This window comes from Cricetulus griseus, chromosome 2 (assembly GCF_003668045.3).
Source record: "Cricetulus griseus strain 17A/GY chromosome 2, alternate assembly CriGri-PICRH-1.0, whole genome shotgun sequence".
NCBI classification, from domain to species: Eukaryota; Metazoa; Chordata; class Mammalia; order Rodentia; family Cricetidae; genus Cricetulus; species Cricetulus griseus.
Genome location: NC_048595.1, coordinates 143,971,251 through 144,115,429, shown reverse-complemented (window position 1 = coordinate 144,115,429; position 144,179 = coordinate 143,971,251). Strand labels below are relative to the sequence as shown.

The window sequence follows — 144,179 nt, the reverse complement described above, 5'->3', positions numbered from 1 at the left end:
ATACACAGGACACTCGGATCCTTCTGCAGACAAGCTTTAATGCGTCTTGAGAGTGAAAGAGCATAAGCTTCCCAGAGCGGAGACCCCGAGCCAAGAATCCCGTCCCCTAATAAAGGCTGGCAACCGCCGCCTCGGACGTGTCACCCCATGATTGGCTGCAGCTCATCCGGCCATATGACGCCACGGAATAGGCAGAGATCAAGGAATGGAAAATTACCCAGCGCCTGCGCAATAATCTTGTTTACATTCGGTGCCTGCCGGATGCAGGCGCCATCTTGTAATGGAGAATGCAGGGACGGCTCCCTACATCTCCCCCTTTTTTATTAATTAATGATAAGGCTTTATATTTTTACAAGCAAATAGGTCACCCAAATGTTGAGGGATAGAGGCAGAGGTTGTACCTTCCCAATCAAATATTAAGACTGTGTACAAGAGTCGCCATCAGGCTGTTAGCTTGACCCGAAGCGCTCTCGACCTGTCCTCTGCCGTTTTTCTGGGAAAGGGAGACTAGGGCAGGCAACCCTTATGCAGGACAACATGCCTCCCAGAGAAGCCTGCATATTGGGCAACTCTCTGTGCGATGCCTTGCTCGACATCCCTCATGGGCTGCTCAAGCCAGGCACTCTACCCTGTGCAATGAGCCTAGGCTCCGGGTGTGCAAGAGCTGTCTGGCCAGCGGCCTATTGCTTAAGCATAGTTAGCCAAATATCAGTGGAAGCCCCTTGTTCCAAAGCTACAAGCGCTTGGGCGATAACCACCTTGTCTCTCTTAGTTTGAGCCCTGAGCCTACAGACCAGCCAGAGAAGCAACATCAATCCGCAGCAAACGGCTGCACCAAACAATCCCACCTCCACCCATTCCTTAAAATAGGAGACAGCTGAAGCAATCCATGATGACAGTCCCTCCGTCAAGGACAGGAGTTAATCTGGATAATAGCGGCTCTCAACTCCCGGGGAGAGGGTGGAGTTCCGACTTTTGAGGGTCCAAAGGGGCTCTTCGGGTGAGTCTTTCCGGGATCCACAGGGGATTCTCTTCATCCTGTGGAAAAACACATATCGCTCCCCTGGATCTTATGAGAATAGGATCCGGGCCTCTCCAAAGACCAGTTAAGACATCTTTCCATTTTACCATCTCCTTAGACCTTTCAGGTTCTGAGATGTGGCACTTGGCCGCAGTATGGCCCTGAGCATCAATGTTTAGAAAATTAAGGGTAAAGAGTGCCATGGATATTGCAACTCTTGGCACCGAGGGTAAGGATGCTCCCATTCCCTCCTTTTGTTTGATTAAATAAGACTTAAGTGTGCGATGGGCACGTTCCACAATGCCTTGTCCTTGAGGGTTATAAGGTAAGCCAGTCAGATCTGTCTACAGAAGTGCTGGAACTTTTGAGAGGTATAAGCCGGCCCATTATCTGTTTTTAAGAAGCACACAGGTGGCTAGGTAAAGTCTTATTTCTGTAATACAGCTGAACTTCCTTAAACAGTAGCTTAACTTCTTTCTGAGGCAGGGTTTTTTTGTGACTTTGGAGCCTGTCCTGGAATTTGATCTGTCGGACCAGGATCTTATAAAGATCCATCTGTCTCTTACTCCCGAGTGTTGGGATTAAAGGCGTATGCCGCCAACGCCCTCAACTTAAAGGCGTGTGTCACCAACATAATAGATTAGCATCTTTTACAAAACAAGAACTTTACATTGTCAGGCTTTGCTTAAAAATAATTTTAAATTGAAGCTCTTTAAGTAAAAACATTAATAAAATCAAACATTTGAAAACTGGTTTTAAAAAGAAATTTAAATCTTAACTGAAAAACTTGTTTCTAAGATGGTACCTCTAATTTCCTTTTTTTTTAACTTTAGCAAAATGGCTACCGTCAGTCATGTGACCAGCTACAAAATGGCCGTACCAGGAAATAGAACATTTTAAAACAAGCATACATAAATTACTTGAGCGAATAACATGCGCGGCCTTTTCCCCTGTCAAAGACTGGGAAAGCCATCTGCAATTTTCTCCGCTCCTCTAATGGTAAAAAGGAGTCGGTACCAAATTTTTGTTGTAACTCATATAATGGGGGTGCTGATGGAAGTACACCCGCTGGATTAACAGGTCTCTTAAATTTACCGGGGTGTGACCGGTTATCCCCTATTTTCTCTCCCCCCTTTTTTGTTTCTTTTTCACCTAGCTGAGCTGTTTCCCCAGTATTTAAGACTTCATCTCCTGAGCTTTCAGAGTCATCAGAGCTATCAAGATTTAAAGCTTTAATCTCATTTACAGAATCATCTAACAAATTATTCACTCCCTTGTCAGTAGACATTCCAGGAGGTCCTTTTTTCTTATTTATTGCTGTTTCTCTTAACAAATTATTCACTCCCTTGTCACTAGACATTCCGGGAGGTCCTTTTTTCTTATATTTTATTGTTAGGCGCTCCCCATCTCTCACCACATTCGGTTTCTGATATATAATTCTGGACTTCTTTAAGATTGTTACAACAGTGAGAAAAGTCAAAATAGCTCCTAGTAAAAGCATAGAAGCCTCTATATTAACCTCCCACAATAGCAACATTCCCAAGCCAAAGTCCAGAAAAATCATACCTCTCCGAATTTACCACCCTGCAGTTCTGAATCCGCCTCGTTAGAGGGGTCTCCGCGGTGCTGGAGATGTTCACATGTTCCCGGGTTTCGGCACCATATGTCCCGCGCGCTCTGTATTTCTCGCCAGCAAGAAATCATACACAGGACACTCGGATCCTTCTGCAGACAAGCTTTAATGCGTCTTGAGAGTGAAAGAGCATAAGCTTCCCAGAGCGGAGACCCCGAGCCAAGAATCCCGTCCCCTAATAAAGGCTGGCAACCGCCGCCTCGGACGTGTCACCCCATGATTGGCTGCAGCTCATCCGGCCATATGACGCCACGGAATAGGCAGAGATCAAGGAATGGAAAATTACCCAGCGCCTGCGCAATAATCTTGTTTACATTCGGTGCCTGCCAGATGCAGGCGCCATCTTGTAATGGAGAATGAAGGGACGGCTCCCTACAGATTTGACCAGAAAACTCATAAATCTGACAAACTTTTAGCAAAGCAGTAGGATGCACAGTAAACAAGAAAATTAATAACTCCTGAATATACCTAAAACACTTGGTGGGAAAGAGACTAGGAAAACATTCCATTTATAATAGCTTTAAAAGATGTCCAGGAATGAACCTAATCCAGGAGGTAAAGGGCCTTTACTACTTTACGACACTGAGAAATAGACACTGAAGAAGACACTAGAAAATGTGAGGCCTTACCATGCTCATGGATTGGCTAAATTGGTATTGTAAAATGGATATATGTCTGAAAGTGATCTCACTTTCAAAGGAGTCTCCATGACTCTTCCAATGACATCCCCCAGAACTAGAAACAATAGTTATATAGTTCATAAGAATGCAAAAGATGCCAGGTTGCTAAAGCAACCCTAATCTGAAAGAACAATGATATTAGGGTCAGAATAGAACACCTATGTAGAAGAATGAAACTAAATCTGTATCTCTCACTCTCTACAAAAATCAATTCAAAGTAGAGTAAAAGCCTTAATTTAAAATCTCAAATTAAAACTGCCAAGGGGAAAAATCACAAGAATTAACAAGTGGGATTGCATGAAACTAAAAACAAACTTCTGCACAGTAAGGGAAAGCAGAGAAAAGGGACAGTGTACAGAAGGAAAGGTCTTACACATCTGACAGTGGGTTAATATACAGGGTACACAAAGACCTAAAAACATGCTCAACCTGCAAATCATCCCAACAATAAATGAATTGAAATGAAAATTCATTGAACAGACTATTCTCCAAAGAGGAATCATAATAACCAGTAAGTCTATGAAAAAGTTCAATTTTCTTAGAGATCAGTGAATGAAAACAAAAGCTCATTTGCTAGAATGACTAACATCATGAAAACAAAAATGTTGGCAAGGCTCTGGGTGAAGTGGTAGTGAAGGCAACCCTTGACTATGTTTCTGATGGCAATATTAATTAGCATAGCCATTATGGAAATAGGAAAATTATGTGACCCAGTTATACTACCCCTACACACATACATGAAGGGATCTAAGCCAGTACATCTTAGAGACACTTGCACAGTCACAACAGTCAAGATTTGGAATAGCCAAGATGCCCAGTAGCAGATGGGGATAAAATGTGGCACATATAGGGAATAGCCATGATAGAAAATAAAATTATGTTATATGTAAAAAAATAGTTGGAACTAGAGACCATATAAAAAACAACAAAGTCGACAAATATCATGTGCTTTTCCTTGGGTGGGATCTAGATTAAAACTATGTATGCACAAGGGGACTATATGGGGGAAGAGAAAGAGTCTAAATGGAGGTGAAGGGAGGAAGAAAAGATGATAGGAAGGAAAAAGACAAATACTATATATTGTCTTTCATATGAGAACCTAGGATATATATATATATATATATATATATATATATATATATATATATATATATATACACATACACACAGGACATGGAAGCAGGGGCGTATTTGTGGAAAGATTAAGACACAAGTGGGTGGAGGGATGATGGGTTGAAGGAAAATGAACAAAGAACAATAATTGAACTTAAGAAATTCTCATGAAGAAGCACATGATTTGGGATAGGAAGATGGCTCAATGGATAAGGACCTTGTGTGAGTTCTGATTCCTCACACTCACATACAAGCCAGCAGGCATGTGGGTACCTGTAATCCTGCACAAAGACATAGGGTCCCAGTGGCAAGCAGACCAGGTGAACTAGTCAGAACTGGCGATCTCTGGGTTCAGTGAGAGACCCTGTCTCTATAAAGTGGAGAGTCATTGCAGAAGATTCCAAACATCTGCTCTGTTCCACCTGCTACCTATAGTTTCATCATCTATAAAACCTTGATGACAGTGCCAATTATTTCATCAGGTTTCAGTAAAGGCTGGACAGAATGTATGTCCAGTGGCCGTGTAAAGTGCTGAGCAACATTTGTCCAACATTTGCTCTATATCCTGGACTTTCCTTGTTGCTGGGATTAACAATTGAAAAGGACACAGTCCTGAATGCTCAATGCTGTTTCTTGGTGCCCTAGTTGGCTGAGCTGCCTTTGATTTGTGTTCAGGTTACAAAACTTTCTAATTTTTAATGCTCGGTTCTTTACAATTAATATTATACATAGAGCAAACAGTTTATGAATGGAGTAACTCATTTCCTCTCATGAAGAACTCCAATCTTCTGTAGATTCTTCCATTAGACTGCATTTTTGATACCTGTATTCCTTTGTCAGTGACAAAGCACAGCCTGGACCTGTCCCAGGGGAGCCTGACTAATTTTGGATTTACCTAGTGGTGAGTGTAGCAGACTGTCTGCTTGTAACAACTTCCTTTTTTTTAAAGACAGAGTCACTGTTTTTAGCTGGGCACAAAAATAACAAGTTCTATTATGCTTATGGGGGTTGTGAGACTAAATTGTGCGATGTGAAATATATAATTTCTGGGCTATCCCTTTGGGCCAGAATATTGGTATGATGGGAGGAGCTATGGTAGCCATATTGAACTACAAACCAGAGGCTGCATGCTGATAATGGCAGAACATCATTAAAAGGGCCTGTGTTTCTTCTTTTCTTTTTTCAGATTCTTTCTATTTGAATTAGAAACAAGATTGTTTTACATGACAATCCCAGTTCCCCTTTCCCTCCTGTCCTCCCCTACCACCCCCCAACTAAAACCCTACCTATCACATACTTTCTGCTCCCCCTGAATGCTGAGGCCTTCCATAGGGTGTCATCAAGGTCTATCAGATCCTTTGGGTTAGGACCTAGGCCCATCCCCATGTGTCTTGGCTCAAGGAGTATCCCTCTATGTGGAATGGGCTCCCTAAGTCTACACCAATGCTAGGGATAAGTACTGAACTACTACTGGAGGTCCCTTAGATTTCCGAGGTTTCCTCAATGAAACCCCTGTTCCTGGGGTCTGGATCAGTCCCATGCTGGTATCCCAGCTATCAGTCTGGGGAGAAAGAATTCCCTGATGTTCAGGTCAGCTGTTTCTGTGGGTTTCACCAGCCTGGTATGGACCCCTTTGCTCCTTATTCATCCTTCTCTGGATGTGGATTCCAGATCAGTTCAGTGATAAGTTGTGGGTGTCTGCTTCTACTTCTACCAGCTGCTTGATGGGGGCTGTCGGGTAGCATATAAGTCAGTCATCAATCTCATTACCAGGTGAGGGCATTTAAGGTAGTCTATCCTCTGTTGTTTAGATTGTTAGCTGGTGTCATCTTTGTAGATCTCCAGACATTTCCCTAGTGCCTGATTTCTCTGTAAACCTAAAATGTCTCCCTCTATTATGGTCTCTCCATTCTTGTTATCTTCTATTCTTCCCCTGACTCAACCATTCTGCTCCCTCATGTCCTCTGCATCCCTCCTCTTCTTCCCTTCACATTCTCCTAGCTCCCTCCCCCATCTTCCCATGCTCTCAATTTAGAGCCTGTGTTTCTTGTCCAATGTAAACATCTAACAGGAGAAATCACTTCTAATGTCTCACAGGACAGTCAGCAATAGTAATTATATATTTCAATCTAGTTAGGAAGGAGGAATTCCATGCACCCAATGAAGAAGAAGGATAAATGTTTGAAGTGATACATAAGCTAATTGACCCAGACTTGACCATTACATATTACATATACATATCAAGACATCACCTATGCCATATAAATATATGCAGTTACGGTGTGTCAGTTAAAAATTATACTGGTTAGCACAGACACTGCTAACAACAATTAATACATGGGACCTCCTGAAACTGAGAAGCTTCTGTAAGGCAAAGGACACAGTCAGCAAAACAAAACGGCTGCCCACAGACTGGGAAAAGATATTCATCAACTCCACATCTGACAGAGGGCTGATCTCCAAAATTTACAAGGAACTCAAGAAGCTAGTCTCTAGAACACCAAACAATCCAATTAAAAAGTGGGGTACAGAACTAAATAGACAATTCTCAATAGAGGAATCTAAAATGCCTGAAAGACACATAAGAAAGTTTTCAACATTCTTAGCCATCAGGGAAATGCAAATCAAAACAACTCTGAGATACCATCTTACTCCTGTCAGAATGGCCAAAATAAAAAACACCAATGACAGTTTATGCTGGAGAGGATGTGGAGAAAGGGGAACACTTCTCCACTGCTGGTGGAAGTGCCAACTTGTACATCCATTTTGGAAATCAGTATGGCCTTTGGAAATCAGTATGGCGACTCCTCAAGAAAATGGGAATCAGTCTACCACAAGATCCAGCAATTCCACTCTTAGGCATATACTCAAAAGAAGCACATTCATACAACAAGGACATATGTTCAACGATGTTCATAGCAGCACTATATGTAATAGCCGGAAACTGGAAGCAGCCTAGATGCCCCTCAACTGAAGAATGGATAGAGAAAATGTGGTGCATTTACACAATGGAGTACTAATCAGCAGAAAAAAACAATGGAATCTTGAAATTTGCAGGCAAATGGATGGAACTAGAAGAAACCATTCTGAGCGAGGTAACCCAATCACAAAAAGACAAATAAGGTATGTACTTATTCATATGTGGATTTTAGACATAGAGTAAAGGATAACCAGCCTACAATCCACACTGCCAGAGAAGCTTGTAAACAAGGAGGACCCTAAGAGAGACATACATGGTCCCCTGGAGAAGGGGACAGGGTCAAGATCTCCTGAGCAAATTGGGAGCACAGGAAGAGGGGGGAGGGAACTAGGAGGATGAGAAGGGAAGAAGAGGAGTGATGCAGAGGACATGAGAGAGCAGAAAGGTTGAGTCAGGGGAAGAATAGAAGATAACAAGAATGGAGAGACCATAATAGAGGGAGACATTTTAGGTTTACAGAGAAATCAGGCACTAGGGAAATGTCTGGAGATCTACAAAGATGACACCAGCTAACAATCTAAGCAACAGAGGAGAGGCTACCTTAAATGCCCTCCCCTGATAATGAGATTGATGACTGTCTTATATGCCATCCTATAGCCTTCATCCAGCAGCTGATGGAAGTAGAAGCAGACACCCATACTAATCACTGAACTGATCTGGAATCCAGTTGCAGAGAAGAACGAGTGAAGTGCAAAGGGGTCCATACCAGGCTGGTGAAACCCAAAGAAACAGCTGACTTGAACATCAGGGAATTCTTGCTCCCCAGACTGATAGCTGGGATACCAGCATGGGACTGATCCAGACCCCAGGAACATGGGTTCCATTGAGGAAACCTCGGAAATCTATGGGACCTCCTGTAGTAGTTCAGTACTTCTCCCTAGCATAGGTGTGGACTTAGGGAGTCCATTACACATAGAGGAATATTCCCTGAGCCAAGACATACAGGGATGGGCCTAGGCCTTGTCCCAAAGGATACGATAGATCTGATGACACCTTATGGAAGGCCTCAGCATTCAGGGGGAGCAGAAAGGATATGTGATAGGTAGGGTTTTAGTTGAGGGGGTGGTGATTGTAGGGGAGGATGGGAGGGAGAGGGAACTGGGATTGTCATGTAAAACAATCTTGTTTATAATTCTAATAAAAAAATCTGCAAAAAAACTCAGTTGCTGATATTGAGACTAGTTTGTTATTGTCATGTTATAATTGCCAGGTAAGGTGTTGACCCCTTTGTTTCTGCTCTCTTTCTTGTAAAGTAGTATGAATATCAGACGCAATGGAATCAAATCCTGATGTCCCATGAGCATCTGGCTTGCATTAGTATCATATAATACTGAATCAGCTAGGCAAGGTGCATATGAACTCCTTGAGACATGGAAACCCAACAGGAGAAGTGTCCCAAGAGCAGGTACAAGAGTTAGCGACCTACTTATTCTCACAGTTAGGAGTCCCATGAAAATACTAATATATATGCAGAGGACCTGGTGCAGACACCTGTAGGTCCTGTGCTTGCTGCTTCAGTCTCCAGGAGCTCATATGTGCCTTGCTTCATTGATTCATAGTGCTTTGTTCTCCTGGTGTCTTTCATCCCCTTTGGCTTTTATGATCTTTTCACCACCTCTTCCAAGGGAGCTCAAGTTCTGGTGGGAGGGATTTTATGTAGATCTGTCATTTAGACTCTTTCTCCTTATAATGTCTGGCTGTGGATCTCTGCATCTGTTCCCATATGCTGCTGGAGGAAGCCTCTCTGATCATGACTGGATAAGGCACTGATCTATAGTATAGCAGGAGTCATTTTATTGATTTTTGTTTTAGACTAGTAGTGTTTGGTTTTACCCTAGGTCTCTGGACTATCTAGTTTCTGCTTCTTGTTTACCTAAGTAGTGTCAGACATGGGTTCCTTCTTGTGGAGTGGGCCTTAAGTCAAATTAGATATTAGTATCTATATTTTTCTTTTGGAAGTCTACAAAGGACCTTCACTGCACCAAAGAGATCAAAACATATGAATGAGGGCTCTATGTAGGCACCAGCTCAACTTCTCCACATTCAATGAGTTATGTGGGTGTTGTCCTCTGCAATGGGGTCCACTGACAGTTTGTGAAGAGCAACTATTTGTCTTAGCAACAGCCTAGGTTGTTTGAGAATTTCCATGGGACACCGCTGGCCAACAACTCAACTAAATGTAACCCCGTCCTGCCACTGGAAGCCTTGTCTGGTGACTAGAGACAGCCAGTGGAGACTCTGTAGTCTCCACTACTAGGAATCCTCATTAGGATCCCCTTTATATATTTCAGGAAGTTTCCACTGCACTAGATTTCCATACCATTCCCAAGTGCTCCCCAATTCCAGCTATCTCTCTCCACAGTCTTTCTCTCTACCCCATCTCCCTGCTAACCTGATTCCCTCACTGTTGTCCCCACCTACTATACACTATTCTATTTACCCCTCCCAGGGAGATCCATGCATCCCCTTCCTCTAGATTCCTCCTTTTTACCTAACCTCTCTGGTTCTACAGATTGTAGCTTGGTTATCAATTCCTAATAGCTAATGTCCATGTATAAGTGAATACATACCATAATTTATTTTTTTTGGCTCTGGGTTATTCACTCATGATGATATTTTTTCCAGTCCCATCCACTGAGGCACGTTCTCTTAAGAAAACCTAGGCTCATCAATACAGTTAGGATAGACAGCCAGCTTGTCCCAGGAATAGACTATCTTCCCCTTCAGGGACTGGAATTATAACGAGCTGCCACACTAATCCAGCATACATACATACATACATACATACATACATACATACATACATACATGGGATCCTCTGGTCCTCTTTCTTGTATGGCAAATCTTAACCACTGAGCTATCTCCTTGGCCCAGCACAGACAATTTTTTAGCAGATGTCTCTGTTCAAAGAATGCTTTCTGTATCCTGACTTAAAACTTAGGTTAAATACATAACAAAATTTACTGTCAATATTGTTAACTGCAATTCAGTGGCACTATGTGAATTATGTAGCCCTCACTATTATCCATTTCCAAAATTTTCTAATCATCCCAAACAGAAACTTTAGATTCATTATAGTAACCTCCCTCCTATCCCCCACAACTCACTGGTAAACTCTATTCTCCTCTCTGCATCTACAAATCTCTCTATTCTCAGGACCCTGTGGAGGTAAAATCATTTAATATCAGAACCTTTCTATCTGGCATATTTAATTTAGCTGAGTGTCTTAGAAGGTTTAACCTAGGTTGTAGCACATGCCAGTATTTAAATCCTCTTCAAGTCTAAATATTTATGTAGCAATGTACTTTATTCATTCACTGATTGGCATTTGGGTGCTTCCATCTTCTGGCTGTTTCACATAGTAATACTGCTCTGGACATGGAGTTCAAGTTCTTGACTTGTCAGGGCAGCAGTTTGACCTCCTGTCTCCAACAGGCACCTGTCAGCATACTGGGACTGGCCTGCAGTGTTTCTGTTGGAGCCATGCTTGGAATTTTGGATGGCTCATGAGTGCCTAGACTCAACAGCTGGTCCCTGGCACAGCAGGGAGAATGTGTACAGGGTGCTGCCATGTCCTCTCTTTGCAAGGAAGGACTCTAAGGGACAGAGAGAACAAGAAAACAATTTTGGTATGGGTATAGCATGTGTTTTCATAGTGAATTTCTCTCTCTGTGTGGATACAAATCCCTCTTGATATTCCTGACTTGGATTGGGAGGTGCTTTACTTTTCTGAATAGAGAACCAGGGATGGGACCTTGGAGCTGGAGGTCATGGCCTTCCATGCCCCAGCCCTGTAAGGACTGTGCATGTGTTTGGTCGATAATCCTTTCTCTCAGTGTTGGCTCCCTGCTGTAGCCCCAGAAGTGAATAACTTTGAAACTGTATTAAGCAGAAGAGTGTGGCTGTTCCTTTAACTTCTGAGAAATGCCATCATGAGGATTCTCACTTGGGTCATCTAGCCCAGACCCAGCTCTCTGTGCCTGCAGGTTTTATCATGGCTGCCAATGAATTTTAGAATTGGTGTCAAGACAGAAACTACTGCATGGCCTTGGAGTCTCTTAGCTTGAGCCTGCAGTCTGAGAGATCAGATTCCAGGATGATAGGATTCTGACTGTCTCTAAATTCCGGACCAAGTCAGATGAGGACAGCATAGGCAGCCATTCTCTTGCATCTTTGATCTGGGGCTCTGACCTTTTAAGTTTCAGTCATTAGGAATGCAAATTCTTTTATACATTGTGCTTTAATCTTTGTGCTTTTGCTCCTTGTTAGACTCATAAGGAAAACAACTAACCATCTAAGAAACAACAGTGGAGAGGCTACCTTAAATGCCCTACCCTGATAATGAGATTGATGACTAACTTATACGCCATCCTAGAGCCTTCATCCAGCAGCTAGTGGATGAAGCAGATACCCACAGCTAAATACTGAACTAAACTGGAATCCAGTTGCAGAGAAGGAGGAGTGATGAGCAAAGTGGACAAGACCAGGCTGGAGAAACCCACAGAAACAGCTGACCTGAACAAGGGAGAGCTCTTGGCCCCCAGACTGATCACTGGGAAACCAGAATGGAACTGATCCACACCCCACGAATGTGGGTGTCAGTGAGGAGGCCTTGTAGTAGATCAGTACTTATCCCTAGCATAGGAATGGACTTTGGGATTCCATATATTCCCTCAGCCTAGACATGTGGGGGAGGGCCTAGGCCTATCCCAAAGGATATGACAGACTCTGAAGATGTCCCCCCCAATGGAAGGCCTCACTCTCCCTCTGGGAGGAGAAATGGTATGGGATAGGTAGGGTGTTAGTGGGGGACAGGGGAGGAGGGGAGGGAGAGGATACTGGGATTGACATGTTAAATAATCTTGTTTCTAATTTAAATAATAAATGGAGGAAAAATAAAAGGAAAACAAGGATGTTGGATTCTGTTAGCAGGAAAATGCGTTACACTTCAAGTTTTAGTTAACTGCAGAAAAAAAAATTATAGAGTAGGATAGCTCCAAGTTTACTGGCTTGGGTCCAGTTATTGCCTTTTGTTCAGTTCACTGGGCAAAAAATTAACCAATTCTCTTTTTAATTGGAAAAAAAAATCCTCAAACATGTTGCCTTAGCCTAGGAAACAAGCTCTGGGGACAAGGTAGGGAAGGGTCAGATACAAACACGTGCCAATACTATTTGTAATAGCCAGAACCTGGAAGCAGCCTAGATGCCCCTCAACTGAAGAATGGATAGAGAAAATGTGGCACATTTACACAATGGAGTACTACTCAGCAGAAAAAAACAATGGAATCTTGAAATTTGCAGGCAAATGGATGGAACTAGAAGAAACCATTCTGAGCGAGGTAACCCAATCACAAAAAGACAAACATGATATGTACTCACTCATATGTGAATTTTAGACATAGAGTAAAGGATTACCAGCCTATAATCCACACTGCCAGAGAAACTAGTAAACAAGGAGGACCCTTAGAGAGACATACATGGTTCCCTGGAGAAGGGGAAAGGGTCACGATCCCCTGAGCAAACTGAGAGCATGGGAAGAGGGGGGAGGGAGCTACAAGAATGAGAAGGGAAGAAGAGGAAGGATGCAGAGGTCATGAGGGAGCAGAAAGGTTGAGTCAGGGGAAGAATAGAAGAAAGGGTATGTGATAGGTAGGGTTTTAGTTGGGGGTGTAGTAGGGAAGGAGGGGAGGGAGAAGGGAACTGGGATTGTTATGTAAAACAATCTTGTTTCTAATTCAAATAAAAAAATCTGAAAAAAAAACACATGCAAATAAGCTGTCCCATGCCTCAAATATTGGTCTAGACAGTTTTTCCAGCCAGTAGTTCTCCAGAATACATCGTGGGGGCTGTTTCCTGCAGCAGTCCACCCAGGAGGTCTTAGGGGGTGTCCCCTGCAGCAGCAGTCCACCCAGGAGGTTTTAGGGGGTGTTCCCTGCAGCAGTCCACCAGGGAGGATTCAGGGTGTGTTCCCTGCAATAGTCCATCAGGGAAGACTCAGGAGGTGTTCCCTGCAGCAGTCCATCAGGGAGATGAGGAAACAAAGTGCTTGGCTCTTTCCCATCTCTTACCTATCTCCCAACTCTTGGCTCTTTTCCATCACACTACTAAACTTCACCCCATCCCATAGGGTGTAATACCAATGCCCCAAACCTGTCAAGTCACTTGACTCCTTAGCAGTTTCTGATAAGGTCATTCTTGCGAATGGGTCTTTATCTGAGGCTGTGTTCACCTTACCTACCAGGTCTGGAAGGAAGCTGGGGCTAGACTCAGTCATTTTCTGTGTCTGCCTCTCTTCCTCCGGTTAGACAAGTTCATATCACTGTCATTCATCTTCAACTACTTTAGTTACCGTGATAAAGTATACACATCATGGTATTGGCCATTGAAAGCATTTGTGGGAGTTCAGTTCAGTGTCATAAAATAGAAGTGGTGTTCTCTACCCATCAGAACATTTTATCTACCCAAACTGAAACAGCACTGATTAAACACCAACTGTCTCACCCGACTTCCTCCAGCTCCTGGCTGTCACCATTTTGCTTCCTCAGTCTGAGAATTTGATTACTCTTGGTCCTCATATAAGTGCAATCAATCATATAATGCTTGTCCTGTGTTTGACTTATTCCATTTACCATGTTTTCCAAGTGCATCTGATATAGCAGTGTTTTATTCAACTTTGTAGCTCAATGATATTCTATGATATGTATTTACTACTTGCCTATTATTCTGTTGATGAACTTGGGTGTTTTAACCTTTGGGGTAATATGGCAAATGTTTACATTATCATTGGTGGAGAGCTAGCTGTCTGTTTATATCTCTGCTTTCAGTGTGTGTGTGTGTGTGTGTGTGTGTGTGTGTGTGTGTGTGTGTGTATGTGTGTATGCACTCATAGGAGCAGAATTAAGTCTTAGGGGTTTGTTTCTACCTTTTTAGGAATCACCATACTGTTCCCCACAGTGGCTGCTGTGTATTATATTTCCATTAACAATGCATCAAGGTTCAGATTTCCCCACATCCTCATCAACATCTGTTATTTTCCATTTTTTTTGTGACTAGCCATCCTAGTGTGCGTGAAGAAGCATCTTAGTTTGGGTTCAACTTGTGTTACCTAATACTGAAGACCTATAAGTGTTTAGTGACCATCAAAATATCAATATTTTTTTGAGAAAACATCTGCTCAAGTCCTTTTTACATTTCTTAAGTTAAATTATTTGCTTTTGTTATTGCATCAAAACAAACATTAAAGAATATATAATCCCTCAAATTGTTGAATGTCTTCTGCTGTTTACAATAGTTACTGGGTTCCTCTTTGTAAGCGAGTGTCAGTGTTACAGCTCTGGAACTGCAAAGATATCCTGACTTATCAGGAAGCCAGGCTTCCTAGAGCCACAATGGGTCACTTCTGGAGGCTTCAAGATCTAACTCTAATGCACAAACTGACTTTGTGGAGCCCATTCTATATGGAGAGATACCTTGGTCAGCCTAGACATGGGTGTGTGTGTGGGGGGGGGAGTGGGAGGTGTCTTGGTCCTGCCTCAACAAGATGATGGGGCAGACTTAGACTTCCTAGGGGAGGCCTTACCCTCTCTCAGGAACAGATGAGAGCTGGAGGAGGGGAGGCGGTGGGGGGGGGACTAGGATTGGAATGTAAAAAATAAATTAATAAAAAAGATAATCATAAAAATTAAAAAAAAGGGGAGCCACAATAGGACAGCTCTGGAGGCTGGAGTCACAATCAGACAGCTCAGCCCTAGAGGGAGAGATATCCTGACATGTCAGCAAGTCAGGTGATACCTGAAGGTTCCCTACAGTGGGGGATGGTCTCCCAGCAGGATATAGCAATCCTGCTCCTCTCCTAAAGAGAGCCCTTATAGATGAGCTCTGCCCTGTTCCCTTAAAGGAATGTCCTAGCAAAGCTATCCACTTCTTCCTCCCTCCACCCAAGATGGAGGTACATTCTGCTAAAGGGGAAGGCCCTGCAGAAATGTAGTCATCTTTGGTTCTGGTGAAAAGTTGTTACTTTTTTTGCTCAGACTTGTTTAGGCCCCCAAAGGGAATGTCTCAGCAAGGTTTTTCTACTCAGTTAGCAAGGTTCCTCTATTCTGTGCCTGTGAATAAAGATCTTCACCCAAGACTCATGAGAAAGGGATTTCCTTGGGAAGGAGGAGTCCAGAACAGTGGCTTCCTCTGCCAGGGTGGGAAAAGACAGCCTGCAACTAAACAGGCAGAGGGCCTTATATAAGGCTTCTTGGGGGTGGAGTTTTCCCACAGACAAGGTTTTCTGCTCATGGATTGGTTAGTTTTTCTGCTCAGGGATTTAATTAGTCAGGAGCAGAAATAGCTCTCATTTCAGGGCCAAACTGTTTCTTTCACTGGCCTTTTTTTTTTTTTTTTTTTAGCTTTCTGGCACTAGTTTCATGGCTAAGGTCTATTTCTTTCACTGGCTCTGGTTCTAGGGCCAAAGTGTGTTTTATTTGCTCTGGTTTCAGATTCAGGGTGTCTTTCTTTGGTTCTGGGTTCAGGAATAAAGTGTTTCTTTTACTAGCTCAGGTTTCAGATCCTGGTTCTGTTTCTTTTACTAGTTCTGGGTTCAGAGCCAGAGTGGATTTCTTTGGCTGGCCCTTTTACCCCACGCTCTTCCTATTATCTCCTGTGCCTAGTCTTTTCAAGATGTTATCATAAGAGACAAGAGATATAGTAATTTATGAACAACAGAAATTTAATTTTCATAGTTCCAGGGGTTGGTAAATTCAAGATGAAGTCAGGGCAGATCTGGTCTCTGGTGAAGGCTTGTTTTTTTGTTTAAAATGGCCTGTTACTGTAGTGTAACCATTGGAGAACTGCTGTTGCCCTTTTCTCTGAAGTTATTAATACTCTCCAGGTGGGCATCACTCATAATGTAATCACCCCTTAATACTATCAAATTGGTGACTGGCATATGGATCTCAGAGGACACAGTCAGAACTTGCATGCATACTCTCCTTCTGTTCTCGAAGGAAGATGCCTTACTTGAACTATACAGTATTCTCCAACTGCCTTTTCGACCTTCTGATAACTGAGGTGACCTTTCAAATTCAGTTATCTCAATTTGTTTTTTCAAAAATTAGGGTTTATTTCTTATGTAAGGATAATTTTGAATCTTGTTGGCCTTTGAAGTTAAATTTTAGTCAACTTAACACTTATCAAAAAACTTTTTTCTGTCTGTGTGTGCTCAGGCATGCATGTGTATGGGCATGTACATGGGTATGTGTGCCTCTGTGTGAAGACTTCCTGAGGATGTCCAATGTCCTGCTCTATCCCTCTACGCCTTATTCCTTGAGACAAGTTATCTTTCTAAACCTAGAGCTCACTGTTGTGGTCTGCCCCCCCCCCCCACTGCAACTAGGCCAGCAAACCTGAGCAGTCTTTCTATTTCCATTCCTGACAGTGCTGTGGTCACACGTGTGTGGCCCAGCTTTTTATGTCACATGTGTGATGTGAACTTAGATCCTCTGAGCCATTTCCTCAGCACAACTTTATGCATCTAGAATTCACTTATGTGATCATGGTTTTCATATTCTTTCCCTCAGTACCTAAGCTACTTTTATTTATTTTAATTTTTTAATTTAGAAACAATCTTATTTTACATATCAATCCCCTGTTCCCTACACCTCTTATCCTCCCCATGCCCCCCCTCTGCCCCCCCAACTCACCCTCCACCCACTCCCCAAGCATAGTAAAGTCCACAGGGGATCATCAAAGTCTGTCATATCATTTGGGGGAGGGCCTAGGCCTTCCTCCGTGTATCTGGGCTGAAATAGTATCCCTCCATAGGGAATGGGCTCCCAAAGTCCATTTGTGCTCTAGGGATAAAGACTGGCTCCACTGTGAGAGGTCCCATAGCCTGCGCAGGCCTCCTAGCTGGCACCCACATTCAGAGGGCTTGGTTTGGTTCAATGCTGGTTCCCCAGCTTTATGACTGGGGTCTCCATGCTATCAGTAGGTCAGGTCAGATGTTTCTGTAGGTTTCTCCAGCACCTTCATGACTCCTTTGCTCAACCCTCCTCCCTCTCTACAACTGGATTCTAGGAGTATACCTAAGCCACTTTTATGTGCTAGGTAAAAGGACATAAAGCCCATTACCATTGAAGAAAACAATGATTTTTGTTTGCTTCTGATATAGTTGTTCTGTAAATGTGCATGCTCTCTGTCATTCTTTTATTTTTATTTGTTTAAGACATTTCTTACCATCTAGCCCAGGCTGGACTTGAATGCCCTTGATCCTCTTGCCTCAGCTTCATATACTAAGATCACCAGCATTCTTTATCACGTCTAAACCATGAAATGATACTTCAATATGATTTCATTTGCACTTCCCCAATAATAAATTAGGTTGAACATATTTTCATGTACTTTTTGGTATATTTTTTGATGGGGGAAGTGCTTTTGTGTATGTGTTTCTTATTGGATGATAAAAAAGTACTGTTTGGCCAATGAGGCAGCAAGTTAGGTGGGACTAGGAGTCAAGGAGGATTCTGGGAAATGTAGTAAATAAGTGGTGATCCAGGCAGGAAGTGACATAGCAGGGAGACTCAAGTAAGGGCAAGAAGGAAGTCATTCCCTTTTCTCTTCTTTCTGGTCTCTGCTCTGGGGTTGCCATGTGATCAGCCGGCAAGAGAGGGCACCAGGGGAAGGTGTTTGATAAGATAAGTCTTATAAAATATATAGATTTATGATAATTAAGACTGAGCTAGCAGATGAGAAATCCTATTCATTGGCCAAGCAGCATTTGTACTTAATATAAGTCTCTGAGTGTTACTTGGGACCTTAACGTGGTGGTGGTCAGAACTTGGGCAGCTGGCAGAAGGCGCCCATGTGGTGGCAGGGTTCAGGTGGCTTTGGAGTAAAGATTTATTGTTACAATTTTTCTCTGGAAAAATGTATATTCAAGTCCATTGCCCCCTTCTCATAGCTGGTGTTTTGTTTCTGAGACAGGATCTCATGTAGCTCAGGTTGGCATAGAACTTGATATGTAGATGAAGATAATCTTGAATTTCTGATGCTCCTGCCTCTACTTTCACAGTGCTGAGGTTACAGGCATGTCTCATACATGACTTTGCCCAGCACACACTGTTGCCAAGTTTTCATTGCTGAGTTACAAATATTCCTTATATATTCTAGTTGCGTATTCCCTATAAGACATGCTTCGCCAGGCTTTCCGTCCATCCCATGCTCATCTCCTCACTTTCTAACTGCTGTTCTTAGAAGCACAATGAATTTTAATTTTGATTAATTGAGAATTATTTGTTTCTGCTTTTGGTATCTAAGAAATTATTGCCCAATCTAAGATGATGCAAATTTATCCCTATGTCTTCTTTGAAAAAATTTATAATCTCAGCCTTTACATGTAAGCATTATTCATTTTGATTTTTTTTAGTAGGTGGTATGAGGTTGGGGTAAATATTTTTAAAAGCACTTACAAACAATGGGAAGTTCTTTTTAATTACATATAAGCATATGCTTACCCTCTTAGGCTTATTCTTTCAGTTAGTTCATTTCACTTAGTGAACAGGCATTGAGCAAATTGTTTGTGACTGTGACGGCTCAAGCAGATAGTACAAAAGAGAATAAGGAGTATTTTCTATTTGAATGAATTAAGAGTGAGAAAGGGACTGAGAAACTCACCAGTTACTGCAGGATCTTCAGAAGGTGGTGGTGCTTTTGGGAAAGTTATAGGACCTTTAGGAAATGGAACCTTACTGGGAGAAATAGTTGCTTCAAAGGTTTATAGTGTTGCCTACTTTCTGTTCTCTCTCTCTCTCCACCTACCTCTGTGTCTATCTTTCTGCATATGAAGGAAAATGTGATCATTGCTGTCATGCCTGCCCTGCCATGATGGACTCTATTCTTTTGGAACCATAAACTAAAATACACCCTTTCTCCCCTGCTGCTTTTGGTCATGTTCCTTTATCACAACAACAGAAAACTAACTAATATGGGTACTTAATTCAGGTTGAAGAGGGCAAGGCAACATTTGGGCAATGATCATAACTAATTGAAGGTGAAGTTTATTGGGCAAGCAAGAGTGGTGATGGAGATTGAGGGCAGACACTCCAGGTGTCTGCACAAACCATGTGCGGAAAATCATGCAGCTCTCAGGAAGTGCAGCACACTTATGGATGTGAAAAGTAGTTGCTAATTTCAGAAATACCAGTCTGGAAAAGTGTAATAGTTATATGCCAGCAATCAGTGAAGTTGAGTAGTCCTTGTTCAAGGAGGCTTTGTCATCATACAGATGAATGGCAGCATCACTCTAGCCACAGCTTGTGGCTGTGAAGAAGTTGAATCAGAGAACAGTTGGGACACTTAATCTCTGGGTGTACTCTAATGATGGCAAAGAATATTTGGGGAAGCAGAATTTATAGGCAAGGAGATTCACTACATTTGGACAGTGAAAAGGGCATGCCCCAGGTTCTAGATTTGGGGAGCTGTAGGCACAGGGGAGGGGTGGCTTTTGTGGTACAAGAAGCTGATCCATTCAGATAGGGGCTTAAATATGGTTTGCAAACCTCTGCCATGTTTTCAGTTACCTTTGACCAGGCTCCAAGTTTTGAAAGGCTTTGTGGTGATTGGAATAAGAATGGCCCCCAAAGGCTCATATATCTGAGTGCTTGGTCAACAGGGAGTGGTGCTACTTGAGAGGGACTAGGAGGTGTGACCTTGTTGGAGGAGGTGTGGCCTTGTTGGAAGTGTGTCACTGGGAGTGGGCTTTGGGGTTTCAAAGGCCCAAACCAGTCCCAGTGTCTCTCTTCCTGCTGACTATTGATCCGAGGAGCTCTCAGCTCCTTCTCCATCAATCACCATGTCCACCGGCATGGCCTGCTGCCATGCTCCCCACCATGTTGATAATGGACTAAACCCCTGAAACTATAAGCAAGCCCCAATTAAATGCTTTCCTTTAGAAGAGTTGCCAGGGGCTGGAGAGATGGCTCAGAGGTTAAGAGCACCGACTGCTCTTCCAGAGGTCCTGAGTTCAATTCCCAGCAACCACATGGTGGCTCACAGCCATCCGTTATGAGATCTGGTGCCCTCTTCTAATGTGCAGATATACATAGAAGAGTTGCTATGGTCATAGTGTCTCTTTATGACAATAGAACAGTAAGACAGACTTCAAAGAGAGTTAAATATTCTCTTTCAAAGTCCAATTCAAATTATCTTGTTATTTTTTAAACTCAGAATTCTTTTTAAACTCTAGAGATTGAAGCCAGGGCCTTAAGCATGCGAGGCAAGCGCCCAATATTTCCACTTAAATATGTGAATTGTTTCTTGTGGTATTGACAGTGTATCCTTGAATCAGATGCCTATCTTTCCCTCCCTTCCTTCTGCTCGCCTCTTTCCATCCATCTTTTCTTTCTAACATGCTGATAAGTTTTTACCAAGCCAGACTATTGCTGGCCAGAGAAAGAGCACAGGAATCTTGACTTCCTGCCCAGCTTGTTCCTATTGCCTGCTTGAGTGTGGGTTCCTATCTGGGCTGAAACACTCTCTGGCTCCTGATGGATGCAAAAGAATTTGCTTTCCTGATGGTTGCCCTAGTGAAACTATTACATGGGGTCAGCAGATGTGTCAGAAGGAGGAAACACTGCTTGTTAAACTAGGAAATGCAGATAATTGGCATGCTTCCTTTTGTCTGACAACACTGGCCTGAAACCAAGACACCACTGAGTGTGGCTTTGCCTCAAGGCAGCTGTGGCTCGAGGCGCTAAGAATCTGTTCTCTGGGAATGAGAATCAGTGATGTGATCTCTAAGTGTTTGTGACTACAGATAGGGCAATTGCATGTGTCATCTAGGAGGCTCTCACTTCACACTGCTCATTGGGATTCTTCAGCAAGCTCCCATTGCTGCTTTTTAACATTTGCTATGCACATGAGCCTCATCCTGCAGCAGGAGCTAGAATCAGCAGTATTTGGCTCCTTCAGGAGGCTCTTAGCTATCCAATGAGAGGGGAGTTGCTTTTGTGTTTCCCACAGCACCTAGTGTAGTGTTCTTCCAGGAGATGAGCTAGTTCAAATACTCTCTCCTACCTAAGCAGTCTTGTTCTGAGAAGTCAGCATGATGACTACCTCCTTGCTGCTCTTTCTCTGGTGAGCCACTGGGGCTTTGGGAGGGCATCTTGGTCATGAATTTCAGGATCCCCAAGGAGCGCAGGCATCAGATCTCCCTGGTTTCTGCTAGGAAGGGGCTGTTGAGGGACCAGAAGAAAAGGTGAGAGCTTGTCTTTCCTTGAGGCCCAAGGCAGATGCTGAGCTTTCCTGTTCCCGGAGGAGGCTGAGGCTGGGGCTGGAGAACTGCAGCCAGCATTAGTTTCATCTGCCCCAGGTCCCTGCCAGATGAGCTGCTTCTATGAGATTTAGTCCAATGACTGGATAGCCACTCTGACATGTGGCTAGAATGGACACAAAATCATGAAGAGTCAAACCCAAACAGCATGTTTGACCCAGGTGAATCTTTGAAACAAAGCACCTTCCATCAACAAGGTAAGAAGGAACTTCAGCAAAACAATCTAGAGGATTCATAAGGAGATAAAATGAGAGCTTTGAAAGGGCTTTCTGAGGATATGTGATAGGTAGGGTTTTAGTTGGGGGGGGTTGGTGGTAGGGGAGGATGGGAGGGAGAAGGGAACTGGGATTGTCATGAAAAACAATCTTATTTCTAATTCAAATAATAAAAAAATTAAACTGTGAAAAAACATTAAAAAAGAAAAGGCTTTCTGAGCAAACTAGAAAACTACATTCTTCTTTTTTATTTTTGGAAGAAATTCCATTTACCAGATGCATTTACACACTTACCTTTATATATATATATCCCCAATGCTGACTGAGTCCTATGAGGGGGATGATGGGCCATACCATCCATTTTTCAGGAAGTTTACAATATTGAGGAAGAGAGACATGATCAACTAGACACAGTACAAAGGAGGGTGAGAGGGTCTCATAGGAAGTACAAGTACGGAGCCTGTGTGTATAGGAGGGCATGAATTCTAAATGGCAGTCAGGGGCTCATGGCCAAGGAGCTCCTGTTTCAGTTGGCTCTGAGAGATGAGGATACTCTGAATGTGGAGGATGAAGTTCTGACATGTTATGGAGGTGCTGTTGAAAAGTGGTTTCATTCCATGGGTGGAGAAGCATCAAGTCCTGATCTTTGGCATCAAGTGTAGTCAGGTCTTGGGGCCTGTTGCATTGCTCTCAGCTGTAACCATCTGTAATGGCAATGCATATTTAATGGAATGCTGAGGACTAGGGATAATGTAGTTAAGAGCTATTGCACATTGTGCCATCTTGGTGATGGTATGCTGTCTGAATAAGCAAACCAGAGAGGCATGGGTGGAGTGTCTTCACTTTTCAGTTGAGGTATTCGGAACTGGAAATAGCATGTCCAAGCTGCTCCAGAAAGTAAGGCTTCCCGTGGGATTTAAGTCGAGAGCTCACCCTCTTCCTTTCCCACAACACTGCTGCTTGGAGTCAGCATAGGGTTGAGAGGCAGTGTCATTAACAATGTGTGTTCTGCTTCCAGAGAGCATGCAGTTGGCTTTGCTTAGTATCAGAAACTAGACCTCAAAGCAGAAGGGCCACAGAGTTCAGATGGAAGAGAGGCTCCAGGAGGTGCAGCTCTGTGACTGGAAGTGGGATGGGGCCTCCCAGGCCTGGGTTTAGCTAAGGAGAAGAGGGAACTGTAGATGCCCAATAAAGGACTTATGTTCTGGCTGTGGAGAGAGCTACCAGCTCTTTAGAGACGGCCTCGGCTGTGAGTCCAGCCTCACCCAGGGCAGCACCCTCTTCTATCCCCAGTGACTGACAGGGTCTATCCCTAGACTGACAGTACCCAGGACTATTCACAGACCTGGGCTCTATCCCAGCTTGAGTTCACCCTGAAGTCTCTCTAGGAGCTCAAGTTCCCCATTGGGTCTGATTTTCCTACTGGACTGCATCATGGGCCACCCTGCCTTCCTTCTGCCTCTGTCTTCTTTTCCTCAGGTGCTGGCCCAAGATCCATCCACAGTAGATGTTTCTGGTGCATATGCCTCAATAAGCAGTGTAAAACCAAACTGGAGATAGCTGGATGTTAGTTTCTACCACTGGACTGAAGCTCAATCTGTGTAGCTCAGCCCAGCCCAGGTGCTACATGATAAGATGGCAGAATGTGGGATTGCAATGAAGTAGAGGTTGCTATATGCCTCTATGTTCTAAATGCCTTTATGGCAGCCTGCTAGACGAGGAGAAGAGGAAGTATGGGAAAAGAGAGACAGGAGGACTGAGGAGGAGCCATGTTGAGAGAGAGGAGAATCAGTGACCAAGACAGACACTTCAGTGGTCTCAATTTTAAATCTTCAATCTATGCCTACTTTCTTCCTTCTTCTTTCTCAGTGCTTGGGATGGAATCCATGGCCTTGCACCTGTGCCTACTTTTGATATATATGAACATATCATAAATATGATTTTTTCATGTATGTGATTATTTTCTATATAGTCTTTAAAAATTTGTATTATGGTATATTATCATGATGATGTTTGAAACCTTTTTATATGGGAAAATGGTTCCTATGGTGAAACAAATTCATATATGCAATAAATCAAAACAGTGAAACAGGTTTAAGTAACGTATCCCAAGGGGGGATAAAAACCTCTTAGCTAAAAGGATGGAGGAGGCGCAGAACCAGAAGGCCAGCTTCCGAGAGTGATCATTCCTATGGGATTTATTTTTTGTAGTTTGAATTATGTGAGAACAGTTAATCTTCAGTCCAGCTTCTGAGTATGAAATGACTGCACTGCTGAGTCTCCCCATTGGAAGTGCTCTCAGCATCTCAAGCCTGTGTCACATAAAGCCAGGACAGTGGGACACTCAGCTCTGCAGGGGTCTCTTATGAGTTGAGCAACCCCTTGAACTCAGGGGCTCCAGGGAGCACTCTTGTGCCTGAGGGACAGGATGCAGGCTGACAGTTCTTGAGGGCTGTCTGGCTGGCCTGTGGCTGAGCAGGCTGCTCTCAAGTTTCCTGTGAGGTTTCAGACTGATCAAGGTCCCCACTGAGCTTCTCTGGCAGAGTTCCTGGGGCCAAGTGCTGGCCAGTTGAAAAGGCAAGACTCAGCAGGGGGCTGACACCATGGCAGGGTGACCATTCTTTAGGCACCAAGCACCTTGTATCAAAAAGTCAGATGTGGGCTCAGTTTCCAGTTTCTTCTAACTTCATGGGCAGCAAAGAAAGAAGCCAGTGTGCATCTTTGAACTAATGCTGGGTCAGGGTTTGGTTTTTGAAAGACTTAACTCTGGCAAGTTCTGGTACTTGCATGATTGGAACAGGTAAGAAGCAGACAAAGACCTCAGGGTGTGTCAGAGATCCATCAACTAACAAACCAAGCTAGGGTAGGAGTGATGGAAATAGAAAAGACAGGCCCATGGGAAATGCCAGAGGCAGAATGTGTAGAGGGAACAATGGCTTCTGCTTGGAGGTTTAGTGGCTGGTAATGCTGTTAAACTGGGAAGCCAGCTCTCACAAACCCTATGAGCTAGGCTTCAAAAATAGAATTTGGTTTCAGATTCTAGCTGTGTTACTTACTACAGGCCGTGTAGGTGCCACTGGGTATGTAAGCCTCCCTATGCTGTCCGACTTGTTTTTTAATTAGTAAAAACTGGAATGGTGATGGCTATTTCATAAGTTATTTATTACAATTAATAAATTAAATGGTCAACCATCACAAATCATTTATACATGATAGGCCAGCCTAAAATCAGTACACGGGGAATGGTATTAACTTCACAGGGTGTGATTACTACCATTTCCGGGGTTGTAGCACTAGCTGGGCCTGCATTTCTAGGCAGGCTGTCAGGAGAGGGCTCAAGAAGGAGTCAGATTGGTATGGTGTCTATTCAGGGTCTTCTGTGTTTTAGAATAGCTCTTTGAAGCACAAACAGGAGTTAGTCTGTAAATAGTTCCAAACTATTTTTCAGTTATATGCAAATGACAAACATGAATATGACTGATAATCCTTGTTTTTCCTTTCTATTTTAATAAAAGCTAAGATTTTGAAAAAAGGGGATTAGACCATAGCAACACATTATTTACTTAGCATGTAAGTTCCACATTGGTATTAAAACATCCGGGCTTTTTCCAACTTTCGGCTTCCCCAGTCTTCCTGGATTTTGGTTTTATACTTGCTGCCTCTGTTGCTTCTTGGTTGCAAAAAACTGCCATACCACAAGGCATCAGATCTATATTCAAGATGGGAGAGGAAGACAGAGAGAGAGAATGAATATGAGAATGGTTTAGCACTGTTGGGTTCTCTGATAGCCATCTTTCTTTCATCAGAGAAACAAAATGTTTTCCAGAAGACCCAAGTGAGTTGGCCAGAATTAGATCACATGGTCATGACCCTTGAATTAAAAGCCTGTGAAATCAAGTCACCTGCTGAAGAGGACCAGGATCACCCAGTGATGGTTCTCTACGATAGGGAGGTATTTTTAAGCAGTTGAGATTCTAGCAACTTCCTAGTGATATCCTCTGAAGATCAGTGGACTTCTTCAAACACATGAGGAGAGTGGCTGTTCTCTTGGGAACAGAACTGAAAGGCCATTTTAGAACAGGAAGTTTTGATATTTTTGGTTTCTCATGGCCTGAAGGGGATTGAATTCTCCTTTTCCACCTCCTTCGTCTATCTTTCCCTTTTTTATTTGGAGAAGTTAAGTACAGGATCTCTCTAAGTAGACGACAATTGGAAAATACTGGTGGACTTCAAGATTAAACTGTTGCTAACTTCAGCAGTAGGCTGAGCTGCATGGGAGGCTGAGAGCACAGGGTGGAGACTGCCCAGTCCACCTGGAGCACGAAGGGGATGGGCATGGAGATTAGCAGGTGCTGCTTTGGGGCCCATGTTCCTCCTTATCAAGAAAGCTTTCTTGACCCTTTACAACTCAGTGGAAGCTAAACATTCACAGCCACCCACAGCAGTTTCATATTCAAATTCCTTATTATAAAATGAATTGTAAAAATTATGCATTTGCGATTAGTGACATCAGCTTCAGTGATTAAAATATAATAATCTCAAATATCTCTATAGTAATAAAAGCCTATAATAAGTACTATAGATCTTTTTTTTTTTAAAGAAAAGCAATAAGGCTGGGCATGCTGGCACTTGCCTTTACCACAGCACTTCATAGATAAAGGCATGCAATGCAGATCTCTGTGAGTTTCAGTTTATGAGTTCTAGGACAGGAAGAGCTACAAAGTGAGCTGTCTCAAACAAACAAACAAGCAAACAAACACAAGCAGGCAACAAAAACAAGCTCAAAAAGTCCACGGGAGATGGATGGTGGTGACAGCTAGGAACACCATGAAAATGCTCAGTGGTACAGAACTACAACTTAAAAATTGAGTTAAAATTGACGTTATGTATGGGACACCTTAATAATGTAGGCAAAGCCTCACCAAGGGACCTGCTTAAAATGAGTCGGAAGAATAATTTGCAACAAGAAGAACAAATACTAGCACTTAAATACATGTTTTCAGGCTACATTCAACACATCTGGATCACAGAGTGTCCCCTTGAACAGCATACTTATGTCTCCAATGGCATTCCATTTGGTTGGCATGTCTCACAGACACTTTAGGTCCATGTCTAAAGCTGACTTCAGTGTCTTCGGTTCACTGGAGGACACCTGCTCCTCCCCGCCTACTCCCTGTAGTTAAGGGCACCAGCAAGTTCAGCAGCTCAAGCCAGAAACTCAGATGCCGTTCTTGCGAATCTTTCTTTTCCCTTCCTCTCCACACCAGATCACTCATCACTCTGATTGAATTCTCCCCCATGGCACTTTAGTCTGCCTATTTCTCTCCACCCCACAGTTGCCACTGTGAAGTAAATAAGGAATCAGGATCTCTCACCTCTGAAATAAACTCCCAGCCTTTATTATGCCATCTACCATTTTAATGGTCTGCTAGCCTTCTTAGATAAGGAACAGGTTGCTTACCAAACCAATTGTACAAAAACACTTGGCCACAAGTTTTGAAAAGTGGTAAGGACTGATGTCTCAACAGCACTTTTGTAAATGCTCAGGATGTCTGTATTTTGCAAAAGTCAACAGTCCCCTCTTGATGTGGTACAGTGGCACTGACAATGACAAAAGAACTACAGAGTGAGGTCCTCAGAGCAGGTCACAGAAAATGGTTACCTGTAGTAGCCTATCCAAGGGTGGGGTGTTTTATCAACACATTCACCAGTTAATTGATACTGTATGTGTGTGGCATTGTTGGAGACAATGGTACATATGGGGCAGTCTCTGCCTGTTAGGAATGCAGCCTTGGGTGAAGATAGAAAATCAGAGGATTGCTTCAGAGTTGAGGGTCAGCAAGGTAAAGTGGGCCCTAAGGAAGGGATTCTCCACAGCTTGCAGTGACCAAGGACAGTTTTCTGGTCCTGTTCAGTGAAGATAGATATGAATTGCAGATTATCTCTCTTCAGGGCCTTTTCTTTTGCAGCTAAGAACACAATCAACAAGATAAGCACTACATTTTAATAATATCATTTGCATTTCCGTGGCCACTAGCCAGAAAGAGCATCTTCTCATGTTTATGGACCCCATGCATTTTCTTTTCTGTACATGGCCCATATCATCTGACTTTGGAGAAAAAAACTCAGGACTGAGAGAGAATGCTCTGACGCAGATCAGGAACTTGTCTTTGCTCTTTGAAGGACTGACTTCCTAAGTCCTACACACATCTGTGAACACAAATAAGGATCAGGATGTTTTCTCAAAAGCAGACTTGCTTCCTGTCAGTGTCTGCATTTCTCTGACAATGTAGCTTCCTTTTCTAGGCCAGTAGTCACTGAGAGAGGTCAGCAGGATGTGATGGAATTTGTACATGCAGACACCATAGTCATCATTAACGATGTTTTGTTTTGTTTCTTTAAAAAATAGTCAAAAGCAATGGAGAAAATCTACACAGATGGACAGAGGGAGTTGTATGTAGGCTGGGGAATGTGAGAACTGTCTGATAAAAGCAAAAGATCTGAGTGTACAAATCTTAAAAGAATGAGGTCCAACATCCTATCTGGTTTGAGAGAAATGTCTATAGAAAAACTACTACATGTATTTGAGAGCAACTTCTTCACGTACAAACAGATGGTACGCCACTGTCAACCTCAGACATCAATGTCATGTTGCATCAACATCAAGGACTCCACTTTCCTGCTAAGCCTGTCTGATATTAGTCAAAAGGGCTCCAGCTATGTCTCTCATTTTAACCATTTGGTGACCAGAGAACAGGATCTACATTGCCCGAGACACAGAGTAAGGTACACACACACCCAGGATATTTAACTTGGGTATCTTGCTAAGAGTCTCGGGTCTGTAACTTATCAGCTGTGTTTTATAAAGCAGTCCTGTCTATCTTCTGGGCCTTGGTGTCCTTATTTGCAAGCAGGAGAGAGTTATTAGCTCATTAAGTTACTGTAAGCATTGAGAAATATGTTACTATATATGTCTACTTTTCAGTCTTCTTTCCTCTTATGGTATCATTTATGTATCCAAGCAGAGGTCCATGCATGCAGGTGCCCATTGGTACTTGTGCACTCTGGTTAAACACAAGAGCCCTATGGAGAACAGCCTTATTCCTGTAACATGATGTGCTAAAACAACGGTTCTCAAACTTTGGGTTGTGACCCCTTTGGCAAGCTTCTATCTCCAAAAACATTTTCATTAAGACTTATAACAGTAGCAAAATTACAGTTATGAAGTAGCAATATAAGTAATTTTATGGAACTGTATTAAAGGGTTGCAGCATTAGGAAGGTTGAGAGCCACTGAGGGAATTGTTAGAAGTGCAAATTTCTAGGTCAGGCTTGGTGGTTGGTTAATGGCAACCTGAAGGTTGAGGTAGGAGAATCATAAAATCAAGCTGGCCCTGCTACAGGGTGAGTTCTGAGCCAGTTGGGCAATATAATGAGGTTCTGGCTCAAAATAGAGGACTGGAAGACAACTCATAGCACCACAGCTGCCTAGCATGTGTGAGACCTTAGGTTTAATCCCCAGTACCTACCACTACACAACAAAACAACACAACATCAACAAAAGGACTTGTTCTTTAGAAACTACGTCAGTAAAAGGTGGGGCAAAGTTATCTCCAACTTCAGGCAGTTCAAACACTTATTGAAGTTTGGAAATCACTTCAGAGTGCGTTTTCACACTTGTATTCAATATAAGATGAAAGAAAAAAGAGCCTGTGTATTTTAATGATCTAAAAGTTTAAGACTTGCTAGATTTTCTTCTGTCAGGTTTTCTTTAAAATAATAAACAAATTTGAAGCAGAATTGTTTCCTGTTCCTTATCAAAGACAAACACAAAAGTATGGTTAAGGCTGAACCTGAAATAAGCTCTCTGGTCGTCTACACTGAGCTGGCCTTTTAACCATTTTCTGTTCCTTATATACTTGATGGTAGAAGTTATAAATGAATGGTTTCTATGCCATACAGTGCTAAATGATCCAGTATCATATTTTGATCATGCTATTATTCCTGATTAAATAGATTCTATTTTTTTATTTAAAGCGATAAACATTTGCCTGTGTTCTTAACTATTGCAATTAGGTCTAATAACTAGGCTCATTAATACATTGCTGCATTATCAGTGGTAATCTTGAGATCCCATGTACCAGTTCATTCCCCTAACTGAGCATCATCAGCAGGCAGAACTTTGTCAAGCTCTTGCCTCATATACCTTAATTATATATTTTTATTATTCAACAGATATTAATGAATGAGTGTATTTGGTCTGATGAATCTTCGGCATTATTGAACATTCCTAAGCCTCTCATACGCGATGCAGCAATAGGCACAAATATACCCTCTGATAGCCACCCATCACATTTTGCCTGCCACCTGCTTTTGAGAAGAAATCCATTTACTTATATGAACTACTGAGGTTTTCACATGCAGGGGCATTCCTTCAGGCGAGATCTGATCCTTAATGGCCATGGGCTGGTAGAACTGCATGAATTAAATATGTAATAAATATCTGATGGCAATGTAAAAATTACTAAAAACAAAAAGCTATTTGATGAAATGAGACCCACTATATGTTGAGTTTTCTGTGCAGGGGAGTTAACTAAAACTATGTTTTGATTACAAAGAAAAAAACATTTAGGTTCCCATTTCATAGGCACCAAAATAATCCCCACAAGTCTTCTAAAATGGACACAAGTTTGGGGGAAATGGAGAACCTGATGTTATGAGAAGACTTGAAGGGAAATGAATGTGTGGCACCCGAGAAAGGATGGCAGCTTGTTTGAACTCACCTCCTGCCTTTCTTCTTCCTTTCTTTGCTTTCATTTGTGTGTGGTGTGTGTATGTGTGAGCACATGGAGGTTAAAGGTCATCATTAGGTGTCTTCCATCTTCTCCACCTTATTTATTTTTTTGAGACAAGTTCTTTTATTGAACCCAGAATTCTGCATTTTGTCTAGAATGGATGGCCAGTGAGTCTGTGGGACCTGCCCGTCTGTTCCCATTGCCAGCTGGGTTACAAACATCTCTCCAGCCCTAGCTTCTGTGTGGGTCCTGGGGATGCTTTTGTGGCAAACACTTTATCCACTGAGTAATCTCTCCTACTCAACTTCTTAAACTTCTTTATTCAAAGCAATATACTCTATATCTGACCTATTTGTTAAACTACATTGGTGGTAGTATGTGGTTAGCTTACTGCATGCAGCTGGCTTGGGGAGACACATAAGACACCATGGTTAGGTACAATGCAGAGCTGAGGGTCTGGAGTTTGTATTGAACACACAGCAGGGCTAAAGTTCTGGAAAAGTTGGGAGGGCTATCACAAAGGTTGGAATGCTTCCTTGGTAACAGGTATTCTTTAGAATGCCTACATAAAAAGAGGTGGATTATTAACAGTTTGGACAAACCAATAGAAATCCCAATGCATGCTATGCTAGGATATTTTGGGTTAGTTAACACTGATGTCTAAAGAAAACATGGAAGATATTTCATTACACAGAAATTTTAATAGAAGAAAATCAAACCACAAAGTAAGGAAATATTGAGGAAATCACAGTATAACCAAGGAATGATGAAACATTATGCTAAATCCTTTACACCATATGCATCATGACAAGTCAGATTGTCTTAGTACTTCCTATTACTGTGATAAGACACCATGACCAAGGCAACTTATAGAAGAAACTTTTTGTGCTTACAATTTCAAAGGGTTCGAGTCCGTGACCATCATGGGGGGCAACAGGCAGACATACAGGGCTCTGAGGCAATAACTAAGAGTTCACATCTTGATTCACAAACATGATACAGAGAAAGAGACTGGGAGTTTGTGGGCTTCTGAATCCTCAAAGCCTATGCCCTAGTGATACATCTTCTCTTCTAACAAGGCCACACTTCCTAATCCTTCCAAAACAGTTCCATCAACTGCTGAGCAAGTATTCAAATATATGAGTCTATGGTGGTCACTCTCATTCAAACCACCACATTCCTCTTCTCGGCCCCCAAGGCTGGTGGCCATATCACAACGCAAAATGTGGTTAGTGCGACTTAAGTGATGTATATACTTTTATATTATTGATAGATTTTAATGTTTCTAATGCCTAGTAATTTTTTATGTGATCCAATCATTTGATGTCAAGCTGAGTTTACTTATTTAAAAGAAAACCACTTTGAGATATATCTTGCTATGCAGCTCAGGCTGGCTTTGGAGTCTCTATCATCCTATCTTAGTTCCCTGAGTGCTGGAATTATAGGAGCTAAAGCTGCTTTTAAAATACCATTGGTAATTCTTTAGTATTGCCTTTTACCAACTTTAGGAGAAGCACTTGCTGTACTAGTTAGATGCAGTTTTCCAAACACCCAGAGAAACTGAGAACGCTAGATGACTTTTGGCCTCTCCTATTGTGTTTGCCTGTATTGCACAGGATGGTGAAACCTATATTTATTTTCTTCCTACTGTGTACCATAATTGACACGGTTGTAACACACACAGTCCGGAAATAGGACTTGATTGCTTTTACTGGAGGAAACGACATTACGAATTTTATTGAATGCTCAATAGTCTTGCCATTTTCCCTGAGTTTGCCTGAGACAGCCACTATGGAGATCAGTGTGGTGGTTCTCAGGAAGATGGGAATTGATCTTCTTTGGGATCTATCTATGCCACTCTTAGGGATGTACCCAAGGGATGCATCATCCTACCATAGGCACATTTTCTCTATCTTGTTCATTGGTGCTCTATTCATGATGGTCAAAGTTTAGAAATGGCCCTGATGTTCCTCAACAGAAGAAATGGATAAAGAAAGTATGGCATATTTACAGAATGGAGTATTACTCAGCCATAAAAAAAAAGACACCATGAAATTTGCAGGCAAATAGAACTAGACAAAAATCAACCTGAGTGAGGTATCCCAGACCCAGTAGGACAAATATGATATGCATTCACTTATATATGGATCTTAGCTGTTAAGTCAATGATAACCAAGCAACAATAGAATCACAGAGGGTAGTTATAAAAGAGTACAGATAGGTCTTGTTAGGAAAGGGAAATAGAAAAGATAATATATAATTATAATTATGGATGGGTGAGGAGTAAAGGGATCAAGTAGGAAGGGGAGAGGAATTGTGGGAAGGAATACAGCTAAAATTTAGGGGCATTTGAGGAGTAATATGGAAACCTAATATAGTAGAAGATTCCTAAAATATATACATATAAGGAGGTGATCTAAACAAATTTGCTAAACAATGGGGAAGACAGTCACAACTGGCCATCTTTTGTCACCAAATAGTTTCCTGGGATTGGGTTACGTTTAATTGAGTTGTTGGCTGAAGAAATGCTGTGGGAACTACCAAACAACCCAGGCTATTGTCAAGACTGTAAGTGTCTCTCCACAAACTGACAGCAAGACACTATTGCTGAAGACAACATCTACACAACTCACTGAACATGAAGAGGTCAAGCTGGTGCCTACACAGAGCCTTCAACCCTATGTTCTAGTGTCCCTGAAACAGGAGCATACTCTGCATGCTCCCAAAAACATAAAAACCAAGCCAGCCACAAACCCCTTGATCTATCACTGTGTCCTGTCTGCAAGATATGCTAGTGCTGCTGGGACCTGGTGGTGTACAACTTTAATCCTAGGACTTGGGAGGCAGAGGTAGGTGGATTTCTGTGAGTTCGAGGCCAGTCTGGTCTACAAAGTGAGTTCCCAGGCAGTCAGGACTGTTACACAGAGGAAAAACCGGTCTCAAAAGACAAACAAATATGGTACTGCAATGGTGGCGCAGACTGTGGGAGTAAGCAGCCAATAACTGATTTGACTCAAGGCCCACTCCATGAGATAGAACTCATACCTAATACTGCTTGGGTGACCAAGAACCAGAGACTAGATAACCCAGGGGCCTAGAGTAAATCCAAATACTACTGGTCTAAAAAAACCAAAATACCCCAAACCAAAAAAATCCCTGTAGTGATACAATGACTCCTGCTGATATTCTGTGCCATTCATAGGTCAGTTTCTTATCCAGCCATCATCAAAGATGCTTCCTTCTGCAGCAGATGGGGACAAACAGAGACCCATAGCCAGTCATGTAGAGAGTGAGAGACTTTGGAACACTTAGCTTTAAACAGGATGTCTCCATCAAATCCCTTTCCTCAGTGTTCAGAGAACCCCGCAGAAGCGGAGGCATAGAGTACTAAGAGCCAGAGGGGATGGAGGACACCAAGAGAACAAGGCCTTCTAAATCAACTGAGAAAAGCCCATGTGAACTCACAGAGACTGAGGTAGCATGCACAGGGCCTGCTCTGGTCTCTATACACATATTATGGTTTCCAGCTTAGTGCTTTTATGGGATTTCTGAGTGTGCAAACAGGTGGGTGTCTGATTTTTGTGCCTTTTGTTGGGATCTTTACCTTCCGTTGGTTTGTCCTATCCAACTTCCATGTGATAGCTTTTGTATCATATTATCTCTTAGAAGCCTGTACTTTCCTAATAAGAGACAGAAAGGGGGTGGGTCTAGATGAGAGGGAGAGAAGGAGGGAGCCTGGGAGGAGTGTAGGGAGGGGAAACTATAATCAGGATATATTATATAAGAAAAGAATCTATTTTCAATAAAAGGAAAAGAAAAGGTCCTAGTATAAAAGACAGTAGAGTAGAGCAGTGTGCCTACTTTCTGCCCCACTGCTGTGTTGGGCATTTTATCCTCCTTCTATTGTTAATTTTTCAGCACATATCTTTTGTCATTTTTGAATTTCTTTATTTGTGTGCAAATGTGTCTGAACACACACACGCCAAGGTATTTTGTGTGGAGGTCACAGGACAGCTTTCAGGATTCGGTTCTCTTCTTCCACCATGCGGGCCCTGGGGATTGAACATGGATCATGAAGCTTGGCAGAAAGTGCCTTAACCTCCTAAGCCATCTCTCCAGATGAGGTCTCTTTTAACACAATCATCACTAACAATCCACATACTTTAGGCAATAATTTACTCACAAAGGAAAGACACCACCAACTTTATTAATAACCAACATTTTTATTAGAGCAGTTACAGTTGTGGAAACTGTACATTATACATTTTGGTTTCAAGGATTTTATATAAATTAAGGAACTCACTGGCAGGGAGTTCTTTTTCACAGCAAGAAACTTTAAATAACAAAGTCATGTTTTATTAAGTACATTGGCAGACTTCATGTGCTGTCCAAAATGTAGAGTACGGTATAACAACCTATTAGAAAGATCCTTCATGGAAAATACAGCTGTGCACATGTTAGAAAAATACCCACAATTTCAGCTTTGTTTTAAAAAAGCTTATAAATCATATATATATTTATAAACGGAGCCAACATGCTCACTTTATAAACATCCTTTAGTTCTCTGTTGCCCATTATTTTCAAAGCATTACACATTTAAATAAACACTTAAGATTAAATATTCTATTTTCTTTAAAAAAAAAAATCAGCCTTCCCAACATAAGGAGCTACAGGGGTAGGAAGGAGCAGGAAACAATGTGGAGACCCACACAGGGACTTAGTTTGTTCTTGAGTAAAAATGGACTTTCTAAATTTAAAAGTCAAAGCAAACTGTAAAAAATAAATATACAAGTTGTAATTTTATTTTCATTTGCTCTCTTTCTGCCTTATTTAATCCATGTTGGTCACACCCAGGAGTCTTAATATATTGCACTTCTGCAAAAAATAGAAAATAAAAAACAAAAAACCACCACTGGGTTACTACCCTGCAGGTGATTCAGCATGCAGTCCACACCTATGCTGACATGGGAGTTACGCACACTGTCTCTTCTGCACTGAGAAGGCAGCTGAGGGTGAGAGACTCAGCTGACACCATGACGTCATGGTTAAGATCTAGAACAGTTCACCTCCTCAAGGTAAGGCCATCAAGAGACTCAGACATACCTTTCCTCCCCTGATTTTTAAATAAGTATTTTTTTAAAATAAAGATCCCATAATTCCTCTAGGTAAGCATGCTTCTGACTAAATTATATAATAAAAATATCAACATCAGAACAGCAAAAGACAAATATTTAAAATAAAATCATCTATGTTTTTAAAATTTAAAATAAAATTACAAAACAACTTTGAAAAATGTTGAAGGCAGAGAATCGAGGAGCATTGACTTAACAAAGTTTCACCATCTACCTGAATGCATTCAACCAAAATTTGAGGTTGGGGTTGTGGGGGGTGGAGAAAGAGAAGAGGAGCTATTAATAGCATCTTGCTTAACTTTCATGGGAATTAACATAGCCACTGACAAGATTTTATTTGGTTGTAATGTACGTCAGCAATGAAACCGAACCCTTAACCACTGATTACTGCAATCCATGCAACATTTTGACTACACTTCTGTTGTCTTTCAGCTTTTAAAATGAAGCAAGTACCTCCTGAGTGCGTCAACCATTTACCTCAGCAACGTTAAAAATATTTAAAATTAAATTATTTCTTTGAAAGGTATAATACCTTCAGACCACTACATCTTAAAGATAAATAGCATTTTATTGGTTTAGAAAGAATAAACAACATGAAAATGATGTATTGCTATTAAAATAAACAACACTATCTTTTCACTAGTCTTCTGTTGTTACTTTTCCTTGAGATGCAACCTGTGTGTTTTCGTCCAGCCAGGACTGCAGGTGGAAGATGACTATACATATTTAAATAAACAGCAAAAATGAGCAGAGTCGTGCACAAGCAAATAAAACGTTTCCTCCCAGAACACTCCAGGAGATGTTAAAGCAGCAGGTCACTGCAGAAGACTGCTGAGTGACGCTGCTACCTACTTCTTCTAATGAGATAGCAGTGAATGTTGGAACCACGCCTACCGCAACACAATCCTCAGCCCGCATTCCTTGGGCAGTCTTCTCTCCCCAGCTCCCTACTAAAAACGTCAGATGGTAAAATAGTAAGGCAGCTGTTGACTTCCATCAAAAAAAAAAAAAAAAAAAAGTTGCAGGTCCATACATTTCCAGTTTAGTCACACTCTGCTAGGACAGATGGAGTAGCCAATGCCAAGAACTTCGCCGGATGGGGCTGCTTCAGCAGATTTTAAAAAAGAATCATTATTAAGCTTTGCTTTCCAACATGGTTGTGTGCTTCAGCTCCCAGGGGACCCCAAAAGACACAAAGCATTCTTGGGGGGACTGAACAGGTCCTCTGGCTGCATTTTCCAAGTTTCATCTCTCTCGTGATCCCATCCTAATTCCAGCCTCTTGCCTGAGTCTGACTGGTGTGTGCCGTTTAAAGGGCTGAGGACACCATGGCAGAACTGTGGGCTAATTCCACTAGTTGTCATGACTGCACTGAAGGGTCAAAACAGTTATAACAGTAAATAACCATACTGAGTCACATTCAGGCACAGCCAACATTAAAGTGAAAGACAATGTCATTGTTTAAAAAAATGTAAATTGGAATTGGAGAAAACAGTGTTATTGTTATTGTAATTTTGTATAGAGATTAAGGCTATGCTTACCTTTCCTAATCCAATCAAGTCAGAAAGTGAACAAAAAGAATGGCCAACCCGATATTCAACAGCATGACCAGGACAATCATGACAGAATTAGGGCCCTGAAGGAGAAAACAGAACAAAACAAGCAGTGTTTCCATGTCAGTATGGCTGCTCTACCCAAAGCCAGCACTAGAATCAATTACCAGAAATAAAACATGCAAACATGGCTGAAGAAACTAAGGCATAAAAGGTTAACAGCCCTTCCAAAAGGTATGAGCTAAAAAACGGTAATGCTACGTTTAGATGGAGTCACTGTTTAACTTCCACTGAAAATTAATCTAGATTTGAATAAGTTAAAAACTATTTTCAAGTTGTGTGGGGTGGCACACACCTTTAATCTTAGCACTCTAGTGGCAGAGGCAGGCAGAGGTCTGTGAGTTCAAAGTCAGTCTGGTCTACAGAGTGAGTTCTAGACTAGCAGGGCTACATAGTGAGACCCCATCTCAAAAATTTATTTTTCTGAAATAACTTACTCTATTCATCCCACACAACTGGTGGCTTCATTTGGGAAAGGTCACTGGGAAGGGGTTGGGAGTTTGTGGGACTTAGATGCATAGCTGTCCTTCAAGTGTGACAGATTCAGAAGAGAAGGGCAGTCCTTCAAAGCAGTTAGAAAATAAGAATAAAAATCACAGGAATTTATTCTTCCAAGGAAAAATTCAGGAAAATACTCATGTGTTTTTGTTTTTATAGGTTTTGTGTATCTTAGACTGGCCTTGAACTTCTGATCCTCCTATCTGAACATCCTACTGTGCTGGGATACAGGTGTGTATCACTATGCCTGGTTTATGTAGTGCTGGGGACCAAACCCAGAGCCTTGTGCATGCTAGGGAAATTACCAAATGAGTTACAGGCTTAGCCCTCCCTGAGGTTTTCTTAATTCTTGCTTTTTGAAAAGGCCTTCTTCCGAGTCCTACTCCCTCCTCACAAATGGGCAGTTGGATACCTCAACTTCCAGAAGTTATTTTTACAGGTCTATTTCTTTGTTTCTTGACTGTAGAATTAAGCATATTAACCTAACAGTAGAATCCTATCAATAAATATGATCAGGTAACCCAAGGTCACCAAGCTTTTATTTGTTTAAATAAAGTTTATATGACCTAGCTATTCAGGTCTGGCGATGCCTGAAGAATTCACCTTTATTAGAAGTATAAGATCTTGGTATTATTATTATTATTATTATTATTATTATTATTATTTTATTATTAAAATAGCACAACTCTTAAACAGTAGAGTTCTAGACTGCCTTTATGTTGTATGTAAATTAATTGTCTTTTGGAAAATTTATTTTTATGTGTATGGATATTTTTCCTGAATGAATGTATGTGCTTGTGGGGATCTCTGCAAACACCATGGCCTCCAGAGTGGTGATCTGTGAGAGGCAAGAAGGCAGTCTGGCTCAACAGGATTAAGTAGCCGGTTTTGGTTCAAACTTCAAGAGTCTGACCTTGAGTAGTTTATTTTAGGAATATTTAGGCACAGTGCAATCTGGAAAAAGCTTCCTGGTGCTAATTAACTCAATCTTGTATGTACAACAAAGACTTGACTACACTGAAAAACTCTTAGTACAAGCACAAAAGATGGGTTCAACAGATTAACCGAAGAAAGGCTCAAGACGGGTGTGGGGAAGGATCCAGAGTGGTCTCAGCCACACTAGATAGTGCAAAGATTATCAGGCTTTATACCACTCTGAGTCTCCTAGGCAGAAAACTGCTTATACATTTCTCCGTTAAAAGAGACAACCTTCTGTGTTTAACTTTCCTGTGTCCCCCAGTAATTATCTGTGAACACAGCTCCTTGGTGCCACCTACATGTGCCCATATGCGTGCTTGGCTTGCAGATACCAGAAGAGGACTTTGGATCTACTAGTGTTACAAGTGGTTATGTGCTGCCATGTGGGTGCTAGTAACTGAACCCAGGTCTCCTGCCAGAGTAGCATGTGCTCTTAACAGCTGAGCCATCTCTCCACAGTCAAAATTAATTGTTCTAATTGAGTTTACACAAAAGGAACCAGTTACATGCTGAGTACCAAATAAGTTTGTGCTCAAACAAGATGACAGGGCATCAAATGTACCTTCTCTGGTGACAGGATTGAATAGTAAGGAAGTCTGCTCAAGTGTTCATTTTCCAGGCTGGAGCTTGGCTTAGGTCACCTATCACTGACTTGAAGGACATCCCTACCCTGTGTTGATGGGTGACGGCTCTCTGGTGGAGGTCAGGGTGCCCTGTGCTTTTTCTGTTGTAACACTTGCCACATTTTATTGCCATCTGTTGTTGCACTGTTATCTTCCCACCTAGACTCAGCTCTACAGTATCAAGGGCTTCATTGATACTGTTGATTTTGTCCTCACTATGTCCCCAGTGTCTGACTCTTGGGGTATCCTGTTCATCCATGCAGCCAAGGTTCAAGAAGAGCCCACCACTTACTAGCACTTCTCTAGGTGCTGGTGGCCTGGATGGTGAACAAAATAGGTGAACTTACTGCATTAAAGCACAGATGAATTGTTAGTAAAGTGGTGCAGGGGAACTGAAAACAGGGCCTTTTGAGGGAGGGACCACGAGGAAGAAGCCACCCCACCTCTGAAGCCCCAGGGAGATGGAAGAAAGAACAGGTTTTAAATGCCAGGCAGTAGACTAAGTATCTCTATTTATTCTTCACATGAGATTATTAGTTTTGTTCTAGAGGGGCTTCAATAGGGCAAGTGTATTAGAATATTTACAGACTATTTACGAATCAAGGTTGTTTAGAACCAGAATTAAATGTCAGGCTAGTCACTTGTATGGTTTAGGTTCTTTTCTCTAACCCTGCTAAAGCTCAGACCTTAGTTTAAAAAAGTTTCTAATGAAGTTCTTCAAGGTAACATTTTCATCTATATCCTGTAATTCTCAGAGAAACAAAAATCTTACTAACTTCTAACTACTTGACTAATAGGTAATCCGTGCATGGTGGTTTATGCTGCAATCTTAACACTCTAGAATGCTGACACAGGATGAAATGCCATCAGTTCAGGGCTAGGCTGGGCTACAGAGTGAGACTAGTTGCAATAAATGGTGAGTTCTATTCCTTGCAACTTCTCAACCAGGGCAAGCTTAAGACATAAAAACTCTTAGAGCTCAAAATACTAGAGATAATCTTTCAATATCCCATTTGGGCATAAAGAATATGGAAATGTTATGGCTACTCTATGCTTTGCTTAGACTTTATTCTTAAGTGTGCAGACAATCTGGGATTGCTTCAATTCTGGGCTAGTCCATTTAATTCCTCTTATAGATAATGGGGGAGCATGAAGGATGGAGAAAAGCATATTGGGCGAGAACAAAACCATATGGAGTTCAGGGTCTGAAGAGGATGCAGGACAAACAGAATCACCGAGTGCCTTTGAAACCAACATCAAAAACTGAAGATAGGGGTGGTGTGTAATGCAGAGGCAGAATACCAACCTAGCATGTACAGGCAGGCCTTGGGCTCAATCCCAGCAAGAGGATAAACAAAACAAACTTAAGCTCTGTGTGAATTCTTTAATTCTCATTGCATAAACCCTGATAAGGTACTATGAGTTTACATGAACTCTTTTGAATTGATTAGTATTCTGGGTTTGTAAATTGTTGTGGGTTGAATTTAGCAATTCATTTACTATCTTTCTTCAAAGGTTTGTCCCACATCTCATTGTGCTTGTAATCTGGCATCAATGAATAATGAATGAAAAATACATATGTATTTCCTACTGAATACATATATTTATCCTGTATATTCACTAATATGCAGGCATATTTACCCTACCAGTGTAGCTCTACTTAGGAAGTTATTTTAAAAGATGACTCGGAAGATGAGCATAGACCAATAATGGGAGGCTCGAGCAGAAGCCAGGTGAAAATGGAAATCTGGGATGCTCTGTTTAAGAGGCAGGTAGCAAGCTGTGACCTTGGTTTTCTTCAGACACCTTAGGCAGGCCACAGGGTGAAAAGCTTTACGGTGGAGTCCCATAAATACAACTGTGGCGGCCAGTGGTGGCTTAAAATAGCAAAATGAAGAAAAGCTTAGTCCTATTTGCCCAGACTGACTGGGACAGGTGTGACAGGGGAGCAGCAGCAAGGCTGATGCTAAGTACAGATCAGAAGAAACCTTCAGGCAGTTAGGAAAATAAAACAGAGGATGTCAAAACATGAGAAGATATTTAGCTCAAGTTGACCCTGCAGGGGCCACAAGTTTCTCCTGGGGGGCTACAATCCTTCCAGGAGCCTGCCTCCTACTTCTTGTGTTTGTTAAGTAGTTAATTTTCTCTAAGTGTTAGTCTGTGTTCCAGAAGACTTTCTACATTTTCTAGATCTACATCCAGGGTGAACGTGAAGAAATGGAATGTATGGAACCATTTATGAACTATTTACACGTCAACCAGTATGTTACTGATAATGACAATAATAATGCCCTCGGAGCATTTACTCTATTCAGTATTGCATTAGGAACATAACAATTTCTCCTGCTGCTCACCGAGAGCACTGGCTGATTTATTATGGGCATCCACTAAAGCTTGCTCTTGTATGGATATTTCTACGCATTTTAAATCATTCATTATAAACTTTGAACTTGCACAGTGCTCTTGATTTCTCAGAACAGTAGGTAGCACTCCACTGTTTCAATGGTCATTCACCGACTACTCTGATAGTGATGTGTGTCACTTCCTAACTCCAGTGAAGAGGGCTGGCACTAGAAATGAAAGGCAGCTCCCTGCTGCTATTAGGAAGGCAGCATTTTCACAATGAGGGTCAAGCCAATCCTGCCGTCTGAATCTGGATGGCCATTCACAGGGCAGCCTGAAGTTCAAGGGTGAGGCACGGCTGCTGAGACCATCTCATATATATGTAGCTTGGATTTTGATCAGTGAACCCGAGTTCTGGTTGGATTTGATTAATTTATATTTAGCTAATGAAAAAGTGAAAAACAAAAAAATAACCAATGTTATATGTACATATATTAGCAAAAATTAACATAATTCAAAAGATGAATTTTAATTGTTTAACACCATGAATACATGGAACAAAACTAAGAGAGTGACAGCTAGTCTATAATCTACTTGGCCAGGTTTCCAGTTCAAACTTTTATGTACATGTTTCTGAAACTGTTAGTACCCATCAAGAGGCCATGTCCATCTTACTCCCTGTGTGTTTCACAGTGAACCTGACTGCCCAGAGGCATACAGGACTACGCTAATGAATCATTTTATTTTAAGTCACTCACTTTAAAAAAAGATTCTAAAAAAAAAATTCAGATCCCATAAATCTTCCAGAATAAAATCTGATAAAATAAAAGCTGATAAAATGCCAGTTCCATATGGTCCTCACCAAAGCAATCTCATGTCAAGGGCCATGTAGTAGACATTTATCAATAACACAAATCTTACTGGCCAAAAAAAAAAAGTCTCATCTGTCCAAGACACATCAATGGTTAGTAGCTATTAGATAGCCGAGTCTGAAAGTATTCATACCCTGGAGATGAGTTATAAAGTAATTATGTTGTAAAAAGATTCTCACTTGGGAAGAAAAATATTCTTATTGCAGAGTCTGGCTCATTAAGTAAAATACAGACTGCATATTTAAGAGAATTTACAATGGCTGCTTGTGACAATCCTTTGTGTAAAGATAAGGAAGGCTTGGAGCTCTTTGTTGCTAAGCAGAGAGGCACCGGCTGTGGGAAGTGGCCATGTTTCCCTTCTAGGGGCCACTGAGCAGGTAATTAAGAACTTACCAAGACACACTGATAGATGGTTTCTAACCTGTGAGACCATCCTAGGCTGGCCAGGTGTTAGTCCTATCTGAACTGTTTACAGTGGGTGGCTGAGTAGGCTCAGGATTCCTGTCCAGAGAACTCTTTGCTATCATGAGCTATAAACATGTTCTGCTCTGTTCTAACAACGTAGTGGACCTTTGTCAGCCCAGCTGTGGTCAAGATGGAACATTACCCACCCCATACTGCTCCCTCAACAAATCCAAGGGAAGGGCTCTTTTGAGACTTACTGAATTGGCTTCTTTTTCCGAAGAAGGGCAGGGATCGCTGCTTGCTGGATTCTTTGGTATAGCAAGTTCAGACTTCTTGGCTTTTGGCTCAGCTTTGCTTTCTTTGGCAACTGATTTTGTCACAGATTTAGGGGGACTCCACTTGTTAGGCAATGGCCTGTATACCAATGCTGAGGAAGACTGGTTGGCTCCGCTGTCATCCTCCCCATCTTCTGGAGGATGCTGGGGCGTGTTCAGTTTCACATAGTAGCCATGATACTGAGAGTGCAGCTCCCCATTGCTGGGGTTGGGGACATGGTGGCGGCCAGAGTACTTGGACACTGTTGCTCCGAGTTCCTTTGAAGGAGCCTTTGACATCAAGGGCTTATTGACAATGGCTGTCACCTGCTCCTCAGTCATACTCCGTTTATCTTGACTAAGTCTTGCCCCTGAGCTGGGGTTTTGTTTCTTCGTGGGCTTTGGGGAGGAAGGTTGGGGGGAGTGGCTCTGTTTGGGACTTGCCTCAGGAGACCTGGGTGGTGTCGTGCCTTTGCGATAAAAATGTGGGGATTCCTTTGGTGATGGTGGCTTTTCTGGTACCTTTTCTTCTGGATTTTCTTTAACATCTACCCCCTCCTGAAACCTTTGTTTGATATAATCAGGGCCTGGAAATGAGGAACAGAAAGAAAAGGAAAGTGATTAAAAAAAAGTAAGGTGTAAAGGTTTGCAATCTAGGTGACTATCATTTTGCTAAAAGAGATCCATGTCCCTCCTTTTCAAGATATTTATAAGGTGTGAGCACATTTCAATGTCTGAGGAAAAGATTACTCCTGGAAAATGCTTTCAAGACAAAACTTGTCACTATAGTGACATCCATAAAATATAAAGAACTTTAGACTTCTCCAATATTTCTATTTCTTATTGGAAGAACATGGTTGTTAGGTGTGGAGCAGGACTCATGTTGGTAGATCTTCTAACCAACAAAATTTATTTACCCCAATTAGGTGGTATAATCAAAATATGTACAGCATTAACTTGAATAAAGAAATAAGCTTGTTTTTGTCTGATCAGAAGTTTATAGAGATCTGCACTATACAGGGTGAGCCTGCTGAGAAGGTAAGTATTTTTAACCAGTGCCAAAACTTTTTGGTTAGGACCAACTTCTGCCTTTAGACTGAACACTTTGGAATAACTTCCATGTGGTCCATTCTCAGCAGGGACATGTTACTAACACTGTCTCCAACAAGACAGTCGCCTCTGGCTCTATAGCCTCAGGTTTTGTGTTAGATTTTTTTTTTAAACATACCTCAGGAACATATACAACATTAAAAGAAATCAACTTAAAATTATTTATTTTTGGAAGTAGAGACTAGAGAAAGAGGTCAGCAGATAAAGTGTTTTCTAGAAAAGCATGAGGACCTGGGTTCAGGCATCAGAAGTGATGTCACAAAAGCCAGGCATGGTTGTGTGAATCTGCAACCCTGGCACCAGAGAGGCATGACGGACACACAGGCTCCTGAGGCTTTGCTTAAATAACTGGTGAGGCCCAGGTCCTAGTGAGACTTTGTCCCAAAAGAAAGCGGATGGCACCTGAAGGATGACACGACACTGTTCATTGGTTTCCACATGCACACGTGCACACACACACAGACACATACCTATAGACATTCACATACTTAAAAAACAACTGCTTGCCTGTTTTTTTTTATATTGAACACACCATAAAATAAGAGGGTTCATGGCATGATGGCACAGGTTGTGAGAGTTTACTGATGGCTATGATCTAGAAAGGGTGGCTGCTAGGGAGTCGAGACAGCTCTCAACTGTGGTGCCTTACTCCTGGGTGTGTTAGCTCTTGGCCCTTCCCCATAACCATGTCATGTGCTACCACTCTAAATCTCATAAAGTCAAAGCCACATTCAGCAGAACTACCATTTTCTTGTAAATGGGTCAGAGGTAACACACTTTCACACATCAATAAGAGAGAAACCAGAGCCACTAGCTTGCTAAGGGAGCCAACCAGCTCTTGCCAAAACCATTTCATCTTCATTTTCTTCCCTGTGTCCAAACCCATCTCTCCTTCCCAACCAACTAAAGACATACAAAGGGGCTAAAGACCAACTATCCTTAATTGCTAAAATATACTTGCATGTTTACACTTTTAATTGCTCTTCCATTGTAGTTAAGTTAGCAAATTATAGTAATATGGTTGCTATTTACTTTGTAAACCTTTTTTTTTGTTTGTTGATTTGTTTTGTTTTTCCTTGAAATGTAAGGGCTCACCTAAGTCATAGGAAGTAGGTTCTACTGACGTAGAAATAGCTCAAACAGCTCAAAAGCCAAGTCACACAGTTCCTGGACTCCTTTCCGATAAAGCACAATGCTGCACAGAAGGCAACTCTTTCCTTCTTTTTATTTTTATTTTTTTGAGATTATAATCACAACATTGTAGGGATGTATTATTTATTATTTATTAAAGCTTGACGGAGGATTCAGAAAGCAAAGTCAGCCACAAGCTATAGAAGCCTGACACACACCTTTAATCCTAGCAGCCAGAAGCTAGGAGGTGGTGGTACACACCTTTAATACTAGGACACAGGATTAAGAGATAGATGGATCTCTGTGAGTCCAAAACCATCCAGATCTACACAAGAGTAAATCAGTTTAAAAGAGAATAACAGCTCACACCTTTAATCCCAACATTAGGGAAGAATGTAAGACAGAAGCAAGCTCTCAGAGAGGCATTTGGTCTCTAGCTACACTGAGGAGAAGCAGCCGTGTGAGACTTGGTGAAGAGCTCATGGGTGGATCAACCCTTTTCAGCCTGAACTTGAGGTTGAGAGCTAGTGGCCAGCTTCTTTGCTTTTCTGATCTTTAACTTGAAGTTTGAACCCCAGTATCAGTCTCTGGGTCTTTTATTATTTTGTGCTACACAACATTTCCCCCCTTCCTTTAGGCCCTCCCATAGACCCCTCTTCAGCCTCCTTTAAGTTCATAGGCTCCTTTTCTACAAATTGTAATTGCATGCATATGTTTATATATTCCTAAATATAACCTGTTAAGTCTCTATACTGTTACTTGTGTGTATGTTTTCAGGGCTGACTATGTGACACTGGACAACTAATTGCCATGCTCTTCCCTGGGGAGGGCCACTTTTCCTGCTCCCAGCATCCCTAAGTGGTCTGTAGTTCTTTGTGTAGCATTGAGGCCTTCTGGGCTTTTTGCCGTAGAGTTTGGCATGTCCACTGGTATCCTCTTTGTTCAGCTCAAGTTTGGGCTCATGTTGGTGAGACTTTGAGAATGTCCACAGATTCAGCCATAACACACCAGTTATCACACCAGCTTCCATTCTCTAGGAGATAAATTCACCCCTCAGCCTTCAAGCATCCCAAAACTTGTCAACAATTGAGATTTCCTTTCTGAATTTGTGGTACCTTCTTTTCTTTTCTCTTCCGTTCTTTTCTTGTTGAGACATGGTCTCATTATGTAACCCTGGCTGGCCTGGAGGTTACTATGTAGACCAGGCTGGCCCAGAACTCAGAGATCTGCCTGCCTCCCCTTCCTGAGTGCTGGAATTAAAGGTGTACACCACTATGCCTGGTAAGCACCCGCTTTTCTAAGTCGGTGTTTTTAACTATTCTATAAAAGTGGGAGGGGGAATGAGTTCCTGGCCTAGAGAAAAGCATTTCACTGAATGAGGAAAGGAGGTACCTGTAACCATGCAATAGCCATGTCCTTGTTTCTGAATTCATCTTTGGTGCTCTGTGCTGGGGAAAGCACCCACAGGAAGCAACCACATCATGGGCACAAGCAATTCCATTCTCCATTGATAAACTCACTGCTGCTTCTTAATTTGTTTATTTTAGCTGTTGAGTATTGAGCACAGGGCCTCATACTGTACTGATGAGCCACAATGCTCGCCCTCTCCTCTCTCTCTCTCTCTCTCTCTCTCTCTCTCTCTCTCTCTCTCTCTCTCGACAGGGTTTCTCTATGTAGCTTTGGAGTCTATCCTGGCACTCGCTCTGGAGACCAGGCTGGCCTCGAACTCAGAGAGATCTGCCTGCTTTTTCCTCCCAAATGCTGGGATTAAAGGCATGCGCCACCAACACCTGGCTGATCACCCTCTTTTTAAAAAACTCTATAAGCTCACCTGTATGTGTCCTATATGGAGAACCCTTTATAATTCTGCTGTAGACCTATTTTTTACAGTGCCTCCTCCCTTGTGATCTCTGATCTGAGCCAGCCTGTTGCACATTATCTGCTTTCCCCTTGCCATCCCACATTCAGTGTCATTAGAATACCTTTATTTCTGCTTCACTGTTACTCAATTTTATAGCATTCCTGAACATACCATTCTAAGCACCGTAGTGAATGTACCATGCAAAGATAATTATAATAGTCAAGATTCTTGGAGCCAATGGCTCTAATTTAATCTACACAACACTGAACGGATTATATAAATGACTAAGTACTGATGACTTCAGTCCAACAGATAAGCACAAACTTATGTTTACAAAAAAAAAACTTGCCAGTGTCTTTATATCAAAATTAAGTCCTATTAAAGATTAGCATTTAACTTACACATACATATAGGAAAGAGTGGAAGACGTAACAGATGCTGGCAAGCATCAGTTACACATTCTAAAAGATGGAAAACATCAAGAGCCACTCAACTCAAGAGCCACTCAACTTTGAGAAGTAAAGGTGTCAAAAGGTGCGTGTTTCATTTAGAAAATGTGAAGCTGTGACACCGCCCCGAAGAACTGGCTTTCTCCCAGGGACCACTGATCTACTTTCATTTATCATGGGGAGCTGATCAGAAGTACTCGAGGGAGTTTCCCTGATAGTTCCCAGAAAAAATGACTCCCCATTGAGGATGGAGTGGTGCCAACATCCACAGCTGCAAGAGACTGTTTACTGGAGAAAAACTTGGCCTATTTAGTAATACTGGCCCAAGACCACACTTAAGTTATATACTTTAGTTTGTGTATACACAAATACACACATATATAAAGTAACATTTGAATATGAACATAGTTTCAAATGCTTTTTATAAACACTTAAAAAAGCAAAACCCCCACATTTATAGTGAATTTATGCTTATGAATCTTATTAGGAGGCTAAATCGAGGAAGTTGAGATAACTGTGAAACTCAAATTTGTACTACACTGAATGTACTTCCTGACTTAACTTCCAGACACCAGACAATTCACTTCTGTCTCCTTTAGAAGCCTGCCATATTGCTTCTTTGGACAGCTGTCTTGTCCGTGGAGTAGGAAAGGTGTGTCTAGCATAGTCCCTTACGACTACTTTAAGCCTTTTTGGAGACATTGCACTACGTCTATTGCCTGGATTGCTGATGTTGCTGAAAACCTGCTGCATTCAAAGAAATTACTAGAAGGTAGATACACATTTGGGTACCAATGTTCAGATTGAAAACTGTCTCGATTTATTCACTGGAAAAATGACTTTAAGGAAAACATAATTGCAGTCCCACTCAGTGGTTCCTATACTTGTGGCCTATCAGACACATTCCAGAGCTTTCAACTTAATGGAAAGCAGAAATCCAAGTGTAGACAATTGAATCTGCATGCTCCAGGTGATTCTATATACCAGATACTAGTGACTGAAAGCACGCAAAAATTACGGGTGTCGAACAGACCTCTACTAATGCCCGCCTTACATAGCTACACCCAAATGGGAAATGGTTCCAATATGGCACAGTCACATAAGAACTGGCCAAATGTGAGAATACACAGATTTTTCCAGAGCAAGAGTCAATTCATTTTAAACAAGAGAGTTAATGTAATGCAGTGGACAGAGGTTTTTCCTGGACTCTCTTCTCTTGGAAGGTACATGCTGTGCCTGCTACTCGTTCTATGTAGTAATGTGTGTTATAGTGTAATGCCAGCTACATAAAGCTGATGAGTGGCGGCAGCTTACCATCAGGACCAGCCAATATTGCCAGGGAGGGGAATATAATAAATGTTGAGAGTTTGCCAGTTGGAATTGGCAGACAGTCATGTTTTTTATAGGCAGGATCTATGAATCCTGAGAGATTTTCACTCCCACCCCAGGATTCACATTGAGAAAAAGTCACCTGGTCTACAACATTCCACACAGGAACAGTCAGCCTGTCATTACCATCACAGAAAGGTAAGTCCTCACATTTGGCACAAAGGCTTTGAGCGGACACTGGCAGATGGTGGCAGCAGGGAATCCAGTTTGAACTTCAGAAGTGAGCCTCACTGGACTGGTTGTGGGCAGAAGGAGCACCACTAAGACTGCCCCCAAACAAATGTCTACAAGGGCAAGGCCCCTGTCAAAAGCTTATCTGCAGCAACAGAATTCAATCATTTTCTCAAGGCTGCCAATCAGGACAAAGTGAGCATACTGAAAGATTCTAAAGAGATGACATAACCACTGAAAATAACACTACTTTCCCTAATGGACCTTGAAGTGTCTGTGACCACAGTCAGAGTGCTCAGCTGTGAACTGTGGATGTCTACTCTGGTACCCTGCAAGTGGCTGTCACTCAAGATATATTTGTGAAAGTGAATATGCAGGAGTGAGTGGTCAGGATACCCAGAAGGCTCAGGAATCACCACTTTCACATCTACCAGCAGACCACAGTTTCAGTTTCTCTTCTCCATGAAAAGACAAGAAAGTACTCAGAATTTAAGGTTTGGGAGGTGAGCTCAGAAGCCATCTATTCCTGGATGCTTCCATTTACTTAACCAAAATAGTGACACATGAATGACTGGTGCAGGCCTTTAGTAATGAAGAATACTTGGACTTCCAATTCATTGAGAAATGCAAGCACAGTTAATACTTAGTAATGTAGACTACAGGCTTCACTTTCATTGTAAATAATCAGTGGTGCTGTGTGAACACACACATTTCAACACAGGAAGACAATGCTTGCTGGGAATGTTGCTGAGGGAAGCAAACTGGCATTCTTCTGAGAGGGCTCAAAGTAATAAACTTACCACACTCCAAGGCAGCATTTCAATTTATTTAACTCATTCTCAGACTTACTGATAAGTGTAAAAAGTCCATGCCTTACTCAATATGATTTGGAGTTAAAAATGAGATGAGGGTATTTATGGAAGCAGGTGGGGAGATGACTCAATGAAGTGCTTGCCACACAAGTATGAGAACCTCAATTTAGTTCTCTAGCACCTATATAAAAAGCTGGGTGTGGTGGTTTATGCCTGTAATACTGGCACTGCGAAGGAAGAGACAGGTAGATCCTTGGAGCTTGCTGGCCAGCTAATCTTGACAAATTTGTGAGTTCCAGGTTCAGTGAGAGACCCTGTCTTAAAAAGTGGAGCGTGATCAAGGGAGACACCCGGCATCAATCTCTAGTCAACATTCACAAACACAAGCACATACCTTACACTCCCCCACAAAAAATCATGACTGAGAGTAACTCTAATAGTGGATGAAAAGCCACAGTATAGTTTCTCTGTTACCTCCTTTTCTCTAATCTCTTCACTTCTTCCTGGTCATCCTCAAGAGCTGTAGTGCAATTCTCTTGGCTTAGGAACTTGAATTATCAGCATATTCCCTTTATGAAACTCTTAAGATTGGTATGCTATACTGTAAGGCCAACTCATTCATTCACAGAGGACAATGTGAAGGTCACATGAGCTACACCACTTTTATTGATACCACCAGAACATGTCATTCCTAAGGGCAGAGCTTCATGACTTCCTGGTCATTGTGAAATTAGGATGAGGAGTATGAGATGACAGAATTTCATCAATATGAAATATGAGAATTAGCTATGTAATGGGACCAGGTGAGCTAGCTTGACACATCTATTCCCTCAGTCAGGACAATGATGCCAGTGGAGAATACACCTGCCTTTTGGCTATTGCTCCCTGCCTTCTGCTCCATATTTAGAAACATCCTTGTCAATGCACCTGCAATAGTTTCAAGCTCTGGTTTAGGCTTCTCTAGACTGGGTCTGGATGGACAATGCCAGTGTTTGCTTCTGTGACTCAGTTTGCTTCTACACTTCCTATGCTGACTGATTCTTTAGATGTTTCCATGTGCCCAGCCATGTACTATCACTGAAGGCTCTTGGCTGATCTCTTCAATATATGGATGGCTCCTTTTCAAATTCTCAATGGGTAAATCACTATTCTTTCACATTGATTCCAATTTAGGTTTCTCCATGTTTATGCAACACACATTTACAAGAGTGATTCGGTGGTTAAAACTTAGCCTTTCGAGAACTAATATCCTTATACAGGTCTGTTTTTATCTTGCACTTTAATTGATCCATATAATGCTAGATTTCTGAACTAAAGCTGAGAGATTTAACAATGATGAAAATACTGCCAGCTCCTAAAAGTAGGTAATTTGCCATGAAAACATTTCAAATGTAAGCTACCAGACACGGCTCTTCCAAGGGCTGCAGCATATGCCTTTCAAACAATGGTGATATGTGTATCTGAGATGTGTAAATTAAGTGGGCAGGCTTAGAAGTGGTACTCAAAGTCTTTTTTTGCAAATGCCTATCTGATTTGATCACCCTGTAAATACAGATTGGAAAGCATGAGTTATGTTCCCTTGGGAAGATCCATAACTCCCAGCACAGAAGAGGCCTTCTATACAGTTGCTAGAGGAAGTGTTGGCTGTGGGTCAAAGGGGACTGCAGTTTCCCCCTTAGCTCTGGTCTCAAAGAGGCTCACTTGTCATCTCATGCTACTAGGATGTATTCATTACTGGTGAACAACTTGCCTATATGAGTCTGTTAGAACTAAAGAAGGGTGAAATTACATTTTCCCACAATATTTCTTTTCCCTCAAATGCTTTTCCACCATACAAAGGCTTTTAAAAAGCATTCAGTCTGGGAAACCGAGATGGCCTTCAGTATCATTTACCTCTCAGTAACACCTGAAAAAAAAGTCTACAGGGACCCCTCTCTGCAGCAGAATTAGCAGCAGGGCCAAGAATTAGCATCTGCAGACAACAATGGTTAAGTTTGTTTGCTTGCAAAGCAGTTCAAGCCCATGTCCTTCCAAGTGTCTAGCTTCTCCAGATGGTGGCATGGCTGGGAGCACAGGACAAAACTCCCTCTGCTCGCCCAAATCTTCCTGTGGGTTTCACACCCTGGAATAGCTAATCCGCCAAGGCCCTTAGATACCAGGAAAAAGGGAGTTTATTCATCAAAGCTCACTTTAAAAGATGCAAAAGGTCCCTTTCTTAGTAAAATATGTATTAATTGTCTTAAATCAGATACACATAAATAAGACACCCATTATCACTCTTGAAGAAGTCACTCTGCAAAGACACGTAAGTCTCAGCAACCCAGTGCACCGCTCTTCTTTCTTCTTTCCCTGCCTCCTTACCATCCCCTTCCTCTCTGTGAAGACTGTGTGTGTGTGTGTACATGCACACTTGTGTTCCTGTGTGCTGAGACTAGAGACTGATATTCTGATGTCTTCCTCAATTGATCTTCACACCTTAGATTTTGAGACAGCATCTCTCATTGAAACTGGAGCATGCTAATTCAGCATGACTGGCTGGCCAACATGCTTCTGGTAGCCTCCTGTTTTGTCCTACTTATTCTGTAGTATTGCTGTGATTAAAAAAAAAACAAAAAACAAAACAAAACAAACAAAACCCCATAGACCTTTAAAGGAAAAGATCAGCCCTGATTGCTCTCAGGGGCCCTATACCTGCTATGTGTGGCACAGGCCTAGGCAGGCTAGTGGATCTCTCCTCTTCCATACCTTTTCCCTTGCAGTTGCTCTGGGATGGCAGCATCTTCCTTCTTTTGACTCACCAATCCCAGTCAGGACTGCTCCCTGGGACCCCGTGGCACACATGCTGTGCTGGCATCTAGAGGTAGGGTATCTGCACTTCCCTTTCCTCTTCTTCCCCTCCACTTGTCTGAACTAAATCCAATGCCCAGGCCTTGCTTAGGACCCATACTCTGTGTCCAGGTCAAGTCTGGTGAGTTCTCTGAACCCTAGCCTGCCCATACCCTTTCCAGTACCCAGATTGTGTGCTGGTCCATTCTGATCACTCCCACCTGAGCCATCTCAACCCCCAGGCTTGGCCCCTGTCACACATCCTGTGTTCGAATCAAATCTGCCAAGTCCCCCCAGAGAATAGTCTGCCTGTACCATATCCAGCCTCCAGGCCTGGGCCACACATCTGTTCATGGATCAAGCATGTTAAGTCTCTGGAACCATCCTCAACTACACAGGCCTTGCTTTAGCCACATAGCCTGGAGAGCCTAACAAGATGCACCCACTTCAAACAAGCAACAAAAGAAGCTCACATCACATAGTAAAAATACAAACAGTGTGAAAGACCAACACTGGGTATCTGACCCCAAATCTACCAATCTGTTGGTAATGTTATCCAATGGGAATTACTTAGTTGATGGCCAAGACACAGAACTTCAGAGAACTATCTTAAACTTCATCAAATCATTCAAGGAGTTTAAAGACACAAATTAACAGCTCAATGAACTTAATGAGAATAACAATAACTGCCTGAGTGAAGGCCAAGTAAACACAACATATGGCCAAATGAAATGATAAAGGCAATCCAGGATTTAAAAAACAGAATCAAAACAAATAGAAACACTGAAGGGAACACAAGGTGAAATGAAGATGGAACTGAAAAACTCAATAGCTCAATTAGAAGACTCAGAGGCAAATATTGGGGCGGGAGGATAAAGTAGAGGATTTAGCACAATCAGGCAAGAAATATGGAAAACAAAACAAAACAAAACAACAAAACAAAACCATACAAAAAACAACCCACACACATGAAAGAAGCATACAGAAACTGTAGGACTCCATGAAAAGGCCAAAGTTTCTAATTATAGGCATAGAGGAAGGAGAAGAATCTCAGGTCAGTGGCACAGATCAGATTTTCAACAAAATCATAGATGAGAACAAACCCAGTTAGATATAATATAAGTGAAGGGACTCTGGCCAACTAGAGTATGGAGAGTGTGGCTCTGGCAGGCCTTGCCCTTCTCCCCCATTCCCTCTGCCTTGCTAAAAACTGTTAGATTACATTCCTAAAGCTAGCCATCAAAGTCTATTCCCTTATTTGGCCATTCCCCTCCCCACCCCAAGGCCGACTACCAAGATCCAGCTACTGAAGTAGTAAAGTCCAGCAATCAAAGCCCTCTTTGGCTTACCTAATTAACATATCCAATTAAAATTAAACACCTCATCCTTACACAGGGCTTCCCTTTTTACCTTTACAAACTGCCATTTTCCTATGGGCCATCTCTGTCTCCTCTCTATCCAGAGGCAGTCCTGTGTCCTGGGACAAATACTCCTGGCCCCTCTCCCTTGTTCCATTCTCCTTCTCCTTGTCCTCTTTGTCTCATATTCCCTGTCCTTCGTCCCTCTTGGGCAAATAAATCTCTGTGCTGAGAACTTGGTCTGGGGTTGCTGTTCCTTTCAAAAAGCACACAGAACACCAACCTGACAGGGCCAGAAAAGAAACTCCCAACAGCATATCATGGTCAAAACACTAGACAGAATGAAGGATGAGTACTGAAGGCTGCAAGAGAAAAAGGACAAATCACATATAAAGAAAAAAAAATCCTTTAGGATAATAGCTGGTTTCTCAAAGGAAACTCTGAGTATAGAACAATTACGCCAAGTTCTAAAAGACCATGGATGTCAACCTAGACTACTGTACCAAGCAAAGCTATCAGGCATAGCTGAGGGAGAGATAAAAAAAATTATGATGTAAATGGACTTAAAGAATCCATGTCCAAGAATCCAGCCATACAGAGAAAACTGGAAGCAATATTTCAGATTAAAGAGAGGAATAAGCATAGACAAGAGACTACAGAAAGAAAACCAATGAACTGGTAACTACTGATACACAAAATAAACATGGGAGAGGACAAAGAACACAAACAAAACAGCAAATGAGCAAAATGACTGCAACCAACACACACTTTAAATATTAACTACTCAATTAAAAGATAGGTCAGCTGAATGGATTAAGAAACAAAATCCATCTTTCTGCTGCCTACAGGAAACTCAGCTTTGAAGACAGGCACCATCTTAAAGTGAAAGCATGAGAGAAAGTATCCCTGGCAAATGGAACCAGGAAGCTATACTTATATCTGACAAATGACTTCAAACACAAACTAATTAGAAGACACAGAGAAGGAAGGACACTGCATTCTAATCAAGGAAACAACCAAGAAGACATTACAGTCCTAGACATAAAAGCTTCAACTTTATAAAAAGCATACTTCCAGAGTTAAAGACACAGACTCAGTATAAATGAGTTATTAACAGGTGATTTCAAAACCCCACTTTTATCACCAATAGACTTATTTCCTAAATAAACAGAAATATCAGAATTGAATGACATTATATATCAAACATATCAATAGAATTCAAGAATATACTTTTTACTCAGCAGCCCATTGAAACTTTTCTAAAATGTATCACACAGCCTGGGACACAAATCTTAAAAAATCAGAAAAAAATCCATGTATCCTTTTGAACTATAATATTATAAAACTTAGACATCAAAGGAATCTGTACATAGAGTCATGGAGATTAAATGAAACCATAGCACAACAAAAAACCCCAGGACACATTAAATACAGTTCTACAAGGGAAATTTATACCTCTAAGTGCCTGCATTAAAATATCAGAACACACCTAAGCTGGGAGTGGTGGCATAGCACTCTGGAGACAGGTAGGTCTCTCTGAGTTTGAGGTCAGCCTGGTTTACATAGAAAGCTCCAGGTTAGCCAGTGCTATGTAGGGAGACCCTGTCTCACTCCCACTCCCTCAGCCAACCCAAGAAAAAAGAGAAGTAAATAACTAATAAGTTATGCAACTTAAGAATCTGGAAAAAATGTAAACCCTGTAGAGAGGAATAAAATAACAAATGAAATTTAATAGAATCAATGAAAAACAATACAAACAAAAAAAATCAAAGAGCTGGTCCTTTAAAAAGATAAAGCAAGATAGATGATCTTTGGTCCAATTAACCAAAAACACAAAATTCACAGAATCCCCATCAAATTAACAGAATCAGAGATGAACAGGAAAATGTTACAGCAGACACCAAAGAAACGGAGAATACTGTAAGAGAATACTTTATGGGCCTATATCTATTAAGTTAGCAAACCAAAAAGAAACAGATATCTAGATTCACCTGAACTACCAAGGTTAAACCAAAAAGAGATCATCAATTTAAACAGACCCATTAAAAACATGGAGCTCAAAATAGTGATAAAAAATCCTGACTAAAAAAAAAGCCCAGACCAAGATGGATTCACAGCAGATTCTACCTGACTGTCAAAGAAGAGTCAACCAACTTGGAAACAGAAAGAGCATTACAGAACTCCTCCTACAAAACAGTATCACTATAATACCCAAACCAAGTAAAGACACAGCAACAAGGAAATTCTAGGCCAATATCCCCGATGAACAGACTCAAATCACTCACCAAGATACTTGGAAATAGAACACAAACATACATCAAAAAATTATATACCATGACTAAGTTGACTTTATCCCAGAGATACTTCGGCATATAAATCAAAAAACAAAACAAAAACAAAAACAAAACAAAAATCCATTTACAATTTATCTCAATAGATGGAAAAAAAGTCTGGCAAAATCTAACATGCCTTCATGATAAAAGTGCCAGAGAGTGAAGGACTGAGGGAACATACCTCATCTTAATAAAGGTTATCTATGACAAACCCAAAATGGAGAAAAACTTGAAGCAGTACCATTAAAATCAGGAATAAGACAGAGCTGTCCACCCTTCCCAATCCTTTGCAGTGCAAATGAAAGGGATATAATAGGACAATAAGACAAATGAACTCTACTTATAGATTATATATTATACATAGATATTCCAAAAGTCCCACCAGAAAATTTCTACAAATGACCAACAATTGCAGCAAAATGGCAGGAAACACAATCAACTTAAAAAATTACATACTAACAACAAACACACTAAGGAGATGATCTTGGAGACACTCTCATTCACAATAAAAAAAAATAAAAATAAACCTAATCAAGGCAGTAAAGTCCTCTACAACAAAAACTTTAAAGCTCTCAAAAAAGATAGTAGAAAATGGGAAGACTTGTCATACTTATAGATTGGTACAATTAATATTGTGAAAAGGCTTCTTACCTAAAGCAGTTTATAGATTCAATGGATTCCCAATCAAAATTCTTACAACATCCTTTACAGAAACAGGAAAAAATCATCCTAAAATTTATATAGAACAAAAGACCCCAGATAGCCAAAGCAATCCAGAAAAAAAGGACAATGCTAGGATTATAGTTCCACATTTCAAGGTATTTCACAGAACGATGGCAATAAAAGCAGCATGGCAATGCCACAAAAACAGACATATAGGCCAATGGAACAAAATAGAAGACCCAAATGAGTACATAGCAACAGTCATCTGATATTTAACAATGGCAAAAAAAGGAAAAACAAAACAAACAAACAAACAAAAAAACAAAACACCACCAAAAACCCCCAAACAAAAAACGTTGCTGGGGAAACTGGGTGTCCACATGTAGAAGAACTCGTTCAGGCCCATCTATTATTAACTAGCAGAAAAGTCAACTCCAAATAGATCAAAGCCTCAATGTGAAACCTGAAACATCAAAACTGCGAGAAGACAACACAGGCAGAGCCCACAAGATACAGGTGAACAGGCATTCGTTTGCTCAGGCATTAAGGCTAACAACTGATAAATGGGCCCGAATGAAACTGCAAAGCTTTTGTACAGCAGAGGAAACAACCTGCAGTCACATGCACATACCATGCCCCACCTCCACATACACATAATTTAGAATAACAACAACAAAATCTTTTTAAAAAGGAAAGAGCAACAACTGACAACAGATACTGGAGGGGATATGGCGAAAGGGACCCCTCATTCACTGTTGATGGGAATGTAAACTGGTGTAGTCAATCTGTAAGTCAGTGTGGAGAATTCTGACCTAGCTGTAAAGCTTATAAATCAGAACAATGATTGAACTGGGAAGAAATCCACAAAGGTGCAACAGTGGCATTTTCATCTGGGGGGGGGGTGGGCAACCAAAAGCTATCTAAGTGTACTTCAAGTCCATTCATTCCATGGGAAAGAATTAATATCTGATACTGTAAAACTGGGTCTGTAGGTGGTGAGGCCATGAACCCTGTAAGAAAATGCATGGCTAGTATTTCACTAAACCAGTATAGTTTCTAGCTGAATTCTGAATATTTATCAGTATATCAAAAGGTAAACTTAGCTTTCACTCCTCATCAAAGCAGCTTCTTTTTGTAACAGGTAGAGACCATTACAGAGATCTACAACTGGTCAAAGTGTAGGTAAGTGACCAGGGAGGTTCAACACAACTGATGCAAAAGAAAAAAAAAATCACAAAAGAGAGTGTAGAAAGGCTGTAAGAACCCAGGATGTCTGCTGTGACATAGTGGATCCTGTATACACAGCAAGAAGAATGCACCCATGAACTCTCAACATGGTTTTCTGAACAAGATCATCATGATGATGACACAAGTTGACATGCAATAACAGAGAGCAGAAATTCCACATGGTCCCACACCTAGATGAAGAGCTACAGGAGGCCAATGACTTTGGAGAGTGGGGAGAACCAGTTTCCTCCATGGATGAGCTCCCATATAGGTTGTTCAATTCCAGGTGCTAAACCCTGGACAAGCAAGCAAAGCCAAACAGACCCAGTAGGTTATATATACATACATGTGCATCTGGGTAGCACACATTTATACACATACAATAATAATAATTGAGGTTATGAATTTTGGGGGCAGAAGTGAAGTAGATGTCCTGCTCATGAATGAAGTTCTCAAAAAGAAACAAACAAATAAAGCAAAGAAAATGGAAAGCTTATGTTCCAATTTTTCCCAGAAAAGGAAGGAAACATGATTTACCTGGTTGGTAGAAATCAGGTGACAGTTCTCGGGCCACAGCTCTTGCGATGTCGCACTCCTGGCGGGCAGCCAGTGCAGCCTGGTCAGCAGCGTCAGCTTTCGCTCTGGCATGTGCAGTCCTACATGGGCATAAAAACGATGGTGAGCAGAGAGAGCTTTGTATTAATTCCCCACAGGCAAGCAAACCTTGCTCTAGGGGGAGAAATGTCAATTATGACCATGGCCCAGCACTTGGAATAGCAGCTTTCAGTGTCACAATGCTCTGAGACCTCAGCAACAGCCACCACATAGATGAAACTGCCTGTGAATCACTACAGTCCTTCTTTTAAGGGAAAAGGAAATCACGTGCAACATCTCTACCGCTGGACACTGTTTCTGGCTGTCAGAACTCATTGGAGCAACTCCTCTGCTGATTTTGCATCATCACTACCCCCCCAACTCCAAAAGAGAAAACAAAACAAAACAAAACAAAACAAAAACCCCAGCCAACTATGGAGAGTAGGATTTGACCTTCTGAATTAGCTTAGTGTTCACTGACCAAATTCCACTGGTAGACTCAAGAATCTAACTAAGGAAAAGTTGCCCACCCAGTGGAACTGCTACCATCTTTTGCTGATTCCCTTGCCGTGGTCAACTTCAGGCTATCAGCAGGATGCTATTGGATGTGTTATTGGGAAGACACACACACACACTGCAGGTTCTTACCAGCATCCTAAAGAGGGCTAGAGAGCTGTCTACTTACCTGATTAATTTAGAATTTCTCTGCCTTTAAATTTTTCAGAAGATTATTTGTATATGTGTGGGTGTCACTAGGAATGTGAAGAGGTCACAGGATAACTTTTTTGGGAACTGGTTCTCTTTCTAAAGTGTGGGCTCTGAAGTCTGAACTCAGGAGTCATGACCTTTGTCAGCGAGTGCTCTTACCTGCTGAGCCCTCTCACTGGCCTGAGTTTACCTGAAAAAAAATTTTTTTTGGTGGGGGGAGGAGGTGGTGGCAGTGGCATGGATCTTGTATCAAACAGAGAGGACCTGGTAAGACAGAGCGGTGAGGATAGAATAGACCTTTTGGTCTTCTATTTCCTCCCTGGTCCATCCTCATACATTAAAAGCCTCACCCTTTAGAGGGGGAATGAGTGTTGGGCTTCCTGGGCTGGGATGATAGCTCAGTTGGTAATGTGCTTATCAGCAAGCATGAAGATCTGAGTTCATTCCCAAGTGTACAATAAAAAGGAAAGAAAAGCCAGCTACAGTGACACACACTTGAAATCCTAGTGCTAGGGATGTGGAAATAAGCAGATCCCTTGGGCTTATCTGGAAGCTAGGCTAGCCTCCCTGGCAAGCTCTGGTTCAGTGAAAGACCCTATCTCAAAAATAAGGTAGGTAGGGGTGTGTCAGCACCAGGCAGGTCTATGGATAACTAGTATGAAAGGATGAAAGCAATACACACACTAATCTCAGGCAACAGGGGAAGGTGATCCAGGAAATGGTACTATACTCCAGCTGGTCTTTGGGGAGACACAAGTGGCAGCTGGAGATGACCAGGAAACTCTGATCACAAGGCTAAACCACTAGAATTAAAATAGAAAGGCAGGGTCAAACCCGTGGCCAGGATACTTGCTAGCAAAAGGCCCCACTCTCAACTTTCTCCTGGACTCTTGTAGGTTCATTCCACTCCTATCTAGAACCTAGGTGGGCCTAGAGATTTTTTTTTTCAGATTTCTTTATTTGAATTAGAAAGAAGATTGTTTTACATGGCAATCCCAGTTCCCTCTCCCTCCCAACGCCTCCCTCCCCCCAACTAAAGCCCTACCTATCACATACCCTTTCTGCTCCCCAGGGAGGGTGAGGTATTCCATAGGGGGTCATCAGAGTCTACCATATCCTTTGGGATAGGGCCTAGGCCCACCCCTGTGTGTCTTGGCTCAGGGAGTATCCCTCTATGTGGAATGGGCTCCCAAAGTTCACATCTATGCTAGGGATAAGTACTGATCTACTACAGGAGGCCCTGTAGATTTCCCAGGTTTCCTCACTGCAACCCATGTTCCTGGGGTCTGCTGGTATCCCAGCTATCAGTCTGGGGAACAAGAGCTCCCTGACGTTCAGGTCAGCTGTTTCTTTGGGTTTCACCAGCATGGTTTGGACCCCTTTGCTCATCACTCATCCTTCTCTGCAACTGGATTCCAGTTCAGTTCAGTGACTAGTTGTGGGTGTCTGCTTCTACTTCCACCAGCTGCTGGATGAGGACTATCGGGTAGCATATAAATCAGTCATCAGTCTCATTATCAGGGGAGGGCATTTAAGGTAGCCTCTCCTCTGTTGCTTAGATTGTTAGCTGGTGTCATCTTTGTAGATCTCCAGACATTTCCCTAGTGCCTGATTTCTCTGTAAACCTAAAATGTCTCCCTCTATTATGGTATATCCACTCTTGTTTTCTTCTATTCTTCCCTCCACTCAACTTTCTGCTCCCTCATGTCCTCCTCACCCCTCCTCTTCTCCCCTTCTCATTCTCCCTGTTCCCTCCCCCTCTTCCTGTGCTCCCAATTTGCTCGGGAGATCTTGTCCCTTTCCACTTTTCCAGGGGACCATGTATGTCAGGCCTAGAGATTTTTAAGCTTTGCCAAGACCAGGATCTTTTACCTTCTGTTCTTTGCTGCACCTGGTACACAGTATTTACTGGGAGCCTAACTTGTAGGGAGATACCACAAACACCTCCTAAGAAGTGGCTACAGGTGTGCTGAAGGTGATGTCAGGGTGACGTGGGAGAGGTTTTAAAGGGACAGACAAGGCAGATGGGGCTCTCTCTTGCCTTGCTGCTTTTTGCATGCTCTGGCTTGCTGTTGGCTGGCATTTATCTATTAAAGTTATCCTAACCTTACAGATTTCATATCAGTTATTCACCATTTTTCTAACTTATGTATAAATGATGATTCTTTAGGAATAGCTGGGCTGCAACTTAATAAGTGAAGTAAAGAATATATTGTATGAAAAAATCTATTTTCAATAAAAATTACTGAACCACAAAACTATAGAAACAGTAAAGACAGGATGGCTACACCAAGGGTTCAGTAAGGAGGGCCAACAGGTAGAGCAGAGGACATACCTAAGGGAGAGAAACAACACCATGTCACACTGTAGTGGACGGAACACGTGTCAAAATTTGTAGAATATACATCATCGGGGCAGGTCTAATATAAGCAATGGATTTTACAAAATCAGGGGTGGGTGCTAACACGAACAATGGATTTTAGCTCAAATGAATCAATATTATTTCAACAATTACATCAAATTTACCCAAGATGCCAGAGAAGGAAGCTGCGTGTAGACCCAAGGAGGGAATGAATACTATACTGACTGAGCAGGTTGTATTTATGTATGTATAAATATGTATGTGTATATGTATTTTCCATGTCTGTCTGTCTGTCTGTCTGTCCTCTCTCTCTCATCTATCTATCTATCTATGCATTTCTTCTTCCCTTCCTCTCCATACATACATATTTGCAACAACAAAGATGGAGGGATATGATATAATTATAACTTCAAAAAAAATAAAAAAACTATTAAAAGTTAATGGGTCATCTTCCATGTATGCAAATAGTTATTTCTGTATTGTGTAGGTTATTTCTTATTGCTTCTTTTTTTTTCATTTTATTAGAAACAATCTCCTTTTACATGTCAATCCCAGTTCCCTCTCCCCTGATTGCTTCTCTATGGAGCATTATAAATTTGACATGAAAATAAAACAGGAGTTTAAGAGAACATATTCCTAAGTGCCTGGCTGAAGTAACGTTGTGAGATACCATCCTTGGCAATTTGAGGAGGTGGGTTGACTCTAATTCTATGCCCAAGAACCAGTGGGCACCCCCTCTTCACATTCTTTCAGCTTCTCAACTTTTCCCCTTCTCAGATGGTTTTCCATTTCATCTGCTACTCTTAGCTAATTATGTCTAGTTACCATAAGTAATGAAGCTATAAGCATACAGCTATGTTGCCTTAAAGTGTGATTTCCTAGCATTTCAACAAATCTACAAAACTAAAAAAATGTATTCTGATACAACTGCAACACATTTCTATCAAGCCAAATACAACAGAAATATCTCTACCCCATATTATAATCCAGCAAACTGGAGAGTAGACAGTACAGTGAACCCTTCCTGTAAACAAATTACGGAAGCTCAGAGTCAGTGAAGTCTCATTCACCACTCCTGTATGTAATTTACTCTTTACTTGCTCTTCTCTGTAGGGTCAGACAGAATGACCCTTTCTATCTAACCCAGCTACAGCATTAGTCAGCACTACTTACAGCTGGCCAGATGAACAAGACTACATCCACCCCTTAACCCAGGTGTGCTGCTTGAGAACTTCTGGTGGATCAGATCATGAGAAATGGAGAAAGCAATGTTTTCTGCATTTTGTTTCCACCGGCTTCATCGGGAAGGTTACTGGCATGCCTAGACTTTGGGGGTTGCCCTGGCTCATGTGTGAATGCATTTAATTAAATCCCAGGGCCAGTTCAAAACCTACAAAAGGCTGGTCAGACCTGACACTGCTCTTGGGGTTGGAACTAAGAACACAAAGTCTGAGGAAATTAGCTGGAGACATATAGCATGGGTTCCTGCTGCAGTTGGTTGTATGGAAAATTCTCTCTCTCTCTCTCTCTCTCTCTCTCTCTGTCCAACACCCCTTTCACTTCTTAAAGACCTCTTGTATATGCAAGTGTCTGGCTCCTCACTGTTTCAATCTCCACAAACCATTATCACATATTGTCTCAAATGATGTAATTTTAAGTAACTGAGAAGTCGTGCCTATTAGTTTACTTTTGTAAGTATTCCATGGTTTAACTTTAGGGTGAATGGGTTAAGCTACAAGAACAATTCTCAGATGCAGACCTGGAAGCTGTCTTGGCTCCTCTCTTGGCCACAGATACACAAGTAACCAGAACACCTGGATGCAAAGCATTACTGTACTCAAAGTAATCACAAGTTACTTTTTTCTCACCAACTTGAGTTTTTTCCCTTTAATGACTTAAATATTTTACAAGCACTTAAGTCACTTTACTCTGAAGAAAATCATCTAGTTTCCTCAATTTTCTTGAATGTTTAAAAAAAATTTAATTCAAGGGATGTTCCTTATATTTAACAATGCTTTTACAAAAAGCACATTCAGCTGTACCCTAGACAAGCTCAGGGTTCACACCTTTAAGAAATGCACACGGCCCTTTAGACATTGCCCCCACCTCAGATTTTCATGGACAGAGCTGATGGAAATTTGAATCCAGAAGGCAGCATGACTCTGTTAAAGGTGAAACTACACCCACATTTACTGAGTTTGCTACTTCTACATCTTGTCCATTTTCTTCCCAACAATAAAGTGCTTTAAAAACATGCTGCTTTTAGTATCCTTTAAATTTTATTATCTATTATGTCATGGTTAGCGTATGATCTGACTCTTAAAACTTGGTGGCAGAGGCCACTATCTAACAGGTTCAGGGGTCTGTCCTTGGGATTTTCTATGATATCCAAATAGTTAAAGAAAATTATTATTCAGGTAACTAAATAAATGGGAACAATTGGCTGGTAGAGACCAAAGTCTTGCTTCAGGACTGCACTGCTCTGCCAGATGCTAGAGCCAAAAATGCTCACCTCCCTTGGGGTGCTGACTCGACAGATGCAGACCCTGAGTTCTCCACCACCAACACCCCCAGAAAATTCTGTTTCCCTCTGCTTGTCTTGAAATGTCTGGCAATAACAAGAATTTTGTTTTGGGGGGAGGTTATGGCATTGTGGGTAATAAAATGCAAAAAAATGACCTGTTGGCCTTTCTTTTGCACTGTGCCATTATTCATTTATGTGAGACCTAGATTTGAGAAAATCAATTATCTCATGCAGACAGTTGCAGCTCTTGTAAAGAAGAAATTAGTCTACAGAACACTCTGGATAGGGACAAAAGACAAGTGGCTCTGCAGACTCAGGTACAATTGGAGGCTTGATTCTTAGGCACCAGTACTGATTAAGAGAGCCATGCTTTAGTCTTGATATGGTCCTCTGATAAGACTGGCCCAGAAAGACTCAGTGTGCCGTTATTCAAATCAGAGGCACAACTTTCCATCTTGCATACACTTGCTAACAGACAGTTGATGAGGATCTTAACCCAGAACGGACACTCAGCGTAAAATGATCCTCAGTCCACACACAGGTACCTTCTGTAGTTTCAGGGCTCTAACTAGACTCCCCAGGCCAGGAAAGCTGGTATGTTCATACCTGTTACCATCCCTGCTTTATGGAAACTGGTGGGATATTTAATCAAAACAGCCAATTCTGAGACCAATAAGCTGCTGCTCTTACTAAGGTTTCCCAACTTTGGCCCCACAGTGTGCTAATTCCCTGGGGACAGATGTGATGATTTGGGGATCATAGCGTCTACTGTTTAGTCTTCATTTTTAAGATTTTTAAATCTTTATCTAGAACACTTTAAAGCTTAGAAGATAAGTCCCCATTATTAAGTACTTTAAAAACTTTATTCCCAAGTATTTTCTTTGAAACTTAATGAATTGAAGGGCTGTAATATTATTTATTTTCATTTACTTGTTTGCTTCTATGAACATGTGTGCACACATGACATGCTATCCTTGTGAAGGTAGAGGACATCTTATGTAGAGTTGTTTCTCTTCTCCTGCCATGTTCCTACCAGGGATGACACTCAGGTTGTAGGACTTGGCAGCAGGCATCTTTACCTGCTGAGCCTTCTTGTCAGCACCCTGGAAGAGTCCACATTTTTTGATAGCCAGGTCAAAAGCACCTGTCTATTTCTCTGGACTATCTCAAATCTACCCTGTTTTTGTTGCTAGAGACTGAACCCATGGTTGTGTATGTGCTAGGCAAATGCCTTCCCACTAACCTATTTATTTATTTATTTATTTATTTATATAGTGTCTTGCTTATATAGTCTAGGTTGGCCTCCAATAATCCTCCTGCCTTAGCTTCCCAAGTGCTGGAATTATAGCAATGCTTTACCATGCCTGGCTCACTTAAAATTTTTTCCCGTGACATTTACATAAGATTTATCACTAGTGATCCAATACAAGGAGTTAGAATGTCTTATTCTTAAAATTATTTTTGAAGAACTGTCCTTTTAGTGAGGACCACTCAAGTTCAAAAACACTGTCATTAAAACAAAACAAAACAAAAATACTTTTTTAAAATGTGAGTATCTGCAATCCAATGGATGAAGGAAACCACAGTAAATAAAGTACTGATGCTGGTATGCAGACCATATAAAGTATCCCTCAATTCAACACAAGAAAATGAAAAAAAAAAAAAAAACGATAAAGGACTTAAAGAGACATTTCTCCAACAAAAATACACAAATGGCCAGCAAACATATGTAAAGATGCTGAGAATAATTAAACATGGGGAAAATGATATGCGTTTCAGCATGTATTTTATATGATACCCTAGTTCTACTGTCAGGGATATGCGTCATTAAAAGCAGTGTCTCAAGCATTTGTTGCTGTTGTTAGATCCATGATCAGAGCATCCTTTTAATGGGAAGTCACCCATGTATCAAGGGATGAATAAAAAAGTAGTAAATAACACAAGCATATTGTTTAACCTTTAAGAAAAAAATGTGCATCTGTACTACGGTATGGATAACCCTGAGGATCTTAAACTAAATGGAATAAGTCACAAAGAGACAAGTTTTATCTGAGGTACCTACAGTAGACAAGTCCATAGAAAGAGATGAAAGATGGTTACTAGAGGCTGAAGAGAGGCACAGATAATGAGAAAGGGTACATCAGGGTACAGTGTTTTAATTTTTCACGATGAAAAACCTGAAGGACTGGTTGTATGAGAAGATGACTGAACTACTATTGAATGCTATATTTAATAAGGTTTACTTAAGTTATAAACTGTTTATAATTAAGAAGAAAATCAATGGTTGGGTAATTATCTACAGAGAATCTAATGTGCCCAGAAAGCTGAAGAGGGAAGTTCAAGAAGGTTTTGCTCTTAGTTGAGAAGTCACTGTGCTAATCCCGGCCAGTTAAAATTCTAAAGAGGGAAACAGCTCTGATCAGAAGGAATCATTAGTGGACAGTTTAGGAAACATATGTCAGAGCTTTGAAACATGTCCATTTAGCTAGCTTATAACAGAAAGCCTGCCACAGAGGCTGCCTTAAAAAATATCAGTGGCATGGACACGCAAGTGAGGAGAGAAGAATTGACAATAACCCTGAGAATTGTAATTAGGTGTCCAGAGGAATGACTTCACTGCAGAGAGACATTGTGCAGGCCCTACTATTGGTTGAAGGTGACGACAAGCTGTGTTTTAGACAAGCACATGTTTACATGACATAGGCATTTATAGTTACAAATACATGGTTATGACGCAAACTCAAGATCTAAGTTCTAACAGAGTATGAACTATGAGGGGTTCCATGGAAGGTGGATGAATCCAACAAAAAAGTGAATCAAAAAGCTGAGGCTGAACTCAAAGTGACCTCTGGATCTGATGGAGTAAAGAATAGGATAACTGACAGGTGGACACATAAAATGAGATGGTGAATTTCCAAGGAAGCCCCTCAATGTCCTTGGTAAGCCCTGTACATCTTAACTGTACTGGAATTAACTGAGCCAGAGGCAAATCTGTCTTTTCTCTGGGGCAGCTGTATTTTTCTCAGCCTGAGCAACTGATTAATGTGCATGCTCTGGAATAAGTGTAGACAGACTCATAGAGAGGAATGGCCTGTCAATCAAGGCATGTGCTGGGAAGAGGGCGGGCCAAGCAAAGGCAGCTGGGTTTGATAAGACCCTTTTGAGAGGGCAGTCTGAATAAGGAGGCCAGAACTGAGGACAGATGGAAGGGACCTGCTGAGGAATTGGGAGAGGGTGTAAAGGAAGCGGGCATGGGCCACATAATAGAGACTTCTGACCCAGAAATGAAAGGATAAATTTGGACAGTAACCAAAGGAATTAGCTGGGTCAAGGGTAAAGATGATTTAATCCCATTTTACAAAATGAGAGCTATTGGGAGGTGGGCAGAAAGAGGTTTAATGAATACAAGGAAATGAAGAAACCCTGAGAAGACAAGTGGAGTCATGCCATGGAAGAGGTAGAAGGACGAAGGAAAACAAACAAAAAACAAAAACAAAAACAAAACTAGTGATGAGCTGATCTAACATTTTTTTAAAGGGCTTTAAGGTTTTAAAGAGAGTTTGTGCCATGGGCTTTGGAACTGGACTTTGTCTCAGCCCAGTTTAGCTCATATCAGCCTCCATTTCCTTACCTGTTTTTACAGGTGGGCAATATTATTTCACAGTTGCTGTGCAATCAGGATTGAGCTATCTCAACTCTCAAACCCACTGTACTTAGAATGTCAGTGCCCATTATCCCATTTTGCAGAAATTAAGGGACAGCCTGGGGAATCGAGGGTGTTTAAAGAGGTTAAGATTTGGAATCAGCACTCGAGTCCGGGAGAACCAACTTCAGGTCAATGGGGCTTTTCATCTCAAGCAAGACTGTCTCCTCAGGGAGAAAGAAGCAAGGAGGCAAAGGTGGTCTCTGAGCAGAGACTGGGGACAAGAAAACTGGGGAACAGGGTGAAACTCACCCTGGAGTCCTGGCAGGAGTACCCATTCACAGCCAACAGCAGCAGCCTCCAGGCCAGAGACAGTAAGGGCTACAGAAAACAACTTGATAAATGTCAAAGTCATAAAAATGCTGAGAGTTCAGGGAGGTTTCTTTTGATGACAATATCGATTCTGCCCTTCCCTATGGCAGATTTTGTAGAAACTGTCTTATTCTGAGTGTGGCTTTCTTTTGAAGTCTTTATTTTGCAAGTTCAAATTGTCAGCCAGTAGGCCTTTAGAAACAGGTGAACTATATTATTTTAAAAATGAGTACATATTCTATAAAAATCAAGTACACAGAATCATCAAAACAGTTTCTCTTTGGCACTTTATACGAACATCTGGATATCCATGGTAAGCGCCTGGCAATCTTCAGAACTCAGGTAGCAGCTGGGAATTAAAAATGTCAACACTGTTTGTATTTCTACATCAGTGTTCTGTTTCTCATCCTTTACTGATGGCTCTCTGAGGTTACAAGTTAAAGAATGGGAGCAATTGGAGACTATATAAGTTAGGAACATAGGCTGGCATCTGATATATTTAGTCAATGACAAACTGACCAAGTGATCCATTCACAATTGACCTAGTCCCTACTTATTCCTGTTAATGGTTCTACATGTACACTCTGCCGTGCTCAAATGAGGCTATTTAATAAACATTTATACATTAAAATATTACTGGGCTGAAAAATGACTGGTCAGGTAAAATATAAACATGAGGACCAGAGTTGGTATTCCCAGCACTCATGTAAATCTTGGGAGTGGCTGGTGGCCCATCTGTAACCCTTGCTTCCAAAGTGGGTTGCACTGGGGGTATAGTCTAGTTAGGCAGACTAACCAGATCAGTGAGCTCTGGGTTTAATTTAGAAGTTGAACATCAATCAGGAAATATATCTGGGGTCTGGAGAGATGGCTCAGCAGTTAAGAGCACTTGTTGTTCTTTCAGAAGGCCTGAGTTCAATTCCCAGAACCCACATCAGGTAGCTCACAATTGTCCATAATCCCAGCTCTAGAAGGAGCCAAGGCCTTTGATGTTCAAGGGTGCAAGTGAACACTTGCTTGCACATGTTTTTATATTCTCCCTATACCCCTCACCTGGGAGGCTAAGACAGGCAGATTGCTATGAATTTGAGGCAGCTTGGTCTACACAGTGAATACCAGCCAGCCAAGGCTGCATAGTGAGACCATGTCTCACCCCTACTCCAATAATAAAAAATAATTAAAATGTTTTAATAAAAAGATATCCAACATCTACCTAAGTCTTCCATATGAACACACACACACACACACACACACACACAGAGTCACCTCCCTTTACTCTTTAAAAACAATACAAATGATTGAAAACGAACATCTTGTGCTCACAGCTCAGACATTCTCTTAGTGAATAAAATCCAGGGGCTAGTTTCCAAGCTTATTTGTCTCCACTGAGACAGGAACAGAAAAGGGATCTGTTCTATTGAGCATCCGGCACTCTGAGTATGAACATGAGCTACTAGAATTAGTTACATAAAACCTTTCTTAGGCATTTTAGCTCCCAGTGCTTCCAAGGCACTAATTTTGCAGTTGTGGCATTTAAGGAAGGGTTGCTTTTATGAGAAATTTCCAAGCATGTATGGTTATTCTCTCATGAGTGGGTTTTCTTATTTCACTTTACATTTTCCGGATAGGCATTGTAGTTGTGTTACTTCTATTTCACATCTGGTCCCTGAAAAGGGATCACACAGCAGTTTAAATAAGAAGTCCTGGACAACATAGAAACAGCTGACCTGAACATCAGGGAAGTCCTGCTCCCCAGACTGATAGCTGGGAAACCAGCATGGGACTGATCCAGACCCCAGGAACATGGGTTGCAGTGAGGAAACCTCAGAAATCTACAGGACCTCCTGTAGTAGTTCAGTACTTATCCCTAGCATAGGTGTGGACTTTGGGAGCCCATTCCACATAGAGGAATACTCCCTGAGCCAAGACACACGGGGGTGGGCCTAGGCCCTATCCCAAAAGACACGATAGACTCAGATGACACCCTATGGAAGGCCTCACCATCCAGGGGGAGCAGAAAGGATATGTGATAGGTAGGGTTTTAGTTGGAGGGGGTGGAAGGGGAGGGAGAAGGGAACTGGGATTGCCATGTAAAACAATCTTGTTTCTAATTCAAATTTAAAAATCTGCAAAAAAACATTAGTCCTGGACAATATCTGTTTAAAAACTCTAGCCTTTTGATTGAATAAGTGTAATAGAAAGTAATAAAACAACACAGATGTGTTATTCAGATATATTAACTCTGCTTTTGAAATGACGCCGAAAACTTGTTTTACTAGACATACTCAGAAACACACTTGGAAATTGGAAGGGCATCTGAGAATCCTGGGGCCCCACCCCAGCAACCAGGTAATTACTTTCCTTCTGTTGCATTCTGAGACTCAGAGTGGCTAAAACACACACTCCCTCACCCAGCAGGGCCAGTGAGATTTCTCAGTGGGTTGCTACCAAGACTGCTGACGTGAGTCCAATCCATGGGACCCACATAGTAGGAGAGATGCACCCTCCTCCAAAATAAATAAATGTAATGAAAAATTCACCCAGATATCCAGTCTAAGGAGTGGGTTAAACCCAGGTCTCTTAACCTCTAGAATGAAACCTATTGAGTATGCTGTGAAACAGATTTCTGTATCTCAACAAACTTCGTATTTCACCTTCCTGTCAGTTACATGTTTTTTCTTTCTCATTTAAGATTTCATTTCTATAACATCTTATATGCATGCTTTTTCTTTCAATATGTCACTACCCTCATCCCTTACCAATCTTTAATAGATTTATGGCAAATTGTGAGGTTTCTTTTCCTACACATATTTTTTAGAACAATTCTGGCTTACTTTCAAATGAAATAATATAGCTTAAAAAACATCTTATGAAGACGACAAATGGGCTTGGTTTTCAGCAAGGTTATTCTTCAACAGGGACATTTTTAGGTGGCATTAAAAATCCTACAGATACAGTCAACTTATAGTTGCAATCCCCGATTCACCAAATTAGTAATTAATGTCTTTAACTTTTAAAGAAGTATCAGATTGTCCAATTTCTCCTTTTTAAATGATTCTTAAAAAATTCTCTGTTTTTTCTCTGCTGTTTCTACTTGCTTTCATCAGCTGTGATGTTACTGTCCCAAGGACAATCTTTACCCTGACAATTAACAGGTAAAACGAAGTTTGTCCCAAGATAATGAGAAAAGAAGGGAGGGAAGGAATACATGAACAATGGCGACTAGTTTACTCTTTGGTCTTACAAGTAAACATAACATTTAGTTGTGATGTGGGGGCAGAGGTAGTTTTGAAGATGAATATGTGAACATCAAAATAAAAAATCATGCTACCTCTTAAAAGATGGCAATGAAAATAAAGGCAAGATTTCATCTTTCTGTGTCTTCATGGGTACTGGCTGCTTCTGGGGATTGCCAGTGAGGACAGGTAGATCTCTTGGTGAGGCCTCTGAGGAATATGGGGCCTGCATTCATGGACTCTATGCCATGGTGAGAGGTAGGCTGACAAAGGGAATTAAACTTCATCAGTATGAGAGTTAGCCATAGTCCCCCATAATGCTCATGAAGAATTCAAGACACAGAACAATGCTATCCCTCAGGAGCAAAGGGGAATAGACACTGTCATTTTCATTGAGGTAAGGATTCAGAACTTGTATGTTATCCTGCAATGATGGTAAAAGTCAGACTGAGCCCTGGACAGACAGAAGAGTTACCTAGCATCAAGGTCCAGGGCCAGCCTACTGCTTCATGTAGTATCCGACAGCTTTTCTCATGCCAGGTCTCTAGAGCACCCAGTTATGTTTCCATGTTAGACTTTCTCATTGTATGAAATTATTGTTAGCCACAAGTACAGGCAATAATCTATGCTTTTAAAATAGCAGGAGACTTGGGTGACAAAAGAATGTCTTATCTGAAGCATACACACACACACACACACACACACACACACACACAAACCTTGTACTTCAAGTACACCCATGACAGCTTTTTAAAGATTCTGGTAGATACCTGTAAAATACATTTATAATTTTGGACTCAAAACACTGCAATGTTTATGATGGAAGAAGGGACTTCATATATCTTTTATTCTGGTATGAAAAATCCTCTGGGGTTGACCAGTTACCCTGCAAAGAAATGGGACATCAGGGAAGGGGAATAACAGTCACATGCCAATGAAGTCCAGAAGAGGCCTGGTTGGAGGGGAATCCATGCCTGGAGAGGGAGGTGTGAATACCACAGCTCAGGTGGACAGTGCCTTTTCCAAGGAGCAGGAATTCTGGGAATAGCAGGTGTTCCACGGAACAGGGAGAGTGAAGAAGTATCTTTGTATGAGATGAGGGGCAGGAGACAGTGTGTAGAAACAGAAGGTTGTGAGCTGCCCACTACACAAACCCTACACTCTTAAGAGCTCTAACTGCCACCAGGAGTGCCCGTTATTACCATCTTTCTGTGGACATGCCTCTGAGCGATAGGTACTTTTGAATTGGTGTTTCCTAAAATAACCATTCTGGCCAGCCCCATTTCAAACTTTTTACCTACTCATGTTATCATCAGCTACTAGTATTTTCTTTTTCTTTTTCTTTTTTGTTTTGAGACAGGGTTTCTCTGTGGCTTTGGAGGCTGTCCTGAAGCTAGCTCTTGTAGACCAGATCTCTGTGGTCTCAAACTCACAGAGATCCACCTGCCTCTGTCTCCCGAGTGCTGGGATTAAAGGGGTGCACCACCAACGCCCAGCTAGCTACTAGTATTTTCAACCTCAAACAGAATCTTGACACAATGAATAATCAGCAGTCACCTACCAATGCTTTCATAGTATTTGCTTCTTGAGGTACACAGGTAATTCAGCCTAATTTTAAAGCATACTCACTTTCCTTTCTGCTCTGCCCAGATTTAACTGTGAGTGTAGAACCATCGTAGGACCCAATACTATGTGTGATGTTTTTCTAACGCACAAATCAGTGGTAAAGTTGGACCTGTCAATAAGGCATGGAAACAAATAATTTAATAATAAAATGGAATGAGCATAAGAAAGCACCATAATAAGACTTTAGTGACTCTTGGGATGTTGATTTCTGCAGTTTTCCATGTAATGATTTTCAAACGAGATTGCCTGTAGGTAACAGGTCACAGGAAGTGAACTGATTGGTAAGAAGCTTTCCTGCATTGCACACACTGCAAGGAGCTCTGCCCCTTCTGAAGTTCTAGAAGTGACAGAACAGTATTAGTCCCTAGACTTTCCAGCAGGTGACCACTGCTGGCATCAGTTGACTGCTGATAGGACATTACTATGCACTGCTTTTCTTAGATGCCACAGTTAATGGCTGTCAAAAAGAGGCCTGTACTGCAGAACTAGATGAACTTAGGTTGGATGTTGGTTTGAGATGGGAACCTCTGCCATGGCCTAAGTTCCTAGGCATTACAGTCACCATAAATGACACATTTTAACATCGTAAACTCTTCTTGCAAGCAAATTTCTCACTAATGGATCTTTCTCAGGGAATTAGCACGTTTATAAAAAAGCTTTGCATCCCAAACTTTGAAAATTTAATTTTTATGTATGTGGAGGGGGGGGACTTTGTTAATGTAACATGTGAGTGGAGGTCAGAGGACAACTGAGGGAGTTTGTTTTCTCCTTTCAAACTGTGGGTCCTGGGAGTTGATCTCAGCTTGTCAGGATTGGGTACCAAGTGCCCTTTCAGCTATCTCTGGCCCTAAAACTTATTTATTATAAGTTATTATGAGATTTACTTATTTTATTCTGTGTGTGACTATTTTGTTTGTATGTATGCAAGTGTAGCCCATGCATGCTTGATGCCTGGAGAGTCAGAAGTGGGTCCTGGATAGTTGTGAACCAGCACATGCATGCTAGGTCCTCTGCAAGACCAACTGGTGCTCTTAACCACTGAGCCATTTCTCTGGCCCCTGAGATTTAAATTTTGAAGCAAAATCTTTTCTACTCTAAATGTAAAGGGAAGACCTGAGATGATTTATTTTAAAAAACATCTGTGTTGTAAGAGTCAAGAGACCAAATGTCCCATTCAAAACATGAGCCTGGGACCTGAAAGAGTTTTTAAAAGAAAAAAAAGGTTGAGAAGCATCTTTTAAGAAAATGTGGAAAAATGGAAATATGGGAAAAATGTTCATTTCCCCTGGCAATTAGGGAATTCAATTCAAATCAAAACATCTATGAGATTTCATCTAACTCCAGTAAGAGTGACAAAGAAAAAAACCCACAAAAAACCACAACTGACAACAAATGCTCAGGCATGTGGAGAAAAGAGAACTCTCATTCACTGTTGAAGGGATTGCTGTCTGGTGTAGCCACCGTGCAAATCAAAAGCTAAAAATAAATGCACCATATGACCCATTTATACCACTCCTACTCCACAGATACTTGCTCAGCCATGTTCATTGCTGCTCTACTCACAATAGCTAGGGAATGAAAACAACCCATGGATGGAGAGTGAAAACTCAAATATGTTATGGAGCATTATTCAGCTGTAAAGAAAAAATGAGATCATGAACTTTGCAGATAAATGGATGGCACTAGAAAAGATGATACTGAGTGAGGTAATCAAGACTCAGAAGGTCCAACATCACATCTTCTCTCTTATCAGACTCCAAGCTCCAAATCTTCTGGTGTGAGTACATTCCTGGAGTAACTGCAGAAACCAGGAAAGTGAAAAAGGGACCAATGCCAGGACAGGGGAATAGGAGAGCAAATAGATAAAGGAATATCATGGAACAGATGGTCTAATCAGAGAAATGGGGAACAAGAGTGGGGGCTCTAATTACAGGGGGATTAAGTACAGAAAATGGAGGGTAATATAACAGTAAGAGTACTCAAAAGTCACAAGGAGTCATGGTATTAACTATTTACTTAAAAACTACAATATAAATTAAGTCTGTACACACACACACACACACACACACACACACACACACACACACACACACACACACAGTTTAAATGAAATGTTCTCATCTAGGCTGACAATGCTCCCTCCAGGAATGAAAGACCACCTAAGAACCCCCCAAACAACAACAACAAACCCCCCCCCAATATCAGGCACAAGAAGCCCTCTTTTGAGTTGTTGATCTGGATTGTTCAAGAGAGTCCCGAAACATTACAGGCTACTGTTATTATACTTGGTTGCTCCCCTGAGATGGAACATGAGTCCCTATTGCTGAAGACACAATACATTACAAACACATGGTCCAGAGGCTCCTGAGTTATAACTGATCTGAAAGCCTACTCCCTAAGAATTAGCTGTCAGGGTATCAGAAAGTGCATGCAAACTTCAAAAGCAGTGAAGAAACCAACAGCTCTACTCAGCTATGATGCACATGAACCACAAAAATAAGTCGTTGCCTGCAATACCTTGGCATTAACCAACACTTCTCTAATTGGACTTAAGAACTCTTCAACCAGAGGGGAACCTTGCCCAGTACTGGAAACATAGCCAACTAGCTAGAGCTAGTGACAGCATGGATTTTGGAGGAAAATCTACAACCTTCCCTTTACTGAACCAGAATAATCCCTAACTACATTCTAAAACAAACGAACAAAAAAACTACAAACAGTCAAAATGCACAGTTGTGGAGTCCAGTCCTAACTGATATACCTATAATACAATTCTTGTAGCTAAGTCTTAGGGATCATTGCAGAAGAAGGGGTGGAAAGATTTTAAGAGCCAGAGAATCAGGAAGTTTGCTTTGAGACTGTCTCCTAATAGTGTCAGAGACTAAACCCACAATCTCACCAACATGACTGCTTAAACATGAGCTGAACAAACGCAACAACAGACACTCCAAAGTGGACAGGTAAAGGTTTCAACCCTACACTAAGAACTACAGGCAACCAGAGAATACTGAGAGCAGGAAAAACAGTCTTCTGTTTTTGGGAGAACATACCAACTGGTTATCCTATACAAAATGGTCAGTCCTGAAAACATATCTACAAGCAATATTTACGTGGATAAGAATATGTATGTATATATATATGTATGTGTATGTAACAATAATTAATGAAATAAGAGGTCATGAATTTAAACAAAGAATAAGGGAAAATATATGGGAGAGTTTTTAGGGAGGAAAGGGAAGAATGATATAATTATAATTTCAAAAAATACCCAAAAGAAATGATTATTCCTGTCAGGTTTAAGTATATTAATTGGGACTACCAATTAAATGCTCTAAGAAGATAAATTCTTTATTATCATTAGATAACCAACAACTGTAAGTCACTGCTATGGGTATTTGAAGGGTTGTTTGTCTCCTATTTGGGATAATACTTAACATATATTCTTCTCAAACTGTCTTTTGTTTTTGTTGAGTGCCAACAGAATAGGACAGAATTGGAATTAAGAATAACTAGAAATCTACCAACCAAACACAAACATTTTAGGGTTAACCAACATATTAGATTCTGAGATGACTACTTGTGCTGTTCTGGCAACTTAAGTCAGGGCTGCTTCAACTTTTAAATTATGATTTCATTAGTTGCAGCAGCAGGCCCTTTCGTCAAATAAGTCTTCATTACAGGGCCACTAAGTAATTCAATTCATGGGTTAAACATGTCTCCTGTGCCTGGAAACCGAATTGCAATGGTAATGCCCCTGACTTCTGATGTGAAATCATTAAACTGGAATTCAGTCATGAGACCTGATTTTTAAAATAATATAGCCTCTTTTTTCTCACCTTTGGAAACATCCTTGTGGGTGTGTAAGCATGTAAGCAAAGTTCTTATATGCTCTGGGAATCCATGCTGACCAGAAATGGAAGCCATAAGCAGGATCCCCTCCTGTTGCTTTTGAGCCCTACAATCTCCCTCAAAAGCCTGTTTTTCCATCTCTTTGCCATCTCCTGGCAAAGAGCCACATTCCCTGCCACTTGCCACTTGTTCTGAGCTATTTTAACTCTGGACAAGTTGTGGTAGTAGGCTATATTTAAATTGGCCTACGCTGTAAAGAACCAGCTAATGCACGTGGCACCTTTTCCCTTTTTGACATAATCCAATTGTGCTATGGCAGCAAATCAAATTGTGAGATTCTGTATCTTATACCTCCCTGACACACAAACCACCTCCACTCCCACTTCTGGCACCCCAGGCATTTGCCCCTCAAGTGAGGGCTGTGGGAGTCTCCTGGAAAGATGAGCAATGTCAGGTACCCACAGAGCAGTCACCAACTGCTTCCAAGAGTAAACACAGAAACAGGGGCAATAATGAAAGGGAAAGCAAAGACTTGCTGGCTCCAGGCTGAGTGGCTGGAACATCGGCAGAATCATTTTCCAAGGACTCAGTTCCAGATACGGATTTCATGAAATATAACGTATCCATTGGAAGTACTTTCAAGGACACTGCACACATATGCAAAGCCAGCTTTCTCAAGCACCCGAGACTTGAGAAGGGGCTGTAATAAGGACTGTGGTTTCTAGCCTGGTCCTTTGCGTCAGTCCCTTCGCATTCGGTCAGACTAGAGGTCAGAACAGACTTCTGTGCTAGACAGGAGCTAGGAGGTCTCACCTGAAGTCACACTGTTGCTTTGCAGAGGAAAACCACTTTGGGAATGCCCTCAAGTGATTAAAACTTTAAGAAGATGTAAAATAGAGCACCTTTGTTTGTGTGGAGAAGTTCTTCAGTTTCAGTCGTCCACCTTAGCCTAAATTCAGACTTAAGACTCCATCCTGAGGAATCAGAAGACAAGTTAATTTTTTCAAAAGTATTTCACAGACCTGGGTTTTTGTCAGACCTGAATTATATGATGCTGGCACTGATATGTCAGTTTGCTTGGCAGTAGATGAAAATCCAGGTGAGGTGACCATCAGATCCCCTGACAGGTCTAGAAGCACTTAAGCTGAGACAAGGTTTTCTGTCTATTTACTTTGGCACTATTTACTTGAACTGCTTGGGCTATGGGAGCTTTCCTGCTGTAAATCAAATTTCTACCTGGTTGGCTTTGCTGACTAACTTTACAATCAAGCTGGGATATAGCTTACTGGCAGAGCTCTTGTCTGGCATGGATAATGCCTGGGTGTAATCTTCAGTACTGCCCCCCACCAATATATATATGTAAAAATAAAAACCAACCACTTTACTATCCAAACAGGTAGTGAACAATTGCCTGTGCTCTGTCTCCTGGAATAAGCAGGAAAAGCACTTTAGAAATGGTAAAACAGTGTTCACCCACATAGACCCATCAATGAACTCGAAACCACTTTTTACTGTCCTTAACAAAGGAAGAGCCATTAGCAGACAATTTGGTTCCCGTAGTCAGGGACACAGACTCTCAGACTTATCTCTGCAGTGGCAAAACAGAGACGAAGAAAATGGATCAAAACAGAGGTGTCTGTTTTTACTGGAAGCCACGTAAGTGGCACCAAATATAATCATGATTAGAATATCAGCACAACTCAAAATAAACCTCATACATTCCTCAGTGCTCTGAGCTTCTAGACAACTAATTCCAAAATTTGAAGAGATAAGATGCCAGGTCTTCTTCCTGAGTGCATTTCTAGTAAGAAAACAACCGGTTGTTCTTTTTCTCTTCTTTGTCTAAGGTACTGTGCCAGCCTTTGCTCCCCTCATGCTGGTGATAAAACCCAGGCAACTGCTTGCCAGGCAACCACTTACTTCTGAGCCACATGCCCACACACCCAGCCCCAGGCTCATTATTAAAGGCATTGTGACAATGAAAAACACGCGGGACTCTTCCATGTAACTATGAGTAGTATTTATTATCTAGATCAAGTCACACATTTAAAGTCTTGATCCAGAACTCGCCATGGAGGTGCTGCTAAGGGGACATAACCTAGATTATGTTACAACAGATGATGGGAGCATAATAGCCCTAAAGGGACCTCAAAGACTTCAAAGTAATTCCATTAACAGGCCCTCAGGATTCCTTCAAAAAGCAAAATGCAAGAGACCCCTCATTTTTTCCTAAGGTCTCAGGGACCTAAAAAAATTGGACATAATCAAGCATGAGGCAGATGGAGATAAAATCTTGTCTGGAACAAAAAACCTGGAATTAGCATTAGAACATATTTATATATGGAATGATTGCCACTAGAACATATTTATATATGTGCATATGTAGACCTTGATTGATTCTAATAACTTCTACTAGTTCAACTAGCCTTATGTCCATCCTTGTATCAACTAATGCACATACACATGTTGGTGATAATGTTGGTTAACTTAAAACACATATCTTACATGCAGAATCCCTTGCAATCTACCTGTTCTGTCAGTTGGTGGGTGGGAGGAGTGGGTTGGAAGAAACCATTTGCACTTGCATACCCACACCTACTGTTTTGGTCTGGCTGTACATTTTTCCCGTGTCAGCCTTTCTTTCCACTCTACCTGTTAATACCCGGGTCTCTGTATCATCTGAATTGTAAGTTGAACATTCTCTTCTAGGAATGGTTTTTAAGTTTTTTTCTTAAATGAGCATAACCATTATTATTATTGTATGCATTGATTTTTTAACACAATGATCTTTTAGGGATAAACAATTTTTAGTTTAAATGAAAAGTCTAAGGGATACACAGCATGAAGAAATGACTATTGTATACTTGACTCTTCACAGGGTTTTATGTTGGGGCAAGGAGCTCAATGTGTTGGGGTAAGGGGCTCAATGGCAGAATCACCCCCCCTTTGGCTTCACAAGTTGCTCTCAGCTTGGATTCTGTCCTTGCCAGTCTGTAGCAGATACTCCATGCTCTGGGGGTGGCATATGAAGCCTTGTGCCTGCCAGGCCACCCTGAGGCCACACTTGCATTCCATCCTGGTCCCTGCAGTGCTAAGGCCATCTGGAGGCTCCACCTGGTCCCTCCCAGCTACTGCCGTGGGCATAGCCTCAGGTGTCTCTGTACTTGTTAAACATGGCACTGCAAACCTAGCTCCTTTAAGCTACCATATATTGTTACAACCACAGCATAAAGATAATCCTGGGGCTAGATTTGTACAGTGGGAATTCCACAGCCTTTCTGGGTTTGCTCTGTAGATGCAGACACATTATTTAGGATGCACAAACTTCAAAAACAGGCTAAACTAAAAATAATTCTTATATTGGAACACACCCAGAGCTGAGCTTCTTACAGTTTGCCTGATCCACTTCTATAGTTCTGTCTGATGTGAGTTTAGTTCTCCCCACTTACAAGTCTGTATCCAAGGCTAGTTACTCAGTTTCACTGGGTTTCAGATTCTTCATCTGGCAATGCAAAGTGCAGCAGAATCTGCCTTGCCTATTTTTACAAGCGTTGTAGATGTTACATGTAAAGACCCAGCAGACAGTACAGACAAAGGTGGGTAAAGAATAAGCCCCAATATCTCACACAGAGGATGTATCCCTTGATCAACCAATGTAAAACTAAAGTTTCTAGATAAGTGACAAATTACTTATTGCATAGTTCAAGAATGTATTTCAAAACAAAACAAAACAGGATGGATAGATTCACTAGTACTTACCTAGCCACAGCTAATCAGTGTTGGAGCCAGAAAACTGAACAAGCAAAGGCTAAAGTAATATATTGTGACAATCGTGACCCCTTTACCTTTACAAAGGATAACAGTAAATCTAGGAACATAGGTAAGTAGGGCAACAGGGAAGTGATGAAGTCGGGGTATTGAATAGGGAATCTGGATGTGGGTTCTGCCTTGCCCTTTGTGAGCTGTGCAACACTGGGCAGGTTATTTATATCTTAGAGGTATGGAATCAGTATTATCAATCTATTGTCTGTGGGGGTATAATAAAGCTTGTGTGCAAGAAGCAGACAGGCATGTGCTTATGTCCGTGCATACACATAGCATTATCAGTTAGAAGGCATGTAACCACAAGAGCATCTTTCTCCTCAGGATACACCAGTATTAGATGAGAACCCCAGATTGTGACTCACTAGCTGGCTATCTATGGGGTCTGTGTTTCCTTCAGCAACAAAGACTTGGATGATGGTTCTCTCTGTGCCTAGATGAACTGTGTTCCATGTTTTAATGCAGGTGCAGTTTCTTTGGAAACTCCCTAAGTTTTATCTGACTTTAGCTTAAGGTATGAGAATAAACCAAAGGAAAAGAACAGTCAGTAAAGCAGATTTCACCAAAGACTTCCAGGCAGCCCCGGTCATAGTCCATAGGAAGCTCTGCTCAGGGGCTTTCAGAGGTTTAGATCAGGGTTCTTCCTGTCACTCACACCTGTTTACTATGGGAGACTTTTCACCTGTGATGTGTTATTCTGCAATTCAAAAATGTGTCTAGAATCAGAACAATTCTCGTTTGTTCCTTGTGAACTTAACATAGTATCTGATGTAAAAGCAGACACCAGTGTGGCTCACAAATACCCCTCTACCTCCTCCACTTTTACCCTGCTTCCTCCTGGCAACTGTTGATATACCCAGAAGTTCAAAGAAGGCTCTGAAAACAACTACATGGCAGTTGGAAGAGTGTTGGGTCTGGGAGTTGCACAAGTATTGAGGATGAGGCCACCAAAGTTAGATGAGCAGAGGCAATTTTATTCTATCACCACAGGGTACTAGAACTTCTAACTAGTTAGGGCCATGGGCAGGTCAGGTTCTGACACCGTGACCCAGAACAGAGGGAATACCCTCTTTTAAAGCAAAAGCCCCAAGCGTGTGTGTGGGGACAGGAAGTGATATAAGAAAGATGTTTTACAAGTTAAGAGGTTAAGTCCTGGGTGAGGGTACATTCCAGGAATTTACAACTTGTGATAACATTTTACAACTAGTAGTACAATTTGTGATAACAAGGTGTTTGTACAAGCTTAATGGGGTTTGTAAAAGCTCATTTACACACATCTGTGGTTATCTTAACATAACTCTTGACATAGCTGGGGTCTTGTTTTAATTTGTAACCAACTGTTCTTTTCATAACTGCAGAGAATATGGGACAAGGGTCATGCAACTCAAGAAGTGGGGTAGGTGCCTAATGCTTTTGAATTACTGTGGACTCCACAGAAGGAAGCAGGAAGCCAAAAGTTCAAGGTTGTATTTGGCTTTCCAGGGAGTTAAAGCCCATCTCCGGCTACTCCAGACCCCATTGCCAGCATGCATGCAAATATACATTCTAATTGAAACTTTCCTATCGTCTGAATAAAAACCCAACAATGGCCCACACACAACCAAATAATGTGGTAAATAAAAATGAAGTTATATAAATTTTATAACTATAGAGAAAAAGCTTCACAACAGAGGGTTTATGTATATGAACATTATATTAGAAAAAATCACAGCTCATCAGTTAGATAAGTATGTCTTTGACAGCAGCCAAAGTTTTTATCCTGTAACCCTCTGATTAAATCAGTATTATTAATTAATGAACATAGTCTAAAAAATCTGGAGACCAAGGAAGAGCTCAGAAATTATTTAGTTTCAATTCTTTGTATAGTCCAGGAAGCTTAGGCCTAGGACAGCTAAGTTGTACATAGTCTCCCTTGTGTACATCACTAGTGTCTGCATGACACACAGATGGTCTGTACTGGCATACAGGCATTGCAGCTCTAGCCTGCTCAGCTCCAGCATCCATAGACAGCATGGTGGGAATATTACAACAGAGCCACATGGAATTCAAAGTACAAAGATAACTAGTGGGCTGGGCAAAGGTAACACTTTCTCAGCCTCAGGTAGTGAAGCTTGGGGGCGTTTCTCTCCCCCATGTACTGTGAGCTCATACATTAAGAACAGTTAGTTAAGTTACATGACTACCAAGAACCTGGCTACACTTCAGCACACAAGTACTTCCCAAATACTTGTTTTTATATTTCAACCCTATTCCCTTTCTTGTTAGTGATAGCCCCAAATGCAGATGGGAGGAAGGGGAAGGCTCAGTCTAGAGTTAAAAATGGATGATAGGAAACTGAGGGAGATGGGGAGAGATACATACTGTCTCCTGTGAGTACAACATGGATAAGGGGTACCAACTTTGGAAAACTTTGTTAAACTTAACAGTGAAAAACTGAGGACCACAAAACATGAAGACTAAAATTTTAATATTTACATAATAACACTCATTAAGTCACACATACTCTAATAGTATAGGGACATAAGAATACTATGCTATATTTATTAGACATCAACTCTGCAGTGTCTGTTACTACCTTCTGAATAAAACTATTGTGGCGGACACTCACAGTGATACCTCACAGTTATTTTTTCCATTTCACGTGTGAGGAAACATCTGGTAGGTAGTAGTATACAGAAGCAGCAGGACTGAACTCACATGTTTCATACAAAGCCTACCCTCTTCTCACCACATTATCCCATCAGCTAGAGAGAATTACAATGTTACAGGGCAAATCCTTTTTGCTTACAGCTGCTTTTGCATTTTAGTCTTAAACATCTTAAGCTTTTGTACTTAGGCCTTATAATTCCAAACATGAGCTTTCATGATGCTGATCACTCAGATAAAGAGGATTTGAATCAATTCTAAGAGTCATAGATGGTGATTGACTAGAATTTTAAAACTCTGCTTGCCAGACCCTCCCTGGATGAGAATGTCCCTGGTGGCTACTTGGGCATGTAAGGCTTGCCTTAATATAGTAGGACCAAAACTCCACTGATCTCCTAGTTAGTTAAGAGGGCTGAAAATACTAAGTGGGCAGATGTGTTGCCTGAATATTCCAGTCAAAGAGACCCACCCTTAGCATCTAGCATACTGAAGTGAAGCCCATACTTCTCTGGATGTGTCTACCGACAACTTCCTAAGTGAAACTGGCTAAGAATGTTCTTTTTTTGTGTGATTGCTAGAAGGAATTGAGTACCAAGCCCTGGATGAGAACATCAGGTTCAGATTTGTTCTCATTGCTCTATGTGGTGGTGGGAGCTATCCCAACCCTGCCCCAGCTCATTCCACACTTATCCCCTTACATCCATACTTCTGTGCTCTTAGGTCACAGGATAAATCTTGGATTTCCCCCTCCCACACCCTGCCCTTTTCATATGACCACTGTTACCACCCACTCCCAGCCTCCTCCCTCCAGCCACTGCTACCATTGTAACTGCCAGGACTACAAGGAGAGGTGACACCAAACGAACAAGCTGACTTCAGAACTAGGCTTGTGAGGCCATCCAATTGAATCCAGGTTAGGGGACTTATCTAATGCCCTCTAGATGCTGCCTTTAGAGGCTCATGATGTGACCAGTGCTACTCGAGATCCATCTCATAATCACTCACTCCTTTCATTTCCTATAATGAGGGCTCTTACAAGTATCTTAATGTTACTGGTGAAGGCACCAAGGAAAGAGAGGTTTAAATCACTTGCACAAGGTGTAGTCAAGACTTTTATTTCAAAGCATACATCCTTCCATGTCCCACTACCTTAAATCACAGACTGTGCATCAGATATCTCTTTCCTTGTCTATCAGCCTAGAATCTTCCACCAAGTTTCCCCAATCTATGATTAGGGAAGACGCGTGAGTATTTGATTCTAAAACAGAACACCCAGGAGCCATCTGTCCAACCACAGAATACATTTTATACTCTTTTAGAATGTTTAAATATTTCTTTGTACCCTGGGGACAGAAACCTTCAAGAATATCTCTTAGTGCCAGTAGTATACTGTGGGAAAAATTACAAATGAAGAAATTTGCAATGTATGTATTTGCTGTAAACATTTTACAGAAGACATTTTTAATGAATAGCAACTTCATTTTTAAAAGGTATATGCAATGGTACTGTTTGTGCTAGAGAAACATTCAGGAACCTGTGGGTACACTGAAAGTAAACATGTTAAGTGAACATGGTACATACCAATTTGTAGTATGTGACAGGCAAGATCAAAGGCTCAGGAGTAGACATGGTAAGATAGATAAATTTTAAACCACATCGTAGAGAACATATGTGCATGTGTACATGCACAAGCATACAAAGTTATTGAAATATTTTTAAAATTACAATCAAAGTGAGCTGGATAGCATGGTGTTGTGCATTTATATAAATTAAGCAACACGGAAACCACCACTATTGTTTTCAGCTTACGAATACTGAGGAACCATAATAGATACACATTACTAGATGGAGCACTTAGAGAGAGGAAAGAAATGGGCTCTAAATTGATGGCTGCCTACAGAGGTTAGGAACTGAGGGTTGTGAAGCTTTAACTTCCTTTCCACAGGGAAGGTTAAGAAAAGAGAACGTGGAAGGAAGTCAGAGAGGGGAAAAACATATGTACACGAATAACTGAAGATGGACATAAGGTACAAAGCTGGCCCAGAGCTTGGACCCACACATTCATTTTTATTGTTGCCTATATCTTTATTTAGCAGTGGTCAAATAGAAACCTTACTTCTGTAAACTTCTTTAACAGCATCTCCATGAACATAAAGCTTTTCATATCCCTCCCCAGACCTGGCTGGAAGCTCAGGTTATAGCTCCCATACTGCCATGAAAATGGTTCTGGTTGGCACCAGAACAAAAACCTTGGATTTAGTATACACAAACTGCTCTTTCTTTTCACTAATACAGACATGCAGCATAGAGACGGAGGAGATCAAGAGTGGTGAACTAATGACTGGCCAGGATTCACCATTTGTGTTTTCTTTCTCCTCGTTCCCCGCCCCCATCCCCACCCCCTCCCATGCCCAGTGACTCCAGTGGGTGGCAGTGATTGCAAATTTCCTTACCTTGAACCTCTACTTTAAGAGTTGTCCCAACCCTTAACCTCAGGCCAGCCAGGGAGCACAGTGATGGCTAGGGGTTGGGAGGGGGTAGGGAGGACTTCATGAGCCAGTGAATGAACTGCTAAACAAACTATCCACTGACACATCACTAAAAATAAGTATGCTTACATGCATAACACATTTTTGGAACACTAAACTGAACTCCTTCCTTTATCCCCTCTAGAGACTCAGGTGTCGTTCTTAGTCAACTTTATATAAAATACAGATGCAACAACTCTAAGTGCTAGGGGCAATAAGTTTTGATGAGACAAAGATCTGTTAAGATATGAAGGAAGAACAGTGACATGGTCAGGCTTGGTGTATCAGCTGCTCACCCGGATTCCGGTCAAATGCTGATAAGGCTCACTAGGGCATTGCCTTATTTAGTCAGACTTCTGTGCCCAACACGGAGGACAGAGCATGGTGACAACTGCGCATGCTATTACAAGTCCTACTCCTTTCAGCCATCTGCTGACACACCAATTAGAAAAAGTGTCCCCACGGTCCAAATAGCCTACTGCCTCTCGTACTGCAACTTTCCCACAAAGACTGATAGTGGCGTGACACACCAACATGGATATGCTGCTTGACAATGGAACCCTCACGATGAGCAGTAATGCCAAATAAGCTCCTGTTCTTAAAGCTTTCCCCAACAAATTAACATTGTAAATATTTTCTCTTTTTGGTACCAGTTTTGAGAATGGAACCCAGGGCTTGCGCATGCTAGACATGGGCTGCATACCCAAGCTACATTCCTAGCCCCTATCGAGTCAGTTAAAGTTGTTTATGTATTAATACTAGATGAATTGCAGTATCTATTGTCAAACAACAACAACAAAACCAGAGGGCAGTCGGTGTTTGCTCTGAATGTTAGCTGTAGTTCTAAAACATAAAAAGCTTTAAAAAACTGAACTGCCATGTACATTTAGTGCCAAGATTTCACAGCAACACCTGAATGTAACCAACATGAAGGTGTTTATGGTTCTTTTTTATTCCACTTAGTGCGAGTGTAAATTTCCATGGAGAATTAATTAATGTGTTTGATTTCTTGGCAGTACTTAACACCCCCTCCCTGCCCCAGCCAAAGAGCAGCAGGAAATGGTGTTATATATTCCACAAGCGTTACCAAGATTTTTTTTTTAAGGTGAAAACCTATTTGCTCATTTATGACCCAGTAATGAGAATTTAATCCAGGACCTTGTAACTACCAGGTAAGCAAGCACTCTACCACTGAGCTATATTCCCAGCTCTTTTCTTTTAAACTGACCTCCTTTTTCATTTTGATTATTATTTACAATGTTCATACAAGAATACACTATATGGGGTACAACAAGTCCAGGAAGGCTGAGGAATCCCCACATTCCTGCCTTAGCCTAGGGATGACAGGTTGGCACCTCCCACAATGTTCTGGAGAGTAATTGTGGACTTAAAGTATGCTGTCATTTATATAAATGGGGATAAAAATATGTAGGTATGAACACCAGGGAAAAATGCACAAGATTACTAACAACATTTGCTGCCTTTGGGGAGAGCACGTGGTCAGCTGGGGTCAACAACAGGGAGGACATTTATACTTGATCTATGCCATCTGATAATTTTAAGACTGTCCATCATGAACATTACTCATCTTCAAAAAGGAAAATTTAAACCCAAAGTAGCACCACTTTCACCCTGCTGGCAAGAGCCTAACCTACTTCTAATGTACCGTGCAGCAGGTTTCCGTAGGCAAGGCTGCATTTCCACAGCTGGGTATCTCTGGCCAGTGTTCCAGAGCAGCCAAACTCCAGTTTCTCTTTGTTTCCTCTAATCCCCAGTCTTTTAGGGGCCTCCCTCCCTCACTTTAAGGCACCATCCACAGTCCATTTCTGCAGTTGAGTCTTTCCTGTCCCTACCCTCCCTGAGGTCACTTCAGGTCTGGCTGTAACTCTTTGTGGCGGTCCATCAGATACATGTCCATGCATTTGTTCCATTCGTTTGGGAAGCAGAGATGAACAGCCTGCCTTCAAGATTTTCACTTGTTACAGTTTTTTTTTTTCCATTCCAGTTTATTATGTTGTGTGTTTTTCTGGTTTCCTATAAGCCTTCCCAAATAGTGATAGCTGCTAAACTGAATCAAGATTGTAAAACGTAACCATGGCCCACAAAATAAAACCTAAAAAAATAATCAAATTGGGCTTTTGAAGACTCAGCTGCCACTTGTTATTACAAATGCATACGTAGTCGATGAGCCCATGTGGACAGGAGCTGCCTTGAGTGCACAAGCCTAAGTGCTAATACATGGACCTTCCGTGTAGAAAATCCAGTTTACATTCTGGGGCCTCTGAGCACCTGAACAGGCTTAGCTACGTTACTATGAGTCAAAAATTCCATTTTCTCCCTGGGATAGTAAAGAAAAAACAGTAATCCTATAGTTGTTATCAAGAGTCCAGAGGAACCTAAACAAAGAGTCAAAAATCTTTCAAAGGTCTTGGGCTAGTCTGATCAGAAACAACCTAAATCCTTTTATGTCTTAGAACCCCTGAACACACCCCCAAAATGATTTTTGAAAAGGTCAGCAAGTTGCATTAGTATGCATATGCAACTTAACTAGTTAACTAATTATAACACTATGCAAATGGAATTTAATATATGTGCAATTTATGCTTTAGTATCCATATTCAAGTTAACAAATTTCTGAGCAAGTATGTTTGTTAAAGGCAAAAAGTGGAGGCTTTTGAAGCAGGATGAAATTCCATGTGGCACAGTAAAATTTTCCTCTAACTATACATTTCATTCTAGTCCACAATTTTGGTTTTGTTCAACAACAGCAATAACAAAAACATCAACCAACCAACCAACCAACAAACAAAAAACCTCTTGTATTCAAAACCATCCCACACAAACAAAAAACAAGGTCCATTTTCTCTTAGAAATCAATCCCACCCAAGAGTTGCACATTAAAACATAAGCATTTCAATATAGCTTGCAATACAAGTATATAGTTGGTTTAGCTGATTTTTTCTTAGCCAGAAAATTCTTAGAAACAATTTAAAAATAATTGTTTTTACTTTAAAAGTGAGAAAACTAAATTCAGAGAAATCCACTCACTGGCTGTGCTGTTGGAGAGATGTCCAAGTATTAAAAGAACTGGTGGGATTTACTTGGAGAAGAACATTCAATACTATGAAACCAAATGTCTACTACAAATATTAGAGAAGAAGGAAGATAGGGATGATGCTGGAGCAGAAAGAGCACTGCCTAGTTCCACTTTCCCATCCTCCCTGGGTCTCTTGAACCCCTTGCTACCCTCTGCAGAATTTCAGATGCACCATCACTTATACCCATCTCTTGAATGACATGTTTAAGTTGGTATTCAACATCTATTCCATGAGCCCACTGAACAATGACTTTATGATAAGAATAGTCACAGTAGAACTGGACATTTGGAGCACAGGGAACTGTGGATGGAAAACAGGCAAAGCAAAGAAAATGGGGCAAGGGAGGTAGATTGGGAGGAGATCAAGGAAAGGTAGGAGGATCAGGTGAACAGCCAAGGACATTTTGTGAAGGAAGTTTCTCACTTGGATGTCTTAGGACAGGAAAACAAACCTGTGCACCATTACTGGAGAATAGCAAGTAGGTAGGGCACAGAAAACCAAAGACTGACAATTATTATTTGTGTGTTTGTGCACACACTTGAGGCTGTCTGTCTTCATGTGCATACAGGTACATGGGGACCAGAGACCAACTTTGGGTCTCTTCTTCCATCACTCTCCTGCTCTACCTTACTTTTTGAGACAAAGTCTCTCATTGTACTTGCTCTTTATTGAATTTGCTGTTTACTGTTTCAGCTAGACTGGGCAGTCAGCAAGCCCCAGGGACATGGCTGTCTCTGTCCCTTCCCACCAACACTGGGGTTACAGTGAGGGTTACAGGAGAGACCGCCAAGTCTTAATTTTTATCTGGGTGCCAGGGATCTGAACTCAGGTCCTCAGGATTGCATGCTAAGCCTATTTATCCAATGAGATTATCACTCTAGTTCTACTTACTTTTGTGCATGGTACAAAGAGCTGTGCCTAAGAGTTTACTAATGGGCAAACATGGACTAACCCACACCATATGTAGAGTGGAAAATGACAGATACCAGCATATTCGGCCAAAGAAACATGCATCTATAGTAAAGCTTAGGACTGCTTGATATTGGACCTGCCCTAAAAGGAAGAGAATTTCTTTCTACTGAGCCTTTCTGTCAGGAAAAATGGAACAAATCATTTGATCTGATTTTTTTTTTAATTTCTTTTAAGATTAAAAAGAAACAAATTAGGTGGTTTAACCTAAATGTAGCTCCAGCAGCAACCAAGGGGTCTAACTGAATTCATGGAAATCACAGCCTCCCATGGTACCACAGAAGTGGGGGTGTCCCAAGACAGTTCCCAGGCTCCCCTTAGACTACCTTATGCCCCATTTCTACTTAGAAATGTGCCTTTCTATTTAGAACAGGTTCTCCTCCATGTGACTGTCCAAATCTTCCTCTGGCTCAAGATCTGACTCTTGTGTTCTTTTCCCTTCAGACCTTCTCCATGTTCTCAACACCCTACCTCCAACACATCCCTTTGTCCATTTAAACTTTAGCACTTAAAACATTCTGATAGCATTCTACCCTGGCCCATACTCTTCCTCTAGCATCACAGAGATTCACAACATTCCACAACTGGCATGACTGGAGTTCACTTGAAGCCCTTGAACATTCAGCAGTGTTTACTCATGGAAGCATCAGAGACGGTAAGGAACAGGGCAGGGATTTGGGCTTCTATGAACTGGTGTAATACACAACAAAGGGATCCCCCTACTGACATCTACTTCCTATTTTTAAATCATAATGTTCTGTCTTTTATTCTTCGTGCTTTGAGGTAGACTTGTATTGTTTACTTTTTTATAATTTTTATTTTAAAGCTATCTTTCCTCATTTTACATAACAATCCTAGTTCCCACTTCTTTCCCTCCTGTGGCTCCCTTCCACTTTCCTCCACCTTACCCCCCATCCACTTCTCAGAAAGGGTAAGGTTTCCCATGGGGAGTCAACGAAGTCTGACACGTAACTTTGAGGAAGGAACAAGGCCCTCCCCCCTGAATCTAGGCTGAGCAAGGTATCTCTCCAAAGAGAATGGGCTCCAAAAAGCCAGTTCAAGCACTAGGGATAAATCCTGTCTACCTCCTGATCTTTAAATGAAAATTTCTGCTGTCATTTTGTGAACTGCAAGCTTATCCAGTTATATGTTGACCAGGTTTAGTTACCAGTTACAAAACCTAAGTGCATACATTTCGGAAAAAAAAGATGTTTTAATAAACTGCTTAAAATATAGAAAGGTAGAATAAGGAGAATTTTTTCACATTTAAAGTTTATTTCTTCTGAGCAGGTTGAGTAGCAATCTATGAGGCAGGAACACAGACGTGCAGATGTGTAAGTGGGCGAAGCCTGATCCAGTCTTGCTAAGCCAGGACAAAGACACAGGTGTGTTTCCTTCAAAGCTGTTTAAACACCCATAAGCAGATGGCTTGCAGTGGCAATTCTGACTGGCCCAAGTTTTAAAAAAGAAACCTGCATCATGAAAGTATGTCTCTATAACCACAGTTTGCACACACCCTAGAGCAGCCTTCAGGAACTTCCAAACAGAGGTGTGGCCACATATATGGCAGGCTAAGGCTTTTGTTCATTCTTGCCTGCAATGGATTAAGAAAAAATAATTTACGCAGGCAGGATTTGTGTGGGAATATCCTCAGTTTTCCTTCTGAAAGACCTATAAGTGCTGATAAAGTCCCACTGGCCCTGAAGTTGAATCCACATCTAACTGAACACCACTGAAGCCTTATATAAAGCCTTGTATAATGCCTCAGAGACATCGCCATATTCAAAGACATGCCCAACACTAGGGCAAACTTGACCTAAAATATCTTGATATGTCCATGATTCGAGGAAGAGCTCATACAGAATAACCAAACTCTAACAAGATCACACAATCAACCCAGGGAGCCATCCCCTAGCTCTGTGAGGTTCCATCAACCACTACCTCATGGTACAGAGGAAGGGGACAAAAGCTCTGGGAATTATTACTTGAGGTCACTCTGCTCATGGTGATAGTGCCAGCAACTGAAGTTGTTCTGGCTCCTTAGTTTTCTCTTCCCCATTACTACCTATTACAGAAAGATATTAAAATAACCCCCTAAATCTCTGTGAATAGAATGTATTTTTTCATATTGAAGATATGTCACTTTTTTCAACGTCTTGGTGACAAAGTTCAAGCTTGCATCTTCCCTTATTCCAGCATTCATAAATAACCTAGAGTTGACTCTCTTCCAAGATCAGAGGGACAAAAAGGGGCAAGGACTTTATCAGAGGTGAGACTGTGGAGCGGTGCCAGAATGAGAGACATTTCTGAAAGAACCAAGACAGTTTGGATCCTATTGTTTGAAGATCTTGGTGACCAGCAGATGCTCCCTCTGAAGCCCTTGGAAGAGGTGCCATGTACTACAACCCAGTTACCAGGAACAGCTGGAGATTCTGAGCCTCATCTCAGGCTGGAAGTTGATGGAACCACTGGAACCCACAGAATGATTAAGCTAGCAGGGGAAGACCAAGAATGAACCTCCAAGTCCAGGGCCTGGGGACCTCTTTGAAGATCAAGTTTCCAAGCTTTTGCTATCAGCTCCTGCATGCTATGTTCCTATCTCTGGCTACTAGGCAGATAACACACTTACCCTGTTCTCTTCCCAGCCTCAGATGCAAAGGAGCCATGTGAACATATCCAGGTGGTTGGAGAGGAGCCAAGATTAAGTTGGCCACAGGGATTGAAAGATGGCCAAGAGCAGGTCTGGATGGACCTGCCTGATTCCCAAATGATGAAGCCAAAGTGAACACCAGACAAACATTTTGCCTTAAATTCCCTTCTCCCAGAATTGCCCTTCCACAGAAGAGATCTCTCTGATGATCCTATATTGGCCTGACATCCATGTAGCTCTGTTTCATGCTGCATCTCTATATGTTTATATAACCGTTGCGGCCACCTGACAGCACATTTTTCTTTTGTGGTTTTATTAAGGCACCTGCTCTGTTCTTCCTTTCCATGAAGGGGCACTTGGGAAATGCTGGCTGAAGTGATTATAAAATCCACCCCAGTGCAAACATTTAGTGTCTACTCTCTGCTTTAAGTTTATTGGCTCTTTTGACCTATGCAGTACTCCATTAAGCATTCTCCTCCCAATCTGCAGACAAAGCACTGTGAAACATGCAAAGGTTAAGCCATGCCCCAGGCTCGGTCTCACAGCATTGGCAGTACCAGGATTTGAGCTCACTGCCAGATTGGAGTATGTGTTCCTAATTGGGAATTCCACATAGAAGTGAATGACAACAAATGGCACCTTTAGTTTCTCAGGAAAAACTATCTTCTAAACTCTGCCAATAAGGGTTCCTTTGCTTGGACAACTCTTCTGGCCCTTTCTGCTTCTGGAAAAGCTTCTTTCCTCAAGACCCTACTTTGGAAAGTCTCGCAGGCTCCTCTAGATGGCTAGGAACCATGTGCTGAGCTCCTAGATATACCTACGGCCTTTTGTTCCAACACAGTCCTCATTATTACAGACCAGCCACTAACTTTTCTCCTCAAGCCCTGTCTCTGGGAGCAAGGCCTTTCTTTTCATGACACTTAGCCTGGACACATTCAACAACTGTTTGATTAAAACTTTAGTGAGCAACGGTGACTGCTGCTCACTGTAAGGACATTCTGTATACTTAATATCATAGAATTCTCCTGACTTCCCCAAGGTATGGATCAGCTTGTTCTATATCTTACGAGGTATGGCAGTTTGAAAATAACTGGCCCCCATAAGCTCATAGGGAGTGTCATTATCAGGTGGTGGCTTTGTTGGAGTAGGTTTTGTTGCTGGAGATTCTTTCCAGCCTGGTCCCACAGCTGCCTTGCCCCAAATGAACACACAAAGAGTTACATTATTAAACTGTTGGCTCATGGCTAGGGCTTCTTATTGGGTAGCTCTGTTTTAATTATTAACCCATTTCTATAAATCTATGTATTTCTATGTGGTCTTACTGGAGTAGGGTCTGGACCTGTTACTCCTTCCTCCACTATATAGTGTCTTTCTGCGGTCTCTCTCTGCAGGTTCCGGGGTCTACCTTTCCCAGAATTCATGTCTCCTAGTCCTGCCTATCTTCCTGCCTCTATAGGCCAAACAGTGTTTCATTCTTCAACCAATAAGAGAAACATATACAGAAGGACATCTACCATCAAGATTTGGCTTTGTTGGAGGAAGTGTGTCATTGTGGGGGCAGGTTTTGAGGTCTCTTTTGCTCAAGTTTGCTCAGTGTGACTGTCAATCTGTTTCCTGTTGCCTGGAAGATGCAGACCTCTCAGCTACCTCTCCAACACCATGTCTGCCCGCACACCATCATGTTCCCAGGGAGGTGTCATGTTCCCCACCATGATGATATGGGACAGAACCTCTGAAACTGTAAGTGAGCGTCCCTCAATTCAATGTTTCCAATGTTGCTGTGGCTGTGGGATTTCTTCACAACAACAGAAACCCTAACTAAGACACATAGCTTCAAACAGTGAATGGATATTTCTCACATTAGCTCAGTGTAGTAGAATCACTGTGACACACTGTCCCCAGACTTGGGACAAGGCCAGCACTCCAGGAGAGGTCTGGATGCTCTGACGTAGTCTGGCTGCAGGTGAGCCTCTGGGCTCTTGTTCCTGAGACCTGTGAAGGGACTGGGTACAGTTCCGGGGTCAGAGCTCTCCCATCTATTCATCTCATGTCATTCAAGGGTCACATGTGCTGAGTGTCCAAGGAAATCTGAGTCACTGGCCACTTAAGGACCCAGGGATGAATAGTTTCTTCCTTTAAACTGACCACCTTTTCTGCAGCAATCTCAATAAGGAGATTAAAAAATGAATAATTAAAAATTGTGGAATACACGTATTGCTGGACTGATGCCCTATGAACTGTCGGCAGCTCATTAAGTCTTAGCGCCATGCTGAGTATTCTAACCCTCTAGAGAATAGTCTCTTGGAGAGGTAAAATCAGTCAAAACCAAGTATTTAAAGGGCCCCAAATGTCCTGCCATTTGTGTTAGGGTTCATGGAAGATACAAAAAAGACTCTTCTGGCTTATAGTATGTACTAACAAATACAAAGTAAGCTCCTGAAGAAGTGATGATCTATCAGGATAGTATGGTTATCTCTTTCTTTTCCAGCACTGTAGAAGTCAATCTGTCAGTCTGCAGGCAGCCCTTACCCGAAAAGGACCCTGGCTTACTTCAGTGTCTTACTAGGAGGGAACTTTCAGAACCTCTATCTGGTTTGATGGCACATTACCATGGAACTTATTAACTCGAACTTCTAAAAGCTACCCAGAATTTACATGAACAGAATTTCACATGAAAACAATGGTTGGAAAGAAAAGAAAAAGTACTGGAAATGTTCAGGGAAAGTCCAGATCTTTACAGCCCAGATATTTTAAATATCTACAGTTCTTTTTATCTGTTTGGAATAAGGTTTGCAGGTACAGCAATTCTCAAGCACAAAGTTTCACTTATTCTAGACAATAACTCCCTCACTCTTAGAACTTTACCCAACTATAATTTCCAAATGAAAATTGTGTGTCTTTAAAGGTATTTTTTTATCATTTTTTAATTTGAATTAGAAACAAGATTGAATTACATGACAATCCCAGTTCCCTTCTCCCTCCCTTCCTCCCCTCCCACCCCCTCCAACTAAAAACCTACCTATCACATATCCTTTCTTCTAATCTACACCTGACTCAAACTTTCTGCTCCCTCATGACTTCTGCATCTTTCCTCTTCTTCCTAAAGGTATGTTCTTATCCATGCAAATGTGGAATAATTTAGCCAAATTAATATATCTAAGAAACTCCTTAACCTCCATGGATTAAAAACAAGCTTCTATATAGGCTTGGATAATTCAAAATTCTCATATAGATCAAATATGTAAGGTGTGACTCAATGCAATCTATGATGTTGGAAGAGTAACTCATACCTGGGGAGTTTGATAAAACAGTAATATTTTGACTCATTTGTACGTTTAATGAACTTTTCAAAATACCATTGTTAGACTAGAGAATATCTTCCAATTATTATCTTCCTGACAAAAAACAATTAGGATGCCTGAAGGAGAACTCTGCCCTCTCCTAGCACTTGCCTGCTCCCATGAAGAGGTCAGTCTGCTCAAGCAGGGACCTGCTAGTACCAGGGAACTGTAGGAAGGTATCTGCCAGGTTGGCTCTCAGAGCCTGCAGGGTTCTCTGTCTTCAGCCAGGGAGGGAGGCCAAAGAAAGGACTCTCAAAGGGCTAGAGAAGGGATGGTGATATGGACTCCTGAGAAATGCCCAGCTCCCAAACTGAACCCAAGTGTTCTGTGCAGAACTCCTAACTCATTGTTCATCCCAACCTCTGCATTCAGTCATCACACATCAGGACATCCTTTAGAGGTTCAATCTTGGGCTGCAGGGCTGGGAGTCTGCATGAGCCAGTCAACACTTTCTTCATTTAACTGTTAGTCAATTATCTGTATGTAAGCATGTCCCTACTCTCTGAAGAAAGGCCTTTTGCATGGGAATCACAGTGTGAATTTTATTCCTTCCTGTAGATTCTTAGTCAAAAGACCAGGCAGCATGAAGAAGAGTCAAGCTTAGGGAGCCACTGTACTTGTGGCTTACAGGAAAAGGAAATGCTAATTTGATTACTTTTTAGGCGGAATTATGTAAGTTACATTTACTACCACAAATTGTTTGACACTGACCTCAGTATACACTGATTTCTCATTTCACTACATCCGCCTCAGAAATTTCTTTTCTGCATACCCCTCCACATACTTTTCAAACAAATGTTTATCATGTATGACAATATATATCTTTGATTTTCATATTTTCATTTCTATAGGAAACTCTTCAATGCTCAGGCCCCATAGTTCCATTGCCTCAGGACTGTCCCGTCATGTTCCACTGTGAATGTCCACCATGCACTATGAAGTAAGTTTGCATCCTACCAAAGTGCCATGTGCTCCTGGGCACTCACACCCATAGAATTTGAACTTGTCTGCAGCCAGCTCTATCTGACTTTCCCCTTTTGAGTTCCAGGGCTCTAGTTCTTTTTGCCTGAACTGATTCCTGTCTTCTGATGCTTCCTTCAGTCTAGTTTGTGCACAGCAGCTTTCTCTGGAGACACTGCTTTGCTCACATTACTAGATTCTTTGGAGCCTGTATGATGCATGGTGCCTAACCAATGCCTTTATGGCCTTCGCACCTGGCAGGCATCCTGGATGCATCCAACCTCCTCTCTCATTATCACTCATCTGTGGTCTACACCGTGGCAAAACAAACACAGAGCATGGGATTGTATGTGCTGCAGGGGATGCAGAATGAAGAAGGCTTTGGGGCATTCTTTGGTAGTTTTTGTTTTTTAAACATTGATTTGTGTGTGTGTGGGCACGCATGTGGAGGTCAGAGAATAATTTGTGGGAATTGGTTTTTCCTTCTACCACATGGGCTCCGGGGACTGAAGGCAGGTCATCTGGCTTTGGTAGCAAGCATCTTTATCTTAAACTGATAGGCCATCTTGCTAGCTCCCTGGAAGTGCACTTTTGTATGCACATTGCGACCAAGACCTTTCAAGTGAGGATGAAGCTCAAGCCTAAATATTACAGGAAGGTGGTATCCAGTGTTTCTAGCCCAGTCCCGCATTTGAAATCAAAACATTCTTTGCTACACACCAAGAACCTCGATTTTCCTAAGTTTCGGAAGTAGCACCCCTATTCTCCAAATACTTAGGGACTTACTGGTAGAATGAGGGCAGGAGGAAGGCATGTGCTTAGGGAAAATCCTGGTTTCCAGCTGCTATTGGCAGTGAGAGCCACTCAGAAGCACTAAGAGAAAAGTAAGAAGCCAGGAACCTGTGAAATAAGGCCCAGAGTGATTCTACAACTAAGGTACACAGGTACGCTCACCACTTTTGAATGTGTCCCTTCTCCTTAGGCTATGAGCCATCAGGTGCAGTATTGCTTCCCTCCCTGGCAGTACCTCCATCATCTCTGATAATTCATGCCTCAACCTCCCTCTAAAATGTTGCTTCCTGATCAACTTCTTTTATTCTCTGAGACTGGGTCTCAATAACATAGCCCAGGCTGGCTTATGATCCTCCTTCTGCCTTCTGAGTGCTGAGATCACAAGGCCTGTACCATTGACTCTATCCTGACCAAATTCTCTATGACATCATGCCTAACCAATTCTATCTGGAAATTTCCCAGTATTCACACCACTTTACTGGTCATTTCTTTGGGATTAGAATCCACCTATGCTGCTTGTCTTCATCTTCCTTTTGTCGGTTTATCCCATTTCCCTTGAAACAAATATATGATATGCAGTGAAGGCTCAGTGGCAAACACAGTAGCTCCAATTTAAATAAAACTTTTAGACATTAAAGCTTACTAACTGAACTTTAAGACCCCCAAATCATACAGCATAGAAGATGCTGAAGCAACAAACAAAACACAAACAAAAAAACACCTAAACAAACTAATTCCCAAGCATGATTTTCTTATTTTTGTTTTTACTTGTGGGTTTAAATATTAGTGATTCTCCCTTTACTTGATAATCAGATCTTAATAACTCTAACAACAGGTTGGAAGTTACTGTTCACTCCTGCAGAGTAAGGAGGAAACTTTTACTGGATAAGAATACAGTGCAGTAGCAGATCACTTGTCTATCATGTTTGTGCCCGAGATTTAATCCTTAGCACTCCAACAAAAAAAAAAAAAAGTTTTTATTTTCAAGTTCATATTATAATGTGAAAAAAACTAGGCTATGTAGCCGAGTAAAAAGGAGCTACTGGACCGGACTTAGAAGCAAGTCAATCTCCTCACCTTTAGTTCCTGTGATAACAAACGTTTTCACATTTATGCAAACTGACTTGGGACTTTTGTAGGATGAAGCAGAACAGTAATAACCACATGCTGGATGAACTGTTTTTAGTTCATCCGTGTTAACTCTAAGCTTGTGGTGGGGGGTCATGCTCATACTTCCCTCCTGTCCTTGAGGTATAATATAGATGTGGAACATGTAAGTATTCAATAATAATTTTTGAGTTGAACAATGACCAGTATTGGAACCAGGCTTCTGGTACTTCAAAAAACAGGTTTTAGTTTTGATATCTCTAATGATAATCCTGTTCCTAAGAGTTTATACAATATAGGATGCTGTTCCCTGGCTCAGAATGTCATATGTAGGCTATCCTTCCACAGGCTAACCCACAATGCTGAATATACTCCTTCTACAAGTCAGGAGTCATCTTTGTATCAATGGGAGGAGGCACTTACCCACTGCACCAAGAGGTGGCTATCCAGGAGCTGGAGGCCCACCCTGATGCCACACAGCCATGAAATTCTCCAGTCTATCCTGAAGGCCAAGGCTTTGGGGCCCCACCTTTGGAGCAGGCTTTTCTGGCTATCCATAGCCACTTGCAGAATCTTATGGTGGTGATTCAGCCTTGAATTAAGTACCAGGTGGCTTTCCTGGAGTAACAGATACTTTCTCAGTACCCTGCAGGCAAGCTCCTTACCCTAGAGAGCCTGCTACAATGATTCAAGGCACCTAAGAGACAATCCAACCAGCCTACAAATTTGATGAAATGAGAGATGCAGAAACTTTCCTTTCAATGATGGGGATCAGGACAGATGAGCAAACAATTGTAGATGTTGTGTTCAACTTCCAATGACCAGAGACAGCTTGTAAGACCACGTAAGGCAAGAATTTAATTAAAGATCTCAAGTCAGAGTTGAGTGTAAATATGGAGGAATCAATCCTTGCCCTGCTCATGCCTTCTACATATTATGGTGCCCGAAGTTTGCAGAAAGCAATGCAGGGAGCAGGAAGTCAGGAACACATACTCAGAGATTTTGTGCACAAGAACAAATCAAGAAATTTGAGACACTGTTAGATGTTATCAATTAGAATTTGGATGAGACCTTGGGAAGGCCAGAAACCTCAGAACACTTTGAATGTCCCTTCATGTGCATGTGCCAGGAAAAACAGTGCTGAATATCACAGCGCAAACTACCAGATGGCTCAGGAGGACACTCCTCACCTCTACCAGGTGAGGGAAGCTACAGAAAGATGTGTCCTGCTTCAACATGGTTCTCAGCACAAGAAGCTTCCCTCAACTGAAAGCTCCCATGGAGGCCTATTCCAAGATGGCTAATGGAGATTTCTTAAGCGGTGTGAGCCAAGAGTTTCATGGACATGTTGAAAGTGGTTTAAAGACAATCTTGTGGCATGCTGTAAACTGCCCTGCCTTCTTTGCCGAGTGACTGACTATTACTCTATGAAAGGCAATGGCATACATGACTCCATCCTGGTTCCGACTATAGTTACCAGAAGCCAGGTTGACCTTATTCAGATAAACAGATGTTCACACAGATGTATCAGAAGACCCTGAGCACAACAGCTGCAAGTGACATGAGTGGAAACTACAGTCAGCTGCTTCTGGCCATTGTTGGCTAGTGAGAGGGACTTTTTTCTTTAATGAATGGAGCTATATTCAGAGCTTATTCTTCCAAGCAACGAGTCCTGCATGCAGCAATGCCAAACATCACGTCTAACCAGAGTAGCTTTTCACTAAGGACTGTGTATGGGTAACGTGCTTGGTTTGCACATGATACTTTCTTAAATTTAACGTAATCCCCTCCCCCATCCAATCAGTGTAAAAGCTGTATCAATGATGTCATATTTTGCAATATTTGTCAAGCTTCATTCACACTGCTATTATTTTAATCAGGATTTGAAGTTGAATAAAAATCTCAGTAATCCCTAAAAAAGAAAAAAGTTTAAACAATACAGTCCTTTTCCTTTCACTCTACCAGATTTGACTGAGGACAAATCTGGATTTGGAAAGAAGAATGCCGTATTGCTTTACTCTGTCTATTGAGAAATCTCTCTAAGAAATGTTGTGGAATATTATTTTAAGGTATACTACATTTGTTTATACTATGGAACATTTGTTTTAATGATGCAAAGATGTATTGCATTCTTTTATGTTGCATTTGTTTAACTCTGTGAAGCTGTGATTCTTTGTCTGTCTAAAACATCTGATGGTCTAATAAAGAACTGAACAGCCAATAGCTAGGCAGGAGAGAGGATAGGCACCCCACCTATTGTCTCTGGCAGGCAGAGAGAATAAATAGGAGGAGAAATCTGGGAAGAAGGAGGAGCAAGTAAAACAAGCAGAGGAGGTGAGAGGGGCCAGCCAGCCAGCCAGCCAGCCACGGAGTAAGAGTAAAAGTAAGTTATACAGAAGTAATAAAAGGAAAGGCTAAGAGGCAAAAGGTAGATAGAATAATTTAAGAAAAGTTAGCCAGAAACAAGCTAAGGCTAGGCATTTGTAAGAAAGAATAAGACTCCATGTCTGACTTATTTGGGAATTCGGTAGCAGACCCCACTAAACAGTAAAAGTGCCAAAAGAGTATTAAACAACAACAACAACAACAACAACATTATGGTGCCCTACTTGTGGCTAGTGTAAAAGAAAATCCAACTATATTATAGCATACCAACGTGGGCCTGTATTTCCATGTAGGGCATGAGAAAGAATAAAAGAGAGAAAGAAAGAAGGAAAATAAGAAAGGAAGGAAGGAAGGAATAAAGAAGACATGGCTCCTTTAGAAATGTTGCTATTCAGCTGGCAGTACTAAATAGAAAAGTTAAGGTAAGTAAAAAACCACTGTGGCAGTGCTGGTACTGGCTTCCTACAGCTAGGAAGGCTGAATGCATTTCCCGGTCACGAAACTTTGAACAGAACCGGAGCTTTAGCTTAGCTCTCACAAACCTAGAAGTGGGCAGAGGCAGCTAGAGCCATGCAGGTGTAGCTTAGCAGTTTAAAGTTTGGTCCTGCAGTCAAAAAAAGACAGGCAGTAAAAGAGGTCCAGATGGAAAAACCTTGTAAACAGGTTCCAGTGTGTTTTACAATGGGTGTAGGCTTAAGAAAGAAAAGAAAATGGGTATAGAAAATCATAGAAAGAGATTAAAATTAATAAAATCCTTAAAGACATAGTAAAAGGAAAAAAAGCCATAAGAGTAAAGAAAACAACCAAAAACATTTTGGCATTCCAACGTGGGGTTAGAGTAAAGAAAATCCAACTACAAGAGAATGTTTATCAAAATTTCCATAGATACATATATCATGAAGTAAAAGTGTGTGTGTGTGTGTGTGTGTGTGTGTGTGTGTGAGAGAGAGAGAGAGAGAGAGAGAGAGAGAGAGAGAGAGAGAGAGAGAGAGAGAGAGAGAGGAGGACATAAGGCAAAAAGAGGGTTATGAGGATGGGAGACAAAAACCAATCTCTCTGTCTCGCTCTCTCTCATACACACACACACACACACACACACACACACACACACACACACACACACACCATGACAGTATTATGAGGGAAGCAAGATGGGACAAGGCTAGTGATTAAGATAGTCAAGGTCCAATGCCATGTATAAAAACAAAACAAAACAAAAACATTTTGTACTCTAAAAAAAAAAACAAAATATAAGTATAAACACAAAATACTATTTTTAAAAGAAAGAAAAAACAAATCTCTTCCACAGATAAGGCTCTACTTGACTGTCTCCATCTCTCTTCTGTCAGTGAGACCACAGGCTGATGGCTCTGTTTAAATCCCATCACAAACTTCCCACAGTCTGCAACCTTCCAAATCACATCTTTTAACATAACCCAACCTCTACTTCCCACACTTCAGCATGCCATGAGATACCCTAGGAGAAAACGTGGTAATTTATACAATGGAGTATTACTCAGTGGGGGAAAAAAAATGGAATCTTGAAATTCGCAGGCAAATGGATGGAACTGAAAGAAACCATCCTGAGTGAGGTAACCCAGTCACAGCATGGTATGTACTCACTCATATATGGATATTAGATATAGAGCAAAGGAATACCAGCCTACAATCCACACCTCCAGAGAAGCAAGGAAACAAAGAGGACCTTAAGAGAGACATACATGGTGCCCTGGAGAAGGGGAAAGGGTCAAGAGTTCCTGAGCAAATTGGGTGCACAGGGAGGTGGATGGTAGGAAATAGAGAAGGGGTTGAAGAGGAGTGGGGAGGAGGACATGAGGGATCAGGAAGACTGAGTCAGGGGAAGAATAGAGGAGGGCAAGAAAAGAGATACCTTAATAGAAGGTGGCGATCATGATTAATTACTAATATGCAGCCCGTAATGGTCAGGATATCTTTAATAGGTAAATGCCAACCGACAGGAAGACAGAACATGCCAAAGCAGTAGGGAAAAAGAGAGCTAACATGTTCATTCCCCATGGAGAGATACTCTCTCAGCCTCAGCCCTCCCCCAAATGATGTGGCAGACTTCGGTGATCCCTCATGGAAGGCCTCTCCCTCTCTGGGAAGTCAATGAGGGGTGAGATGGGAGGGTCCGTGGGGAGGGAGGGTCGGTGTGATTGATACATAAATAAGACTGTTTCTAAAATAAAATAAAAAGAAATACTCTAGGGAGCATGAAAAAGTGCAAATTTCTGACTATGCCTCATCTCAAGAAATGCTCATTGTGTAGAAGAGGAGAAACTCTCAACATCTCCCTGTGACAGGCTGCAGGGAGGAGAAGCAATGTCTCCTGGAGGCAACGCCATCCTGTGGAAACTGTACTATTCAACTGCTTGCATGAACTTACACTGCAGTACACTTTCTGTCCATTGCATCTGTTTGCATCTCCCTTCTGTCTCCAGCATCTTTGCCACCATTTGCTTCTTGCCTCAGCTCCCTTCATTCTTCAGAGCTCAGTCTCATTCACCTTCAGCGGTCCTCTTTCGCATTTTCAGCATTTTCCCCCTCCCTAGAATTTACCATGGTATACTAATTTCTGCTTACATTGGCCTGCAAGATTTGGGTCTATTCCACAAATATTATCCGTTTAAGAAAACAGTAGCAAGATGTAATATATGAGTAAATACCAAGAACTAAGTTCCTAGGAGAGAGAGAGCAAAAAGTCCTATCTATCTATGTTGAAGAGTCTACAATGCCGATATGTGATTATTACAGCCTCCTGGCTGTAGACTCTAGGAACATTGTAGATCCAGAATCAAGTTATCTTAGACTATCATTAGTCCCCTTATTAACCACCTCTGTGTCTGTCATAACATCTCTACAACTGTCCAGGAAATTCTGAAAAGTTCTTAGCAGGCCACTAGCTTTCATTAACCCAGAAGCTAAGAGTGTTACCAGACAGCACCTGAAGCCTAAGGCAGTTTTGGTGCCACTTTCTTATCTGTAGTTTCTAATAATGTATTTGGTAAATGTTTTGTGACTTAACCCTGGTATTTAGTAGTTCTTCCACAGTGGACCATGCTATCTGAGGCAATCTGAATCTGTGTTCTTGGACTATGGCCACTCATATTCGGCTCAGAATAAATGATCTCTTCTCTTTGAGGTAAGATCTCTGTTTTGCACTGCAATACTAGTGCTCCTGGACAGACCAGCCTTTTTGAACCCAAGGAGTGGACATTGTTTCAAGAAAAGAATACCTCCCCCAGTTTTCAAAAGCCAGAGGATGGGAAACACCTAGCTTCCGATGTCACATTTTTGGGACCTAAGCCTAGATCTATCACACACTTGTTTTGTGATCTTCTAAATCTCCATGTCCTACAGACATGGTTGCTGTGAGGATTAGATGAGATGACAAATGTCAAGGTCATGCCACAGTCCAGGTACTGGGTAACTGCTTAAGACTTCTTGGCTCTTTGTATGGCCAAAGGGTATCAACCAGACTATTATCCTCAGACAAAAGACAAAGATCATGCATTTGTGCATCATGAGCTTAGGGGACATGTTTAGTGTTGTCTCTACTGCTTCATCTGCAAACGGTACCCAAAATTAATTTACAAATCAAACAACCGACTTCAAAATCTATGAATCCAAACACTGCTAAGAGGGTCCCCCCACCTCCCAAAATTCTATCTAATGGATTTCAAAAATAATTTAACTCAGTAAACTTTAAGACAATATTTTTGGGGAAATTTTGTAAGGCTCACAGGAAATCTAGGAAGAGGGGTGTGAGAAGACTCTGGGAGCCAGAGAACCAGAGTGCCTGCTGTCAGCCAATGTACTCTCTTCCAAACATGACATGAAATCCTATTATCAAGATTATAATGATCAGGTTCACTTATCTTATGAGCCATTTTTAGTAATGGGTGTAGTGGCATTAATCCAGCACTCAGGAAGCAGAAGAAGGTGGATCTCTGTGAGATTGAGGCCAATCTGGTTTACATAGTGAGTTCCAGAACAGCCAGAGCTACACGGTGAGACCCTGTCTCAAAACAACAATAGCCCTCAAAACCACAAGAATAAAGAGAGAGAAGGTGGCGGTGGCTAATTCAGATTCTTCACTTAGCTATAACCCCTATGGAATATAACCACAAACATCTAAGGGAGGTTAGGCAATGAAAGATGATCCTATGTGAACATATTGTGGGTAGAGAAAGCTGCCTATATAAAGTACAAGCCAAATGTCTGTGACAAACTTGCTAAAGATGTGGCAGTTACCTATTCAGAGGGTCTTCTTCTATCTTACTGTTCCATGGCACCTGCCAGATACACGATGGTACTCTGCACTGGGTTGGATGTTTGCTTTTATGGACAGACATTTCTTATTCATCCTTGTATTTAAAGGGCTTTGGTGTCATATTTGAACAGAGCTTGCACTATATAAATGTTTGCTCAATGGCATTTCTGTAGCATAATAATTTGCAGGAATGATAGCTTGTTCTAGGATGTTGTCAAGAAAAGAAATAGTTCAACAACATAGTTCTTGCTCCCTGGGCAGGTCTGCTGAGCACAAATCCTAGAAAGCACAGTTTTAAAAATACAAATACCTGCATTACTTGTCACAAGGTAACAGATTTCTAGGCACCTAATGTGAGAATTGTTCTACTTGTTCCTTTTAGAAAGAGGTGTGTCTACTAACACATGTACAGAATTTCTCTTTTTCAGCATGCTCTATAAATAAATATCTTGCTTCCTTCAAGTTGGGATCTGAGCTGTGGCAGTACTGTGTACTAAGTCAAATATCCAAATTCAGTTAGGCCTGATGGTGAATGACTATAATTAGACAACTGAGGTGATCAAGGCAGGTGGAAAGGCCTTTTATTTTTTTAAAGAATGAATGAAAAAGATGAAATCCAATATTCTGAGTAAGCAGTGCTCCATATAGCCAGCCTAACCCAGGAACTCCAGAGCTATGCTTACTCTTCCCATACCTGTTCAACCACTTAACAAAATCCTGGATGGTCCACACATGGGCTTTTCTTGCCATCCCACACTGTCCCGCATAGCTCAATGGTGCGATCTTGTCTTGGGTAGTAGTTAGCAGGTGACCATGTTATCTGCTCCTGGTTCTACTGCCCCTTGCTTATCCTATACTACCAGCACCCAGAGTGAGCTTCATAAAGATGATCATGAAAGTCTTCTGCTGAATATCTATTAACAGTAGTATTATTAACAGTACTACGCTATCTGCAGAATAAAGTTTCAGCTCATTCCCCACATAGCTGCAACCACATTCAGCACTTTACCATACCCCCAGTTAGTGGATTATTATTCTGTGTACCCTCCTCCATGACTCCACATTCTAGAAGTGTCTACTCATCCTGTGATTCTCAGGCTAGATGCCACCTGTAGACACTGCTTCCATCCAGTCTTATACCAGAATAAAGCTCCTCCCACCTGGTACCTTAACGCACAGTGATGAATCAATTATTCCAGAGGTAATACTTTTTAAATTTGCCCCAGCTAGAGTCTACCAGGAAAAGTCTCAGTGTTGATTGTACATTTACTTGAAAACTGATAGGTTCAAAGAATGAGGAAAATGCACATTTCATTAAGAACCAAGTCTTAGAAAATGGACTGGTTAATATGTGTCTTGTGCTGATTAAGCTTGTGTCAACAAAACTAGGACAACCTGAGAAAAGGGAACCTCAACTGAAGTGCTGCATCATTTAAACTGGCCTGTGTGCATGTTTGTGGGGGGACGGGCAATTTCTTGATTAACAATTGATGCAGGAGGGCCCAGGATACTGGGAAGGTGGTCCTGAGCTGTATAAAAACAAGACTGAGCACCCCATGGGGATCAAGACAAGCATTCCTCCACGGTCTTCTGCTTCAGTTCCTGTCTCTAGGTTCCTGCCCTGACTTCACTCAATGAAGGACAAGTGACCTGGGAGTTGTAAGATGAAATAAACCCTTTCCTTCCCAAGTTGGTTTTGGTCAGTCTTTTATCACAACAACAGAAAACAAACTAGGGCATGTCTTTTCTGAGATTCCACATAAAAATGTTACTGTGTACAGTAAGATGTGACAGGCAAGGAAGGGAGAAATGCTACCCTTCAGTGGCATCTGTGTCTCTTTAAGGCAAGTAATGGATTTACCAATTTTCAAGTCATTGTACTTTGTAGGAATGGGGTGAGAAACATGGACCACAAAGATAATATGACTAATGTCCATTGTGTGATGTACCTTCATTCTCACCCTCAGGGCTCAGGCCCTAAATTGCTGGCTTCAGGGGTGAAGAATACATTTCTTGTATGTATTCTGACTAAATGGCTCCTCACATATATCTCAAGCCCCTGATACATGAAAACAAAAGTATGAAATCTTGAAATTACAAAATTGAACTAAGAAACATTTCACACCAATGCAGCAAAACATAAAAAAAAGACTTCCAACAACTGAAACCAAAGTTTGATTATTTGATATCATTAAATTGCAATTCATTTTAACCCTAAGTCAGAAAATTAGCAGACATCAAATGAAAACTATTTACTATTCTCTGACATTGTTTAAAAAGTGTTAGAAAGTGACTGAATATATGCATGATATACATATATATCATATATATTTCAGTTGCCTTTAATAAGTTTCTCTTGGCCCATACAGAATGCCTAAGGAGATTGCCTTCAAAAGAGTACAGCAGTCTGAAGTCAATCTTGACTCCTTACGTGTTAATTAAATTTCTCAGAAAGCAGCTTAGTTTGAATTTAGCATATTATCCAACAAATGTGAAACACCAACTAAAACAGAAGGTCAAAATTCTGAAAAGCTGATTTGATTTTATTCTCAGGAGGCCGTTGTACTAAAGCTGAGTGACTTACATAAATACCTTTGGCATTTGCTGGATCCCGTTCCTAAACACAATGTTCATATTTCATCTATAATAAGAAAAGCATCTCAAAGATTTGCAAGGCACTAGTCTTGCAAGCATCCAGTTTGGTGTCTTGAGTAAAGGGAGACTGGCAGAGTCAGCTTAATCCATAATGGAAAGTTGTGAGTGGGGAGCTCGGGCTGCTGGCAGCTGCTGCTGGGAGGAGCCCACAGCTGTACTCACTTGCACATGGGATTCTGCCACTTGCCCAAAGACAGAGCATCTCTGCCTCAGAGCTGAGGTCAGAGTATATATAGGACAGGGCTGTGAATGCCATCCCGATTCTGAGGGGCTTCCCAGGGAACAGAATAGTCATGGCTTTCGTTATAAATACAGCTGTACTTAAAAGATACTGTTGCTACAATTCTTCACAATTATAGTATCAGGAACATTTTCTATTTCACACTAAATGAGATGAAATTTGTACCAAGCCGACTCCAACTGCTGCAGGTAAAAGTCAGTCAGCATATGACCTCAAGCCTAGCTAATGGCTGCAGACTTCCCTCCCTTTTTCCTCCCGTTTTCCAAGCCACACAAATCATTGCTGGGTTCAATATCACTTCGAATCCCATTCATATCACATAAAGCATCTTCCCTTGTCTTTCTTGTTTAGTCACATTGAGAGCCATGCCTGTATGACTTGGGTTTTAAGAAGGATGTTTGTAATAATCTGAATGTCTGGTTAACAGTGTGGCATTGACTGCAGCATAACATTCATTTTCACTAAATTTGTTTTTTATTACATCTACTTCGTCAAAATGCATGCCTACCTCTCTGTCTGAGTTTCCTAATGAGCACAGATTTGGGAGGTAGAGAAAGAGGTTTTGAAAGAAGGGTCCTTAGAAGATAGCCTGACGGAGGTATGAGAAGGCTCTCTTAACCCTGTGTTCCTGAGTAGTGTGTAATGGCCTGTTAAATAGTAGGTGAGTGATGTAACATCGGGGCTGAGGGACAGAACTGCCACAGTAGTTTCTCTGTGTCCCCAAGTTACGCCTTCCAGCACTCCAGCAGCCAAGCCTCACTCCTGGCTTGGGGGCAGGACAGCACTGTCCCTGGGAGGTCATCTTTCTGGTTCCAGCTGTTCTCTCTGCACACCCACAGACAGGATCCTAGGGACAGCTTCAGGGCCCTGATATGGAGAAGCCATGTTTGTTATTAAATACTCCATAGACAACTAAGAGGGAAGAAGTTAGGGCAGGCCTTGTTTGCTCCCACAGGAATGGGCATTCTTTTTAAAGAGGAGAAATATATCTTCTTAAATTGCTTATTTTTCCCTGCCTCTTAAAAACATAATTGCCTATGACTGTGTGCTGACTCCATACAGGTAAGAGGCCAGAAATGGGGTCCGTCCGTCCGTCCGTCCGTGTGTGTGTGTGTGTGTGTGTGTGTGTGTGTGTGTGTGTCTATTGCTGAGGATCAGACCTGTCGCCTCATGCATGTTACACAACTGCTCTACACTGAGTCGCATCCTCAGTCTCATGGAACAGACTGGTGCTCGTGACTGTGCACACAGGGTCCCGCTTTGTGGAGATACACCATGTGATAATGTGAAGAAAATGACCCATGCTCCGCTCAGGGGGATATGCCTGTGTGTTATCTGTTGAGCAGGACCCTCGGTAAGTTAGTTTCTTAGGCATTAGAAAGAATTCATCTTCATGCAAAAATGACTGTGCTGACCAGGGCTACCAGTTGGCCCACCTAACATTCACTCCACCTATGAACTCTTGGAGCATGTAGAGAAGATGAATCTACAGATCCAAAACAGCAGGACCTCCATGACACAGGACAAGGACAGGGTGTCCAGGAGGAGTCCCAATGAGAGCCCATTATCATGGTGTGGCAGAAACCAGAGCCTTGAGCCAGGCCAAAGACTCGTGGCAACTAACATTTTCAAGTAAAGATGAATGAACTAGAGGGTAAACTGTGTTTCTCAATGGTCCACACTACAGTTTTCAAAACATTCTTTTCCTTTCTTTCCTTTTCTTTTTGTTGTTGTTTTGGGGGGAGGTACAGGGGCAAATGCAAGGGGACAGGGAGATTGGAAAGCATGCTGTGAAAATCCACAAAGAATCAATAAAAGAAAAGAAAAGCAAAACAAAGAAAACAAACAAACAAACAAAAAAAACTACTTTGCTCACACTTAAGAACTTACTAGACACTCAGAGGAAGAACAGCAACAACAAAAATCATAGAAAAATTAACATGAAACTGGTCTTAGAAATATGGCATGAGGCCGGGTGGTGGTGGCTTTTAATCCCAGCACTCGGGAGGCAGAGGCAGGCGGATCTCTGAGTTTGAGGCCAGCCTGGTCTACAAGAGCTAGTTCCAGGACAACCTCCAAAGCCACAGAGAAACCCTGTCTTGAAACACCCCCCCCCCAAAAAAAAAAGAAATATGGCATGAGACTGTGTGTAGTAAGTAGCCTGTCATGCCAAGATTCTGAAGGCTGAGACAGGAGGATTACTAGTTAAGTCCAGTGTGGGCAACACAGCAGCAAGGCTGTCTCAAAAACACTAAGTAAACAAAAGCCACTAAGACAGCAGATAAAAACCAACAAATGAATGCAAACTTTTCATTCTAGTAGAATTTGTACATTTCAATGACTCTACTTTCCACAACCTGGCACAGAATGAGGAACTTCCCCCCCACCCCGCCATCCCCTGCCATCTAAAATCAGGAGTAATCAGTTTATTTTGGATCCATAACATGCACTGACTCATGGGTGACTTTGGATTTCAATCACCCAAAAGTGAAGTGTGAATTAAATGAAGTTTTTTTTTTTTTTTCAAAGGATTGACCTAGCTATCCTGGACAACTTCCTATGTCAGGCTCAGATATGATTCAGTTTAAGAAAATAGCTCCAAGAAAGAGGCAGAATAAGAGAAACTTTCAGGGGGAAAAAGGATAGCTGAATATCCTACTTTGTTGCTGTCAAATGCATAGAATGAACCAATGTTATTATAATCACTATGGATTGAATTCCTGGAGGTTCCTAATCTGTAGAGGAATTACTGTTTATTATTGGACCAGCTCAACTCCCACTGAGAAAGGAGATACCTTGTCAACATACCTCAAAGCCCTGTTGGTTTCATGAGGAAAAGGGGTACCTGTCTTACTCAATTCTGCATTTTCTATACTTCCTTGACTATCATGGCACAACAAGTTACTAGCACTACATTTTCTTCCTTCAAACTATAGTTCATAAATGCATGGTGAAACCATATCAGAAACCCTGGCAGTGTTCAAACTTTGAGTGATGAGAATTTAATTTAATTGACTGTTCCCTGATCAAAGCTCACTTTGGGGACACAAAAGGGACCAGAGCTACCAGTAGGGTCAGCTCCTCCCAATCCAGCTGGGAAGTGAGAGTCAACATATGATTGCCATGTAATGGCACCTAGATTAACATGGGAACTTAATCCACACAGAAGAGGATGGAGTGGGGAGGAGAAAATAGAGTCCTGTGTACCTTCCTTGGGAACATATATTGACATCTGAGTGAGAACTGAAGAGCTGGCCAGGGGGAGCCAGGGCAAAGCTCTGAAAGAAAGATAGTGATAGTGGGGAGGGGGTAAGAAACTGTAAAAGTATGGGCGGCAGTCTTTACAAATTCTACAGAAAAGTATGAAATCCACCCTGGAGTTCTGAAGACAGATACAGCAAGTTGACTTGTGCACCAAGTCACCTGAACCCAAGGCCCTCCTAATACTTTTGCTTCCATACTTCTGATATCCACTCTGCTGACAGCGGTACATCTGAGGCTAGCAGGGAGGAGAGGAGTGTTCCTTGGTTCATTGCCTGTCTAGATCATGTAATACTCTTGTCACTAGAAGTGCTGAGGGTGGTCTGGGTGAGGTTGATGGTGGCAGTACAGCTACTTGTTCTGTTCCATGGTTACTGACATCTCAAGATTGAAGCCTGGATAGCTCCACACCAGTGAGCCCCACTAGTTTCCATGAAACTGAATAGGACAGATGTGCAGAAGGAATAATTCCTGTGAGTGCTCTGACCACCATTGCCCTGCCTCTTCCTGAGGCTATTATAGGATAACACTAGCAAAAGCATTCATTTAGGTCCTTAGTGGCTCTAGGTCAGCTCTCTTGCCCCTCTCACACTCTTACAGTGTATCACCCCTCTTCTATGATGACTGTTTCCTGAGGTTCAGCCTAAGATAAAACTCTGCTTTTGTCCGAACTCCTCCCTGAATATCTATAAGTTTCTAAGTTTGGCTCTGTCAGAACCACTTCTCATTCACTCTTTCAACTAAATGCTTTCTCTTCCTTACAACATTTTTTTCTCAAGTATTACAAACCTCCTTGAACATCTTACTTCAGGAATTACTGGAGCCACAATGGAATAAATGGTGACTGAACAAGAAACAGGATTGACAGAACAAGGATGACTGAAGAAACTGCTAGAGAAAGAGCTAAGAGAATGGTCATGAGTGTTGGTAGCGGGTCATTTAGATGGACAGTGGGTAATCTTGGATGGAGCCTCATCTCTATCTCTGAATATGAGGGGAGTGAATCAGATATGATCTTAGAGCTATTCAAGTTCTGGAGCTGGGACCTTTAGTCTTCTCTACCCAAACAGACTTCTATAAAGCAGCACAATGCTGTAGGGGAGACATTCTTAGGTATAATGCTCTAAATATTTCCATGAGTCCAGCTGGTTAGGCCCCATCAAAGGGTAACCATGGATGAAGGAAAGACAAGGGGCCTGGGTTTGGGTGCTGGCATATTCTCCCTGGTTTGGAAGTCTCTCAGAGAGTATGCCATCTACATAGCAGGGAGGCTGAGGTCAGCCACTGGCATGGAAGCTTAGCAATGGCTAGGCATGCTTCCTTCTTGAAATAATCGCAGCTGCTCTCCTATCTAAGATTTCTTAAGCAACAGAGCTGAGACCTGTGTTAGTCACTGAAAATGAATTTACCCCAATCAAGACAAGAAGGGAAGAAAAAAATGTCACTTTTTTACAACACTTTTTGAATCAGAGCAGAACCTGAGGAAAAGTTCCATGGTTCAACAAATTATCAGCATCCCTTCTAGTTTTAATTTTAAGTTAAAACAATTACATTTTCCAATGTGTGCATATGTAAGCATGTATCTGAAGATCAGCAAAAAGTCTGCAGGAGTCGGTTCTCTCCTTTCCCCAAGTGGGTCTGGGGGATTATACTCAGGTCATTAGGCTTAGTGGTCAGTACTTTCACATACTGAGCCATCTCCCAGGCTCTAATTTTGACCTTTAAAGGGCTAATCTGCTAGTAAGTCATCTACACATTGTATATCTACTCTGTGGTATTTAATACCTACTAATATCATCAACCTTAAACAACTATTTCATGGGGAATATCAGTCAGTCAGCTACCTTCTTCAAAGATAAAGTCAAAACTCTGTGTTAAAGTATCTACTGCATCCAGGGCACTGGGAAATAAAAGAAGGTAGAAAAGTTTAGTTGAGAGTTTTTAATTTTTTTGTCTGTTATGTCATCTGAATACTAGCTTTATGTTGTGGGAAAACAAAAACACCTCATACAACTCCAGCCCTCTTTAAAAAAAAAAAATGAAGTGCATGGTTGAATACTGTGAGCTACAGGCACAGCGCTGCATGGACCTCTCAAACGGACACATTTTACACTTCCTCAACCCCAAACCCTCAGCCAGTGATTACTTAGCTCACCTAATTCCCTGACTACCACCATTCTGTTCTGTGTTTTACTTTGGCCATTTCAGATGATCCATGTAAGCAGCACCAAACAGTATTTGTCCTTCTGTCACTAGTTCATTTCATTTAGCATAATGCATTGAGTATTTTTAAGTTGCTAAATGAAACCTCAGCTGCTGAAAGTCTAAGGTCTAAAGATGCCTGGGCTATTGACTACATGACACAATATATCAACATATGACACAGTGTCCCCAATCCACATGCTACTCTCTCCAAGTGTTCCAACAGAAGATTGTGGCTCTGATTTGGGAAATCGTTTGATGATGCTAGGATAGTCAGAGATTGTCTCTGTGCCCCAAGTATACCCTTCAGTTAGGTATGTTTCTTATAATCTAACTCGTCATGAAAACCAATAGTTAGAATACATCCTTTGTGAGAGTGTCCTGCACAGGTTTATTTCCCATCCACTAAGCCTGAACTTGCCTGCAGTGTGCCACTAACTTGTAAGGAGAGCACGGAATGGAAGATTCCAGGAGTGCATTTAAAATTAGAGATTGGGGCCTAGCAAGCAAAGCATGCAGTGTCAGCTCTACAAGGGAGCTGAGGGCCAGCAAAGCCAGAGAGACTGCATGAGCCAAGTACCCTGAAATGTATGCAGATCTAGTGCTTAGCAAAGAAAACTGTTACACCAGAGGGTGCTCGGGAAAGGGTGCAGGAGAAATCTTGCATGGGCGTTTGAGGTGAAGAAAACTGTGATGTCTAAAATAATACAAAAAAGTGACTTCTTTTCACTTTCCAATTATTGTTTCAGATGCAAGAGTACTTGTAAAACAGTAGTATTCAAAACAAGGCAAACGAGTCTAGAATTCTTGAAGTGTTAAAGAACAACTATGAATTTACCACATTTTTGTGTATTAAAAGTTCAAATACTGGGGCTGGAGATGAGGCTCAGTGGTTAAGAGCACCTGCTACTCATGTAGAGGACCAGGGTTTGGTTCCTAGCACCCACACAGTAGCTCATGGCTGCCTATCACTCCAGCTCCAGCGCACCAGACATCCTCTTCTGACCTTGAGGGGACCCAGCATGTGGCACACATAACCTCATGTAGGCACTTACACATAAATAATAAATCTTTTAAAAAACTAAATTCCCTATGGTCCAACCAAAAGGGGTGGGCTTACTCTCTGATTTCAGTACTAAGAATAAACATCCAAAGGTGTGCTAATATTTTGTGGTTTCAGAGGAAAGTTTACTAAGGCAGATGAGTATTATTGAAGCAGAAGCAGGATTTTAAACATTCTATGCCAGATTTATGTCTCAAGTCACACATAACTATGGCCAGTCCTTAACCCCTAAAACTAAAACCTCCAAGCAAAACCAGCGCTGTCTAACTGATGGTGCTTATCCTTAGTAAAACTCTGTCCTTACAGGTGTCTCCATCCCTTGTGCTGAACCACGGAGCTTAGTTTCTAGAGTAAAACCTCAAGCACAGAACTCTACCATGCCCACATGCATCCCTCTGTCCACCTCTTACCAACCCGTTTTCTCCTGCTTATGCCAGCCCTCCTCTCAACTGCTCTACTTTCTTCCAACCTTGGCACACTAAGAATCCCATCTGTCCACGTCAAGTTCTCTCCACCCATTTCTTTTAATACACAAGTGATCTAATCTCTCCTGCACAGACTGGGGCGATGCTTCCCAACCTTGGCCTTCTGGTCTGTTCCTGTGGAGGAGCTCTGGCTTTTTCAACATCCATGCTAGATTTCATCCTCTCCCCTTTTGCTTTATCTTCTCCCAGACCTCTGCGTTTTTTCTCAAAGCTGATTCAAAAAGCCTCGAACAGAATTTTAACTCCCTAAGTTATAATAATCTTATTGAGGAGTTGTAACTGTGATCAACTTAATATCATAATAAAGGTATATAACCTGTATTGTAGGTATGTTTCTACACAAAGGGATATTATCACTTTAACACACAAAGCAGTGACAGTATTTCAGAGGCACTTTAAAAAATATTAACTTTCTGGACTTAGAAGGATTTCTGAATGAACTCCATCAGGTTGTTAAATATCAGGGACACAATTCAGAACAGAAAGATTGTCCCATGTGCCTTCAACATTTTTGAAAATGGTTTTTCACTCTCATTCTGTTGAAGTCAAATTTTCAGTCTTTTCTCCCCTCCCCCTCTAAGTGTACTGGGAACCTATTTGGCCATACCATCATCAGAAAGACAGAAAACTACAGTGTTCTGAAGAACCTCCATCCCTGCCTTAAGCCAAACCACCCACCCTGTCTGTATTCACATACCTTGAGTTTGCTATTTCCACTTTGGTTCTGGCCATGGCGGCAGCCCTTTGTGCGCCTTCAATCGCTCTATCCACCTTCTCCCTAGTTTTTGTATTTCTTATTGGTATAAGCTGCTTCCTTATTCCACGGACTAGGATATTATTTTTGTATTTTCCCTCTTCCTTGGAGCCATCGGGAAACACGGTGCAGCCGTACCCATGCCTCTTGTTATTGGCCCACTCGCCTTCATACTTCATGCCATTGGAGCGCTCGCTGATGCCGAAGCCATTGCGTTTATCGTTCTTCCACTCGCCCATGTAGGTTTCTGTGGTGGTGGCATCCACATGATCTTCCATAGCACAAAAATCACAGTCGACATCACCAAAGCTGATTGTGGAGTTGGCATCACTGGAACTGATTCGGCTCATGGCTGCATCGCTGCGGACCGAGCTGCGCTTGCTGGAGATGGAAGACTTGGATTCGGACTTGCGGAGTTTCATGCTACCAAGTAGGGAGCCCCGTCGGAAGAGGCCACCTTTCTTCTTGCCCAGCTCCGTGTCTGCGTGGAAGTTGAGCACGAAGCCGCCTCTCGTGCCAGCTGGGTTGTCTGCAGCAGCTGCAGCAGCATCGTGTAGCACACTACCATTGCTCTGTTCGCTGCGCAGGGAGGCCAGTGAGGTGCGTAGTGGGGAGCGGATCACAGTGGCCATGCCATATGGCACGCTCTGGCGCACGCCGTAGCCATGCCGCATGCCTCCAGCCCACTGGCCCTGGTAGGTACCTTCGAGAGAGCAGATTGGCAAGAGCGTGTGAGTTTTTGAGGACGGCATCTGCATAGTGAGAGAACAGTACCCTGGGCAGGAAGGGCCGGGGTCAAATTCAACACACTTCGTGAGGGCAACCCTGATTAACACTTTTCATTCACCTGTGAATGGCTACCTGGTGACTTGGATTTTTTTTTTTTTTTTTAGACAGGGTTTCTCTGTGTAGCTTTGGAGCCTATCCTGGCACTCGCTCTGGAGACCAGGCTGGCCTCGAACTCACAGAGATCCGCCTGCCTCTGCCTCCTGAGTGCTGGGATTAAAGGTGTGCGCCACCAACGCCCGGTGGTGACTTGGATTCTTATGGTTTTAATCTATAAACTTTTCTGATAGCCAGACTTCTGCTTTTTATTTAAAAATTTTTATGAATGGTAGGCATGCATAGGAACCACAATTCAGTGAGTGTGTTTATCTGGAAATTGAACATAAGACGTTATATACACTAGGCTAATGCTCCACCAGTGAGCTACACACTCAGAGCTGCGAATTGTATTTTCTCAATACAAATAGAGTGATCATTGAAATCACCTTTTTCCTTCTGAAAGCATCAATGACCTTAGTGAGGCAGTGCCACGGTAGAAAAAAAAAATATTCTAGTCATGGTTTCCAATGAAAGTTTTACTAATTTGGCTGAAAAATGGCTTTGAGGTCTTTTCCCAGTACAACATTCTAAAAAGCACAAATGTTTAACACTAGTAACAGTGATCGGAATGCTTATGATACGGGTTTTTCTAACAAGCTGTCTTGGCTTTTCTATGACATGAAACATTCTCTACACTCAGGGAAGAGCAAGCTGAGGATTGATATGAGTGAGTGAGAGTGTGTGTGTGTGTGGTGCCCAGTAGCATATTACTTGCCAAATTTGTTTTCTCCTGGACATTCTCTATATGGCTCTCCCTAGTCTCTGCCAAAGCATTGACAGTCTCACCACACACCACAAATACCTGAGGGCAGGACCTGATTCTCAAAGGAAGGCAAATGTTTCAAACTCATCATGGATTATGAATCCTGTGGTCTCTGTGGTCCCCGGCTGTCTGGAGACTATGTTTATAGAGCCTGAATGAACTGATGGGATGAAAAAAACTTTAAAAATCTTTGAAGAATACTTGACAGTGTACATTAAAATTTTGCTGATCCAGATCACTTTTCAATGAATATTGTACTTTAAAAAGTCTAATAAGAATATAAATATATATAGTATAATGAGGATATAAATATAAAAAAGAATAAGATATAAAAATATTTTCAGTGAGTTTTTCTACTTAATAATTGAAGATAGTTTAAAAAATATCCTGGTAAGGGTTTTTAAATATTCTTTAGAGGAAAGGAAGGCTAAACTAAGGAGCTTAGAATTTTTGAAGTCAAGCTCATTTCCTTTAATTAAAGGCAAATTTTACATCCTTAGTATGACCCCAGAGCAGCTATCTAGAAGAAATTTTAAAATGCAATTACTTTGGTGTTATTGTTAACAATTTCCAATGTCATGACTATAATCTGTTGATCTTGTTCTGTTTTTTATTATACTTTGTATTTGACAACACCTTGTAGGATTTGAGTGATTGGGATGCATTTATTTTTTAATGCAACAAGTGCTAATTCCACTGGGGTACTGTTATTTCTTAAGTTGGTATCTTATTATGTAGATTGGCCTGGAACTCTCAATCCTATGTGAGCCTTCTAAATGCAGGGATTACAAGGACATATCACCATGTCTGTCCAAGATAGTGGTTTTAATAGGAACTGTTCCCAAGTAAAAGGTTTGGATTAATTTCAAGACTATCTTCTCCCCTTTCTCATTCTGATATATTTACATCTTATAAACTGACAACGGGGAGGGGGGCAACAATGAAATACCATGGGGTCGGGTACTATGACTGCCATAGTCTAAGTAGACGAGAAGTCTTAACTTCATATCCATGAACTTCTGATGGGGTGGGCACAGCTCTCAAAACAGGGTACGATTGTTACATACAAAGATTTCTGAAGCTATTTATGGGGATGCATGTCTGCAATCCCAGCACTTGGAAGGCTGAGGCAGGAGGTTCATGTGTTCCAGGATAGTCTGGGCTACACAGCTGGACCCTATCTTTAAAAAGTGGGGTTTTTTTGTTTGTTTTGCATGATAATGAGCTTCCTATGGAATAACAGCTATCTCCAAACACTGCTGCCCCAACAGGAAAAGACAATGACTTATTAGAAACTTCCAACGTTGACTTTTCCTAGATAAAATCTAAATAGTAGGATGAAAGCTCTACAACCTTATACATAGACTAAAACAAATTCTGTTAAAATGCTATATTCCTATCATTCTAACTTTTCTATAGAATGAGCTTGCTAAAATAGTTTGTAAAGATGCTATTTGGTGTAAGTATTTATGCTTTTAAAACACAACCATCCCATCTTAGTAGCTCGTAAACATCAATGGAAAAACTAATGGCCCTTTCCTCCAAATGACAGTTCCAACATCAAACCAGCAGTTAGATGTTCCAAAGATCTGCTTCAATACTCAGGCTGTTTAAAGACAGCAATAATTAGAAGGTTTAAATATCTCTGGAACTATGAAATAGGACCCTGGCAGGGAACAAAGGTATTTGCCACCTTTCCTTTCTGTGTTGTTATACTATCACACTATGGAAGGGAATTCCCCCAGGATATCCAAAGCACTACTAGAAACCAGTTTGTTCAAATTCTATATGGTTGATCTCAAGTTTGAAAGAGGTTTGGTTTAGTTAATGAACCTAGAAAACAGAATCTCTTTCTTTATGATGCAGGTGGTCTCCAAGTTCTTTTGTTCATAGGGAGGTTTGATTTACTGTTCCCCATCCCTAAATTCCAGTGCATATTTAACATGAAAGCAATTTTTTTTCAGGTTCTGTTTTAAATTGTGTTCATTTGGGAGCTGATTTTTAAAGATCTGTCCATCTTAACTGCACAATAGTGTAATGGATGGCATCCAGACTGGAATGAATTTTAGTCAAACTTGGACTGCTGTGTGCCAAGTTAAAGTATATGCTTTGGAGGGCTACGTGCAACTGTAATCCTGCAAACAAAACAAACAAAAAACCCATGGGTGAGGGGAAGACACAGCTCTGTTGGTACAGTGCTTGTCTGGCATGAATGAAGCCTGGATTCCATCCCCACATGGTCCTGGAGAGGTAGAGGCAGAATGTTTATAGTTCGAGGTCATCCCCAGCTTGAAACTAGCCTGGACTACAAGTGACCCCAATTCAAATACATAAATAGAACAATGGGTCTTTCTAGATATCTTCCATAGTTTTATAACAGATTTTTTTTAAAAAAAGTATAGCAGATCAGAATTTGCACAAAAATATCTGGGAATCTAGACTTGGATTTCATGAATACGATGCATTTAGTTCTTAGTATTTAGGGAGTTTCTATTTCAGCAACACTTTACACAGAAATTTCTAGTGAAATAAAGTGATACTTCTCACATGGAATTATAACTTCCTTCTCTATTGTCTCCAGAAATACATGGGAAGGGAGACAGAATTCAGCTAACTCTTAGGAATAAAGAAGCTGATGCTCCCACTTGGAATAAAAGCTTTGCATGAATAAATTATAGCAATATAGCTCTGTTCAGGCCATTTTTAAAAATTATGGGCTTTCTAATAAAATGTGGTGATGTGAGAGAAATCAGGAAGTTGACTAGCACAGAGTAGGTATTCAAAAGGGATCTACGTGTTTAATTTTTTTTTCTGACTATAGCACAACAGGTTTTCTTTCTTTTGGTAGAAAAAGAAAACCACAGTGCTATGATGATGCCAAATTTTGTCTTTTTAAATTTTCAAAGTTGGTTTAAAACAGAAGGCAGATTATTCATAGTCATTTGGAGGTGTATTTGGCCTTCTACAAACACAAGACACAAAAATGGCTTTTACCGTGTCCTATGTTTTGATTACTAGGCATAACAAATACTCTAAACCACCAGGTTTCACTTAATGAGTTTTAACTTTTAAAAGAAGCCTATGTTGTAATTAAGTTATAATAAAAACAAGCCTATTTTATAATCTTCAAAATAAGGGCTATACAATGGTCACATTAAAAAACAAACTTTCCAATGTTGAGCACAGTATATTGTTATATTAGAGCTAGGGCTTCGAATCAAATCCAGTCTCAGACATTCACAAGGCTGTCAACCAAGGCATTTTCTGGTGCTTCCAAACATTTAAGACTCCCTTGTTAACTACCAAGGCATGCAGGGCTTGGCCCATAGAAAAGTATTAAGACCCTCCCTTTAATCCATGAGAACCATAGCCTTTATTTATACTGTAGGGTGAAAAGCTGTCTTTTTAAAAAAACAAATCCTACCATTCTGCTGTTTTGCATTTGAAACACGGCCCAAGTGTTCTGAGCAAATGAAGTGTACAAATTGTATAAGCTTTTATATAAGCAATCGCATAACGGGATTTCAGTGGGCTGGAGAAACTTTTAATTGGATCCCTTTAATATCCTCCAACTCTGAAGCGGCTTAATTCCAAAAGGTGACATAGCCTCCTACAATCCTTTTCAATTAAATATGATTATGTTTATTATCAGAAAGTGCATTTTGCCAAAGCATAAGCCACTCATCTCTTTCGGTTTTGTTTTCAAAGAAATTAATCAAGTTTTGACACCTGTTTCACTAATGTATGCTCTTCCTAGAGAGAAAAATGAATCCTGACCTATAATAAACACAATTATATGGCAAACGTTGTTAAATAGCATCCAGGTGTGTTTAACACCCTTTAATGAATAACAGGGATATAGCATTCTCTTTAACTTCTTTCTTTCTTTCTTTCTTTTCTTTCTTTCTCTTTTTCTTTCATGGCAACTCTGTCGCTTTTTCCTAAAGCATGTTCCCAGTAATTTGCCCAAAGCTCTCCAGGTCTGCAAAGATTTCAGTTCTGCTGATTCAAAGTACTTTAAGGAGCCAAGTGAAAGTTAGGGAGAAAATTGGGAATTTCACCTGATTTCAGGGGTCAATTCACTGCCCGTAACTAGGACTCTTCATAATACACCCTCCATAAGGTCCAACTCCCCAACATCTTACTTATGGGGTTCTGGCTTCTTCTATCTTTAGGCTAACTAGAGGACCAGAAGCGAAATACGAGACTCCACGTGAAACCAAACCGTGGGGCGGTCAGCACCGACAGGCAGCAGAGCAGCCCAAGGCGTCGGTCTAACTTCACCAGAGTGGCGATTTCAAACCCGGCCCGGAGAGGGAGGGATCAGGAACGTAATGTGACGGGCTCAAGTGACAGCGTCCTCTCTTCTGCCCAACCCTCCTGGTGGCAGCGAGGAGCTGGCCCCCACCAGGTACATGCACGCCGAACTCCCCGGGTGTGGACACTCCGCTCGCCCGGGGAACCAGGTCGGAGCAGACCCTCGCGCCCCACCCGCGTACCCACGCAGTCTTGCGGGGGATGGGGGATGGACAGAGGGGTGGGAACCTCCCCAGGTGTTTTGGCGGGTTTCCGGACACGTGCGCCTCGCGTCCTCCCCACGTCCCCGCAGCCCCGGAGAGCCCACCGCGCTAGCTCGCAGAAGCGCCACGACGTCGCTCACCTCCGTCCCCGTAGGTCTCTACGCCGTACCCGTCCTGCAGCCCGTTACTCCAGGTACCCTCGTAGCGGGCGGGGGTGCACAGGCTCTGCCGGACCCCGTAGCGCCCCTTGAAACCATGTGACCACTCCCCCCGGTACATCCACTTGCCCTTCGTCTCCACCCCCAGCCCGTGCCGCTTGCCCTGCGCCCAGTAGCCCTGGTAGGTGTTGCCGCTGGGCCAGGTGTAGCCTCCGACCACCTCGAAGCCATGCGACCAGGAGCCAGAGTACTCTCCCTGGCCCTTGGGCCCCGTGCAGATGCCATGCCCGTGCGCCTTGCCCTCCTCCCAGCCTCCGCAGTAGGTGCCGCCATCGTCGAAGTCGAACCTTCCGCCCGTCATTCGGGGGGCAGCCCCGGCGCGCTCGCCGCGGGGGCACGGACGCGGGCAGAGCTGGGCACGGCAGGGTGTAGCTTAGGGGTGGGGGCCCGGCGGGCGAGCTCACGACTGCGCCCCGGGCAGCTCTCACAGCCGATCGGCTCCAGTCCGACGCCGCCCCCGTCCTCCCCTCCTCTTTCGCCTCCGCCACCGCCGCCTCTCGCCGCCTCCTCCGCCGCCGCCCCGGCCAGCGCCGCGCGCGAGAGGACAGCCCAAGCTCCGGAGCGGACCTTCAGCTGCTCCCGCCCGCCCACGTGAGCCGGGCACCGCCCCGCGCCCGCCCCTAGTCCCCTCCCTGGGCGCCGAGGCCCGGTCCCACGACGCGCCCGCCCGCCCGCGGGCCCTGCCCCCAGCCCTCCGGAGCTGCGCTTCCCAGCCGGCTGGCTGGAGCGCGAGCTCTGGACGCACGTGTGTGTCCGCGCAGTAGGACCTGGGTGGGAGGGCTAGTGTAACTCTGGGAGGTGCGACCGTCAAGCCTGTGGATGAAAGCGCGACTGGTGGTGTGGGGGCCAAGCTCTGGGCTGCGGGAACCTCCGGTGTTTAGGGCTTTTCAATTGTGTTAAATCTCTGTAAGTGAGGCCACGTGTGTGATGAGGGGAAAACTCGTATGCGTGTGTGTCTGCATGGGGTTTGTAGTTGCATTTTTTTTTCCAGCATTCCAACTTGTGCACTGTTGGATTTGCCATGCGCAGCTGTCATCATGAATTAATATGCTCCAAATATATGTCTGCATGTGATAAATCTGTGGCAGCCTAGATTGTGCAGAATGTTCTTTTACACCTACCCATTTCAGGGCACATGTGTTTGCGTTTCTTTAATGAAGATCCCGAAAGCGAGCAATGCAGTTTGAAAAAGCATGGCGTAAATTGGTTAGTTTTTCTTTGTAATGATGATAGGTTTTCTATCTAGCTTTGCAGGAGCATAGGGCATTGCCTTTTACATTCCAACCTATTCCCTCATTTGTTCTCAACTTAAGAAATTCTTCAGCCTGGACCTGTGTATCCAAACAGGCTCAGTCTGTGTCTATTGCTTGAGTGCCTGGAATGTACACCTGGAACCTCTCCACTGGTGCCCACGGTTTAAGAAAGTAAACAGAAGTTTTCAAGGAGAAATATGGTAAGTAAAACACTCTTCTAAAGCTACAAAGAAGCTGTGACCTACTAAACCTGGGACAGATGTCAGCTGATCCACTACTGCAACACCACCACCTTGTTGAGTTCATTTCACAAACCTCCAAGTCTTTCAACCCTTTTCACCATTTTCTGAATGGAAACACCAGGGTTGCCCTTCCCTTTCTATGTTATGTAATGACTTGGTATGTTGTGAGAGGTTGTACCCAGTGAAGAATTCAAAAATTGGCAACAGGGTAGTTGGGTCACTTAGCAAAGTCTCTCCTGAGACCTTCACAGTGTCAATGGGGAAGTCCTCTCCAGTCACAAGGCAGGGGTCACAGAAAACCTCTCAGAGAACAGTTCTGTGGTGCATCCCCGCTGTTCCTCAGACTAAGAGACCTCTCTGTGTGACCAGGTGAACACATAGGACTCTCACTAGCTGATAATCAGATAAAACTGTAAGGAAAGGTGTCAAAAGGAGAGCAAGGAAAAAAGAGTATTTCCTGAACAGAATTGGCTCTCAGAGAACTGGAGCTGGCCTTTCCTGCCTCTCTGTCTGACAGACCTACAGAAAAATCTGTTTACACTGAGCCAAATCACCAAAGAGAATTAGAAACCCTCATCCATGGTGCTGCTTGCAGAGTTGCCAGGAATAGTGCTTACCCTAGTGGCCTGAAATAATTAGGCATCTTGCTCAGCATCTTGTCCTGGACTGGGGATTGATTTAGGCCACTGGGAAAATGAGGGCCCAGGGCTTTACAGCTGGGCTACAACTCCATAACTCTGTTATGAGAAACACCAGGTTTGGGACTCACGCAGACTGACCGAGTCCCACCTGTTCTGAGGTTCTGTTTGATAGGAAAGGAAGTGGGGTTCTCCAACTGGTATTTTTTTGTTTGTTTGCTTGCCTTTCAGTTGGCTTCATGTTTTGGTTTTGTTGGGTTTTGGTTTGGGACATACATCTTTGCATTAGAATCTATGTGTTCTCTAAGGTCTTTTTTCCCCTTGAGGTATTTGTTTTGTTTTTTGTTCGTTTTCCAGTTCTCCAAAAAATGAGGACTTTCATGGAGTAACCTGGACATCACAATTTTCTGGCTTCTGCTATAGCCATGTAGTCATTCATGGTGCAGGGAAAATAATGGTAAATCTACACAGACCCTGCTGTTTACATCTTAATCTGTTCTTATATTTAACCTTTCTTGCAAAGAACCTTAAGTAAAATGGAGAACCTTGTGCTAGATATGAGCTGTTAAATTTCATTCCTGACACTGACCCTCATGGAAGAAATTTAGTATTGAACTTTTACTGTCTTCCAAACAAGTTTTCAAGCGACTAAATGCATCAACCATGTTTCCATTTTCCTGATGGTACCACAAAGAAACATTTCCATTTCACAGGAACGTCGGTATCGGTATCGAGGTTCAGTGGCTGTGGTAGGAGAATAGGGAGGGAAGAGGAAGAGGTGCAGTGCAAGCATTTCCTAGCTGGGGAATTACTGTTGGTCAGAGTCAGGGTTAGTAATGTCCTTATGTTCCCTCTCTCTGAACCTTTGCCCTGGATAAGGGGGAGTTGAATTTAGCTTTAAGAGCGGATTAGTAAGAAGAGAATGTGAATGTCGGTGTGCCAGGTGGGATGGGGGAGGTCAGCGAAACCCAGGGGCCAACAGCTGCCACTCTTAGCAGCTTCTTTTCCTTTATGCACAAAGCCTGGCCTTTACAAGTTTCTCTCTAAAAAATTATGTAGTACAAATCATAAACTGCTTTGGTGCGTGTCCGGTTCATACCTTGGTAAGGATGTTTTGCTCAGAATTCAATGATGCTTTTGCTTTTTACTTAGTGACTTGATGTCATTAGAATTTTTGAGAATTTTAATAAAAAGTTTACAGATGACAAATGGGCTAAAGTATGGGTGTTTCTTGTTTAAGGAAGGTGGATTAAAATGTGTAAAGAAATACATAGAATTAAAATGAGTCATGTAATTCAAAATGAACATTACTAGCTTGATTTATAAAGTCAGGTAGTCCAAATGATTTATTTGTAATGTGTTCATAAAATTTTTAAAATTGTGCTTAACAAATAAAAACAATCAGGAAGTACAAGCTTTCAGACAGCATGAAATAAAAAAAAAAACTTCTAAAGTTAATGATCTTCAAATGTTTTAAGGCAATTACTGCATAGCAGAACTTGTGCTAAGACTTTTCAGATTTTTTTTTCTATGCTAGGGATTGAACTCAAAGATTGGGGTATTCTAGGCAAGCACTCTACCACTGAACATATCCCCAGCTCTCCTTTATTTTGTTTGGAAAGATGGTTTTGCTTTCTTGGCCTGGAACATTCGAGTCTCCTGCTATTACTCCTCCCCCGCCAAGTTTGTGGATTACAGGCCTGTGCAGGCACCATGGCTTCAGGTGGTCTTTTGTTAGGGGGTTTTATTGAAGAGCACATTGAGAGCCTCTGGTGGGAAGAGGAAACAGCCTGGATATGAAGTGAGGATGGATGGTAGAATGTTTTTTGTTTCTTGTTTGGCTAAATGATTTATAGTGTTACTGTCAAGAATTTGAAGGACAGATTAAAGAAGAGTAAATTAGAGGAGTTGGTTGTGGAAGGATGTGCTCAGGTAGAGAGGATAATCCCCAAATCATGCAAATACAATGCAGCCAAGGTAGCTCACAGGGGTATGCTTGCCTAGCATACATGAAGCTCTGTGTTCCTTCCCCTCACTGCAAACAAAACCAAAAAACATACAGCAGGTGACTAGCAGGCATTTGAGTAATAGGGGTAAAAAAAAAAAAAAAAAAAAAAAAAAACCTGAAAGTAAGTTAATTTTTTTTCTCCTTTCAGTAGGGTTTCCTTTTGAGACTCGGAACTATTTGCTCATGACTTCAGAGGCCTATGCTTGTCAGCACAATCACTGCCCTGTGCTCTTAAAAGAATGATGGCTATTCCACTCCTCATCCTCTGTGTGCTACTCCCCACCATCGTCCTATGCATCATCACCCTGGCCTCTGAGTATCTTTCACATTTTGCAGTTCTGGGAACTTCCTCTTAGAGTTCACATCTTCAGACACAGCCTCAGACCCAATACTGATGTAGATGTAGGCCAGTTCTGACAAAGGGAACTTTACAGTTTCACTCAGTGACAGCATTCCTTCATCTCTCCCACTGTTCCTTAAGAAACCAGTGACTCTTACCAAAGTCCCCACTCCTTGAGTCCTGTCTGCCTAGAAGCCTAGTAATCATTTCTGCCTTCTGTCCCTGGCACTCAGTTTCCTTTTCAAAGTGGCTTCTGGTACATCGGTCTGTCTGTCCTTAATTCTGAGCCACCATTTTCTATCCCTTGTTCTTAGAGGCCCCTTTTGGACACAGCTACACCATTTAATTATTGCTACCGTAGATTGTGAGCCTTATGAACAGACCTTATGCCTGGTGGCAGATCTTTTGCTGGCCAGCTCCAGATGTTTGTCACTGTCCTCCACCTGCTGTGAGCCATAATCCTCTCCAGTTAAACAGGACCTGTCTTTTCCTTTACAAAGGAAAAGGGGTGATGTGTCTTTAGAACTTAGCATCTGTGTTCGGTTTCTGTTAGCTTTGGTCTTGCTTGCTTGGCCGCTTTTGCCTTTGTTCCTGTGGTGAGGAAGTACATGATGGGAGAGGGATGTGTGTTGGAGGAAACCTGTGATCTCATGGGAAGCTGAGGAGGAAGGGCCAGGGGTTCATTATCCCCCTTGGGGGCCTAACACTCCTCAAATACCACACCTAGACCCAGACAAAAGAGATTCTTTTCCCTCTCCAAGACTTCAGCCAGTTCCCTTTCTCTTCTGCATTGGCTCTGGTTCCTTCCTCTCAGCCAGGATACATTTTCTGGGTCCCCTCTATGTCTTGGTTTTGTTTGTTTGTTTTTTGTTTTCTTTTTCCTCTTCAAGTCCTTTGGTCTTGCTCAAAGCTTCAGACTTTCTTGGTGTGCATCACACTGGTGAGCTGCCCATCTCTGATTCTCATACTATTTAATTTCGATTGTGACCTCACTAGTGTATTGAAGTGTTACTAGCTTGCCAGTGCTTCATAGATGGAATGGTTTTGTCTTCTGACCTGCTAGTGATAGCTACAAACTCAGCTGAGAGAACCCATCCCCTTGGCTTCTGGGAAACCCATCCTTATCGTGTCCCTCCCCTTTCCTCTCCCACCCCATCATTGAGCTCATTCCCCATTTTCCTTTCATCCTTTTTTTAACCTCCTTAGTTTTAGGTTTGTTGCTATGTTTCAACCTTTAACATCACAGGTCCAGAATTTTAGTTCAGTTGCTGGATCCTTGTTGGCTAGTATCTAGTAGTCCTGCCCTAGAGACTAAGTCTAATTTAGAAACAGTCTTAATTCCTATGTAAAAACACCAGCTGAGCCACGTGTAAATCTCAAGGGCAGTGCTTTGGTTTCTTCCCATGACTTGTCCCTGTGGCCCTCTGTCTGTTCTTCCTAATGGGGAAGACTACGTGGAGACCTACCTAACAGCGTCTGTATCCATCAGCAAAGCTCACGGTGGGTTTCAGGAACACTCTAGCAGTGAAAAAAGTAATGACAGAGAGAGGAAGGTAGTGAGCTGGAGTAGTAAGCTTGAAGATCAGACTGGCTCTCGAGTCTGTTTTGAAGACCAGAAGCAGCTGGGTGCGATTGTGTACTCCAGAAGCAGAGGCAAGAGGATTCCTGTGAGCTTGAGGCCAGCCCACATACTTGTTGGCTTGTACAGCCAGGCAGTCCTGCAGGAGAAGCTAAGTGTAATTTAGAAACAGTCTGATTGCTGCATAAAAACAACAGCTGAGTCTTACGGAAATGGCAAGGGCAGACATTTACATGATAAATTATAAGTATTCTAGCCAGGACAGCCTTGCCTCAAACAAACAAGTAAACAAGTCGTATGAAGACCTGGATCAAATCATAAAATCTATGTGTTTGTGGTATATATATGCATCTGTACTTTCTGCCTTAGATTTGGAGACATGTATGGCTCAGACTTGGATCTTAACGTCTTTGGAAAATAGTTCTAAAGACACAGGAGCTAAAAAGAAAAATAATAAAAGCACACAGGAAACAGCTGCAAGTAGCCAAGAAGAGCTACATACCCTTAGATTTCAGAGAACAGCGTGATCTTGTGGCCTGCTGTGGTTGAACTTATTTTTGGGAATCGTGATGCATTGTTTAGCTTTTAGATATAGCAAAGTTCATCCTTCCAGACACTGTCGTGGAATGAACTCCTGAAACAGAGACACCATACCAAGTAAGGCATGAGAAGAATCCAAGTCTGAGATTGTGAGAAAAGAGACCTGCTGGGCAAAGGGATGCCTGGCCTGAGAAGACAAGACCTTCCCTTGCTGTCTTCTCTCTCACACAGCACATAGAATCACAGAGCTGCTTCTGAAAATACTCTGGAAAGGCAACTCACGATTTGAAATACCACAAATCGGGTATGGTAAGGGAATAGAGAAGTGTATTTGGGAGTGTTGGTGTTAAGACTAAAATTAGTGAAAATTGGTGTGATAACTATTTCATAAAGCAGCTGACTAAAGAAGGCAGGCTTACAATATTGTGGAAAGTACAACTCAGGAGTAAGTCAGCTAAATGACTCAGAGCTGAAGGAAAGAAAAAAAATCAATTATTAGGCAGTAAAAGAAATGTAAATTATAAATGAGGAATGAATGGCTCTAAGAGCTTTGGGATACGATCTGAAACAACAGGCAAGCATAGAGAAAGCTTTACCTCGGCTGAATGACAAGGGGCTGTTTTATGCTCATGGGTGTTATGGCTCCACCTGTCTCCTCAGCATGGATACCTTAGAGCCCACATAGGGCTCTTCAGGCAGATAGAAAGCCTGTATTCCTTTTCCTTGTCTTCATTATGCTCTAGCATTTTTGTTATCTCTTGGGTTTTTGTTTTAAATTGCTTTTTTAAAGCTCACACAGGCTTCAGAACTGTCTGTGTAGCCTCATTGCTCAAGCTGTCCCATCAAGAGAGCCTACAGTGAGAGAATACCAGCAGATAGCTTTATCTGCTGACATACTTATATCAAGACCATGCTCCACCCACAGCATCCCTCCAACAGAAAAGGGAACTGGGTGCATCTCGTGTCCTTTTACACATAAAGGATGCCCAGAACCAGGCAAGCCTCCTGGGCTTTGGAGCCACACTTGGAACCTGCTCTAGCTTTAGTGTTAAGCGACATGGAAGGAGCTATCTAGTCTTGACAGCACTTAGGAAGGGCAGGATTTTATCTGGGGCAACCTGAGGCCCAGGCTGTGATTCAAACTGCTCTGCTTCTTAGGCCACATGCTTACTTAAATTCAGAGGTGTTGGACATCTTGATGGTATTGAAATATACATTGGTGGTATTAAAATATGCATACGTGGCACAGTGTAGATGTGGATTGGGGTGGGGTGGGACCTAAAGCAAAAGTCTCATCACCTGGAACAGAGAATTACATATTTTTCAAGAAACAGTTCTTGGTAAATTATTTGAAGGAACATTTCATTATAGGACCCGAGACCATTCTTAAACATGATCAGGATCTTGTTGAACCTGCCACAGAAAGTTCTGTGGACTCAAAGCAATCTGTTTTATATTTCATTTAATAAATTCAATATCAAGCTGTGAGGACCAAGGGGCAAAAGAAGCTGGCAGATCCAATGGCCCAGACCTCCTTTGTGCCCTTCTGGGTTTGTTCTAGTGCTTTTTCTTCAGCTTCTCCTCTGCCTAGATTAGGATCCATACTATGATCTAAAGCAGGAAGGAGGGCTGCATTTGGTTGATGGACAGATGGGCTTAATGTATATGAGTAGCTGGAAATGGATGGAGGTGCATTATAGTTTGACAATATAGACAATGATCCATGATAGCAGTGGATCTTGATATATGTTTTAGGTGAGCAGAAAAATGGCCCAATGTCCAGATATATGTATATTTCTGGGAAGCGGCCAACAGTCTGGCCATCTGGTTAGAGACCTTGAAGGAGAAGAACTGCAAGATGGAGTCATGAAAGTATAAGACAGGGATATGTGGATGGGTGATGCATAGGTGAGTGTGAACACTCTAAAGAGATCTGTTTGCTGCTGTTGTTTTTTCCTAATGTTGATGCTCTCCATTCAAGAGCCATTGAAATCCCAAGTAGACTCTGGGCCTGGGGCAGTTATTGTTAGCCTTCTTTATCAGTCATAACTGATCTGGAACAAGGAGCCTAAGAATTTAGCTGCCTCAGCTAGTAAGATCAGCTTAGAGACTGCTGCCTCTCATGATCCAGCTTGTCAGCAACAGAGACTCTCCCTGAGAACAAGCCACCTACTTGGTGGCAAGTTGACTTACCTGGTTGCTATCAGCCTGGAAGCAGGAATGTTTCACCCTAAATGGATTAGACAAGTATTCTAGGCATGGGTTTGACTTTCCTGCTCAATGCTACAAAACTAGACAGGGCCTTCTGGAATGGCTAATCCACAGGCATGGCATTTCGTGTGTGTGTGTGTGTGTGTGTGTGTGTGTGTGTGTGTGTGTGTGTGTGTGTGTGTGTGTGTGTGTGTGTGTGTGTGCTTCTAGGGCCATTGCATAGTGAAGAAAGTTCTACAATGATCCCTGGTTGTGGAGACTGGCCTTATCACATAGTGCAGTATCACATACCTATGTTATCTGTGAAGAGCCAATGGTGGAATGGTTTTCTCAACTCACAACTAAAGTCCACCTTGATGGTAATAACCTGAAGGGATGTCATGTCCTTTTGAATGCTGTGCTGTAAATCAAGCTACTCTTTGGGGTCATCCCCAGTGGTAACAATGTGTACACTGGGGAACTAAGAGGTTGAAGCAATAGTATTCAACTTACTATCAGGTTCAGTGAGTTTCTCAGGATTATTCTTTTTCCAGGTCCTCACATATGATAAGCAAGAAATCTACCACTGAATTACAATGCCAGTCCTGCAACTTTGGGCTCTCCAAAGGGGAAGTACTCCTGGCACAGGACAAAGGAAGAATACTGTTGAGCTTCAGACACTGTCTGCTGCCTGGAAATCCCCCTTGCCTGTGTCTTCAGGTCAAGATATGAAAGAGCACTGACTGTACTGGGATTGTCTATCTTCATGAGCAGGAAGAGTTTTGATACAAGGTGGTCAGAGAAGACTATGTGAGAACATATGGGTATGTAAATGTGCTTTAGGCACATTTTGTAAATATGGGTGCATACAGGCATTGACCCTAGTCTGAGAGGGGTAAGGCTTTCAGAAGGGTCTGTCTGACTCCAGAAACCACCAGATGAGCAATCAGAACCTATTGATGTACTAGCTAAGGAGGGAGAAGATGAAAACCATTTTAGTTTCAAGAGCAACTGGTAAGTCAGGGGCTGCTGCTGTCCCATTAAGTCCCCCTTTCAAAGCTTCCATGAGAACTGCTTTGAATGTGAGGAGATTCTTGCAATGTAAGAGAAGATTTTGGTCTTGGACATATACCACTTAGATCTTCAAGAACTAACAGTGGGGAGGTGAGTGAATAGTGTCTCACTGGTGCCTCTCGACCCTAACAGTGTTTATACCAAGAACATATGCTTCCAAAGCTCAGTCCAGATAATCACTGAGCACAGTCTGATCATATGGGAGTTGGGCCATTCCATTTCAACACAGGCCTTCTTATGAGTGGAAGTGTCAGTGCCTCATTGGTCTAGCTGGAACTTCATAAGGCCTGCTATGGCCTGAGACTTTTACACAGTTCTTCCTTTACATGCATCAGGATGTAAGACCTTCCTCACATATTTCTGCTTCCTGTGGCTTTTATGCTTGCCCTATGTTCCTGCTGGTAAATCTCCTGTATGTCAAATTCTACCCTGGTGTCTGTTTTTGGAGGCCCGAGTTGAGAGTTACCATGTGATTTTAGAATACACACACACACACACACACACACACACACACACACACACACACACACCCACACACACACACACACACACATGCAATACCCACTTCTAGTCACAGGTGCATCTTGGTCAAAATAACAATGAAAAGTCTAATCAAGAACTTTATAAAACCCAATTCAATTGAAATATTATGGTTATTAAAAGACAATGGGGAAACTCTCTGAATACTGTCATGGTAAAAACAAAAAGTCCCCAAGTTGTACTAGGTGGAAAAAGGAAGGTATAAGACAATGTGTATAGTGTGTGGTGTCCTACTGTATTTGTATGTCTGTGGAAACCAAAAGAGGCAAGGGGATGGGAATGATAGCTTCTCTGAAGAGCTATTTGATCTGCTTTTATTTTGAACCTTGAAAGTGTACTTCTTATTACTAATTAAATTGAAATGTGGATCTTCAGCAAATCTTATTTTATTTAAAGATCAATCCTATATACAAAATTGCATACAAGTTCCAGTCTGTAGATGATTCTGACATGGGTAAAGCCATGTGTAGGCGTGGTGAATATCAGGACCTCCCCAAACTAACTGTCTCAAGTGGGTGAAGACTTCCCAGGCCATCCAGAAGGTACCAGTGGGTTCTGACTCACCATTCTTAAACTGTGGGCCTGCCTATGACAAAAGTGGACACAGAATCCTTCAGCTCTAGGCTGACTCACATGTCAGTCCAACTGTATTTCTGGTTTGAAATGGGTTTTGCTTTTCCTAGAAATAAGTATGAACCATCATTTCCATGTAAGGGCCTACCCTCAATTCTACTTCATTTCTATACCTTAGACATATGACAAATATTCCTGTAGGCCTGACTCTTCATCCAGGGAGTGTAAAGACACTGTATGAGCCTTTGAAAGGATGTTGTGCGGGTTCAACCTCATTCTGAGGGTCTCCATGTGGTCCTAATGAATTTTTCCTGATGAATCTTTGCCTCCCTGCTAACCAGGGGCACCTGTTATGTTGCACATGCTCAGGTTTGTCCTTTTCTGAATTCTGGGTCTGTGGGTTTGTATTGGGCTCATGAACTGGTTTTGAATAAACAATCTTGAGTATTCTTCAAGGAAACATTTTCTTATGTATTGTCTTATGATTTTATACACTAATCAGATACATTCAGATTGTCTAATATGCATCCTAATGCAATTTCATCACTTTTAGCATGAACTACCTCTGAAAATACCTAGTGAATTTTAATTCCTTCCTGTCATTTTGAAAGCAAAATTCAAAAGGGCTAGAACATGTCTCTTAGAAATAGATATACAATGGATGCTGAACATTTGAAAAACAGAATAAAGCATTGATTAGGGAGTCTTGAAAGCCAGCTATTAATAAAAGCCTGAAAACAGTAGTTCAGTGAATGGACTTGGAAGGTCTTCATTTCTGACCCAGCACCTAGAGTCTGACCTCACATGTGTTGTCCCTTGGGATTGATAATCTTGAGATGTCTGTCTCTTACCCACTTTGGAGGAAAACAGGCTCAGAACCTGGACTAAACCCAGAGATGCTCTGCCCTTGAGTGATTACAGAACAATGTATTGATGCCAGCTCCTGGGACTCCTATCAATTTGACAGTTGTAGCCTTCATCTGGCCAGCAGGTTCTCATGGGCCATGCCCTCTGGCCATGCCCTCACTAGATAATGTCTGCCTGGAACGTTTGCCATCCTCTGTTCCTGACTGCCAACCAGCAGTAAGAAGAGGTATTTTTCCTCCATCACTTCTACATGTGTGGGATAGTTTGGGAATAGAAGAAGCTCAGTTCTGAACACAGAAGAAGATGCATCTGAAGAATCTTGGTGCCACTTCTTGGGCACACTTCTAAAGTTATTTTTAAAAGTGATCTCATAAAGGAAACAACTCTTTCCTACTATTATGAGAAATTAGTTTGTTGACCACTTAGCCATATACACAAGAGCTGTTCTGTCTAAACAGTAAAAGACTGGATGCTGTTTTTTTAAAAAAAGGTTTTAGTCTTTGAAGTAATTTTCCTTTTTATTATGGATATGTTTTGTTGATGCTTTGTGTCTAAATGGACTGACTACAAGTTGTTATATTTTACTTTTGGAGACAGATTGTCATGTAGCCAAGACCAGCCTTGAACTTGTTATGTAGCCAAGGATGATCTAGAACTTCTGTTCTTTCTGAATGCTAACATTGCACTTGTGTGCCACCATGCCTAGTTTTATGTAGTGGTGGCTGTTGAACCCAGGGCCTTACCAACTAAGCCATATCCCCAGTCTGCAAATTATTGTATTAGTCTGTAATTTTATTGTAAGATCTCAATAAGAAATCTGATTAGACATCTCCCCAATAGCTAGAAGTGGGGCACAGGACAGTAAAGAGGAAGAAGGCTAGCATTATGAGAATTTGAGAAAGGTATTGTGTACTACCTTCTCTACTGAGTCTCATACATACCCCCAAAGCAAGCTGAGGCCCCTTCCTTTAGAACAGGAGTAGCTGTGGAAGAAAAAGATGTATGTAGATTCATTTCCTATAGTGGTTTAAAGTTATTCGTTTTGTTTAATGTATACTCATTGTGTAAGTGCACCTCAATACATAAACAAAATAAGCTTTACCTCTGTGTGCTTTTAGTTTATTGTCAATATAAAGTCAGACTAATTTGAAACATTGATATTAAAAGTAAGAATCCACATCTAATGTGACAGATGATGTTTTGAATTTTCAAATGTTAGGGCACTACCCACAGAGGCACAGCTTCCAAGACCAGCACTTGCATCCTTCTGGATGCCTGGGGACTCCAGCATGTGGTCTTGATGAAGCCTTTGTTTTCACAGTGTTCTAGTTTACCATTTGCCTATGGCTTGGTGGAGATGTCACAATTCATGGTCAGCCTGCCTCTCATTAGTTAGAAATAAGAAAGACTTAGTCTAAGGTCTGTTTGAGAATAAATGCATAATCAGTCCCTCAAACCAAGTCATGGCCAATCCCAGAGGGGAAAATTCAAGAGCGATCTATCTAGCCCCTTGAGATCCTTGGATGAATTCTCATGGGAGACAACTCTCCTTTGTGGAAAACAGTCCTAAATAAAGAGCAGATTATTTCCAGACTCTCTACAAGTAAAAAGGGAAACTATTTCTTGTCACATAGTGCTATGGTGACAAGGAAAGTTGTTTCTTCTAACACTCTAAAAAGAATCATTAGAACCCAGCATCTGGGAGGGGCAGGAGAGATTGAGAATAAGGACAGACCATGGGTGAGGTCACAATTTCCTGTTGTTCTTGCCTCTGGTACCTAGGACAGACAAGATTAGAAGGGGATGGAGAGGTCTTTGCCTCCCTGGCCAACTGGCCGAAAAAGATGTTGAACACTACCCTCCAATACCCTTCACAGATTTTAGAAAGTGTTTGGATCCCAGGGAAACCCTGGCTGTGACCTTAGGCACATATGGAACAGTTCTTAAAGAAGATTTGGAAAACTCAGAGTTCTTAGCACTTTATACGGTTATAGAAAGCAGCCAGTAAAAGAAAGAAATTTTGTATTTTGTGACAAAGCAAAAAAGAAAATGGGAGGGGGTATATTCTACACCTGTATGCTGATCAGGTTAAGGTTAGTAAATTTGAAATGTCAAACAAAGCTGACTTTCAGTGTTCTAAATTAATCTAACTATTCTAGTCCATCAACAATGATGATTGTTTAAGTGGGAGAAGGCCATGTACAAAGGAGTACATTTGAAAACAGATTTTTACCCTTGGAAGAAGTGACTCACAGAGATGGGGGAAAATATTCATAAGATTTAGGCTTAAAACAACAACAACAAAAAAAAAACAAGCAAAAATATGGGTCCATAAAGGCAATCAGATGGAAAATTGGAAACATGAGAGGAGACATAGGGTATGCCATCAGCACAGTTTGGCAAGGTTTGGGACAGACTGAATATAGATAGAAATGTCCAGATTTACCCCTGGATATAGTAAGGGCTTGAGGGCAGACGTTTCTTAGTCATTTCCCCCCCTGGACATCTGGAAGGGTGACATCAACCTCATAAAATAATCAGCACCAGTCCAGGGAAAAGCTGTCACAGACTCAGAGGTAACCTTGTAGTGGACCTAAAATACTACCTAAACCCTTCTCCAATAGGCACTGGATTTTTGCAGTTCCAGAATTTCCTATAGAATCAGCTTTGGGCCTTCAGGGCGTTGAGGAGAACACTTGCCAATAAACCTGTAAGCAAATCTCATTCTGTGTTTAGGGGAGCATTAGCTACTGGGAGCTTCCTTGGGTCACCAGAGTCCTAGATTTGAAGTATGGAGAAGCCTGGTGATAGTGTCCTGACCTAAAATGGGTAAGAATGACAGGGTGGTGGCCTGTGGTGGTGGTGTGTGGAAAACAAGGCAGAGGAAAGACATCCCTATATTTCAGAGGCACAGAGCCAAGATTTGGTCAGCTTTGTTGGGACAGGTTGGACAGCCACATGCTGACCATGCTTGACTGTGTCAGGAAGTGACCATGGGTGACCCAAGATAGAAATATTTCAGCAGCAAAGCACAGGTCAGATTCTATAGATCCAGCTGGACAAGGCACTAGAAGAGAGGCCAGTGACAACCAAAGGATTATCCCCAAAGCTAGTCCACTCCCTTGAGACCAGCGAAGTGCCATGCAACCAGAAAGTTAGATTCATTCTTTACCTTCTTTCCTAATTTGGACACTGAGAGCTAACTGAATATTTACTAGTCAACAGTGACTTGTATTGCAGTGCAGGTAGCTGAGCTACCTGGGTAACACGGAGCTTTTTCATCTCAGCAGAAATTGGCCTCTGGAGTTAGTAGTTTTGGTTCTAGACACAAAATACTTGAACTTTCACACATGGTAGATGTGATGAAACAGAAATATACATTTGAAAAGAAGATAAGACAACAAAAGCATGGCAAACAGGCTTATAAATTGCATCTCTAGTTACATATGTATTGCTTTAAGAGCAGGCCCTATTGCTAGTGCTTTGTTTAAATAATTCTATAGTTTATGAACTTTTCAGGTGAGAATTAGTCAAGCTGTTGCTGATAGTACACTTTGAATAATACTCCAGCAGCCAGAAATACCAGATCTGGAGTACCAGAGTATGTATTCCTGTGTGGGGGATGGGAGGGTGGGGGCGGTGAATCTCAGTTTTACACATGCTAGGCAAATGTAGTTCCACTGAGCTATAGCACCAGCACCAACCCTTGTATTGTCATTCTTTCTGAGTTGACAAAGATGGATTGGAACTTTTATTCTCTAAAAAGGCAAACAAGTATTCTTTTTCTGCCTTTGATTTTCCAGTTGTTTTATACACATTTTTCTCATGTAGTTTCCTCAAGAAACCTACAAGGCAGTTGCTGTTACCACTTCAACCTCATAGAGACAAGAAAGCTCAACTTGATTCTGTCTGGACTGTGGCCTATCAGGGATTAAAACGCAGAGCTTGTGCTTCTTGCTTCAGCAATCCACTACTCGGTGCACAGTCCAAGTGGGATTTGTGGGAAAGTAAAAGAAATATATAGAAGCATCGTAACTCTGCTATGAAGATCTACCAGGTGAGTCCAGGCATGAAGGGTTAAGAGTGATGATCAATATCTTTCCAGCTGGTAGTGAGGAGGGGTAATGGTGAAATAAGAATCACTCTCATCTTGTGTATCACAGAAAACACATGTTAGAACTGGTTATTTATGTGTCTTGAGTTCTTTTAGAAAATCTGTATATATTAACTTTCCATGAGCTGTCACCTGTACCCTGTATCCTTGTATCCTTAAGTAGAATGTCTGTGGCTTGTTGGTTAGTCCCTTTCATATCATAAGAATATCATAGAAAGAGTAGAGAGACTGTGGTTGCACATAGGTGAATGGAAAATCTGGAAGCCTTCTGGCAATGTGTGAATATTCCTAGCACCCGGCAGTGCAAAAGTCAACATTTGCCTAATTCCTAAGCTGTGATGAACCATCGAGTTGTTTTTTCTCGTTAGCTGTGTTTCCATTCCTCTCTGAAAATCCTTCTGTAGAGTAATAGTGGGGTGCTAACAGCACTCATTTAAAAAACAGTGTGCCCGTATTGAAAGCTTTTGATGGCACAACCCACATTCATTTGGTAATGCTTAGGAACTTCTCATTTTAACTTTCCTCCTGATGGACTCTATTTGTATCTCTGGGTTTAGCCCTGTAGACTTGGAGGGAGTGGTGAAAGATGAACGGGCAGTGCTCAGCCACAAGGGGAGAAAAACGTCATCTAGCCCTTAGAATAGCAACAGCAATAAATATGGTCATGCAGTTCTTCTGCTGAGGCTGGAAAGGCAGGCCGGATCACATTTACACACCCAATAGGCCTGCTTGGCTGTAATGGGTGGCTCGGGTTTGTCAGAATCAAGCACAAAAGTTGATGCCTCCTTAGACGGTTGGTTTCCGAGTGGTGACTCAGCACAGAAAGGAGGAGGGTTCAGACCACAGAGCCCACCACAGAGCACAGAAAGGAGACACCAGCACCCTTCTGGCCCCAAGGGGACTCTCTTAATTGACTTTTGGGACAGCTGGCTCAGGGCTCTTGAGATCTGAGTCCAGAACTTCCTTGCCCATTGGTCTGAGAACTCGATGTTATCTGCAGCTGCCCCAGCAATCAAGGCACATACGTAATGAAGAAGGTGGAAAAAAGGACTCTTGTTGGTCATCAGTTATTTAAAGAAAGCCCATCGGATTTCAGCCACTTGATTGAACAGAATCAGCACCTTTGCTCTGCGAGGTCCAGGAGGAAGATGTCTCTCTCCCTTGAAAGTCCCTCATCTTCCATTGTCAAGACTAAGCCAGTGGGCACCAGCTATTTCTGGGGCCTATGTGCTTCACTTTCCTGAGCCCATTCTCATAACTATTCCACTTTCATACGTGTCATGGCCATTTGTGTTTGTGGTTTTGCCAGCTTCACCTTCTTTTGCCCCTTGGAATTGTCAAGACCAGGCTGTCACATTTTCATAACCTGCACACAACAGGAGTCTAGGCTGCAGTTTTTAGGCTAAGCCTGGCAGCCAGTTCTCACCATGTGCTCCAAATCCAAAGCATTACCTGAATCTAACCTCTTCTCTTTTTCTGTTAAACATCTCTGCTCTGAAACGATAAACCCAAGCTCCTTCTCTGTGTGATCTTTGTAGTTCATTCATCTCTCCAACCTCTCCCCACAGGAGAGCGCTGGAAGCAGGCTCATCTTGACCACATGTCACCTGTTTCTCTTACGTATCTTTAATAGGCACAGGCTCAACCCTAGGCTGTCATGTGCCTGTTATGTACTGAACATTTGCTTTCATCTCTTCTCTATAGACCACAGTATTGTGTTTATTTGAAAATACCATATTTAAAAAAAATTAAGGACAAAGTGCTTTGGATACAGGCTCAGCACAAAATCAGTGCTGTATTCTGTTGTCATGGTTAACTCAGCTTCTGCAGGATCTTTTTAAGACCCAGAAGATAAGTGGAGTAGGTTTTAATAGCACCAGCTCCTGTGTTTATTCTGTCAACATCCCTGGTGACATTAGGTGGCTAAGAAAAAAATTCATGCCAATGTGTTGAAGTTCATGCCAGAGGAACAGAGATGGCCATTTGATGCCCAGACTCTGCTCTGGCCACAATCTTATCTTGTCCTATTTTTATATTCACAAAGAAAAATCAAGCAATGCTTACAACACTAGCTCTTTCTGTAAAGCTGTCTCTGAATTTTGTGCCCTTTTCTCACGTGCCTAGAGACAGTGCAGACACAAATTAAGCCCTCCACTTTCTATTTAGCAATAAAAAGAACACATACCACGGATATTTGCAAAATAAACTTCAGTATATTATTGAATACTCTAAAATTTAATTACAGAGATATACAAATGATCTTAAATCTCTGAAAAGAGTCCTTTAAACATTAAAAAAAAGAAATGATAAAGTGATAAAGTGCCTGGGAAGACTCTCAGATCACTTATTGAAAAATAGTAAGATGTAGGCACTTTCCTGGCATTGTGCAGTTATGATGAAAGGATAGTTAAAATATGCATAAGGACATTTTAAATTAGTAGGAAAAGCACTTTAGGAAACAACTAATTAATAGCTACAGTTTAAAACATAGACATTAAGTAGTCTCTATGGAATATACTTGTCCCAAGATTGTATCTAACATATCCCAGAGACTTTCACAGTTGCCATCACCTATGAATAGACCTCTTTACTCACAGTAAGTACACCAACAAAGGAAAGGTGGATGGATGAACTTACTGGTTTTATTTCAATAGAACACACTAGAAAGACACTCATGCTCCATGACCCTGATGTCTCTTATCTTCATGTTACAAATGATATCACAGAATATTTAACACAACCACTAGAGGTGTTTGTTTAATAATCTACCAAACCAAGCATGAAGGAATTCATGAGGAGCTATGAATAGCATTTAGAGATTTTTGTCATTTGTTATCTATTTTGTTAGAAACTTTAATACTTCATAGTGACTGTGACTATTTCAAATGTGTTTTTGAAAATTATAAATGACTGAAATTTATTTTGAAAATAATGTCTTCTTTTAAGACAATTTTGCTGTATTTGGTCTTGAAGTTGTAGTGATTCTCCTGTCTCTGCTTCATGACTACTGGGATTACAAATGTGTGCCACCTTTAAGTCCAAAGCCCCTGAGGTGCATGTTGGTATCTGGTAAACATAACACAATCATTAACAGTCAAGTAGTGCAAATGTTTCCTTGTGTTATTTGCCTATAGTTCACGTTCATGTGTTTATTCTGAATATGTGTATCATATATATCACTGTAGAAATGGAGAAAGGGAGGTGAATGATGTCTTGGTTAGAGTTTCTATTACTGTGATAAAACAGCACGACTAAAAGTAAGTTGGGGAGGAAAGACTTTAATTTCAGCTTACATGTCTGATCACAGACCACATTCCATTATGAAGGAGTCAGGGCAGGAACCTGGAGGCAGGAGCTGATGCAAAAGCCATACAGGGTGCTGCTTACTGACTTGCTCCCTATGGCTTGTTCACTGTGGGTGTGGTACTATCCACAGTGACCTGGATCCTCCCACATCAATCATGAGTCAAAACGGTATCCACCACACTTGCCTACAGGCCAATCTGATGGGGCATTTTCTCAGTTAACATTCTTCTCAGATATGTCTAGGTTTGTGTCAAGTTGGAAAAAAAAGTTGACAAGAGATACCCAATCTTTCCCATCAGAAATGGAAGTCAGAGTGAATTTTCTCCAAAAGAAAGGAGAAGTTATGTGAATAGTTACTCTTTGGGAGACTGGAAAATTAGGTTATTATAAAGGAAGTAATCTGAAAACCAGGGAGGGCTTCTTGAATTAGTAATCTGTATTTGGTGGTAAATATAGTTGTTTCTTCTGGACTCTTGAAAGAGGGCAGTTTGTCAACCCCAAAGCAGAATTCATTATTCTTTTTCTTCAGTTACTATGGCTTTTGCTTCACAGGTGACAGAAGAGCTTCCATGCTTTTTCAGGGGAAGGTGGCAGTCTTGGCACCTAGAGCCTGAGAACTGTAACTGGTGGTTGTGTACCACCAGCCTTTTCCTGTCTGTTTTAAAATTGTTCCAAGTTATTGCCTATTATGACTGGTATGAAGTCAGTCTTTTGCCTCTCACCTGCTTTTCTGCTCTACAAGTTCCCACTGATGAGACAGGAAGCTGAGAATTGCTGATCAAAGACACATTAAGTAGGTAGTTGTCAAATTTGATATTTATGGGAGAAGGCTTATGGCTTGCTAAAGTATCATGGCTGGGTCTTGCCCTCAGAGATGAAGGTTCATTAAAATGAACATCTCATCAGAGGGACCACTCTTTAAGAACTGCTATGATAAACCAAATCTGGAAGTCAGCCAAGCCAAACCATTGAAGTTCTTTGTGAAATCAATGCATTCAATAAGCTGTCTGTTATCTTACTCAGATAATACTTAAGCAGCTTTAAAAGTGGATTTTCAAAAATTAAAAGTCTGTTGTGTACATAGAAAATTAAAATTGTCTCCACTTTCTCTTGATGGTATCAGTATTAATACTAACTGAACACCCAGGAACTGAATTGCTGGCTCTGCTTTAACCCACATCAGTAATAGGGTCCCTGTGAGTTATATAAGATTTGTTAGTGGGGGAGTCTCTAAACTATTTTCTCTGATTTTTTTCTCCAAGAGCAAATACTATTTATTCCACACTACAGTTTATTGATTCAAGAGGCCCTAGTTTGAAGTGACTGTTGATATGTCTCATAATCTAATTAATTTTCTGTTTTCCAGAAACGACTAATCATGTTAATATTAAACTAAATTCTTTATATTTTAGTTGACTGTTTAGTTGAGTTCATATTCAAGGTAAAAATTCTTAAGAAAAGTTTCTAAATAAGCATCTTTCTTTTCCTCAGGGGCATACAC

General features: G+C 41.7%; 1 protein-coding gene and 1 pseudogene across 1 annotated transcript; one reads left to right on the top strand and one right to left on the bottom strand.

The window, feature by feature from the left end:
• Positions 1 to 37,440: 37,440 nt before the first annotated feature.
• Positions 37,441 to 123,715, bottom strand: Jph1 (junctophilin 1). The gene is made up of 5 exons (XM_035439005.1): positions 123,337 to 123,715; positions 116,972 to 117,731; positions 59,399 to 59,517; positions 43,475 to 44,118; positions 37,441 to 37,521 (listed from the first exon to the last, which is right to left on the bottom strand). The coding sequence occupies exons 1-5, from the start codon at positions 123,713 to 123,715 to the stop codon at positions 37,441 to 37,443; spliced, it is 1,983 nt and encodes a 660-aa protein (XP_035294896.1).
• On the top strand, positions 100,094 to 101,294 carry LOC103163507 (annotated as a pseudogene).
• Positions 123,716 to 144,179: the final 20,464 nt, after the last annotated feature.

Excerpts from the sequence above, each read along its gene's own strand:
- Jph1 (XM_035439005.1), bottom strand. The coding sequence starts at position 123,715 with ATGACGGGCGGAAGGTTCGACTTCGACGATGGCGGCACCTACTGCGGA. Across the intron at positions 44,119-59,398 it reads ACCTGATTTCTACCAACCAG|GCCCTGATTATATCAAACAA; the intron begins GTAAATCATGTT and ends CCTCATTTCCAG. Across the intron at positions 37,522-43,474 it reads CGGAAAAAGAAGCCAATTCA|GGCCCTAATTCTGTCATGAT; the intron begins GTAAGTCTCAAA and ends TTTCTCCTTCAG.